Consider the following 144,179-nt stretch of genomic DNA (forward strand, 5'->3'; position numbering starts at 1 on the left):
ACAAGCCGGAAGCAGAAAGAAGAAAAAATAATACAAAAAATAATTTAAAAAATCAAATAATGAACCCATTGAGCATAGATTACAAATTGTAGTACATATATGTCATTTAAGAAAACATGATTTTACACTGGGGAAATAAAAAAAATGGAATGACTGGAGCACCTCTCCTACGAAGAGAGAGTTGGGCTTGGTTAGCTTGGAGAAGGGAAACTTCACTTTGGCCTTCAAGTACCTGAAGGTAGCTTGAAAGTGGGAAGGGGAGTGACTTTTTACAGTCTGATAGTGATAGAAGAAGGGAGAATGGCTTTAAACTGAAAGAGGGGAAATCTAGTATAGATATTAGAAAGAAATAATTTACTCAGACAGTGGTGAAGCACTGGTAGGCTGCCTAGAGAAGCAGTGAATGCCCATTCCCTAGAAACATTCAAAGCCAGGCTGGATGGGGCTCTGGCAGTCTGATTTGGTGGGTGGCAGCCCTGCCCATGAAAGTGGGCTTGGAGATCATCATGTTAAAGGTCCCTTGCAACCTATGCCATTTTATGATTCTATTATTTTCCATATATCTATGATAGAATAGAACCATAGAATCATCAAGGTTGGAAAAGACCTCTAAGATCATCCAGTCCAACCATCCACCTATCACCAATATTTCCTAATAACCATGTCCCTCAGTACAACATCTAAACATTTCTTGAACATCTCCAGAGTCGAGAAGTCCACCCCTTCCCTGGACAGCCCATTCCAGCACCTGACCATGCTCTCAGAGAAGTAGTACTTCCTAAAGTCCAGCCTGAATCTCCCCTGGTGCAACTTCAGGCCATTCCCTCTAGTACTATCACTAGGTACATGGAAGAAGAGTCCTACTCCCACCTCACCACGACCTCCCTTCAGATAGTTGTGGAGAGCTGTAAGGTCACCCCTGAGCCTCCTCTTCTCCAGACAGAACAATCCCAGCTCTTTCAGCCACTCCCCATAAGACTCGTGCTCCAGATTCCTCACCAGCTTCGTTGCCCTTCTCTGAACACACTCCAGTGTCTCAATGTCCTTCTTGTAATGAGGGGACCAAAACTGAACACAGTACTCTGGGTGCACCTCATCGGTGCTGAGTACAGAGGGACAATTACTTCCCTACTCTCCCTGGCAATGCTATCTCTGATAAAGCCAGGATGCCATTGGCCTTCTTGGCACACTGTTGTCCCATATTCAGCTGAGAGTCAACCAATACCCCATGTCAGTTTCCTCTACACAGTGTTCTCTTTGTCCCAAGCTTGTAGTGTTGCCTGGGGTTGTTGTGGCCAAAGTGCAGGACCTGGCACTTGGACTTGTTAAACTTCACCCCATTGGCCTCAGTCCAGCTATCCAGATCCCTCTGTAGGACCTTCCTATCCTCAGGTGGATCAACACTTTCTCCCAACTTGGTATCATCTGCAAGGATGCACTCAATGCCGTCATCCAGGTCAACAATACAGATATTGAACAGAACAGGCCCCCCAGTATCCATCCCTGGGCAAAACCACACCTGACCAGTTGACAGCTGCATGTGACTCCATATATTACCACTCTCTGGGCCTGGCCATCCAGCCAATTCTTCACCCAGCAAAGAGTGTATCTGCCCAAGCCACAGGCTGCCAGCTTCTCCAGAAGAACACTGTGTCTATTGTCTAGGTAGACTATGTCAACAGCCTTTTCCTTATCCACCATATGGCTATCTTGATCATAGAAGATGAGGTTGGTTGAGCAGGACCTGCTTTTCATGAACCTGTGTTGACTAGGCCTGATCCCCTGGTTGTCTTGCTCATGCTGTGTGATCTCCCTCAAGATGATCTCCTACAAAACCTTTCCTGGCACAGAGATCAGGCTGTACTGTAGTTCCCCAGATCCTCTTTATAACCTTTCTTGTAGATAAGAGTTACATTGGTAAATCTCCAATCTTCTGAGACCTTTCCAGTTGACCAGGAATGCTGATGGATGATACTAAGTGGCTTGGCTATCACCTCCACCAGCTCCCTCAGCACCCTCAGGTGGATCTGATCTGGCCCCATGGACTTGTGGCAGTCCAGGTGGAGTAATAGGTCTCTAACAGTTTCCATCTGAATCACAGAGGGTTTATTCTGCACCTCATTCCACACTTACAGGTCAGGGGGTAGAGTACCCTGAGGATAACTGCTCTGACTTTTAAAGACAGATGCAAAGTAGGCATTGAGAACCTCAGCCTTTTCCTTATCCTCAGTGGCCACATTCCCTGCCACATCCAGTAAAGGATGGAGATGCTCCTTAGCCCATTATGGAGAAAGTAACTCATAGAAAAATACAGTTAAATTTACAATAGTTGCAGCTAAACAAATGTGAGGATTAAAAGATGGACAGATGGCTTTGATGTAGATGAAGCACAGGGAATATACAGATATAAGAAGAAGGATGCAGTATATATCTACAGTGGTGAATATCCAGGAACAGTTGAAATCCACCCATGCTGTTCCTATCCTACATAAACTGATTGAATAAGGTATTATAGTAAGAGGAAAATTAGAGCACCTAATGTAGTGTGCAGGTTGGCTGCTGATGTTTTATTCATATATTTCTTTATTATCAGTTTGAATATCTCAAAAAGTCTATTTTCTTAGTGTCAGTATGATTTATGCACCTGTAGCCAACTGCATTGCAACTATATCCCACAAGGTTAAACAGTATTGTTTGCCCTAACAGTCTTCAATATTCAAGCCAAGAATTCAGTCCTGGCAACTGTAGCCCCGTAAGATATTAAAGCACATTAAGACTGTTTCGGGAACAAACAGTTCGACGTCCCTTCCTTCCTCCCACCTCTGTCATTAGCCTTTACACCGTCAAAATACAGTTCTCTCTTGAGAGCTGTCCTAAAGAAAAATGAGTAGCTGTAATAAATGCTAAAAGCAGTGAAATTGTAGGCCATATCCTAATTAGACATGTGGGAAAACAATTACATTAGTTATAAGGACCAAATTTTTTATGTACCAAAGAGCAGTTGGAAAAAAAAAAAAAAAAAAAAAAAAAAAAATCACTTTCAGAAAACATAGCTCCATAGCACCACAGGTACATTTGGAACTAAAAGGGAAATGTCTACTTCAAGACCAAATATTAATGGTTTAACAAAACTGAGTAAAATAAGTCAATCCTAAAGACGAGCTAAGTGTCTGTACCAAAGCAAATCAGTGTAAAGCTTCCTCAAAGTATTGCTCAGATGAGAAATTATCAAATGCCTGTTATCTTGAAGCCGCTGTAAAAGTACATATTAACCTAATTCCTAGCCTAATTCAATTGATATTAGAAGCAGTGTATAAGTATTAACTAGCTTTTTCAGAGCTACCCTTAAATAAATTGATGTAATTTCATTTCATATTGAAATCATTCAAAGTGGGAGTTTATAGGTGTTTATATATTTCTACAAGAAGTTTAGCTTTGTTATTACAGTTTGTTACTTGGGGATATCTTCAAATACAGGGAAATAACACAATATATTCCCTACATTATCACTAGTGCAGCTACTTGTACAGAAAAAAAGTACTCAAAGTATGCAATCTATTTGGAAATGTGTCTTTTCCATTGTCAACACACTCATCTTAGCCTCTGAGATTTGCAAATATAGAACTGGCCACATAATAAGCATAGACATTTCTTTGCACGTACAGTTTCTGGAAGCATTTATCTCTGAGTAATATTGACTGAACTACTCAAATGACTGTACGTGTGCCTGTGACTGTGTGAAAGTTGACAGGATGAGAACACGTATTTTTTGAGTAAGAATTGTTTAATGTGATGTAGTTGTTGAATCAAAACAATAATTATTACAGCAATTAAAGTATAAAACTTGAGTCAGCATGTTGCTTCTGTTCCTGACTCTCCCTGACTTTGTAATTTTGGGCGAGTAACTTAGTTCCTGATTCTGCAAATGCTTTTACTTATGTTTCTCTTTATTCCACAAAGAACTGTTTCTGGAAAAGCACATTAATATTTATTTAACTTAATAAAATAAGGGTCTGTTTCTGCTGTGACACATGGCACATCGCACAATGAAGCAGAACAAAAGGTATGGCAGAACAGGGCTTCCATCCAGTTTCTCTCATTTGCTTTGCCTCTCCTCCTCCCTTATACTCAACACGTGTCTCCAAGCTGTGAATACTTGTAGACAGGGATTTCCTTTTCCTACGTGTGCCTGAATGCCTGCAGTGCTTCTAGACGCTGCACAGAGACGAGGCAGACAACGACCAGGCCCTGTGACATAAACTGTGCCACACCGTTGCCGAAATAACCCCCTCTGCTCCTTCAGCCAAAGCTGCTTTCCTCACTAGCTGAGTCTTTTCAGCAGCAGCCAAGCGAGAGACAGAAACCGCCGCAGCACTAGAGGAGCCGGGCAGCAGCAGAAGCACTGGGAAAGGGCTAGGAAGGGAAAGCTGAGCTCTCGCAAAGGGGATTCCCACCGCAGAGATAAGCCCCGACAGCAGGAGGGCCCGAGAGAGAGCTCTTCTCAGGAGAGGCACTCCGGCACCGGATACACACACCGCGCTGTTACTCAGCACTCCGGCGCCGGGATGATGCGCTAACTCCGTCCGACAGAGCTCCCTCCTCCCCCCGCACCTCCCCCCTGCCCAGACGCCAGCCATGTTCTCCGCATCGCCCCCACGCCGGGCCCCGGCGGCGCAGGGGGAAGGGGGGAAGGGGGGAAGGGGGGAAGGGAGCAACGGCGCCTCCCGCTCCCACCTGCGGCCCCTCCTCCGCCGCTCCCCCGCCTCGCGCACACCCCCCGACCCGCCCGCTTCCTTACAAACGTAACCGCCCACCCTTAGCTCACGACAGCAGCGCGTCTTCCCACTGGCTGCTCGAGCCGGCCGTCAACCGCCGCTCGTGGAGGGGAGGTGAAAGGTGGGGCCAGGCGGGCTGTCAGCGGGAGCCGCCGGAGGAAACGGTGGCGGGAGGTGCGGGGTGCGATGTGGGTGCAGCATGTCTGATCTCGCTCGCGTTTTCTTCGTCTCTTTTCCTTTCTCTGGGCTTCTCGCGTTGCTTCCGGTTTTTTTTTTCTCCTATTGAAACACTTTTTGTAAATACATTCCAGCACCGGTTTTTCTTTTTTTTTTTTGTTGTTGTTGTTGTTTTTGATTTTTTTAAACGTTATTTATTTATTTATTTATTTAATTGAAGGCCAAATACTTGATAGAACTGCTTTCGCTCTCCCGGGCAGCAGGGCCGAGCCGCAGGGGCTCTCATCGCCTCGCTCCGCGCCCCCCGCCTCCTCCGCAGCCATGGATCACCAGCCCAAGTTCTTCGAGAACCTTTCTGGCACCGGAAAAGCCATCGGGGTACTGACCAGCGGCGGCGATGCCCAAGGTGGCTATGGGGGAGCAGGGGGAAACAAGGAGGGTGGAAGGGAGTCTGGGGCGCAGAAGGGAAAAGAGCAGCGGGGAGGTTGGGGGAAGCCCTCGGGGGATGGGGTGAGGGAGGGAGGAGCGCGGGGAGGCCATGTGGGAGGCAGTGCGAGGAGCAGGGGCCGGGGAAAGGAGCGGGGGAAGCTCGGCGTGGGGAGAGGCTGCTGGAGGGACTGCGGTGGTCTTCAGGCTCCTGTTTCCTCTCTGCCTCTCGTACTGAGGCCGGTGAAAATCGTTTTTGCGCGGCCTCCGAGCTGAAGGCAGACCCTCTCATCCGTCCTATTCGTTCTCATCGCGTTTCCTAAAGCGTGGCTTCCTCTGAGCCTGGCAGGGCAGAGGATAGAGGCGCTCCGGGAACTTTCACTACCAAAATGTCTTCACTCCGGGAAATGGTGGGGAATGGCTGGTGGAAACCAGAGGAGGCTGCCTGGCTGCTGCCAGCCCTCGCTTCATCCGCTTCTCGCTGCATGTTGGCACCGGCAGCGCTTTCCTGTTCCTACCCGTGATTTAAAATCTCGGGTGGTGCTTGGCTCTCCAGCCCAGCAGGAGCATGCTGCAAACGTGTTTGCACGTGCAAACGTGAAGGAAGGGAACAAAAGACCTATAGACTTTAGAAGAAAAGAGAAAGAGGCTCGATCGCAAAATACTTAGTTCTGAACTGAGTCCTGTTTTCCCTCAGTTTCATTTCCCCTTTTCTACCAGAAAACCTTACATAAATTAAGTCTGAAGTTTCAGTTGATTAAGGTTCTAAATATCCGATTTTTTTTTTTTCATGTGGACTCTTCACTTTTGGCAGTTAAGTGAAGATTGCTTTCAGCTTCCTTTGCTGAGGTCACAACTATTTTAGTACTATTATTACCGGAGAGTGATTCGGAAATATTTTAAGGAATGTTCCTTTAACACGTTTCTGAACGGCAAAAACAAACAAACAAAAAAAAAAGCAAACCAAAAAAGTCTCTTTCCTTTGTGCGTGGGCTCGGTAGTTTAAAGACCAGAACTAGCTGCCCCAGACGTGGACACGTGTCAGCTCCCGCCGCGTTTGGGGCATCCTCCCGGTTCTTCCAACCTCTGAGCGGTAGCAGCAGCACCCCCCGCTCTCTTGTGCCCGCTCCCCGCTGTGTCCCCGGCAACTCCACGGAGCGGTGCCTCCGCGCTTCCTCCTCGCCGCCGGTGTGTACGTGATCCGCTGCGAGTCGCTGCGGATTCCGCCTCCTTGCGTCATCGGGGATGGGAGAAGCATCCTCCCGCCCTCTCCCCGCAGGAATAACGGGGAGTCCCCGGTTTGACTTGGAATTATCAGGAATCTTTCTAATCGGGATGCGAGGGCTCTAGTACCAATCAGGGAGGAAAATATTGTAGCTCTTGAGGAAAAAAAGACAAATCGATGACCTTAAATGGCTTCTCTCTTGCTCCTCAGTCAGGTTACATTTGTTCAAGTTTTATCTACAGTTTGCTCTCAGTATCATTACTTCCACTGCTAAATGATTCCAGAAGGAGCTGTGAGTCAAAGCTTCTCTGCATTGATGGTCTGGTCGCCAAATCGCCATTTTAACTTTTAAGTGTGACAGGGCATTGCCTCAAGCAGCAGTAGCGTGTTCAGCAAGAGGCTGACTCGCTTCCGCGTGTCTGGTGATTATATAATGCACCAGCAGATGCATCTCTTTTTTTTTTATAAGGTATTAATCTCTGCTGACCACTATGTGAATTAAGACACTTAAAGGACTTTCAGAATCTGCGAGTAGCATCTAGACTATTATCCACCAGATTGCAAATGAGGCAAGGTGAAGATTAACAACAGTGGAAGTTGCTGTCTGAGGAATGAGGTTGTTACAAAGACTAAACAAAGCAAACTGGATGGCTTCCAAGATATTTTATAGACAGCTTTGTTGACCTAACTTAGAATAATTAAAATGTAGTTTTAGAATTTGGTCCTTTGGACTGAATGAGAGAACATTCAGTCCAAAGGACTGTAATAGTAAGCTGACTTCCACCTTACTATCTTGAGAACAGCGTGGATGTGTAAAATACAACCTCTGTTCTGTTTGCATGCTAGGTTAGGCGTAGGACAAGGGACGAGATGAGTCATGCCTTGTCAAGGTCATTTGCCTTCTGTAGGGCAAATGTGCTAGAGAAGTTGTGAGCTATGAGCAGAAGGAAATAGAGTGCTATTGCTGCAGAACTCTTTGAAGGCACATGTTTGAGCAAAACTGTAGGGCAGGCAAAACTACCAACTCTGAAGTAGGCAAAAAAGGTGAAAACAAAATAGTTTCAGACTCCTGTTTTCTTTCAGATTTTTTAGGTAGACATCAGAAATATTCAGATGATCTCTAATGCAAACCAACCTCAGCAGGAAAGGCAGTGGAAAGAGCATCAATTATAGTTACAATAAACATGAGTCTTCATCCCAGTAGATGCCTTGGTTTAGATAGGTGGGCAGTAAATCTTTGCCTAGAACAAAATATGCTTGATATTTTAGAATACAAGTTACTGCCTTTGCAGCTGCTGTACCTTTGAATAATTTAGGAATAGCATTATGTAAAATACACAGGCTTTTCTATTTATGGGATATTTTAAAGCTTAAGCTACTTCCTCACTTTTGTGGTACTTTCTTGCAGGGTTTTATGCTTGTCTTTTTGACTAACTGTGGAATATAAGGACTATATAATATGTATGCTCCATACTAAGGTTATTATGATTTAGTCATCACATTTCCAACCCCACCATAAACAATACGCTTGTGTTAAAGAATGTATTAGTGGCTTATTTTACGTCAATACAGTACTTAAAATATTACACTTATTTTATGTTTATGCACTAATGTGTGCAAGTACTAAGCTTTGCAGGCATTACTTTACCTAGCCAGCTCAATAGTGAACTAAAGCAAGTACTTTCTTCTTTAATCTCAAGTACCTTGAGAGGGAAAAGAAGTTCTGACAGTTACTCTCAGAGTTCAGGAGTCGATTTGGTTTGTGCACTGTTTCTAAATGATGGTGACTGCTGCTCATAAAGGTGAGCTGAAAAGGGGTTTTGAGTCACTCTTCTGTCATCACGCTGCAACACTTGCCATGATCTGCTTTAAGTACAGTGGTGGTGTTTTATGGTGGCTACCGATACCACTGATAATTTTGACAGCTGTAGGTTACTTTTACATTTGTACAACCTCCAATCAGACTTCCTGTTCTAGGATCATGATTGGTATGGCTCCACAGCAAGAAGAGCCATATCATCTGAAAGCTGATGAAGACAGATTTGCATCACTGGAAATACTGAATTTGTGGCTGTTGCCCATCTACTCACCTGGGATTATTATTATTATTTTTTTAAAGGTGATCACATTATTTTTGAGACAAACTAAAAGGTTTAGTGTTGTGGCAGATAACAATTAAGGGAGGTAGAATATGGATTACCTGATAATGTCCTAGAATGCCGTAGAAATAAAGACTTCTATTTCTCTGTCTGAAGTGTTACAGACTTACCAGTGATGTTTCAAGGCGTATTTAATGTGGTAGCATAGATGTGCTGCTCTTGTCATGATTGGTTACATTGGAAAAATGAATTGTGATTGCTGGATGAATAATAAAATAATAAACTAATGAAATGCACTCCTTTATAATGTTCAAATTGTAGAGTTTATTTACTAACTCTTTGAAGATAATCACTGAGACATCTGTCTCAGAAAACAGGATTCTGTTTTTCTACAGACATAGGCATGTGCAAAAAGCATTTAACTTATGGACATGCATACATATATAAGTAAAGCCAAGGCTTACAGTTATTAATAGATGAGTGTATCTTTTTCATGACATTTAATGTTTTGGAGGAACTGCATCTATAATTCTAAGATTGAAAATAGACTGTTAGGATGCTTTTTAAATCTTGAAGGAGATATGTATCTGGTATGGTAGTTATGTAAGCATTTGTGCAGTACAAGGCTCTGATCTAATATGGTGTTACTGTTAGAAAAAGTCTATGGTATTCAGAAATCTAGAGTCATTGCTGTGATTGCAATAAAATGTGACATGATTAAAGATAAATGGAGAAAACTCCAATTATTATTTTTTTCAATGATTTGTTCAGATTTTGAATTTTGTTTTTTCTCATCTTTCAGTATGATGATTATAGTCTCTTAATTCATTACCATATGGTCTCCTAATTCATATCCATTTTTGTTTCTGAATAAAGTCTTTCTGGCTGATAGTGTTAAGATAGTTGTACAGTTCCTGTAGTTTGTGTGTTTTTCTCTATAATCTTTTAACTCAGGCTTCTTTTTCAAGATAGTACTTAAGTACACTCTTTGTGGTTTATCAAACATGTTTAAACCAATACCTATCTTTAAAATTGGTAGCACTTAAGGATTTCTTGGTGTGTGACCAAAATACGTGTTTTTGACTTTTCCTTGTTTAGTATTATAGTTACTTATATAAATGCTTCTTTTAGTTGACTAAACTGGAAAAAAAAAATTAGCTCAACATGAGAGTGTCCTAGTTTTATTTCAACTCCTCTGTTGTAGTTCTGTTTGTGTATATGAAATAGGATGCAGCCATGGTACAGAAATATTTTTTTGAGGGAAGGGATTGTCTTGGAAATCACTTAAAAGTTTCAGCAGTTCTGTTTGTAACTCTGCTGTGAAAAACTAGTGATTTCAAAGACAGTTGAACAGACAATAAATTCCTAGATGGTTTTGCATAATTCCTATAATTAATTCAAGTAATTGCAGATAGCTTAAACATTGCTGAGTCCAAAAGGACAAAATAAATCATTTCTTCTATCAAAGGCTTTAATGCAAATACGAATGATAATTGAGAAAGAATTTGAATAATTCTTATGTTATTAAAAATAATGTTTTTGTCTGTGGCTTACTTTTGAAGCTGCTATTCTAATCATATGTGTTTATTGATGCAGTATTTATTACTCAGAACTAAATTCATAATTAACTGGGTAAATCTATTTTCCAGTAGTAAGTGTAACATTACATTTCATAGATATTGTGGTAATTCATAAATGCTATTGTAGAACTCCAATGATAATGAAATGAAGCAGTGTTTTGTTAGATAAGTTATGCAGAAACTTTGTGAAATGTTCGGTATTTACATATTTGTATAGCTGCAAGCAGCACAGTGTTCAGATTTAGATAGCCAAGATATAAAGATCTAAAGCTTCAGTGTTTTACCTGCATTTTGAAGATACCAAATCATAATGTGCTTTAGTCCTCAGCCCTCATGAGATGCTAGCCACTTTTGCAGGAGCTTGCTGGTAGATGCCCAAATCTTCCTCGTACAAAAAAAAAAAAAAGACATCACCAAATAATAACAATGTCTGTTGCATAAATTTACTGAGTTTCAGTGTTGGTACTGAGGAAGTGCTTTCTGTCTGTAACTCCTAGTTTTTCCTGGATTTTTGCCCTCTTTTCAGACAGGTAAATTATGAGCCTTACCAGTTTTTCGTGTAAGACACAGGGAAATGAAGAAATACTAAAAAAGTATGTGATGATATTATGAATATATTCATGTGAAAAATTCATTTTGAGAAATAAACTATTTTACAAGTGTGAAAGTTAAGTCTGTTCAACATTTGCAGGCTAATTTTTAGGGAAAAAGTGATATGGGAGAAAATCTGGAGTGAGAGCTACCCTTCTTTAAAATACATGATTTGGAAGATTTATCCTAAACATACAAAGATGTGATACATGACCAATAATACCGAAATATGAGTAGTAGAAAGTGAGGCAGCACAGTCTTTGTAGCTGAACATGCCTTACTATTTCCTATTTCCCCTTCTGTGCCAAACATAAGAAGTGTCAGAGCTGAACCTCAAGAACAGAAAGTTCTTAAAGCAAGGCAGTTCTGAGTAGTCCTCAGTGATAATGTAAGTCTTTCTTTCAGAAAATGAACTTTTTAGTCACTCTCCTAGAACTTTTCAGTGATATGGATAATTTAAAAATTTGTTCTCACCTCTTAAAAACAAGCAAAAACCTGAAAACAACAAACAGTTGTTCAGCTAATGAGTTGAAGTACTCAATGGACTTTAATGAATGGAGTAGCTTGTGTTTGTCTTGTCTTGGTTTGCAGAAAATGGCAGTGCAATGACAGTTCATTTTATAATTTGGAAAAATGAAGGGTTTTTTTCTGTTTCCCAGAGGACCTGGTGTGTGTTTGTGTTACTTTCTGTTTTCGTTATTGTTTGTTTGAAAATTGTTTCACCGTATGTAGTAGATTTGTTTTAATCTGGAATTTAGCATGCTGACTTTCTTTTCAGCACAGCATGTCGAAAGAATTTCTCAGCTTTTCCGTGGCATTATCCAGATCTTGTTCCAAAACTGCTGTGTTTTTTTTTTTTTTTTTTTTTTTTTTGTGCTCAGCACAGGGCTGAGGGGCAGTAAGAGGATTCTTGCTATTACTTCCTAGTTCAGAATTTATGGGAAAACAGTTAACTTAGGATTTTATTCTTAAGGAAAAGTGCCAGTATATACAAACGGCAAATCAAACTGCACGACTTCTTGATTTTGGTAGACTTTTTTTTTTAATTTATGTTTTATGTTTAGCCACTTCAGCAACTTTTGAAATATTTGAGAAAAACTCAGTCTCATTCTTTTTTTTTTTTTTTTTTTTTTTTTAATACTACTTCTTTTCTTTTCCTTTTCCAATGATGATAGAAGTTTCAGGGGTAGACCTTTTTGGCATACTGTGTCATGGGTTATATATTCTACTTACCCTATTTTTGTATTTCCATATTAGTGAGCATTTAATGCCTACGGTAACAGAGAAGCTCACCTACTATTTTGTTACTTTGATATTACTGAATGCGGCAGGTTTAGAGTGGTTTCTTGTTTCTTTTTTAATGTTTCTGTCATCCCTTTTTAACGGATGTGCTGGATTATTTCTTTCAGTGTAGCCTAGCTGCTGCTTTTGTACCCAGGCTTTGCATAATCCCTTATGCTAGTGTAAGGAGCAAATAGTATATTTTGTGTGAACTTAATTAATGAGTGAGATGACACAATATCTGAAGGGATGTATTATGGTAAAAATTCATTTAACACATGTAGGGGAACCAGTCAAACTTTCATTAGTGTTCAGAAGATCAGGTGTTTGATTGTTCAACTTGAGTGTAAGACTTCATATTAATAATCGTTTATTAGATGTGTGAGGAGAGAATTCCCATGTGAGATTGCATTTCAAGGAAGCAAAGCAGTGTGTAGGCATTTTTAATTTAATTTTAATTTTTTTTAAATGCAAACATTTATTGTATTGATTTACTAGTACTTTTTTCTTTCGCTTTAATTGGACACCTGTCAATGGTTATGCTCCCAACTGGCTGTATAGATTTGCATTATTTTGGAGAGCTCAGGAAAAAGCTATTGCAGCATAATTCCTCTTTTGAATGAGCTACATTGATTGAATGTTTTCATATTGAAAACTTAATTGTGACGAGAATTTCCATTCCCTTTCTGGTTTAGCAGCTCTTACTTTTATGATGCTGTTCTACAATAAGCAACAGTTCAGTCACTGATCAGTGTGCATACTAGCATTCATATAATTGTCTTTGATTCTATCCCGTTGACAATCTAAGACAATCGTTACATCAAAGCAAATAGTTTTGTGCTTTTTGTATTCATGGGCTGATAGCACTGTCATTAAGCAAATTCCTGACTAAAACATGCTGATCATTGTCTGTTATTAGGAATGAGTTAATGTTTTGGGCTTTTAAATTTGTTTTCAAAAGCACTGAAAATACACATACGCATGCAAAGATAATCAATACCAATGTGATTTTGCTTTTTCTTAACAGGTATGAATGCTGCTGTGCGTGCAGTAGTACGCATGGGAATATACGTGAAAGCCAAAGTCTATTTCGTTTATGAGGTTAGTGGGGTTTTTTTTAATTCATTCTGTATTTATCTTCTGCTTCTACATGAGTAATCTGATTATACTTGTGGAGATTGTGAAGAGCAAGTAATATAGAATAAAAAAAGATTTTATGTATCATTACCTCAATGTTTATTTTCGTACTTATTTCTGGAAATTGCTTTTTATGTGTTGTGTGATTAAATCTATTTCATTTAAAAGCTACTTTTTATTATGTATTGAATTCTCTGTGTACTGCCATAAGCCTGAAAATGTTGAGAAAATAGGTGGTTGTTCCTCAACTGTTGCTCAGTGGTGAATTTGAACTTTAATACTCACTGATGTATTTGTGTACTATTTAGATGTTTGTCTGGTCCCTATCATTGTAACTTATAATGACCTCCTTCAGCGTAGTTAAACTACTAATTTTTAACTCTTTGGCTTCCTCCCGGGGTAAATGGGGTTGTTGTCCCCATTTCATGGGTAACCCCAAGAGCTTTTTTACAGCTCATTTTTATCAAGAGTTCTGTGGGGCTAGTGCTGTCTTTCCTGGCTTTAGTACTGAAAGCCTTCTCTATCACTAGTGTATTCAGACATAAAAAATTTTGTGGTTGAAGCTTTTGACTGCCTGTTGATTGCCTGCCTACATGAAGAGTGTCAACCTGAATAATGATTTTCATAGTTATTTGACACAAAAATGTAGAAGTTTAATATAAATTATGAGAATACTATCTAAGCCTGATAGACTGAAATACACTTTCACTTAAAATGTGCAGATTACACAATTCAGTAAATACTTCTTAGCAAAACAATCATTCTATTTACACTTGAATTCTTTTACACCTACTTAGAAGTATGTGGTGACTAGAAATCATTAAAAAAAAAAAAAAAAAAACTATATGGGCGAGATCTAGTGTTTCTAACAGAATGTGCTCTTTATTTTTAATGTGATTTATCAAAAGGAGTTCATAGAAACGATAGAAAAGTACTTTGTTTTCTTTTTTGTGCATGCAAAATATACAATTTAGCTTTAAAAGGCAGCAATTTATCTATCTTCTTTCTTGGTCTGCTTGTTCCTAGGGTTGATTTACTAAAGAGATGTGAAGTATTGAAATGCAAATAAGTAAAGCACTGTGCTCCGAAATTCTTTTGTACTACCCTGCTACAGCAAGTAGCTCTGAATACTTAGTGTGTGCTTGTTATGTGACCAACCTCTAGAATTCTTTCAGTGTTGAGCTGTGCTGAAGACTTGCTGAAATGGGTCAAATATTTTTGAGGAAGGAGTTCTTTTTTTTTGTTACCTTTAAAGGACAGATAATAATAATAGTTATTATTATTATTATTTTTGTTAGCTCTGCACTAAGAATTATCATCTTTGTCCTAGAGTTGTTACCTTCTAAAAGCTGTTTTGTATAATGGAGTGTATTTAGCCATAAACTTCCAGAGAAGCTTCTGTTTTTCTGAACTTCAAAAGTCCCATTACAAAGTACAGTGCTTCTGTAATAATTACTAAAATTTGCTAATGTGATGTTGTCGTCTGAAATATGCCCATTCCCATTACTAAACCAGCCTATATCAAAATCACAGAATTTTTGGAACGAGAGTCAGTTGTACAAATAAAGTTACTGTGCTTGGAGCTATGAGCACTTGTTCCAGTGCTTGACTACTCCCTCAGTAAAGAACTTTTTCCTGATATTTCATGTGAATTTCCCCTGACTCAGCTTTCATCTTATCACTTATCATCAGAGAGCAGAAATCCTTTCCAGAGGATGCCATAGGCTGCTGTGAGAGCTCTCAGTTTTCTTTAAGTTAAACAAACCAGATACCCTCAATTGTTCATCATAAGTCGTGCCCTCCAGTTCTTTCATTGTCTTTGTTGGCTAATGACAAATGTTTTCTTATTTGGAGTCAAAAACTGAGTAAAAAGTCTCGGCCTTTTGAAACTTACTTTGTTGTAATTGTAGTACACTTGTTTTGTTCTACTGTCACTTTTGTCTTCCCTCGTAAGAACTTCTGCACTCTAAAATCATCCGTCTTCTACAGCTGTGACCAAAAATAGGTCAGTATTTGAAGTAAAAAACATAAACTCTATTTTCTTGTGCTTCTTTCAGAAGTAAGAGAGAGACTATTATTGCAAATAAAAATCGGTCTTAGTTGACTATATATATATATACTTATATATATATATATATGTACTTATATGTATATATTAAGTTTATCTTGTGAAAGAAACTGGAATTCTTATGCTACATAGGCAGACTTTGATTCCCAAAAGCGAGTGTGTGGAGTTGTGTTATATGAATAAGTAGCCCACCCGAATATTATAAATATTAAAGCTAGTTTTAGAATGAAAATCATGATTAAGAAAGAACCCTAACAGGTCAAACGTTTCTTATTTCATTGAAGCTGGCACACCTGAAAATCATTCTATTCATTTGTGGAAATAGTACTTTTATACACTGTTGCCCTGATTTCACATTAGAATCATGTTAACATCTTTTAGCATTTAGTCTTAGCATTGTAACATTGTATCCTTGTGAAATAGCATCACTTTATTTCCCAATCTCCTCCAGATGGGTGTTAAGGCTGGAATCCAATTGATTTATTTCACTTATCCTGTGAAAATTGAAGAGGTGAAAGCACAGTACCAGCCTGCTGTAGGAGACTAGTTTAAGGTTTTTGTTTGTTTGTTTTTCATTTTACCAAAAATGACTCTCTTTAAATGAGAATGAGAAGTAAAAGTTGTAGCTCTCCTCTGTGGGAGTTTGTTTTAGAAATGAATGTTTCTTTTTCATGGATTGAAGCACATAGCTCCCCATGGATGCACGCTCTTACCACTAAGCTGTGGAACTTTCAGATTGTTCACTTTGCTTTTAGGGGTCTTTTTCTCAAGAGGCCAGTGTTAGAAATGCAGTGGTACCGCAGCCATGGATTTCTGTGAGGAAAAATTTCTCTTTTACGTAATGGTTTGTGCCTTCAGTGGTAACAGTATTTTATGTTATTGAGTAATAACCAAAAAAGCTCAATAAGGAAATTTAAACAACTGCTGAAGCCCTGAATGTCTTGAATGAAAGGTGTCAGAAGACAGATTGTTCTTTTCCAGAAGTTTTTGTAGACTTAAGATGAGAAGCAGTGTTTACTGTCTGCCCCTCTCTCCAGAAGTTATGGTGTATGTGTATGTATCTTGTGAATGTTTGAAATCTCAGATGTTGGATAGAGGAAGGAAACATAAGAGCGTTATTTTCAAGTATGATGCTTGCTGTACTGATGAAATATTTCAAGTTGAATTTTACCTTTGCAAGGAATTGCTCAGACCTCAAGTTGGCATCAGAATTTAAGTAAACTGTTAAATGGAAATCATGCTCTTTATTAATACTTTTTTTTTTTCTTTATATCTTTTCTAAGAAGCTTTCTTTGAAAACTTCTGTGTCTTTTGCATCTGCCTGTTGAATTGAAATTGTAGTCAAAGTGTTTAAAGTGAGCTTAAATGCACCACTTAGGAAGCAGAAGCAGAACCGAGTTAATAAAAGCTGATGTAAACAAAGCAAAAATGGATCTAGCTTGTTCCAAAAGCTCCCTGTCTTTGCTCTACAGGTGGGGAAATCATTAATACAGCCCTTGTTATTGCATGTCTATATAGAGAAACTATCACAAAATTGCAGAATGGTTGGTTGAAGTTGGGACTGGCTGAAGGTGGACAAAATGGCTTCCAGTGATCCCTTCCAAACTCAGCCATCCTATAATTCTGAGTCAATAAAGCTCATCTTTTTTTTGAAGCTGTGCTTCAAAATGTAAAACCACTTTCAAGTGGAAGTTTGTCCCTTCCCTCTTTATGTTTTAGAATGGTTAATAAGATATGGATTAGCAATTTTTATGTCTTTAATATAATATCCCTTTACTGCATATGCCTGTAATACCTTCTTGAATGCAATTTGATTATTTTTTCTTTCAAGTAAGAATGGAAGGTGAATAATTGAAGCAAATATATCAACTGTATGTATTTTCATGAGTTTATAGTGCAGCTTCCTGTAATCTGTTACAAGTGCAATATTGTGATACTCTTTCAGGATTTATTGCCCTTGTTTTCAGCTGTGGTTGCCAAAGTAGAGATGAGTAGGAAAAATTTTCTATCCAGTATTGAGTGACGTAATGAACTCTCTGTATTCTTGTTTGCTTTTCTTTTAATACCTCTTTGATAATTGCACTAAATTTATTAGCTTTCATCAAGCTCAGCTGGATACACTGGAATAAATCTTACTGAGAATCTTTGCACTTTCTCAGAAAGATATGTTCTTTCTCAGAAAAATATTGTTACATATCCTGTGTATGGACGTACATATATTTGTAAGTACATTGAAGTTATGTAGATTACATGTCTTTAGTTTCCCAGCTTGGCCTTCAATTTTGAAGGAATTACACAAATAATGCCCCAGCTTCAAGACATCTATTTTAGATGTGTATATATTAGATACATACTAGAGGTGTATGGAGAGTACACAAAATATTGAAAAGATCTGTTGAATGACAGAAATCTGAGACTGATCATCTTCTACCTGGATATATCTTTGCTGTTACTCAGTCATCTAAAGTGTAAATTAATCTCACTGAGCAGAAGCTTGTAACATGTGCCCTGTGGCATCTGTACTGAAATCCTTGTGAGCTTAATTTGAGTAACTTGAACTTCTGTGGAGGCCACATTTCATTTATCCTCCCATCCTATTACGTTAGTGAGGGAGTCCCAGTTTTATAGAATATTCATATACTAATCTATTATACAGTACTCTAGTATTACCAATTTACTTCTTATTGGATAAAACCTTTGTCTGCTGTGGATCATCCCAAATTAAGTATTTTTAGTTTATAGTGTCAGTTTTGCTGTCTTCTAAACATACGTATGTCTATATATTTCCTAATGCGATACTTGCTTGGATGCTGTATCCTTTAAGTATATCTTTTAATTCATTTCTTTTAATCACTTGCATTAAGATATACACAGGGAGTACTATTACAATGGAAATGTTACCACTTTTCAAATAAGACTTCTGAGATGCTTTCCTTTTTTAGGGTTACCAAGGAATGGTTGATGGCGGTGATAATATTGTTGAAGTTTCTTGGGAAAGTGTATCCAGTATCCTGCAAGTGGTAAGTATTAGGGAGTAGGGGTGAAATCTAATTCTTTTTTTTTTTTTTTTTTTTTTTTTTTTTTCCCAATATGAACTAATATTGCAGTTATGAAATCTTATTTATGTGATGACAGAGTGACCAGTACCTGTTTTTTATAGTGTGATTGCCTGACACCTTCTAAAGAAGAACTTAAGGATCTTAAATGTAGTACGCAAAAATCATATTGAAAGCTTTTGTTCTAAATCTTCAATATCATGTTGTTAGCCTCCTAAAGACATACTGGCAAAGATATTATAAGGTCGAAGTATGGAATAACTATATTTTGTAAGGCAAGTGAATATATGGAAGCTGGTATTAGCTATGTAAAGCTACTGTAATAAACATAAAGCAGAGAAAAACACGCTTTTTATTTTTTTAATAAAACAAACAGAAAAAAAGCTGGAATGTTACAATTATTTAAAAAAAAAAAGTTATATGTGCATGTATTTTGTATGTTTGTTTTTATGCTCTGTCCATCTTGTATAATCTGTGGCCTTTTGATTAAAAGAAAGTTGAGGTGGTCAAGGATTGATGAGCAAAGGCAGGAGCAGAATGTGATGCTGAATACATACTGTAAGAATAGCATCAACAGTGAAGCTGAGAATGTATTTAGTTGTTCTGATAAGAGACTTCTCAGCCTACTAAGTTGTAGTACATTGTTTCAAATGCAGTCTCTTTTCCACTCTCAACAATTTTTTTTTTTTTTTTTTTTAAGTATGAAAATATCTAGCGTGGTATGTTTTCTCAGTTATATTACATGTCATATTTTGAGAATGCCTACATGTACACAGAGATGTTTTTGGCATTTTGAAAACAGCTACTCTGGTTTTTGGTGGAAGATCTTTTTTTTTTTTTTTTTTTTTTTTTTAATCAGATTAATATATGCAGTATATAAATCAATGAAATAGAAAATTGTATGTTCTTCTCAAAAGTTCTGTGGAAGCACAATAAATGCTAATTTTGAGCCTTAGGAATGGATACATCTTTTTTGTGCATGTTCATAGGTTTCATGACTTTAATTAAAAACAGTTGTGCTGGATCAAATTCATCTGAATCTTGACTATTTAGTGTTGCATCATTTACTTCTGTTATTACATATTAATAGATATTAGTAATTAATTGGAGTGCTACTAAAATTAATCCCAAATAATTTAATATTTTGTTTCAAGAGTAGCTCTTTATCAGTCATATTTGAGTGTTTTCTCTTTTCCCTGGTGTATTTATCCACTCCTGAGAACATAATTTCCCATGAGCTTGGTAATTGTTTTCATTTGTTTTAATTCACGGTGGAATTAAAATGGCTGTTATGCTGCAAAGTAACAACTCATCATTAATGCAACTTAAAAACAAACAAAATGTTCAGTAATAGTCTGGATTATAGACGTAAACTAAGTTCCCTTTATGTTCCTTTATCTAGGGAGGTACAGTCATTGGTAGTGCACGCTGCAAATCCTTTCGTACCCGTGAGGGTCGCCTGCAGGCAGCCTGCAACTTGGTTCAGAGAGGAATCACTAATCTTTGTGTGATTGGTGGAGATGGTAGCTTAACTGGTGCCAATCTGTTCCGTGAAGAATGGAGTGGACTTCTAGAAGAACTGGCACAGAAAGGTAAGTTTGTGTTGAGACCCACCAAACTCACAGTTCAGTCTTTAGAGAAGTTTTGTGCTGTAACTACGTATTCACAAACTATATTCAGAGGGTATTTCTTGTGTTCAAAAATGAAATACATGTATTCTACATAATTACACATTTCTTCATAATTTAATAGTTCTTGATTTCTCTACATCCTTTCCTGTATACCACAAATGTTGAGAAAGACCGAATAAACTACTGGACAAGTGTCTGTATGATTTGTTTTTTTTTTTTTTTTCCCCATGATGAACCATTTTCAGAGCCTTTAAACCTTTTACTGGAAAAGCCCTTTTCTTCAAGTACAAACTGACAGGGTAATTTCTTTCCTACAAGTCACACATTTGGATGTTGTTAAATTATGATGTTTTTCTGCTTATATGCATTGCTCAAAATCAGAACATTGTATCTGTTGGTAAAAATGCATACAGCCCGTTAATCATTTTTGATAGCATCCAAGAGAATGTTTAGTACAATAAAAAAGTACAGTAGTGCAGGCTTGTATAATGCTGTGCTGATGCTATAAGTTATTTAGTATCTTTAAGTTCTTTTCCTAGGTTCCATCAATTTCTGGCTTTGAGACTTACTGAACCAGAACATCAGTCATTTAACAAATTTTTCTTTCCTGAATGTATACCGTCTCCTTGAACACATACAGATTTTTGCTGAACACACTGTGTAGCAATGAGTTCTACAACTTAGAGGAGTTTGTGAGGATTGCAAAGAATCTTCTATTTATTTTGATCCTGCTGGTTTCTAGTTTCATTTGGTGTCTTCTAGTTTTTGACTTAATACAAGCACTGAATGATTGATCCTGATTTCTCTGTTTGCCTGTTGAGACTTTAAGCTGTTGTACTTTTTCATCTCTTTTCTAGAAGAAAGAGTCCTTTCTTAGTTGTTCCTTATATTATAAGTTCTGTATCTATGATCATCTTTGTTGCCCTTCTCTGAACCTTTTCCAGTTCTACATATCCTTTTTGAGGTGAGGAGGACCCAAGCTGCACCCAGTATTCAAGATGAGGGCAAACAATGGATCCACACAGTAGTATAATGATCTCTGTTTTCTTCTGTTATTTTCCTAATATTTCCTAATATTTAGATTTTTTTATTATTATTTTTTATTTTTACTGCTACTGGCCACTGGTGCTGATTCCTTAACAAAAACAGCATTATTTTATTTTTGATGTTAGGATATGTTTTTCATGTGGATTAGTTCACATTTATCTACAGTAAAGTCCACTTGATACTTCACTGGTCATTGTGTCTTGCTAGTCTTCCTTATTTCTTCACAGAAACCCCGTACCCTTAGAACCCAAATAATTCAGTTTGATCAGTAAGCTCAGGCAACTTTCTGCTCATTCCCTATTTTAGGTTACTGCTGAATATACTGAACAGTACAGATCTCTATAGTACTCCATTGGTTACCTTCCTCTGATGCAAGAATCTGCATTTATTACATCTTTCTGTTTTTTATTTTTTCATTCTCTTTCATATAATTTATTCCATGCAAAAACCTTCTCTACCATGCAATGACTAATCAGTTTTTCCAAAATCCATTGGGGATGCACCTTGTCATTGGCTTTACCTAATCCAGGTAGATTATGTCAACCAAATGCCCCTTATTTGTGTGATTTCACTTACAGAACAGTACAGAACACTTTGTAAAACGTTACATATGTTGATATAAAACATTTTGATTCTTCTTCAGAATGCTATATCTATCTGCAAGAAAATGAGTTATATTTTCTGTTATGATTTCTAATATTTTGTTCGGTATAGACATCAAACATACAAATCCATAGTCTTGAATCTCACATTAAAAATCTGTTGTTACATTTATTATGATCCCCACCATAGATACTGAGGTAATTCTAAGCACTGCAGCAGCTAAGGTCCTTTAGAACTCTTGAGTGATTCAGCATTTTCTCTTAGGCGTGAGGAGACACATACTAAAAATGCCAATAGGAGCTTTTCTATTCTATTTACTTATTAATTGTGAAATCAGAGCCTTTCAGTGATGCAAAAGTCTTCAAAAGTGTAAATGAGGTGTTACGATTGCTTACATTTGCCCACTCACATCCAGTTTGCATCATTTTGCTTCTTCATTGCATGTCAGACACTGATACTCCAAATTAAATGCTATTATATCCCAGCCACCAATTTTAAGTTTGGTTATAAGGCATGACAGTCTGTTAACACTTTGAAGTGAACTGAAAAGCTCTTGTTTCCCTCCTTATCATAGGAGTTAATTGCAGGATTCTTTTGGTTGGTTGTTTGGTTTTCCCTTATGCTTTTGACTAACCTTGTTACGTGAAATATCTAAACAGCAGTTACGTTTGGATATGTTTAATTTGTAGAGCAGCCAAGCAATGTGTCTGATAACGTTGAGTTTTATTAAGTTTAATCTAACTTAATCCAGATGCTTCTCTGGGTAATTTTTTACAGGAAAGATTGATGAAGAGGCTGTTAAGAAATATGCTTACCTTAACATTGTGGGAATGGTTGGGTCCATAGACAATGACTTCTGTGGCACTGATATGACCATAGGAACAGACTCAGCCTTGCACAGGATCATTGAAGTTGTGGATGCCATCATGACCACTGCACAAAGGTAAATTGTGCATGTTACGAAAAACTGTAATATGTGTGTGATTGTTATGCTTCAAATCTTGTTTCCTATTGCTATACAGTAACGGAAGGTATATAGTCATCTTAAGATGTTAGGTAACTGGTATACATAGTATTTATTGTGTGAATACATATCCTGGTTTCTTTGCAGCTTTTCTACCACTCCCATCATGGCAGTAGTACAAGTATTTGATGGTAGAGGCAATATCAGCTTTAGGAGAAGGCTTTGGTTTTTATGTTTTTGATCTTTCCTGGACATAACATTCTAAAGAAGATTCAGATGGTATCCATTTGTATGTTATCTTTACTCAGACAAAGTTTAAGCAATTAAATTATATTTTTATGTACTTAAAAATCAGACTAGGAAATACTATTGTGGTATCCTAAAATTCTTAATTATGCCTTTGCATCACTTACATTTCTAGAGGTTCACAGAATCACCTGGGTTGAAAGGGACCTCAAGGATCATGTAGTTCCAACCCCCCTGCCTAGCAGGGCCACCAAACATACACATTCAGATCAGGTTGCCCAGGACCTCATCCAACCTGGCCTTGAACATGTCCAAGGATGGGGCATCCACAACCTCCCTGGGCAGCCCGTTCCAGGGCCTAACTACTCTCCTTGTGAAGAACTTCCCCCTAACATCCAACCTAAATCTTCCCTCCTTCAACTTGGATCCATTTCCCCTAGTCCTGCTGTTGTCAGCCCTTTTGAAGAGTTTACTCCCCTCCTGGGTGTAGGTTCCCTTCAGGTATTGATAGGCTGCAATGAGGTCACCCCGCAGCCTTCTCTTCTCCAGGCTGAACAAGCCCAACTCCCTCAGCCTGTCCTCATAGGGGAGGTGCTCCAGTCCCCTGATCATCTTAGTCACCCTCCTCTGGACCCTTTCCAAAATCTCTATGTCTTTCTTGTACTGAGGGCTCCACACCTGGACACAGTACTCCAGATGGGACCTCACAAGAGCCGAGTAGAGAGGGACAATCACCTCCCTGTCCCTGCTGACCACCCCTCTCCTGATGGAGCCCAGGATCCCATTTGCCTTTCTGGCTGCCAGAGTGCACTGCTGGCTCATGTTCAGTCTCTCGTCCATCAGGACCCCCAGGTCCTTCTCTGCTGAGCTGCTCTTAACGACCACTCCTCCCAGCCTGTAGGGGTGCCTGGGGTTCTTCTGGCCCAAATGCAAAACCTTGCACTTTTTTTTTTTTTGCATCTGGCCCAAATGTAAAACCCGAGCCTAGCCCTCAAGTCTGTCGAGGTCCCTCTGAATGGCAGCCCTTCCTTCCACTGTATCAACCACACCACTCAGCTTGGTGTCATCAGCAAACTTGCTGAGGGTGCACTCAATTCCCTCATCGATGTCATTAATAAAGATGTTAAAGAGCACCGGTCCCAAGACAGACCCTTGGGGGACACCACTTGTTACCGGCCTCCATCTGGACATGGAGCCATTGACCACCACCCTCTGTCTGCGGCCTTTCAACCAATTGCTTATCCATCGGGTCGTCCACCCATCAAATCCACTTCCCTCTAATTTGGAGATGAGGATGTGGTGGGGGACCATGTCAAAGGCCTTGTTCAGGCCCAGGTAAATGACACTGGTCGCCTTCCCTTCGTCCACCAATGCTGTCACTCCATCATAGAAGGCCACAAGATTAGTTAGGCATGACCTTCCTTTGGTGAAGCCATGCTGGCTGTCTCAGATCACATGCTCATTTTTTATGTGATCGAGCATGTTGTCCAGGAGGATCTGGACATGATCTTCCCAGGCACGGAGGTGAGACTCACCGGCCTGTAGTTCCCTGGGTCCTCCCTGCTCCCCTCCCTGCTCCCTTTCTTGTATATGGGAGTGACGTGACCCTTCCTCCAGTCATCCGGGACCTCACCTGACAGCCACGACTTCTCAAATATGATGGAGAGCGGCTCAGCAACCACCTCAGCCAGCTCCTTCAGGACCCTGGGAGGCATGCCATCCAGCCCCATACACTTGTATTCATTCAGTCTAAGGAGGCACTCTCGGACTTACTCTACCCTTACAGTGGGGAGGGATTTACCTCCTTGGTCCCCACATAGAGGTTTGAGTATGCAGGGCTCAGGGAAGTGAAAAAGAATAGAATCCTGGCCACCAGTGAAGACCGAGGTGAAGAACTCATTCAGCACCTCAGCTTTCTCTTCATCTGTTGAAGCCAGTTCTCCTTTTAAATTTACCAAAGTAAGTATGCCCGTTTTGGCCTGTCTCTTCTGGCCAATGTACCTGTACAAGGTTTTCTTATTGTTTTTCACATCCCTAGGTTGTTCATCTCTTCTCTCCTAACTACTTTTATTTATTTTAGAGTAAAGTATAATGAAAACAAATTAAGTTATAAAAGACATGCAATTTAAATACGTAGATCAATATGATCTTTTATTTTTCAAATTAATTCTGTGTTAGGCAACCTGGCAAACTGAGACCATTTCTTGATACCAGCTGTTGAAGATTTTAGATTTCTGAGCTGCAGTGAATTATTCTTTCATACTTTTTTTTTTTTTTTTTAAATAGCCATCAGAGGACATTTGTTCTGGAGGTTATGGGTAGACACTGTGGGTATGTATTGTCTTCAGTATTTTGTACAAATATAATTATGAAAAATTAAAAAAAATCTGAACAATAAATGTCTAATTATTTTTGTTATATTTATTAGGTATTTAGCTCTTGTCAGTGCCTTAGCTTGTGGTGCAGATTGGGTATTTATTCCTGAATACCCACCAGAGGAAGGATGGGAGGATTCAATGTGTGTTAAGCTTTCAGAGGTAATGTATTACTGTGTTTTGACTTTTTGCAGATACACCGTGATTTAGCAGTGTGATCAGACCTTTCAGTACCTTTCCTTATTCATTTGATGAAAGGTATTTCAATTCATCAATGAAAAGCCCTGTATGAAAATGAAATGTATGAGAACTCTGAAGTGATCAAGTATAAACTGGAAAGAGGGGGAATATTTCTTAATGTATAATAATTGCTTTTAAAATTGTGCTGTGATTTTTTTTTTTTTTTTTTCTTATATATGGATATGCTTTTGTTTTTGCTGTAGAACCGTGCACGAAAGAAAAGGCTGAATATTATTATTGTAGCTGAAGGCGCTATTGATTGCCACAACAAACCTATAACATCAGAGAAGGTTAAAGATGTAAGTGTCAATAGTGTCAATATCCTTAAGATGCACTTTCTGTTCATAATAGGGAGTTTTTTTTTACTAACAATAGCATTTCTATAATATAAATTGATCATAGAATCGTAGAATGTTTTGGATTGGAAGGGACCCTTAAGATCATCTACTTCCACCCCCTTGCTATATGTAGGTAGGGACATCACCCTCTAGACCAGTAGCTCAAAGCCCCGTCCATCCTGGCCTTAAATGCTGACAGGGAGGGGCCATTCACAGCCTCATCGGGCAACTTGTTCCAGACCCTCACAGTAAAGAATTTCTCTGATATCTAGTGTAAATGTACCCTCTTCCAATTTAACTGCATTTCCCCTCACTCTGTCACTACCTGCCCTTATAGAAAGTCCTTCCTGAACTTTCCTGTAGGCCCCCTTCCGGTACTGGAAGGCCACCATGAGGTTTCCTTGGAGCCTTCTCTTCTCCAGGTTGAAGAGCCCCAGCACTCTCAGCCTATCCTTGTAGGGGAGGTGCTTCAGCCCTCTGATCATCTTCATGGCCCTCCTCTGGACCTGCTCCAACAGCTTCATGTCCTTCTTGTTTTGGGAGTCTAAACTGGATGCAATACTTGAGGTGGTATCTCAAGAGAGCAGAGTAGAGGGGCAGACTCACTTCCCTTGACCTGCTGGTTACACTTTAATGCAAGAGCAATCCATGTAAAACAGATTCTTACATGTATTGTTGATTGTATTTTATATTTGTACTTTCTTATCCAGATTACATTTAAAGGGAAATTATTTCAGTTGTTGTTAGTTAGGATCTTTTCATAAGGTCAGACAGCCGTTCAAAACATTTCATTATTGTAATATTGATACTGAGTCTGGAAATCTCAAATCAGTAATTGCAGGCATATATAATTGTAGTATTGCAATTTAAGGAATTGGTTTGTCATTATTAAATAAGATGTGCTTTTGGATTGGGAACCTGGAGTTTAATTCTAGTTTAGGAAAAAAATAAAATCTTCCATTACAATAATGAAAATACTATGAAAGTTGACATGTTAAAAATGGACAGTATGTGAGATTTTTTTATTATTACAGTAACACTTGAAACAGTGTAATACATGAACATAGTTCATGAAGTAGTTACACTAATAAAACCATTCCATTTTGAAATTCTTTGCAGCTTGTGGTTCAGCGGCTTGGATTTGACACTCGAGTGACTATCTTGGGTCATGTGCAAAGAGGTGGAACTCCTTCAGCTTTTGATAGAATTTTGGTGAGTGAACCTAGAATAACTTGTTTTGGCACCAAATGGTACCAAATGGTAGAAGTAAATAGTATGTTTTTACTTCACAGTTGATCATTTGTAGTAGTTTCACACTGACAAGCTGAGCTACATCATCTGCATAGATTTATTTTTTTTTTATTAGGGTGAAGGAGGTATCAAATTGTCTGGACTGTCTGGAAACCTCAAATTTAAAATAGTGAAGAGCTTTGCATAAAAAAAAAAAAAAAAATCTGGAGTAGGGCTAAAAAGCAAAGCTGCAAGAACAATCTTGCATGTTTTATAGTCTGATGTGGTATCAGGCTGCTGCTACTTCTGAAAAAATGTTATTTCAACTTGATTTGCAGAGAAATCTTGAGTAATTCTGTGGTTGGAAGCATTTTGCTTTTAAATGCTTACTTGAGCACTAGAACACTTTTTATTTTCAGGCAAGCCGAATGGGTGTGGAAGCTGTGCTTGCACTTTTAGAAGCTACTCCAGATACTCCTGCCTGTGTTGTGTCTCTGTCTGGAAACCAAGCTGTCCGTCTGCCTTTGATGGAATGTGTGCAGATGGTGAGTTTCTGGCAAAAATATATTTTACAGTTATTCATTAACTATAACAGAGCACTGTATACTCTGAGGATGATGCTCACCTTGCCACAACCTCCTTTCAGGGATTTGTAGAGAGCAGTGACATCTCCCCTGAGCCTCCTTTTCACTAGGCTTCTCCAGACCCTCGATCTCTTTCTTGTAGTTAGGGGCCCACAGCTGAACACAATACTCAAGGTGCCGCCTCACCAGAGCTGAGTACAGAGGGATGGTCACCTCCCTGGTCCTGCTGAATACATTATTTCTGATACAAACCAGAATGGTTGTGGCTTTCTTTGCCATCTGGGTGCACTACTGGCATCCCAAGTGTTGACCAACACCCCAGATTCTTTTCCTCCACACAGCTTTCCAGCCACTTTACCCCAATTTTGTAGCTTTGGATATTTTATGTTTCAAATATCAAATTTTCATTTTTTTCCCTTTAGAAAGCTATTTCAGAATGTCTGTTTACAGAAATATTAGATGAATAACTTTCTGTGTTTTTCAAACATGTCCAATAATAAAATTGTTCTTTCAAGACTCAAGAAGTACAGAAAGCCATGGATGAAGGAAGATTTGTTGAGGCTGTCAGGCTTCGTGGGAGGTATTGCCACTCATATCAGTTTATTTTCTCTATAAAATGCTGCATTTTTCTGCAGTTCTACCAACAATTTTTTTTTTTAATTTATTTTACATAATTTATTTTCATCTGTTTTTGTGTATTTAGAAGACAAAGGAAGAGTTGCTTAAAACAGTAATTGAAACTCTTATCTGTGTTTAAAATAAGCAAAAAAAAAAAAAAACAAAAAAAAAAAACACCGCACAAACCAAAGAAAACAGTAGTCCTAAAGACTGATATTAAGATAACTACTTGCAGAAAAAAGAGCTGCTGTTATGTATGAGCTGGCTGATTGCAACCATGTGCCTGTTTATTTAGAGCTTTGAAACCAAACGTGTTTAAGATGAGTATGTTTGCAAGCAGCTGTTAGTTTTCCTATAGTATATATACTTACATGTTAGTCAATAAATATGTTATTATATATAGGATATGCAATCTTAAAAAACATATCTTAAGTTGAGATACTTTCTGACAGCTTAGGAAAAAGTTTGATATTTCCTTGAAAATAACTATATATTCAAAAACTTGGTAATGTTTATTTTATCTATTCGTTATTTAGGAGCTTTGAAAACAACCTTAACACCTACAAATTACTGTCACAAAAAAAGCCAGATGCCGAGCTTCCAAAGGTGAGGAGTATTTAATGTGTGCAATACCTGTCTGCCATTGAGTTTTCATAACAAATCAACTTTTTTTCTCCTACTCCCTTAGTATTATCTTCAAATCTTCGCTGTAGAATATTTTATAAAATTGGTTAATTATTATACTGGCAGAAAAATTGCTTGTAACAAACAATTTAGTTACAATAATAACTAACTTTAAAAAAAAATAAAGGGAGAGACATCACTCTGGAAATAATGCTTCCTATTTATTTCAGTAAATAATATGGTAACAGCGTAGCACAATAAATGCTATTTGATAGAGCAAATTTTCAACTACAGAATGCAATCTTTCAGCATAGTCACCACCATTAGCTGTGCATTTCTGTCAGTGATGAACAAGAGCCTGCTTTGTTTTATAGTAGTTTTGCTATGTCCTTTAATGATGGAAGACACTAGGAGTTTGTAGGTCATTTGGAATAAATAGCAAGTACTTGGATGTGATCACACCATCCAAATCTGTTTGCTTCACTAAAAGGAGTTGGTGGGGAATTAAAAAGTAGACAAACTGTTGAGGAAAAGACTTAGCTGATCATCACCAGAGCTTACTGTATGCTCTATTCTGCTTTGCTGTGTACAAATATTTTACTGTTATGCTTCCTTTGCCTTTTTTACAGTCCTTTGGTTGAACTGAAGTTTAAAATAAACAAAACAAAGAGCATGCAGTCTTTTATTTCTGTTTGTCTGATTGTTGTTTAACAATTGCTGTCTGTTTGTTGTTTTGTGTGTTTGTTTTTGTTTTGTATTCCCATCTTCCAGAGTAAACCAAGTAACTTTTAGACCTTCTCCAATACTAAATTGCTACAAGTTTGTCATGTTACTGATTATAAAAAAAAAAAAAAAAAATTAACATTGTTCAGTTGGTGTAAAGCATGGCAAATTTCAGTATATAAGCACAGGCTGTCAGATTTTCTTGCATTTTTCTTGCATAGTTTGATATCATGTAAGTTCTGTTTTGGTAAGCATGTTTCCTAAAAGGTCAGGCATGTCGAGTTTTAATTACTTACTTATGTTTTGCTCTCGGTATTAATTTCAGAGTTGTAAGTATAAAACAGAATAGATAAGTTACAGTGTCTTAGATTGAAATAGATACTTATTTATACACAATAAAAATATAATTCTTTTTGGGTGTCAGTGATTCTTATTGTCTGACTTTTTCTTAATAATGGACAGTGGTCTGTGATTTAATGGTAATGTTTTATATTTCAAGTAATGCTTGTTCATGTACAGTAGTATGACATTTCACATTTTACAGTTGAAATTAAATCCAAAGATGCTTGCTAGAATTTTACTCATGTAAAGTACCTTTGTTTGTTTACCCATGCTTTGTTTATCTTTACAAAGCAATTCTATATGTGGATATTTTTATTTCTGATTTTTTTTTTTTTTTTTCCCCTTTGAAAAATATCTGTGGTCTGAATGCTCTTGTATATATTAGCATGGCAATGTAAGTCCACTAAAAAAAGAGTTCTTAATTTGAAAACTCTCACAGCTTAGAATTGTCTGTTGCAACAAGACAGATGTTTAACATCCTATTTTGTCACTCGGTTTCATGAATATAGTCACCTCTATTGCTCAGTCAGCAATGCTTACATCCATTTACATAGTTGTTTCATCTGGAATGCAGTTGATAACTAACAAATATAAAAGGAGAGACTAAATGTTCAGGTACGTTATGTACCAAAATATTTATTACTTTTGTTTTTAAGCAGAACCTTCTCTCTTACATTATCTGTGTTTTAGATTAAAAATATATACTTGATGTATCATACTTTTCCATTTGAATGAGATAGACATTTACATGGGACACCTATTAAACTTGCAGGAGGGGATGACAGTATATGTAGACAATCAATTGTGAATCGTTAAGAAATTCTTTAAAATCTGTCATAATCTGAAAATTTATATTATCATATCAAGATGCTGAACAATCTTGTTTCGTGCTATGCTTCCAGCTGCTCTAGAAGTCAGGCTGGTACTTTTAACTTAAAAGTTGCCGCTGTGCATCTTTACTGATTGCATTTGCCTAATGGTTATGGTGCTAGAATGAACAAAATCAGCTTTTATTCTTTTCTGAGATATTCTAGTTGCATATTGGAAAACTTGAGTGGGAATATGAAATAAGTTGAATAGCTTAGGCAGTTTTGTTTATTTTTCTTTAATTTAGCTGAGCCAGGCTACAGAATTCTGAATTAACCACTTGCAAATCAAATGAAAATGTGACAGTCTTAAAGGATGTTGTGCAAATGAGAATAGATTTATGTATGTACTTTCTGACTTGACACTTTTAATGGTTTTTGGTGATTTGCAATTTCCTTTCCTGTATTCCAATATTTAACATCTACGTATGATGGAAAAATGGAACATGGTGTAGAAATGGAAGTCCTTATTCAAATTTGTTGGTTTTCTTTTGCAGACCAATTTTAACGTAGCAGTCTTAAATGTTGGTGCACCTGCAGCTGGAATGAATGCTGCAGTGAGGGCTGCAGTGAGAGTTGGCATAACTGAAGGCCATAAAATGTTTGCTGTCATTGATGGATTTGAAGGTTTTGCTAGAGGAAAGGTCAGTATAGTATTGTGTATCCCATCCCACTCTACTACTTTGTTCATGTTCTTGGAAGTTGTCTTCTGTGGCACTCTCATGAGAAGTGATTCTTGAAGTTCTTTTATTTCATAAATTCCTAAAACCCAGATTGTATCTTTGTTCGTCATCTATTTGAGCCTATACATTCATTTATATTAAGTACTACCATTTGCTAAGGAGCTATGAAATTAGTTCAGTGTTTTTTTTTTTTTTTTTTCATTTTTTTTTTTACTGCCCAGCTAGAGCCATATATCCCAAAACTACTATCAAAAAAGCTAGCTTTAGGTGCTTGTGTTTCATGTTCATTAAAAGTGAATGTGAAAACAGGATCATATGAAACAAGGGGGAGAGATTTTCATGATCTGGAGAAGGAGAGAACAAATAGAATGGGAAGAGACTGGTAAGAAATCAAGAGAACTTAAGTTAACTTGTTGGTATTGGTTTCTATTATTGCCAAATTCATTTTTGGTGCTGCTGAAGTGCCCTACGACTTGGTTCAGCAACTTTACATGTGGTGCCTGTTGTTTGTTGCATGCCAGAAGTAACTGTATAATCACATAACATAATCTCCTTTTTTTTGTTTTGAAGATCAAGGAAATCAGCTGGGGAGATGTTGGAGGCTGGACTGGTCAAGGAGGATCAATTCTTGGTACCAAACGGTAATGGCAATATTTTCCCAATTGCTATGTTGAATTCTATAATGTTATAACTTGTGTGTAATTCAACGCTTTTTTCCCCTTTCACTATTTTAAATCTCTTATTTTATAAAAAGTAAAGATTTTTTTTAAATTTTAAATTCAAACTATGGTATCCTGATAGTACTGTACCAACTCTGAAAAGAGAATAAAAATGGGAGTTGGGACCTCACCTGAAAAATTCACTAAGGTACTTACTTCTTAGGAGGATTAACAACCTGTATTCTCCTTGTGATTCCTGAACATGATTCCTTACTCATCAGCAAGTCAGGAAAGAAGTTTTTGTATGGATGAAATATGTAATATGAAAAAATATTTTATTCCTTATATTTACTGTTACTGCTTAATAACCAGTCATTATTGCTGCAGTGTTTGTGAAGTGTTTTTATTTTTTCTTCTGGTTTAATAATTTTCAGTACTCTTCCTGCAAAATATTTGGAGAAGATTGCTGACCAGATGCGCACTAACAACATTAATGCTCTTATGGTTATTGGTGGATTTGAGGTACACTAAAGATTAAACTTACGTCTAAGTAGAATGCATTTCCTGTTTAAAAAAAAAACAACAAAACAAAGCAAACAAAAAAAAACCAACTAATTTTAACCCAATCTTCATGTAAAGTGAATTTGTTTATTACTCTGTTTTATAAAAAAACTTGAATAATGTTTTGGATCAGAAATTTTATTATCACTGATTGTTTTTGTGGGAAGCTGACATTTAAGACAACGACAAGTAGCTGGAAAACAAGATACACTGAATGGGTAAATTAGGTGGTATTGAATTATGCTATTTTACATTTAAAAAACCCACAAAACCAGCAGTTTTCCAATCTGCATCAGTACTTAGAATGATACTCATAAAGTTCTTGAGCTGTAGTAGTAATTATACTATGGACTTCCGGCATTCTTTTCACATAATGCATTTCAAAATCTATAATTTATATTTTCCCCTTCTTTGCCCCAGTATTTCATGTTGATCGCATTTTACCAAAATGGTACCATTAGGAGTGGCCTCATTTCCGCAGTGTATTTATTAGTCAACTGTTTGTTGAAAAGAATGTGCTTAAATGCTTCTTCCTAAGGAACGAATCATCATTTATTATTATTTTCCCACTCTGTTGGATGTTGATATAGTTGAAGAATAGTAAGATTTCTAATGAGGAGTACCTGAAGATTGGGAAACTATCTATTATGCAGTATTTTTGTGTTGCGCAAAGCAACCTTGTTATATCAGAATTATATATTTGCTTAAGTGTTCTGTTTGTTTTTTATTTTCAGATGCGTATGTGTTTTTAACCCTGTGTGTTTGTGTGTGTATCACATTTTAGTGAATCCTTACAGTTTTGACTTGCTGAAGTGTGTCGTGGTAGAAATGGCTCTCCCTGTGGCCTGTTCCATTTTATCATTCTAACCTTGCCCTTATTGTATTCATCCTAATTTTTCACCCGATGCCTGTGCCCGACAGGCGTACCTCGGACTTTTGGAATTGTCAGCTGCCCGAGAGAAATATGATGAATTCTGTGTTCCAATGGTTATGGTTCCTGCAACAGTATCCAACAATGTACCGGGTTCAGATTTCAGCATTGGTGCAGATACTGCTCTGAACACTATCACTGATGTAAGTCTATTCTGGTGTATGCGCTTACTAACAAAGCAGTTGTGTTTAAAACTGACTACATTGGCAAGAGCTGGATATTTTTATAGACCAGAACTTTGGAAATCTAACCTGGGAAATGATGTAGTTACTTGATACTGCTGTGTTTACGATGCTCGTTTAGAAAAATAGTTTTGTGGTCTCAGAAGTAGTTCTGAAACTACAGTGATCTTTGAATTCCTAAAATATAAAATAGGATTATGGATATTCATTGTTTACAGGAGAAGAAAAATATAAAGCTTGGACTTGGTGATCATTTGATATATTGTAGAGGAAGAAATCCCTTTTATATATACAAAGTGCCTATACAACCAGCTGTGACAAGTCCCAAGCGAATCTTATTCCGTTCAGAAATTGATCCTTATTTGTGAAATCATTTCTGTAATAATAGTAACTATGGGAACTTTAATAATAGAACAAATGATTATTATATAAACAGCTGAGACATACTGTGATGTATTTAAAAAAAAAAAAAATATCAGTAATGTAAATGAAAAACACATCAATTAAAACTGAACTTAGTTGGATAGAATGAGAATTGACAAATATCACACAAAGGGCATTATAAAGTATACTTACAGTTCACCTGAATCACTTACGAAGCATTAATTTGTTGTACCTGTGCTAAGAAAAGAAATTCTGCTTCTATATAATCTGACATAATTTTGTCTATGCAACACCAGTGGGAATGTAACACTTCCTTCAGGTTTTTTTTCTCTTCAGTATGGTGCATATATGCATCACAGATACGTTTGCAAATTGTCCGTAGTTTGTTTAAAACACAAGAAAGTATTAATAGAGCATTCCTCTTTAAAATTGAATTTACATTTTCACTTACAAAGTAATTGTTTCGTCTTTGTAATGAACTTTTTCATTAATTGTACATATTGAGCTGTATTTTTTAAAGTTAAAAAACAAGGAACACGATGTACATTTTAAATGGGAATAACATCTCAGATTCATTTTGAAACTGAACTGACAGTTCCTTATCACTTAGCTGTGTTTGTAAAAATTTAAAACATTATTTTGAGAAATTTCAACGATTCCTCAAATGCTTTCAGCCTGAAGAGCACTTACCTAATTTTCACCTGTTATTTTCATTTTACCATACCAACATAAATATTTTTATATTCAGAAAAATAAACCCTTGAGTTAACAAATTTCATCTTGTTCAAGGCAACAGTTTGATGGACAAACATATACAAGCTAAGCAAAATTTGCTTTGAATGTATTCTTTATAAAGATTAACATTGTTTCCAGTTCTGGTAAATAAAAATATCTCTCCAAAATGATTGAGGTGAGTAAAGTGACTGTGCATGACACCTTCTGTTCTCTTCTTTCTTCCTTCATAATCTGTGTGTTTATGTAACTGCCTTCTTTTTGTAGGTTATTTCACGTAGAGCAGGATCTCTTTCTCTCTCCCTTTCTCCATGCTGTTGCTGTGTTTTGCTTTAAACTTGGATTCCTAGGTATCATATGACTCCATTAGACAATAAAGTGTCAGTAACTCCATATTTTCAATGCAGTAGTTGAGAACTTTTCAATATGTTGTTCTTTATCAATAGCTTTTGTCTTGTTCCTGTTTTTTATTTTGCCTAGAATTTTCTCTGAAGTAAATATGAAATGTAACGACATTTCAGGATTTAGCTTAGAGCCAGTAGAAAACTAAGTTATATTCTTTTTTTTTTTTGGGGGGGGGGGGGAAAGAAATCTTTCACATTGGAGAAAAAATTCTGGTTAATATATTTGCAGTTGCCTCCCTTGTTTGTTTGAAAGTGATCCTCTAAAGAGATAATGAAAAGTGTTTCCTTTTGTTGTTTTGTCACATGTTCAAATTAGTCTCCATAGTGATGCTCTCCCTTGTATGACTGATAGGCTCAGTACAAGTCTCTTAATTTTCATTCCTATTGCAGCTGTTAGATGAATAAACGTGTCACAGTTTGTAGCACTTTCAGGTTAGCATTTCTGAGGTTTCAGATTAGCACACCTAAATGATATCGCGCTTAGTTTTTTTGTGTACTGCTCGTATTTCTGTTTAATTGACAACTTTCAGTAAGGTAAGTACATTCTTCTCTGCTGGTTAACGAGGCCTTGTTAGTGTTTGGCATTGCTAGACATTTGTCAGTATATTGTCAGCTTGAAAATTATCAAAGCATGGAAGTGTTACCTAGAGACATTTGCAAATAAGATGTTATTGTGTTGCCTTTACAAGGAAAAGCAGACTAACGAAGATATCAACCGTCTTAAACTTACTTTTAACATTAACTGTTTCTTTCTAGGTGGATTTAGCAAAGATAGCACATAATGTGTAAATAATTTCAGAATTTCTGAATAAGAGATTAGGTGAGACCATGACACTTGGCTTGTTCTAACTCATGGGTAGTGGATAGTGTGTTTGTCAACAAGTAGAATTCAGATTGTATGACAGATTCTTGACTCAATTTTTTTTTTCCATTTGTATTTTAAAATGTAGGCTTTTAATCATCTTAATAGTAGAGCATGGATTCTTTTGAGCAGCATTTTAAATTTGCTTGTATGCTCTATTTTATCATTAGTTTAAGATCAGTGAGAAAAATTGTCAGTGAAAACTCAACAATATCAAATAGCTTGAGAATCCTGGAGGGTTTTTTTTGTGTGAATAGGGTATGCTTAAGGCTTATGTATCAAAGTAGGTGTAATAAATTGTTTAGAATTGCAGGATAAGAACATGAATTTGGAGTTTTGTCAACAGAAACAGCAAGAAAGTAATTATTTGAATAAAAACATGTATGTCCTCACATTCATATTAGTAATTCAATGAAATGAATAGAGTATTTTTGCTGATGGCAGACTTCTGGAATGTGACAAGGAAGAAGTGTTCCATTTTTTTCCACACAAATGTGAAGGCTGTGTATTGCTGTTATTTAATATCCATTTAAAAAGGAGATTATACATGCTGTGGGTGAAACTAGTAAGTAGAAATTTACTTTGTAAGTAAAAGAATAAATACACAGTTAAAATTTTCAGCTATAGAACATGGGGGAAAAATATGGGGAAGATGAAAATTTAATTTGAAAAGAAAGCCTACTGATGGAGGGAGAAATAAACTGAAACTATGTATTGAATGGCAGAATATATATTTTATTTAGGGCATGTAGAACTGAATGAGGAAGTGAGTCAGTATGATGAACTAGAGATGGAGGACAAAAAAACCTAAAAATGCAAGAGGCTAAAACTCTGATATGCTCAAAAAGTCAGTCTGCCTTTAACTTAATTCAAAGGGAAATGCATACAAAGTGATCAGCTGGTTGTGAGAAAAGGAACAGCCTCAAGAAGAACCTTACTCATTGAGGAGTGAAGAAAGCTTGTTAAATGGTCCTAATGCAATCTTTTTGCAGTTTTCTTGACAAGGATTGACTGCTCCCCTGTATTTTGCTAGTGTTGATACTAGCATCTGTGACTGAATTAATCTGAATCAGGCAGCTGAACCAGCTGAAAATTAGTTCCAAACTAACTATCCAATTAAATTTTCATCCGTGTCAGTCCTAGCAGTGTGGCTGGGGAGATCTGGCAATAAATCCATCCTTTTTCAATAGACTTTTTGCATTAGCTTAACATAAAGTAAACAAACTGCAGTCTGTTTGACTGCATGTATTTTTATAAAGCATCTTTGATTCTTCCTGTACCCTTCTAAATAATAAGAATGTAATAAAAGCATATGGAAAAAAATAAACCATATTATTTAAGTGGTACGGTATCCCTCTATGATCTTATTGTAATCCTCATATAAAAATAATTTAAAAAGGAATTGTAAAGCTAATATTAAAACCACCAATTTCTTATTTACATTTCATAATTGTTAAGCTGTGTTTTCTTTTTTTTTTTTTTTTTAATTTTTTGATTTTTTTTCACATACTTTGCAGTGATGCTAAGATATAATTACCTAATGCTTATGCTTGGTGGAGGTGCAATCTTTGGATATGTTTGCTAAAATCACTTGCATCAAATGAAATGGCAATATTTAATGCAAGTAAAACATATCTTTACATATCATAACTAACCAATTGTGTTAGTTACTGCTCTAAATTTTTCCTTCAACTCAATTTCCCAAAAGTCTAATTACAAAACTTTTTGGAGAAACTTATCGGTGTTTTCTTCCACTTCTTCAGGAAGCCTTATGGTTTTATCACCATTTTGTTTCAGTAGTGACAAAAGTTCCAACTGACTGAATTGGGCTAGGCAATTCCTACATACTGAAATATTCTCAGTGAAGTCTAATTTGCCAAATAAATAAATTAAATAGATTATATGTTTTTAATATATATAAATGTATCTTCTACCTATGCTGCTTCTCAGTATCAGAGCTACAGGACTGAATTAGCAATATTTTTAGCAGCATTTTAGACTGTTTCAGACATCATTTGGGAAATGCATCCTAGCACTGATCTTAGTTGAAAAGTTCCGAAATAATACCTAAATTTGGCATAGACTTTAGAAACTCAATTTGCACTTCATTCATGTACTGTCAGATGACAAATCTTTTCACTGAATGGAATCTGATTTATCTGGAGGAAAGAGTCTATAAGCAGAGCGTGCATGGGTGAATCTTTTCCCCATTACTTTCTTTCAAGTTATTGCTTAAATTGGCAACCAAGCAGATATTTGTGAAGATAAGGTACTAATAATTTGATTTGCTTTTTTGAACTGATCTGAGAAATTGGAGAGATGAACCTTCTGTGAGCATCATTCTTTTCTGGGAGAAAGACATTAACAAAGTGGGAACATACTATGTAATTAGGCTTTCTCATTGAGAGTCATTACATAGGCAGTTTGAAAAATTGCCACATATAAGAAATACTGAATTAGTTTAAATTAGATACAATTGGAATAATGTAACTTAAAGTTACTTAAAAACAGCTTGAACTTCAAGTGTTTTGATTGCTGTTAGGAATACCTAGTCCTTTTCACATGCTAATTTATTATGTAGTATTTGGAATCCTCCCAGGAACCTACAGCTGCTTCTCAAAGTATCTTTGACATTTACTTGTAAACTATAACGCATCCATACGCACACGTTCTTGGATTTTTCTGGACCTCTGTCCAGTCTGTATCCCTAGAAGCAGATGCGTGTGTTGATAGAATCTGGGAAAGTGTAGGAACTTTTTTTCTTCTTTCTCTCAGTGGAAATGGATGTGTGTGTCTTGACTAGATAGGATAACATAATATTCAAAACAAACAAACAAACAAACAAACAAAAAAAAAAAACCAACAACAAAAAACCACCCTTTTTTACGTATTTCCTTTAAATAGCTTTAAATTAATTTTTTCTAGACAACTTTCTGAACTCAATGTGTTCCAAACTGTTCTTTAAGTGTCTTTTTGTAGAAAGATTTCCAATCTACATTTATGCTGCTTTTTCCTGCTAAATTGCTTCAGACCTTTAATGCTGTGCACACTTCATATTCACTCTGTATTAACCTGCACTAATCTGCATTTCCTCAAAGAGCACTGTGCCAATGCAAGCCCAGTGCACTGTTGTGGTATGTACAGGATGCACCCCCAATAATCTCACCAATTGTGTTTGGGCCAATGGACAGCCAAATTTACCAGCACATGCAAGGAGTCATTAGCACAGTAATGCAAAGACAAAGAATGTATCACTCATACTTGTACCACTGCTTCAGGCCTATGAAAGTTGTCTGCAGCTACATGAGGCACGTTCCTGCTTTGAGGAGTTTTGCGTACCAATCTGTGTGTTGCCTGCTACTATTAGCAACAATGTGCCAGGCACAGACTTTAGCATTGGTGCTGACACTGCCTTGAATGCTATTGTGGAGGTAAGACTACATATGTTTTAAAAGTTAAGATGATAAAATGCATAAGATCAGGATACTTAAAAACCTTTAAATGTAAATTATTCAGTCACTGTTATTTTTATGTTTTAGATGTTTTTTCCAAGACTGATTAAAAAAATTCATTATAATTGGTGTTCATCTTTTGAGATTCTGTTTTGTTATCCAAGACTATTGCATTAGTGATTAGGGGCTTTTGGTTTTGTGTTTTTTTGTTTTTTTGTTTTTTTGTTTTTTTTTTTCTGAAAATAAGATTTTGCTTTTCTAAAATTTCAATTTATTTTATGATTATTTTATTTAACTGAAGTAGCTCCTCATAGCTGAATGATGAAAGCAGATATCGTAGACAAATGCCACATTCATTTCATGGGCCAGCAAGTGAGCTTAGTGTATTTAAAATGTTCTGTTATGTAGTTAGTGCTAAACACATGAATGATCCTATGGACTACATTAGGGCTAACGTTTATTAAGTGCATGTAAATATAAGGATTGCACAAGCAGTTTAGTCTGTTAGAGATCTTGCTATGACTGAAGCTTTCCATTTTGATCAGAACAGTCTGCTTTTTCTCTTGGGTACAACTGCTGTATGAACTCTGTAATTCTTTACATTTCACAAAGTCTGCTGAAACAACAGAAAAGGGATCTGGGATGATAACTTACACAAGTGAGTAAACCTCTGAATAGCTCTGAGTTTTATCCGAACTCCTGTTATCAATACACATAAATAATTATGAAGCAATTGACCAAGAAAGTTTGAATGGAGATCCTGAGGTTTCAGAAATGCGGATTTGCTTTCCTGCTCAGGTACTGATTTATTTACATAGTCATTTATCTACAGGAGCTTTTTTTAATGTGCTGAATCAGAATACATTATGGGTTGGTCAGTGAGAGATGTTGAACTTGCAGTTTTTCTAAACCATGGAATATAACCTCATTGTAAAAAGCTGTTTCTTTGTTTTCTTATCACAATCACTAGAAGTAAGTTAAATTTCACCATGAAAACACTAGAATATAAGGAGATAGCAATGTGGCAAGATACAGTAGGTGCAAATCCATACAAAAACTTCGAGGACATTCAGGAATTTGAGACATAGAGGAATTGACTTCTGGTTTTAATACCTAATGCTACCTCTTGCCATGGTATTGTGTTGCTTAGAAAGCAATATGGTACCAGTTTTTAAAGATGGTCTACAGCAGGCTTGTGGATGGACTGTATGGCTGCTAGATTGCAGAAGATCAACACTGGCATTAAATACATGCGTACGTGCAGTAAACATGTCTTTCCAAGCCTTGAGTTATTTGGTCTAGTCTAATTTAATGCTTTCTATAAGTCTTGAGCTGCTGGGTGAATAAGGAGCTTTTTAGTATATCTTGTATGTTACAAATAAGAAAGTTACTTTCTGAATTTCTTTAAAATTGATCAGTGCCATTTTGGTATTTGAATATTTCTGTCACGAGTCATTCCAGGAAAGGAAGAATAGCAGACAGTTTTTCTACTTGCATGTATCTTGTATAGTCAGTAATGGAAATTCTTCTAAATAAATCTAAAATGAGTAATCCCCAAAACAAACGATGATTGTTGTTACTTAGGACAATCTAGGTCTTCACTCATAATTTATAAAAAAGCAGAAAATTTGTTCTGTTACCAGCACCTGGAAACCTTACATGGAAAGTGTGGAGTTAACAAACGTTTTAGGTCTTTCAAAGTGAAGGAAACCTTCAGGTGTGTTTTTATTTCTTCAGTCTCTAATGTCAGTATTTTTTTATATCATAATTTGAATGAAATATCAATCCAGTTCCAGGCAGATATATATATATAAGTTAATGCCTGCCACTGTTAAAAGTAATGAGGTTTTTATATCCATATATCAAATGTTAGCATTTTACAGCAGTTCTTAGAAAAGCACATCTGGAACAGGAAAGCTGAGTGATTGAATAGACTGTCAAGTCTAAGACAGGTAAAAGAAAGAACGTCTTGAAAAAATAGTGAAGTTCAGTCTAAAATGCTTAGTTTACACAGATACTTTCTGTTCAGGATAACAGAATATCAGTCTGTGTTTTGAATGCATTTGTGTGAATTCTACACTTGTGTGTGTATGGGGGGGGGGGTGTGAGAGGGGAGTATGCACATATGATATTACGTGCATCTTCTGGTAGCTGGACTTAAATACTTAGTAGTTTTAGTAATTGAATGTATTAAACATTATTAATTTGTTTCTTCACATGTAATTTCAATATTTGTTATGTGGTCTGTTTTGGTATATTTTTGAGGCCCTTTTAACTCAATCAAAATTTCTGCTTGAAATCCAATTTTTGGTTATCTGATTTAGTTATCTGGTTGTCAAAATCTCTGAAATTGAAAATGCCTCAAAAGTTACAGGATCTGTAACTGCTCATTCAGAACGTTATTAAGGCATGAGAATTTTTTAAAACTAACATAATTCAAATTTCAAGATGATGAAATTGCCAAGTGCTCTCCTATGAGGACAGGCTGAAAGAACAGGCTGTTAAGCCTGGATAAGAGAAGGCTGCAAGGTGACCTGAGAGCAGCCTGCCAGTACCTCAAGGGGAGCTCAGGAAAGAAGGGGACAGACTCTTCAGTAGGGTCTGTTGTGGTAGAGCAAGGGGAAATGGCTTCAAGCTTAAAGAGGGTGGATTTAGGTTATATATAAGGAAGAAATCTTTTATAGTGAGAGTGGTGAGGCAGTGGAACAGGTTGCCCAGAGATGCATTTGATGCCCTGTCCCTGGAGACTTTCAAGGCTAGGCTGGATCAGGCCCTGGACAACCTGATGTAGCTGTGTATGGCCCTGTTCACTGCAGGGGAGTTGGACTAGATGGCCTTTAAAGGTCCCTTCCAACTCTAAGGTTTCTATGATTTGATGCCTTCATTTTTTATTTTTACCAAACAGACACGATGTTGGAACAGTACATTCTGTTCACATAGTTTCTCTTGTCACCAGCTCCCATGTAACATTTATTACTTAATCTCTTCCTGAAAGGAAGCACCTTTGTCTAACAACTTCAAAAATAACGTTGAACGGTTGCTGTAGAAATAGCTCCATTCTAGGAAGTAAGAGTTTGTCAGCTAATTTCTTGAGTGCTGCTGAGGTGCCTGGAGATATGTAGCAATGTAAGTTTCTTAGGTCCTGGAAGTTTTTCTCCATGACTTCTTCAGTCTCTTGGGCAACTGTAGCAAATGTTGGTGTTACCAGTGCTACGTGAGCATTGTATCTATTAGTAGAGAGTATTTTTTATGCTGGTCAGAGCAAGATGCAAATAAAAACAACAAAAACAGGAACAATTACTCCAGTAGTGCTGGAGAGAATTATATTTATGCGAATATCCTTATTAATTTGCAGGGCAGAACATGTCTAAGGCCTGTAGCTGTTAAGCACAGGCTGGAACACCGAGAATTTTAATATCAGTGATAAGATTATATAAACTTTCAATAATAAATGGAGTCAAAATGAAGAAAAATATATACTCAAGTTGTTTAAAAAGCTCTACTGTATGAACTAGTGTCTCAGTTATAAAGCTATGATGACCTATTATGTCCATGTATGAGACACATTTATTTTTCAAATGTGAAACAAATGCTTTAATGCTAGCAAAACATTTCAAAAATTACTTTGTGATGACTTACGATGTTGAAATGGGTTATGATATATTGAATTATTACTTAATATATTTTTAATGAAGTCTTTCGTCAGTATGTGACACAAAATTGCCTGGCACACAAAAAAGTATAAAAATTCCGAGTTCTTAATTTCAAATATATTGTCTTTGAGTAGACTTGTGATCGCATCAAACAGTCAGCCAGTGGTACCAAACGTCGTGTATTCATCATTGAGACCATGGGTGGATACTGTGGTTACCTGGCCAATATGGGAGCCCTTGCAGCAGGAGCTGATGCTGCTTATATCTTTGAAGAGCAGTTTGACATTCGAGAGCTCCAGGTATGTGGCATTAGAAATGTTTTCCTTATTTTTAAGTGCATTCTGAAGTTGTTGTACTTATATAGCTTACTGACTATATTTGGAGTAGAGAGCTAAAATTGAAAATATATATACTGTAACTGAAAGCCAGTTGAACTGTCAAATAACACACACCATTATTTTTGGCATTAAGTTGACTGATGAAATGATTTTACTGACCACTAAACGTTATTAGTGGAATTGTTTTATTTTTATTCCTCTGATAGAAATTCAAGTTAGATATAAATGAAAAATGCTGGGTAGTTTCCAAAGAAAAATGATGTAAAAAGAAACACCTTTTCCTCAGCTCATTTGTTAGAATGCTATATGGATCAGAAATTTAAAGTGATGAAATTGACATTGACTTTGATAATGAACTCATTGAGAGCATTTTTGAGGCGTTATTTAAATAAAGATGTCAGATTAGGATGTGACTGCACGGGGATAAGGTGATATGGAACTTACCTACTAATGAGGCTTTTAGACTTCTGAGGTGGTTGGTTCTAACTTCTGTCATGGACGAATACAAAGCTGAATACACAGCAGAATACGGGCTCTGTTGCAAGGACTGGAATTAACTGCAGCATCTGATCATTTATGATGATTTCTATGTGTTTTTTTTGTGTATCGGGCTTATCCAGCTTCTCTATCTGTATAGCACATATAAAAATAAGTTTATGTAGCTATTTAAAAATAAGTTATTTGTGATGTGGAGGAAGAAGTTATTTTAACCCCAAGATGAATAGCTACACACTGCATGTGTTCCTAGATGTCCAAAGCTGATTTGAATTTGCATGTACTTGATGTGGAATCCGTTATAGACATTCTCAGGATAAGACAATATGTAAGCTTATTAGAGTTGTTTTAAAGGGTCTACATGGCTCTTAAAAAATACCTTTGTTATCCCTAGGCTAATGTGGAACACTTGACTGAAAAGATGAAAACCAGTATCCAGCGTGGTTTAGTGCTGAGGTAAGCAAAAGTGCTTTCAGTAGATGAAGTCTGATTTCAATGCAGTCAAAGCTGTGTGGCCTCTCATGAAGACTATAAACTCATGAAGATATAAACTTTAACTTTATATTGTCTGATTGTTCCATGTAATACAAGATGATTAGCAGAGCTAGAAGGCAATTAAGTTAATTGGGAGCTGTTTGGAAGCTGAAATCAAAAACTTCCTTCTTTCAATGGAAATATATTTGCTCTGTGATCTGATACTTTATTCTATTTTCAGCCTGTTTTGTCATTTACTACAGATTCTTAATAATGTAGAAACTACTATATGTGTACATACGTGCGTTACAGCCTTTACTATGAAAATTATACTTAGGTTTTACAAGATAAAACATTTTGCAAAAAATTGTAATCCTTAAAACATACTTTACAGTGATACATTCATAGACATCCTTAATCAGTCCACAGCTTCTCTCTCCCTCTCTTTCTCTCATGTAGAGATCTATTTTCAGTGTGTTGAGTGGCAAAGAGTTGAAAAATAAATACCATAGTAAATTGTATAAGGAAACCATTATAGTTGTATAGATTCTACTGCTAATGTTATCAGGGTAAAAAAGGAATACTTGACATTTACAGTATTAGTAAGGAACAGACAGGTTTTACTCATTATCTGTGTTTATAAACTGTATAAAATATGTAAGTACTTGGATTATGCATTTTTTATCTGCATAGTGAATCTGTTGGAATTAAAACGGTATTTCTCACTACATTATTCAGTAATGGAATCAGGCTGACCTGTCAGTGTTGTGGGTGTAGTAAAAATAACATATCCATGAAACATGAAAGCAGACCTGTATGATTGGATGTAAATATCCAAGTGATGATTGTTGGTATCAAGAAACTGAGATAATATCTCATGCAATAAGTAGGGAATGTCTTTAGAACTAATAGTTGCTTTGCTAACAGTATTTGGCCTGAATTGTTACAGAAATGAGAATTGCAATGAGAACTACACAACTGACTTCATTTATCAGCTGTATTCTGAAGAAGGAAAAGGAGTGTTTGACTGTCGAAAGAATGTTCTGGGCCACATGCAGCAGGTAAAACTGAGCTTAACATTTCTGGACATGCTTAACTTTATCAGCATAAAGAGCATATGCTATTCAAGCATGTCAAGTAAATCTGACTCAGGATTAAAGAAAATGTGTGGATTTTTGTTTGTAGGTAACTCAGAGGTGCTTATTAACATTAAATTTGATTGCAATTCCTTTTTAAAATTCTATAAAAAACAGTTTAACTTCTTATTTTCATTTCTCTGTCTATATTAATAAAATTTCACTTTTTTTTCCCCCATAGATCCTACAGTTATTTTTCTTGTATGACATCTTTAGAACATAACTTTCTACCCATTCATAACTTATCTGGCTTCTGAATTCTGACAAAATTTGGTTAAGGAATTATGCGCAGGTGGATTATCCTGGTAGAAAAGACAACATTTAACTATTCCTTATGATCTTTGTACCTTCCCCCTCTTTATTTTGCTGTACTGTTTGTTAATGGGGCAAACTGAGTTTCTATTTTGGCTATGCTACCTACTTCAGTATTGTTAGAGTCAAAGATACACAGAGTTATATTTCTAAATTGCCTGCTTAATTCTGTGCTGAAATGAGGTTACCTTATAAAGTGTGAGAGCTTGGTAGTGCTTTATGATCAGCACTGAGGGAAAAGAGGATGAAAAGGCAAACACAACACTCTTCAGTTAAATAAATGGAAAGTATTATTGATTCACTGGGGATTCCACCCTGGAATAACAAAGATTTTAAATGATTTAGCTTATTTTTTGTGATAGATTGAAAAACCTTGTTTGAGATGGGGAAGATGGAGTTAAAAGGTAGAGCAGGCCATTAACAGAGAGGACTGATAAAACAAAAATATGATTACTGAATTAACTCGGTTAAATTTTCACACAGGGTGGTGCACCTTCACCATTTGACAGAAACTTTGGGACAAAGATTTCTGCAAAGGCTATGCAGTGGATCTCCAAAAAACTGAAGGAAACCTACCGGAAAGGTGCAGAAATACTCAGTGCTATCTTGCCTTCAGTTAGCTGTCAGTATATAAGAACTTTCCTACAAAAATATGTGAACATATGTTAGCTAGTTGATACATTCCTTTCCATCTTATGTTTTTACTATTCTGTAATGCCTTGATACGGTTTCTCCTGTAAGATTCCCTTCTGTCAGTTGATATTTTAGCTGTTTTTCTTACCAACATTTTAAAAATCAGTGTGATTACAGTTTATCATGCATGAAGGAATTGCTGACTACATAGTTACATTTGTTCTTCCTTTTTGTTTCATGATGGCTACATGGGAGACAGAAGAAGGTAATATGTCTTCTTTGGGAATTTTTGTAAAACACTATTTACTAAAATCCAATTTAAATCTGGATGTTCAAATTCAGTTTTACTGTTTATTAATTACACTATTTTCATGGCTAATCACCAAAGATAAACTTAAAAAGATCTCCTAACCTATTAAAGTACTAATTGATGTTTTACTACTATGTTAAATATACAGTAACTGCAAATAATTTGCCTGTTCCCATACAAGTGTGAATAAAAACGATGCTGAATTATTTCATTCTTTTTAGGAAAAGTATTTGCCAATACCGATGACTCTGTCTGTTTGCTGGGGATGCGCAGACGCAACCTTGTTTTCCAACCAGTAGCTGAGCTGAAGAATGAAACAGACTTTGTGTATGTATACTCTGCTTACATTTCAAACATCTCAAACAGGCTACCTTTCACCACATCAAATGAACATCTTTGCTACAGTGCTGACACACAGCATTTGCCAACTGTTTTATTGGGTTTTTGTCTCTGGCTTACATTCAGACAGTGATTCACTTTGATTGTTCACTTGTCTTTTCAAACTACTCCCTTAATACTTACCTCATGTAATTCTGGGAGCCTACTGTCCTTTTCCATTACTATATTTGCTGTAATGTATAGAATTGGCTTACTTCTGATAAAGTTTAGTGGAGCAGCATTTTTGAGTCTTAGATGCTATTCTCTGAAATACACCATCTAGTACGATCTATTCTTTACTATTCTGTCCTTATTTGTGCTAATGAAGAGCAGTACTTGCTCTTGTTTATAAAGACTACTATTATTACTGCTGGTATTACCCAATGAGTGAGGTGCATTTGTCTTAGCTACCACATGATGACTCACTTCTTTTTTTTTCCTGCCTACCACTTACACAGACATAGGATTCCCATGGAGCAGTGGTGGCTGAAGCTGCGACCACTGATGAAAATCCTGGCCAAATACAAGACCAGCTATGATGTTTCAGACTCGGGCCAGCTGGAGCATGTTGCTATGCACAGCCCAAAGGAAGCAGAAACTGGAGCCATCTAAAAAGATCATTTTTAGGTTGTTGGCATAGATGCACATTGTGAGTAACAATGCTTTAGAATCGTTACAGCTTTGTTTTGTAACATTTAAGTTATTGTACCAGCACTTTATGTGAAACACGACATTCACATGTCACACAGATTCTTTGTCCTGTATTTGTGTTATGTTTGAAACAAACCCTAGCCTCTAAATGAATAAGCACCATCTTACCGATACAGAGTGCATAGATCAGTGTTGCACTTACTAAAGAGTAAAACGTTACTCACCCACTGCACTTTGTTCCAGAATACTTACACCCAAAAATAAGTGTAGAGGGCTAGTTTTGTGTTAAAGTTACAGGATGTGCTTACTGTATCTGAAGTGAAATAAAGTACTGTTGCAAACATCATGAATGTGCTGTGTCAAATTGTATTAGTGCCTGCTTCTAAACAAGTGGAGCACAATGCTTCATGAAGAATTCTCTTCCACACCTTAGTATGTAAGAGAAGTATGACAGTAATGCAGCTTTCATTGCTGCTTTGGATTTAGGCTAGAAATCTTCACTCTTTTCTTCTTGTGCAGGGATAACTTATTTCAGGAACTAAGAAAAGCATAATGTTTCACATTTCCTTTTTTATAGCTCCTTTAAGGCTATAGCTACTCTCCCTAATAATGGAAAAGAACAAAATTAGTTCTTAACATTCTGTTACATACAGCCAAAAAAAAACCATTCCTTCATGTAGACTTCTGTTAACTGGATGATGAAAAAAATCTAAGTACTACACCTGTAGTACCAAAATTTGATTAAACGTTCCCTAAACAGGCATGAGAAAAGCTGAATTTAAATACATTATGTATTTGCCCACTATGCTGCCCTTCACTACAAACTTGGCTTGATGTGAGGTAGAATGCACTGACACATACCTGTGAGAGGAAGCTGGAATTAGCATAAAAAAGAATGAAACCAATTTAAAAGAGACGTAGCACTTTATATATCCAACAGCAGACATGTTTTCAACCCAATGCCATTTAGAACTCTGATGCTCTACATATACAAAAATATTTAATTTATATAGTATCTATATGTGATGGAAGGAGTGAGTCTTGAATAAAATACTAAAGTCTGTCATTACTATAACAACAAATTGTTCCTGCTCTCTAATACTGGAGGGTTAGATTTTTTTTTTAAACACAGTTTTAACTGGCTTGTTGGACGTTGCTACAAGCAGCAATTTAAGTAGTATTGAAGCTGGGCCACTGCTCAATTAAAAATTAATACAGAAAGCTAACGTAGTCACAAAGATGGGCTTATTTTGTATGAGCTTGGATGTTCAGCCAGCTATTCATCGTTTGACCCATGAGGGATCTTTGGTGATATCTGTATTTTCTGGGCCAAGTACAGCCAGCCCCCGAGTGCTCTTCCCAACTGCAAGATACCTGCAAGAAGAAACAAATAAGTTGCTGCATTCAGTATTCTGTGACTCTCCTAAACAAGTTAAAATATTTCAAGAAAAAAAGCTGTTGGATATAAACCCATTGCTTGCTTTTACAACAGCTTTTTGAATTTACAGTGTTTTTTTCCCCAGCCATCACAATACAACAGTCACTGAGGCGTAGCCATAACTAGCCTGTCTGCTTAAACTTCTGCAGTGGAATTCAAGTCTAAATAAGCACAAAGTGGTAGAAGTCAAGAAGAACCAATTCAGCCAGGAGTTGGACAGCAGAGGAGACATGTTCTTTAGAGAGTTTCTGGGCTTTTGAAAAGTAGAACAATCACCTACAGATTCAGAATTTAAGAGGGAGGCTACATGTGTTAGAGTGCAATATGCAGGATATAATTAAATCTCTCTCGGTTACAAAAGCAAGTAGTAAAAGTAGGACAAAAGGCCAATGAAAGAAATAAAATAACATAATTGTAGCAACTTTTACAAACTTGTTCAAGTTCAGCATTTGTGTAATTTTTCAAATAAGCAGCTTCCCCCCCTCCCCCATATTCTGAGCACAGACTTACTCGTTTGCTACATCAACCAGGTTATCTTTGTTAACAGCAAAAAGCTGCTCTCTGTGTGATTGCTTCATTTCATCTGAAATCCCGTATAAGAAATGGTCCATACCTAAAAGAAAACAAAGCCACATACTGCAACAATGTACTGGAATCCCAGCTACAACAGCATGCAAGGAGTGCAGAGTAAGACAAGTACTTGTGCAGGAAGGGAAGAATAGAGACTACAATTTGACAGCCATACTGTGACAAGATTTAATTGTAAACCAAAGATCATAGACTGGGTAATGTACATATCTAGAAAAAAAATTCATTCTATTTTGGTAACTGATACAGTTCTATGCTTTAATTTCTCAAAAAAAAAAAAAAAAAAAAAAAAAAGAAAAAAAAAAAAAAAAAAAAAAAAGAAAAATTAAGACATTCATGTTTGGAAAATAATTCTTGTAAGTTCTATTTAAAAAAAAAAAAAAAAAAAAAAGGCAATTTTTTTATTATAGTTGCTTACATTTAACTCCCAGCCAAAATTTTTTCCTCTATTCTACCTTCATCTTCTAACTGTATTCATTCACCTAATATTGAGGAGCAGCTTGAATATATATACCTCAGCAGAGAGACTGAACACATTCAGCATTTATAAAAAGGAGCAATGGTAATCAGCATCCACCAAGTACAAATTTCACCATATGATTTAGTTTAGTTAACTATTTTCTCTCCTTTAAATTTAAAAACAAATAAATATCCCAGTGCTGAGAGGCTGGTGAGAATGTACCTTTATCTGAAGGAGCTATTGGTGCATCTACAGCAGCAAATACTGCCAATTTAGCTTCATCAATGTCTTCTTGCGTGAACTCTCCAGACTTGGCCCATTCAACTGCTTTTTCAAATGTTTTCAAGGTGGCTAATGAATTTGGGTCCCTTAGTGGAGAAAAAAGAAATTACTGACTTGAGTCTTACAGCATGAAGTACAGTAATTACTTTGTTCTTACTTCATTCAGTTTACTATGCATTATACAAAACATGCATACATAAACCAAACTTTGTAGAATAGAGTGAACCAAATGTATTTTGAATTGTTGAGTACACAAGGGTAGCAAGCTCAGATGCTAAAAGCAGCTTCATGGCAGTGTGCAGAGAATTGGTATGAAAGAGATGGTAAACCAGTACTTCATAATCCACTATCAATTTGCTTCAGCAGCTTAGTAGGCATAGCTTTCATTAAGAACAGCAGCAGTATTTATGATATACCGTATCTTTAAGTTGCTTTTCCTGCTACACCTCTTTTTGCTCCCCGTAAAACAGGTGCAACAGGTCAACACCTACTGAAATACTAACCAAGACAAGTCCTGCCACGTTGAAAACTTTGCAGAGAGGCAACGCTGTTCAGATTTTAGCCAGGAATCTTGCCCAAGAACTGTGTTAGTCTATCTTTAGTAAAGAAAATGATTTAAAACAGAACTCTATCAGACTCATGACACTTCTATTGGGAATTATAGCTAGTTTTCAATACTTTCAATTCAAACTTTATCTGTAAATACTTTTGTAAAACTAAAGCAGGTTAACTGTTCCAGAATGACAGAAAATGGAAAAGAAAATATACTTTCTGCAATCTAGCTCATTACTAGCAACGCTTTCTGAATGTTTTTTGCTGAATCTCTGATGATTCCAGCCAATGTCACCAAAAGAGGCTTATTTTTTCAAAAATAAGACCAGCAGAAAAAGTGCCCTTCTACTCCAGAATCTCAAAAGTTTACGAGTCTCTTCAACCCATGACAAAATAAATGAAAACCTGTCTTATACAAACCTGGTGCAAAGGCAACACTGATTGCTAAACCAGCTGAGGTAAACTAGACTTTCCCAGGGATAGAAACCAGAGAAAGCAAGGAGAGGTTTGTTAACAAAACTGATATACATTAAGCAATTAACCTTAACTGCATACTTGGTGCTGAATTACTTTCTTGTCATTCAATATTTGTTTTGTTTCATTTAATCTTGAATGAGAGCTGCAACTAAGTCAAAGATGCATGCAAGTGTAGTCAGTGGTCCCCTGAGATATGAACTTACCTGTAGGAGTAGAAAGTGAATATTCCATTGTGATTAAGTTTAGCACCTCCACCATAAGCCCCTCCTTTCTCTCTTATTTCTCTATGTAGGAACTTAGAAGTCATCAACCGTGCAAGAATTCGAAGACTGTAATGAGAGAAATAATAGAAAAGATATTAAGTGAATTGGGTAACACTAATATTCTCAATTGCCTCTACTATTCAAAAAGATCTCGATTTACAACACACTGCTTCTTGTAATCTACAACATTAAGTAACATTTAACAACAGCTGAGTAAAGTGACATAGGTGTAAGAGTTGCTACTTTTGAACAATCCTTTAATTCCAATTGTTTCCCCTGAATGAAACACAGAAACAGCTTCCTAACTGCAACTCTGTTACATGTGATAGGAGTGTCACTACAGACACATTGAAGCAAGTAGGGCTATTATTCCAAAGTTAGGGGTTAGTAGCCCTTAGTTACCTCATCTCAGCGCTTACTAAAACAGGGCATTCACAGATTTAACCATGTTCTGTAAAGAATTTGTCACAAATAAACCACAAAGCTTTTATTGACACTGCATTTTCAACAGTCGACCTATAACTTCCTATTTTGTTTAGTGTTATGCAGCACACAAGTACGAGCTCCCTGCTGATTCTGCTTCCTACCTTGCGTAGTCTGTAGCTGTGTAGGGAACTGTTCGAACACATTCCCCAATATAGTTGACTGGGAAGGGAAGTACAAAATGTGTCTTCATTGGGCATGGTTTGAATGTAGGATCCTAAGAGGAAAGAAAACATTATTGCCACAGCAGAGATGAGATAATTTATTCTTTTGAAAGCTCTGGTTTTTTTTTGATAACTGTGAAACTCTGCCAGACAGACATACATACATATGCTAAAGCTGCCAGGTGACTTACACTGCAATCAGTGTTAATACATTCAGCTTGCCCACATTAGCAATCCAGAACTAGAACTGCCTTAGGAAACCAGAGTGTGTAGATACTGTACATCAGCTACTACTTGCACACCTGCTTCTAAGTTGTCCATACATTACATTATTACCAAACAGTTTTGAGATGCATACTTCTCTGTCACATCTTTACTCTTATCGAAGCATTCATAACTCTCCACTTCCACATCCATCCCACTTGAGTCCATCTATTAACTACATGTATTGAATCCTAAAAACAACACTTCTCCCCACAAAAAAAAAAAAAAAAAAAAAAAAAAAGCTGTTTTCTGATAAGCAGCAGTTACTTGAATTTCACAGATCTCCTGCAGTAAACTTGATTCTTATTCAGAATCATAATCACTTAGGTTGGAAAAGACCTGCAAAAGATCAAGCCCAACCAACAACCTGACCTACCATGTCTCATCACTAAATTGTGTCCCTTAGAGCCACCACCACACATTTCTCAAATACCTTCAGGGATGCAGATCCCCTCACATCAGAACTTCCAATCCTTCTTATGTCTCCAGGCTCCTAAAGCACTCAGTTTTCTCTTTCACTCATATTCCTATGTGCTTACTTAACTACAGAGCCTTAAACACTCTCAAAAGCTTTTACAATTACATTTCAATACTCTCAAATGTTTCACAACTCCAGAGATCTGCTCCCCAGCTCCTCAGCTCCCCCACATCTCTGCATGGTTAGGCCAAGTACAGTACCACGTGCATGACCTGTCAGCAAGAAAAATCTTCGGCTGTGCTTTCACTGCCTTTTCTCCATGGGAACTCAGGTACACAAAGCTGCATTTCTCTCCTACACCCAAACCAAGTTTTTATTTTTTACTAAACTGTCACTGATGCTCTTTTGTCTGGTGTCATTCAGATAGAAAATCATTTAGGAAGTAAAGGAAGGAAAAGAAGGGGATAGCTATGAGCAACAATACAGAGATTTTTACAGTGTATTTTCTGCAATCATGGACATGAAGTCAGCTACGTGATCTCCAAATCAGAACCAAAAGCAAAACAACAAAAAGGATGACAGACATATGAAGTTTTAGGAACTGTTTAAACAATACAGTGTGGGATAAAGGGCACACACACACTGGTATCCTCAACCAATACTGTACTTACATTAATTAGCTTCCTTGTGATCTGCAAACTACTAAGCATTTTGCTTCCCACAGGTCTGACTTCTGAAGATTTCTACAAAAGATCCAGTCCTCATATTAGAAGATGACTTAAACTAAGAATACTTTAATTGAAATCCCTACTCCCTCATATTTCCTGTGGTAGCTTTTGAAACCACCATCAGCCCATATGTCTTCACAAACATAAGCCAGCTACTTGATTATTTCTTTATATTTGTATTTCTAAGCAAATGCTAAATAAATCTACTTTCAAGAGTAATTTTGTACCAAAAGACACCAAGAGAAATATTAGAGTCCCCAAAAGTTCTAGTCAACTGGGTAGTGAAGGAACCTACTCTAGTTCTAGAAATTAAGACAGTGGATTCTCTGCCAGCTGGATCGAACCAAGTACAATTTGTGCCAAACATCCATCCAAATAATGAAGCAAATTCCTACACAACTGAGGAACTTCATCTTACTCCCTACTTCCATTTGGCCAGCATGCCAAGTAATGCACAGCTAAAAAAGAAGTTATAGTTTCATGTGATAGAGAAAGGAAGAAAATTTTCCTTCATCTCATGCGTATGCAGTCACCTAAGGATAAGATCAGGCAGGCGATCTACAGGATTACTGTTGTCTGTTTTATAGGATGAAGACAAGCTGCTGTATGTTTTGCCACAAAGCCAGCCTATTGCAGAGCTGACTGGCCAATTTATTTAGACATCTCTGTATGGATAGTGTTTGTCTTCAGATTGAACAATTGCCACTACAGAAGATCAAATATAGATATATTTGATGCATTAGTCACAGTGATTTCCTACCTCAATCACATGGGGACGAACAGGTTTTCTCTCCTTTTTACTTCTAGTTATGCCCTTTATGAATTTCTCTACTTCTTTCGATGCCTCCGACATCTGTTGAGGTGTTGCGTTCACGGAACATCTGTCAAAAAACACTTTTTACTACCTTTTTGTGGATTTGCAGTCTATTATAATTTGCACCACTGTGCTTAAGAACTTTCTATAAAATCATCAGAAAATTTCACCTGTGATCACAGATAATCTTTATCGCAGAAAATAGCATAATAACTCTAAGACAACATCTGATATGCCGAAAAAAAATACAGCCTAATTATTTTTTTATTTTGTTTGCCCCAAACCAGTAGTAGCTATCCACCACTTCTCAGCACAAGATATGACTACACAGATTTCACAGAACAAATGTCTCCTTTGTATTCTGTTTTTACGAGCGCAGCTACCATGATTTTGAACAGCACATATACCTCAGTAATTTTACTCATCATTTTCTTTGCAAAACAATCTACTACAATTTAACATCAAATTGAACTACCTTTGAAACCAATGTCTTATTTGGCCCAACTGATACATAAAGCAGGCTTCAAAACACCCCTATTTGTTATTGCAGAGAAAAAATAAAACAAAAATAAACCACATTAAACTATGACAATGCAATCTAACAGTATTGCTCTTGAGCACTTTTCAAGGTAAAAAAAAAAAAAAAAAAAAAAAAAAAGGCAGTATATTGACAGAATATCCAACATCTGAATTCTGCATTTGTTGTAGATTTCACCTGTTAAAAAAAACAAAAGCCACAGCTACCATCAAGTTCTTAAGCTCATAAAACATGAACTGAACATTTCTGCAGTATTTCCTCAGGTCTTCTGTTTCACAGGACTGCAATACTGAGACATGCCTTACTGACAGGTCATGGCCTCTCTCTTACCACAGTGTTTCTTTCCGTTTAAGCTAGAACTCACCTGATGTTGTCGCTATTTAGCAGGTACTTCTTAATCCGTGGTAGTTTGCGTAGTACTGGTTTAACATCAGGCATTTCTGCTATTCTCTTCATTAACTTCACCTGCAATAAAAGGGCAGAACTACAGATGAAGTCATTAGAAAGATTCAACAGAAATCAGCACTGCCATTCCACAGTAGAGAATTTGAGCCTCACTTAAAAACACCATTAACTTTTCACCTGATCCATCCCACTGAACATTTCTTGCAGTTCTCCAGAAGGCGTAAGGTTTTTGCTAGCTCTAATAGAAGCATATAAATGCCCACAATCTGGAATCCCATTTGATAGCTCCTGGGCAGTCTTCTTAACCAGCACTCTGAAGTGCTCTTCCTCCTCAAATCGAGGGCTGAAAGAGAATAAAAACAGGCCTCTACATCTCATGCAAAATCACACCAATGGGCTTAATTAATACTGCATCTTTCATTCAAGAGAGCACCTTCTCCATTTAATCCATTACACAGTCATCAAAGGATGGGGTACTTAGATTTGCTGTCTGGACATGATCCTGGGTAACACAATCTAGATGGCCCTGCTTGACTGGGGGACCTCAACCAGAAGGCCTCCAGAGATTCCTTCCAACCTCAATCATTCCATGATTTAGTGTTTGGGAGTCACTCAAGATAAAGTTATGAAAACAAACGTCAAAGTAGGATCTGTAAGAAGTGACTGGGGCAAGAGGGAAAAAGAGAACCCCCAAAACCATGCAAAAAAATAAAACAAAACCCAAAAAACAATGTACAGTACTTGTTAAATATTTCACTCCATAAATGCATCATGTCTGGCAGATTTCTATCCAAGCACAGAGATGAAAAGAGCACACCCTGAAGGAAAAAAAAAAAAAAGGAAAACATACACAAAAAAACTCCTTTGGACAAATAACTAAAGCAATGGAGAAACATGCAAGAATTTTCGTCATGGAAGCAATGCGGTGGTGCCAACCTAATATTTCACAAAACAAAAATACTTCAATGAAGGCTATGTTACTAAAATCAGAGCAGACATGAAATGTGATTGACCATCACACAAAGCAAGCCTGCTGATTACTGATTCTCAATAGTAAGTAAAAGCTTAGAAATAGAGTTTTAGCTGTTCTTTATATGAAGAATAAGGAACTGTTCTGGAGATGAATCTTTCTGCAAAGAATCTCCCTTACTCAACTTCATGATCAATGGGGAACAGACTACAGGAAGCAGACCTCAGTAACTCTGAAATATCTTAAGATTTATTTATTGCTAAAACTACAGTGCCCAATGCTAAGATCTAACAAACCTGAAAAGCACTGAATGTTTCCCAATCACAGTTAATAGGGACATATACACATTAACAGCAATCTCCACGCACAGCACTACTCCATTCTGTCCCTAACTCTTGTTTCCAAAGTTTTGCAGAACCTAAAAATATAGTCATATGTTAGCAAAACCCTGCCTTAAAATGGATGACTGTGTCACATGCTTCCCTTAATGCAAAATATTAAGGTATCATAATTGTCAAATATATATTTTACCCAAATATATAAGCCCTTTTGCACTGTTTTCAATGCACATTAACTGATGCTCTACTGGAAGCCCTGAGTGACCTTAACTATTGAGCTGTTATTGCAATTTAACATCAGTAAGTTTATGATTAATTTACCTGTTCGTACACATCCAGGTGTGAATCATCTGGAATGATATGTGGGCTGACAGACATCCCACCTGTTTTTAGTTCTATCCTCTGGGCTTGTTCCCTGTAATCAAGGGCTCCACATCCCAGCCTGTGGAAAATAATCAGATTTATTTCCATTTTCACTGTATGGGAAGACTAAGGCTTATAGACCAAATGTGAAGGAAACTTCACATTCTTTTAGGCAAATACAATGCAGCAACTAAGCAATTTGCAGTGTTATCAAGAAAATGTAATACTTCACATCTTACTAAAATAATAATAATAATAATAATAATAATAATAATAATACACCAAGCCATCAGCTAAAACCCACTGCAAATTCAAAATGGAGTATTAAAAAGGGTGCTTAGTGTACAGGCTTGCTCCCAACATACACATGGAACTAGAGTAGAAGCATCACATAAGCTGTTATCACTACTAAAAAGAACAGACTCCTTCTGGCCCAGGTCACTTAATATGTCTGGTGCCACTCTTGCCCCTTTGTGAGTGTTCCTTTGACCACATTGTGAAACCAGACCAAGAAAAATCTACATGAAAACTTAAATTTCAGCGAGGCTTTTTTCCATTCAGGTAAAATTCTCCATCTGGGGAATGTTCATGTCGACACCCAGGAACAAAGGAATGCAGAGAATGACAAAGGCTAAAGGAGTTGGCAACTCAGTGAGGAGAGGGAAGAATCAGTGTTCCAGCAAGACACCAACTTATCACTGTCTCCTTCCTACAAGAACAGCCACTGAAATTATTAGAAGCAGTGTTATTTCAGTAAGCTGAAATATATCTTACTGCTTTAGATTCTAGCAAAGTAAATGTCTCACTTTGTAATGACGTTGCAAAACAGCGGCACATATGGTTTGAGCTCCTCCGGAAGAGTGTTCAAGCTGGAAACAGCTCTGAAGTACACAACCCCATTGGTTGGCTGAGTACAGTACTGGACAGGAACTTCATCAGCTAGGGATGAATAAACAAGAAAAGAAAAGGTTTCCTCTGTAAGTACATGAAAGCAAAACCACTTCTTACAAGAATTAAGTTATTTTCTGTAATCACTTCAGATCCACTTTTTGTTTTTAACTTGGAATATTGCACTGAATGCTGGACTGCAGTGGGGGTTGTGTTTGTTTCTTTTTTGTTTGTTTGTTTAGTTTTGTACATGGTAAAGTAAGACATGCCTGGAAAATTTAAAGAGAGAAGTTACACATTTTACGTATAACACTCAAGTGATGGAATGATAATTTGTTCCTGAATGACTTGAGAAGTTTTTCTCTTTTACTTGTTTTTTTGGTCTTTCTACCTCAAAGGCTGAGAAAAAAAGGTTCCCACTTTGTACGTTCTACTGTAACAACAGCTATTAGAATAAACACAGTTCTCACAAAACAGGTCATTTTAGTATCAAAATTATCCAGTACTTGACACTTGCTGACAATTTCGACAAAAATTTCTGTTAAAAATATACTGCAGAGCAATGTCACCTGCAAGATTTGAGCACAACCATGACAAAATTGAGAGCTATGACTTCTTACTTCCTATCAATCCATAAGGAGAGCCATGAGCAAAGCAGGACACATTTTCAATGAAGTTACAATGAGCGATGACTTCTCCATGGTTCTTGCACATCTTATTTTTAAAAACAGGTAGGAGGTAGGAAGAGAGCACTAACAAATGCTTCCTGCACCCTAGACAGTGCTTAAGTCTCTGGAAAGCAGCAGGATTGCTCAAGAAAAATTGAGCATACCTAGTGACTTCTGACTGCAGGGCAGGGCAGGCAGTGAGAAAGTAGGAGGCAGGGAGCTTGCGTCAGATATTCTGCTAAACAAAGAGCAGGCAACTGGATTGCAGCTGGGAGTACCTCAACATCACCCCTCAGAGGTGACATCAAGAATTTTCTACACACCATTGCAATCTACTGCAGAGGTGGTGGACTAGAGAAAAAGGGTCACAGCTATGGGCAACAAACAGTGAGAATCACTTTCAGATTTTTTTTTTTTTTTTTTAAATTAATTTCGCCCAAAGAATTCTTGGTACTCCTTGTTTAAAACTTTATTCCAGTCTACAATTCTGAAGTCTAAGGCTATCTGGAAGCTTGGCTTTTGCAGACAAAAAAGGCAGGAGCTACATGGTCCAGACGTTTGCCTGACCCACAGTTCTATTGCAGTTTGTTTTGGATATTGCTTTTAGCTTGTTGGAACACCCTCGACTTCGACAAACAGTCAAAATCAAACAACTCAGGCCAAAATGACTGCCTTTTCCTTCTCCACAGGCTATAGCTGTTTGTGTTCTGTTTCAGAGTATGACTATTTACAGCTAGGCATGTACATAAACTTCTTTAAGATGGAAGAAGTGCCATAGTTGTGCTAGTAGTTGAATAACAATCCAATAGTGTAGTCCTTGACAGGAGAAAATACTGGTTGCACCAACCTGCAAATGTTGTCTCCAGCACAGTGAATGGGATTTTGGGCTCAATATCAGACACTTTTAGAGCTGGGAGACAAGAGGTATCCTGAGGTTTGCTTTGAAGATCAATTAATTCCAAACCTAATAAAGAAAGCAGAATACTAAAGTTCACCATTTTCATCTTCTAAATCTTCTGAGGTGATGCAGATCAGAAAAACGTGTTTTAGTCTAGCATTTTCTATCAACTGTTTCTTTCAAATATTGCACTGAAACAAATTCTGCACACTATTGTGTCAGAAAAAAAACACCATACCTTTGTAAATTCCTTCCTACACACTCCCTTCTTTCACATCCTGCTTACATGTACTTCAAACCCTGAAGAAGTGATATCTGTCAGTCCGCCCTATTGTCCAGCTCTGCAGACACCATTAGGCAACGCAGACCTTGGTTCTAACTCATAGGAAATCTTTCTCAAGTGTTGTCAGTACTCTGATGCAGCTAAACCATTGTGCTTTATCTTACATTGCAGCCTCTTTCAGATTCTAGCTGGCTGCCTATAAGTATTCTCAAGATTATTTTTGTATGTAGACAAACTCATCTGAAAGATCGTCTTCCCCTATTCCCCTCCCAGGGACACTGCTTCTGAACATTAACTCCATTTTTTATAGGATTTCTGTGCCTAAATCAACGTTTTAACAAAAAGACATGGCTGCTCAAGGTTTCCAAGTTCATGTTATTCCTCAGAATAAACCAAACAATATTATTTCTATAGTTGGCTTTTTAAGTAGAAAAGAAATACAATTACAAAATGTAAATTTTATAGAAGCATGGAGCAAACTTCATGTGCTCAGAAACAAAGAGCTTGAAGGTAAATGGTGCTATTCACCTTGTACTAATTGCAAGTTAGCAAAAAAAAAAAAAAAAAAAAAAGCAGATAAATTTTAAAACATTCCTCCTACTGACTGTTGCCTGAAATCTTTGATCATTTCATTTTCTAACTGCTAAAAGTAATGGAATACACCAACCACATAGTTTAGTATAAACTGCATAGCTTCCTAACACATGTATTACACAAGCTTACCAACTATAACAAAAAAAAAAATCCAGTTCAGAACAAATATTGGAACATGTTTGATATATTTAAAGAATTTAAAATAGTTTACAGAGCAATAGCTTAAAAAACAAACAAACAAACAGAGTGTATTTTTAAACAGTTACCCAAACAAAAACCATGTATAAGTATGTTAACCTTTTTCAAAGATCTGGGTTTTCTCTTCTTCAGAAAGAGCATTGACCTTCTTTTTCAGTTTTTCTGCTTCCAGTTTTGCTTGCTTATCATGGTAGTCTTTCTCTGGACTCATTGACAGAGTCAATCTATGCGGGTTATCCTGCAGAAATGCATCCCAAAACAGAGAATTATTAATTTTGAGCGCTGCTTCCACCTGTGTTGTCTCAGATTATTGCTTCATCAGAAGTAGATCAGAACAGCCCATGCATTACTTGGTTCTACCATATTATCAAAAGAATCACAAACAGGCTATTTAAACTCCTCATTTAATGAAGCAGTTTGCTGCTAGGGAGGATATGAGAGGCATGAACAAGAACGAACAACTTTTGGAGAAATTTTAGAATGGAGTCCGATTCCCCAAACAGCATACAGTGCTTGTGTAATTAAATCTAGGTGAAACAACTGTGTATGACACTGCAGAGCAGTATGCCATAACTTATATCTGGAGAACGTTCTAAGATGGGGAATCCAGTTAACTGCAGGAGAATTTCATTTAACATCTCATTCAACCTGCCCAAGCTTGAGCGCATAGCGATCCCAAATGACGTAAAATGTGCATGCCTTGTCCTGCTCAAAAATGCCTTACAGTCTTGCTGGTAAAGGGCTCCATGCATTATGCAAGCATCACTGCTGTCAAATTTCTTTGTTTATACTGCACTGTGGAATACTCATAACAAAATTACTCAGCAGCTACCATTTTATATAACAATGGGGGGCTATTCAAAAGACAGGGACCTCAAAAGTGCCCATTTCAATGTAGGAATCAAACAATGAGAGACACACCCAATAATTTGAAACACTGTAATTGGATTCCCTGTTTTATGAGCTTATCTCCCCTGTGGTTATACAGAAAGACAAAGGAAACATGACTGACTACAGAGTTAAAGAGTAAAATGCCAAGGACAGATAAACAGCATCCTCTCCATTGCTTCCAGCCTTCCTGCTTTATTAATCTTCTGGCACAACGTACAACATAAGGTGCATCATCTTGTGATATCAGAAAATCCAACAATTCTCATTACTTCTGTTGAGCAGTGTTTTTATCTCAGAACCCTCAGCAGAACTGCATAGTCAAGAACATTCTCAAAAATACTGTATTTCTTAACAGCCAAAAATTTGACAGTTCCTTACTACTTCCATACACTAATAATGCCTTTAGGAAAACAGATGCCACTGTTTCCTGTCACCTTTGATGTATGTGAACAAGCATTTACCCAAAGGTAAATCGAGCTGACAGTTAAGTATCACAGATGAGTCCTTCAAAACAACTTGAATAATTTAAGCAAAACAATAAAAAAAAAAAAAAAAAAAAAAAAAAAAAACACAACAAAACAAAAATAAGAAAGACACTTCAGCACTGCTGTCACTGGGTTTTTACTAGCTAATGCAGAGGGCTTCGAATCATTCAATGTCATAATGCCTTTGCTGTTTTTGAAATTGCAAACACTCCAGTAAAACATATACACAGGTACACATGAAAAAGAGCAGAAAGCCAAAATTCAGACAACAACTGAAGGAATGTGAAGTGCACTAAAACAATCTTATTTAAACAGCCAAAAGTCTTTTCAAGGAAGAATAGAAAGCTATACACAATACACAACCAGGCCCATAAACCTCTATCCACGTCTTTTCACATGCCCTTCTATAGCATCAGGCATAAGAGTTCAATTAAACATTAGTATTTTATTGTTGTTCTGGTATGTGAATTACCAAGTGTCCAATTTTTCCAGTTTTAAGTTCTCACTTTAGCCATTTAAAATTAACATGCTTCATTAAAAAGCACTGCTGTTTATCTACATCTAAAAACAGACAGTATGAAAAACTCAGTACCCTTCAGTTCAAACCACAGAACTGTGATTCAAAAATTAATACTGTAGTTATCTTCCTGAACATGCTCCTACCTTAAAATACATTTTAACTTTTTCCTGAAGAAATGTGGGATTTTCTTTAAGGCATTGCCTGAACCGTGACACTTTATCTGCAATCTTCAGGAGCTCCACTGGATCCCCATCTTGATTCCAGCAGGAGGCTATATACTGAAAGGCAAAGGGTAGTTAAATAAGCAGGACAATCTACATGCGTTTCCATAACTGGCAGCATCTGTGCTCCAAAACTACCTTACCATCTATACCTGAACTGTAGACATGTAGTAACTGATGAACACTTTCATTAGATTGAATAGAACTGTAAAGCTGAAATATTTATTCAGACTAAAGGACTATACCACCAACATCACCTGTCCTTTGCCCCCCTCCATTCTCTTCTCCGACTTTATCGTAACAAATAAACTTACTTTCTTTTTTTGCAAAGGTGTTTACATCTGCATTCTGGAAATTTGTGACAATACTTTTTCCCCTGTTTTAAAATAAACATTTTTTTTTTCAGACCAAGAAACAAGGAAAAGCAGAGCAGGAAGTGGACACAAAACAGTTTATGAATATTACAGTCTTTTACCCTATCAGTCTGATGAAGTGATTTAATCAACAGGAGTGTCTCATGGGGCTCAATTCTAAGGCCAGTTCTGTTCCACACTTTCATCAATGATTTGGATGCAGGAGTTGAATGCATCTTTTATAAAGGTTTCCAAGTTGATAATAAACCAAGAGGTAGTATTGACTCACTTGAGGGACAAGTGGCCTTGCTGAGGGATCTAGATAGACTGGAGCTTTGGGTGTACAGAGAAATCATGAAGTTTAACAAGAGAAACGCCAGGTGCCACACTTGGGATGGAGTGATGACAGAATGACAGATAAGTACAGATGGATGCAAGTGGTAGGAGAGTAGCCCCACAGAGTCTAGAGAAAGGTGCTGATTTCAGCAGGCTCAACACGAACCAGCAGTGTGCCTGGCACCCAAGAGGACAAGCTGCATTTTAGGATGCATTAAACACTGCATAGCCAGACAGAGGCAATTCTCCTGCCATATTTAGCATTTGAGGTCTCACCTCAAATATATTGTATATAGGTCTGGTCACCACTTTATAAAAAGGACATTAAGGTAGCTGAATATGTCCAGGGAAATAAAAGCTGGTAAAAGGGCTGGAAGGTAAGTCCTATCAGAGGAAGCAGAAGACACTTAGATTGTCCACTTGAGAGAAAAGGAGGCTAAGAGATGATCTCACAGCTCTCTGAAGCTCTCAAAGGAGGGGAAGCACAGAGGGAGACTTTGATCTCTTCTCCCTGATAAACTGACTCTCCACACACTTTTCATGCAGAACCTAAGAAGAAAAGGGATCTGGAGACTGTTTGTGTTGAACAGTCACACAGATAAAACATAAGCAAGCTGGAACGGGCCATCATTTTAGAATACAATTTCTACAGTTTTAATTACCTCAGAAAGAAAAGGAAACCTACAGCTAAAAACAAAAGCTAGCTACCAGTTTCTGAATTCTCCTACTTATGTTTTAAATGAAGAGATCACACAGAGTACAATCCTTCCAGTGGCAGTGTTAGTAATTATATTTCTTATATTACAGCGGCACAACCCTACATTCCAAAGAAAAATACAGTCTTTTGATTTGATTTCTATAAATAGATAAGCAACTGGCCAAAACATACCAAGAGTCAGCATGACATTTCTTTCTTACAAAAGTAATCAGAATGTGTATGGGAACTGTTGAATCACAGTCTGAACCACTGATTGATCACGAGAGGCAAGCACTGAGTCAGCCATGGGAGCACAGGTGAAGGCAATTCACTTGTGTGCCCAGAAGAGCCACAGCCTGGCTGCACATTTCCTAGACCCCATTTAAGGGCTGACTGCCACTAGGGAAGGATCTCTTTCTGGAAATCCCTACTTTTGGAGCTTTCTACTGTGAGACTAGGATACAGGTGAGCATTTCATTTTCGATTGCCTCTTTCCACCACAATAATCTTTCTAACTATAAAACCTGTAAAATACCAGCCTAAACACACCATGCTACTAACTAAACTAATCAAACATTGATCTGTACAGTCCTACTTTAATCAAAGCTCCTATTCAGGCAAAGACAGCAGGTTCACTGCCTGATTAAATCATGCAGTGTAGAGTCTAGCAATAGCTTGAAGACTCCTGAAAAGAACAAATATATACAATATGACAAAGAAAAAGCCAGAAAGTGAGAAGTTGTAGGCTTTTGATACCTAAAAAATGACCTCCATATTTTATAAAGGTGTACCAAACAGATTTCTAACTTATTTCTACAGAAAACATCGCACACAAGAATATATACAAACTTACTGACGTCAAGGCAAGACCAAAACTCGTAGACTGGTGCTTCAGCTGGATTTCAATTTTGTGAAGTAGAGCTTCAATCCTATCTTCTTCAAATCCTTTCCTTTGAGAAAGCATGAAGAGAGAAGGAAATCGTATCCATAAGCACTAATTGCTCTTAGTGAAGTTATGAAAATGAATTATGGCATTGATAAGGGAAATATTACACCATGATGTCTTACACACTGAATTAAAATTGATAGGAAAATCTTATCGTGATGTGTTATTTAGTGAAACAGCACCAGTGTCACTGAACTCCTGAAGGTTATGCTGATGAATATGCTACAGTAGAGGAAGTTACAGATAAGAGTTTTAAGGGTAATGAGCAATATAACTGCTTCTTCAGTAATTTTTTTTTAAACTTAATTAAAATTTCGAGGCATATTAACACACACACACACACACACACACACACACACACACACACACACATATGTATTTTTGTGTAATTAGTAGTAGTTGTATATAAAGACATATCTCTAATTGTAAAAGACTGTATGAAAGAACAGTAGTCTCCAAAATTTTAACATTACTCACACAATAACTTCATCAACTGTTCTGGCAATAATCTGTTTCACAGTCTCAATGTCTCTCTCAGCAATACCCTGTAGACCCACACTGAAATAGGCTTCTCTTGTTGAGCTATTAAACCTAGAATAAAACACATTTAACTCAGCAACAACTAGTACAACTTAAGCATTAAACCTGCCAGCAAAGGCAAGGGGGAAATATTCTTTTCACATACACAGATTATTAAATTCTAGATAGAAAAAAAAAAAAAAAAAAAAAAAAAAAAAAAAAAAGGGAAGAAATTGAACTTAAAAGAACTTTTTGTTCAATTTCAGCAGCAGCACACTGTTAGGAAATGATATAGTATACGATATTAGAGAAAGACAAACATTTACAGAAGAAAGCTAGTCTTTTCTGTTCATCTTCTAGTTCATCAGTAAGTACCTTCAGGTAATAAAACCTCCTTCCTAAGTGAAAAATTCAGCTACCTGTGCAGCTGAAGATATATATTCCACTTCTAAGCAAGCAAGAAGAACAGTACTTTTAATTAGTACATTTAAAGAAGTATTTGCAGAGTAAATGTTGAAGGTCAAGTATTTTGTTTTTATTGTAATTACTTTTAATGGCACCTGAGGATGGGAAAAAAAAAAAAAAGAAAAAAACAGTTTTGCTCAGGCTGTCAGGGACATTATCTATGAGAACTCCTCTTTACAGAGACAAACTGTTACTCACATAAAAATGCAGCATTTAATAATTTGGATCAAAGCCAACATGCAAAAAGCAATTAGCGTTAATCAAATCTAAAAATCCACTATTTCTTGTTAAAAAAAAGAATAGATTCAATGACAGATTCAGATGTCAAATTCAGGAATACCAAACTCAGGACTCATCAGCACAGTCATTGATGCACACTGAAGACAACTCACTGTATGAGTCAAGATACATTAAACATACAAAAGGCTTAGCTGACAAAACATACAACTGAATCACTTCTTCAGTGTTTGAAGACAGATACCATGCCCTGTGGTATCAAGATATCTGCACAGCACTGGTATTCATGACAAAGGACTTGCAGCAAACCCGAAAGAGATAACTTCAAGCCAAGCAGATTATCCCAAGGCATTACATTCATACTTTATTATTATGTTTAGGATTTGCACTCAAACATCTGAGATAGTGGAAACAAATAATGGTTTTTCTCATCTTCATATCTAATATCAGTTAGATGTTCATGCCCTGAAATTGCTTCCTTTTGCTGACAAAAAAGGCAAGCTATGATGAGCAGCTAAGCCTGTAGTGAAGTTAACAGAACCCACTCATCTATAGGTTGCAGTGCAGAACTAGTTAGTTTAGCAGACTGCTTGCAAATACTACTTTCTGAATAAATAAACATTGACATACATACCCTTATCTCACTGTGGAGATGATAAATGAATGGTATCTAATTGCATTAAAACACATTTCTGCCAAACTGATCTAGTGTTCATCACAGAATTGAAGTAAGAAAAAAACAGTAACAGTGCACCAAAAAAGCCAACTCATTTTTATCATTCTTTCACGTAACACCAAACACAAAAGATGAAAACTCCAAGTAAATTAGAGTAATGAAGGCACACTGTGTTCCTATGTACATATTTTTCTTGTTGATAACATGAATAGTTAACACCAAACTTCTTTAAAACTAACACAGCTTCTAACAAGATACTGACAAGCTAAAATTTAGACCTGACAGTGCTTTATCAGGAAAAACGATTCAGATTCTTCTGATGTGGTATCTGTTGTCTGCATGAGAGACAGCTTTTTCAAACTTGATATTGGTTTACATCTTCTCTAATACTGTTTTATAGTGATGAAAGTTAAATTGTAACACTTACCCAACATCAGGAGAAAAATCTGTACCAACGCCAGACTCAATTAAGGCTTTGTAAAATGGAGAATTTGGTCCATCAACCAATAGCGAAGACAAGAGGCTTAGCGTGAAAGTTTCAAAAACATCTGTAATACTGAAAAAAAAATATTAATTATTAAAAATCGTCAAGCTATGAATATGTAACACCAAACGTCTCTGATTTCATTTCAGAAGAATTACTTCTACAAAACCATGTAATGGAGGCAAGGGAGAAATAATTATGACTTATGAACACCACACCAAACTTAGAAAATTAAGAGCTCTGGGTTTTTCACTCATCATAAACAGTAATTCTAGAAACTCTGCAAGCTCACTTGGTACACAAGGACAAAAGTTAGCAACTGGTTTAGAAAGAAAAACTGGAAAAAATGGAAGGCAACCGAAATAATAAGAAGCCAGTTTTCCCAAAGCCTAACCCACTGAATAGTTCTGTGAGAGCGTGGCTGATTTTCCTTAACTCTGCCTGCTAAAGAGAAAGACAAGAAAAAAGTCTCAGCAAATTAAACTCTCCTTTGTTAAAGAAGGATTTGTCTAGTTCTCCCCCACAGGGCTGATTAAGAATTTTTTTTTATAAGACTTACTCTGTCAACAAGTAACTGACACTGACAGTCGTCTGCTTGGAAGGATCAGCAGCAAATGAGTCTAAACCACATGTTATATGGTGTTCTTGCTGTAAAGTATTAAAAAAAAAAAAAAAAGTACATTTGAGGGAGACTAAAATTACAAATTTTAAAAAAAAATGACTGTTTACATCCTCAAATCCTCCTCACAAAAACCTAAAATAATTTTGCAGATATTTACTCACAAGTATGCATACAGACACACAATATTTACTCAGTATACCTTGAAAAGATAAGAGTGGTAACTTCACTTTTTACAAGAGGAGAAATAAACAGGATCAAGAAAATCTGTCCATAAATAACACTCTAAGCACAGTTTCAAACTAAAATTTAAGCTTCCAGGCAAGGTAGGGAAGAGAAGGTTTTAAATGAATGGAAAAAGTTATTTTGACACCAACCTTTCGAAGTTTAGGTAACATTAAAGAATCATCTCCTGATACAAAGTATTAACACTCTTATCCCTAGTTCTAGGTGCTTCACAGTAATAAATGCTCCAGTTCTCTAAATGCTGAGGGCATATGAAAACTAAAATAATTAAAATGAACAAAGGTATGGAATAATTACACTACTGAAATGCTAAAGTAAACATTCTTTTTTAACCCTTTTAACAACAACAACAAAAAGTTTTAGCTCACTTAATACACTTACAAACAAAGAAAATAACCCCAGCTGGGCTAAAATGTTATGCTGTTATACTCAAGTTTCTGCAATTTCACTACTGGATGTGCATTTTTAATTTTTTTTTTTTTTTTTTTTTTTTTTTTTTTTTTTAATACATATAGAGATATAAAGACATCTTTAACTTAATACTTACAGGCTTTTCCCAGAGTTTTTGTTTTGGGATGTCAGTCTTCAATTCAATTCGTTCAAATTTTACCAGTGCATCCTCATGAATTTGTTTCAAATGTTGTTCCAGTGGAAAATTACCATAAGTGAAGAATCTGCATTTCAAACAGAAGCTTAGAATTAAGAAACAGATTTTTACAGGAAAATCTACAGGGCTCTTTTTGGTTTATTCATTTGTCTTTCATTATGAATTTAATGTGATTTCCAATGACTCTCTTACATCTACAAGGAACATTATTTTAAGATTTAAGACCTACCACGGTTTGCCACGTACATCAAACCCACAGCTGTACTGGTAAAATTCCACAGCACTTCTCAGTCTCTGTGTTATGCTTTAGAGTCCACAAAAACTCAAATTCAGTTAGCTGCAGTATTATGCAATATTGCAAGAAGAAAATACTAGTAAATAACTAGGAACCATAAGTCCAGTGCTCTAACATTTCAGAAGACATTTGTTATTGTCCTCACTCATAATGTATAAAATATGATTATACATTTCTGAACCAACCTGTAAAGCACAGCTGAGTTGTGCAAGTTAGTCTATCAAAGTACACTCCCATACCTACAAGAAATATTACTAACTTCCATTGGACTAAATACGGGCATGGTGTATGTCTCAGGTAAACGTTATTCCTCATTTAAAATCTAAACTCAGGTACAAGCGAATATTTGGAATGATAAAAAAAAAAAACAAACCAAAAGATGGTGAATTCAAAGTCATGTCACAAGCTGATGTTCCATGAATGAATTACATCGACCACAGAATTAGTACAGAAGAAAGAATACCTCATATTTTCAAGTAGATGTTTAGCTTAATGACCTTAGCAATACCAACAGAATAGATGCAGCAATACCAACAGAATACCAACTCAAAGGGATAACCAGTGTTTAGAACCCAAAATAGTAGGGCATAACTCAAGAGCAAATGAACAGTCATGCACTCTCAACTTCTTTATGAACTTCTAATCTGTATTGATTTGAATCTGTTTCTGTACCACTTCATCTGTGCTACTTGTGCTGTAATTCTGCATTACTGCCAAGTACTTACACAATGTTCATTTCCTCACAACACATAAGTTAATGGAGAATCACCCGTAAATAAAACTCCATACAAATCATCAAAATCAAGCAGGCACACGTAGCCTAGAAAGTGTACATTAGCCACCTCTCATTCAGAAGCCACTGCCTCCAATCACCCTTCAATTCTCTCCCTAAAACAAATTCCTTTCTTGTTTGGTGCTACGAGATATGGTTTAGTAGCTTAATGGGTAGTAATGGTGATAGGAGGACAGCTGGATTAGATGATCTTTTAGGCTCTTTTCAACCTTGTAATTCTATGATGTTGTGGTAGTTGCTGGAGAATACCATACAGCTGGTTTCCCCTCATAAAACCACAATGCTAACTCGCTATATAACCTACTAAGATACAAATTTCAGATACCTGGAATTGCTGGGATGATAATGTGAGGCATGGAACTGTTTAAGCTGCTCCCATGTGAGATCAGGAATACTTAAGGGATGTCCACCAGATACTACACCATAGGTATGATCAGGAAGAAGTTTATTCTGCAGGTGCTGTGCAAATACCCTCTCGTTATCTGTCTTAAGAGAAAAAAATACCACATTTTAGTAAAGTCATTAGAGCACATTTCAAATATAAGAAGTGGTCCATAGTAAGACTTGAGTTCTAACTTACACTCCTAGAACTCCTCACATAAGAATTTGCTCTATAGACCCATATACTTTGATAAAAATAGCTGCGTTATTATGTCAACTTAGAAGTTTTACAACAAAATCCATTAGCAAGGTATTCTTTTATATGCAAACAAATGTTCAACAGTCTAACCTCATGAATAAAAGTTTGTTTGCTGACTTCACTGAAGAAAAAAGAAAAAAAGAAATCCACAAAACTTACAAATGCCCCTTTCATTTCATTAAAAACAACTCCTTTGAAAACTAGAGGTGTCTGAGGATCAGCTGGGTTCTCATGTTCTAACCTCCAACCTTCTTGCCTGAAAAAAAATTAATAACAGGAAACATTGCTTGGGAGCTCAAGAGATCATTTGTTTGATTTTGTATTTTTGTTTATAAATCTAAAAAAAAAAAAAAAAAAAAATTCAAGTTTGCTTTTCATCTCAAGCTTACCAGAAGTCTAGCTGCCGCAAACACGGAAAGAAAGCTGCATCCAAATACACTGACAGGAGATTCTGGAAATCCTTGGGATTTTGTGTTGAAAATGGATAGAGTGTGTAATCACTAGCTGCATACAAATAGACATAAAAGATCAGAATTTTAGGAAGTCTGAGGTGTATTCTGCTCTCATTTATATTGAATCATTCACCAATATAAATAATTGGTGAAGAAGCTTACTAATTAACTAATATATTAAGACTGCTATTTATCAAACATGCAAGCATAGAAACAATTGCCTTATTGTGTACTATAAAGCTCTAGTTCTACCAGGCCTTTGTAACTGCAAATGATCTGTCATCTTGCTTTGTTAGTTTTCAACCCCTCATTCACAGTTTCTGAACCTCTCATTCACACTTAATGATAATAGCTCCCCAAAGGGGAAAAAAAGATCCACCTTACTCATGTTAAGACAAAATTCATTTACTTCAGGCTCACCTGTGAATGCATTCATGAAAGTGGACAATGATCTGTTTAACATTTTGAAGAATGGATCTCGGCAGGGATACTGTTGAGAACCACATAATACTGTGTGCTCAAGGATATGTGGGACCCCAGTGCTGTCCATTGGAGTGGTTCGGAATTGCAAACTTAAGAAAGACAGAACAGAGAAGAATGCATTTACTTGCTATGAGAAGCCAACCAATGTAACAATGTAACAAAGCAACTGTCAAACCTGTAACAGTTGCCAATATCAACAGTTACATTTACAACATTTATATCCTACTTGGAAATATGATCTCTTCTATTCAGTTAATTAGCTGAAAAACCTCATATACACACAGTTTTTAGTCAAAACACTCAGGAAAAGCCTGTGGAAGCTTATGGTAAAAAAGAAGTTCTACGTCTTACAACTACATGTCAATTTATTAGAAAATCTAGTTTCAGAACCAGAGGTATAGAAGGACTTGGAAGCCATCGCACCGTTGGAAAACTATGATCTAATCACTATCACTAAAATTTGGTGAGATGAATCATGACTGAAGTGCTGCAATTGATGGCTATAAACTACTCAGAAGGGCAAAGCAAAGAGGCAGAAAAGGATAGGTATTGGGATTGTCCCCTATGTTAAAGAAAAAAAGTCTGAAACGCAGAGATGTCACTGAAAAATAGCAACAAAAAGCAGATAAAGAGCTTATGAATGAAAATTAGAGGCCAAACCAACACAGAAAACCTTGTGACTAGTGTCTACTACAGGCTGCCTGATCAATGGGAGGATGCTGATGAAGCGTTCATACTGCAAGAACAGGCACTGCCACACTCCCAGGCTCTGATTATTCTAAGGGAATTTCAAGTACCCTGACATCTGGAAAAATAGCACAGCAAGCCAGAGATTCCTGGAGTGTGTTAAGATTGACTTCTTAATCCAGGTGACAGAAAGCCCAATTACAGGAGCAGAATTACTGGACCAACATAGATAAACTAACTAATGGAGAGGGGTCAGTACTGGTGACAGCCTGGGCTACGGTGATCAGGCCTGTCAGAGTTCACAGTCTTGAAGGATGTGGGCCAGAAGAGTAAATTCATGACCTTGAATCCTAAATGAATTTTCCACTGTTTAAGGAATTAATGAATGGGACCACTTGGGAAACCATCCTCAGGGATAAAGGAGTAGAAAAGAACTGGCTGCTTATTAAGGAATTTTCCCTTGTAGCACAAGACCTTTCAATTCCCATGTGTAGGTAATTGGGCAGGAGATCAGCATGGCCGTGTAAGGACCTCCAATATTGAATTTTAAGACAGAACTGCACAAACAAGAAGTATAGACATACATTCCTGGGTAGAATACAGTAATACTGCTCAAGAATGTAGAGGTGTGTAAGGAAAGCTAAGGCACAGCTGGACCTGAATTTGGAAATTATGGTGAAGAATAATAATACAAATACATGGGTTGGAATAGGAAAACCAAAGAAAGTACACCCTTCTCCCCAGTGAATGAGACAGAAAGAACTAGAGACAACCAAGGTGGAGAAGACATGGAGAGGTGTTCATTCTTTTCCCTTCAGTTTTCACTGCCAAGCACTCTTTCCACATCTGTCATGTCTCTGAACCTCAGGGCAGTGTCTTGGAGAATGAAGTTCCTTCCATCATAATAGAAAATCAGGTTTGAGACCCAAGCATCCATGATTCCATGGGACATGAACTGCATCCTAGTGCCCTGAGGGGAACTGGCAGATGTAGTTAAGCCACTTTCCATCATATTGGAAAAGTCACAGCAGGCAGGAAAAATCCAGAGCGATTTAAGAAAAGGAAATATCACACCCATTTTTAAAACTAGTAATGAGGATCACACTAGGAACTACTGATCAGTCAGTCTCACATCAGTGTTTGGGAAGATCGTGGAACAGATCCTCCTAGAAGTTATGTGGAAGCACAAGGAAGACAAGGAGGTGATTACAGAGAGCAATCATGGTTCCACCAAGGGCCAATTGTGCCTGACTAATCTAATGGCCTTCTACAAAAGATTGACTGTACCAAGAGACAAGGCAAGCTTGCCCAATAGCTGCCTTCCAATGCCTACAAGGTTACAGTGGAAACAAGTTATTTGCATAGATACACATGATGGAAAGAGAAGCACCAATGACCATTAAATAATACAAGGAAGGTTCTAACGTGATATTGAAGAAAGAAAATCTACATGTAAACAGTTAAATCCTGAGAAAAAGTTGCTCAGAGAAGCTGCGGAATCTCTGTCTTCGGAAATTTTAAAGGTCCACTTAAGTATCTGAGGAACTTCACTTGAGTTAAGCGTTGGTTCTGTTTCGAGCAGCATGCCGAACAACAGACATTGTAACATCTGTTACAATCTGAATTACTGTAGGCAAGAACCATAAAGGAAGTACTTCTGTCTTTGCTATCACAGAAAAGTCTAATTACGAAGCTGAATTACAATGTATAAAGCACAGGTTGATGCTGGATGTGATACGTATACATCTTTACCTGAATAGATTATTGGAATCCTCACGAGCAACATGTAAATATCTGGCTCCTGTACTGTCATGACTAAGCTTCACTGCAGTCAAGAACAGCTCAGGAACAGCTGTCACCTGTATTGGAAGAAAACATCTGTATTACAAACTGACTGCTAAGAGATCAAATAAATTAAGGATGACATAGCAACAGTCAGTTCACTGATCATGTGTTTCTATGATTTATGAAATATTTGTATGTATTTAAATAGAAAATATATTAAAAAATACACTACGTTACAATCGGAGGACTTACTCATCTGGTGTAACTATTAGGACCAGAATAAACTGCTCAAAAATTTAAAGAGAAGGCATATATTCACATATCAGTGGTCAGGACAGCAGAAGGAAACTAGAAGAACTCAATTCTACTATTGATTCTGTTGTTACTAATGACCGTAGAATACCTTCATTCTCTACTTCAACTTTTTTCCTTAGAAGTAAAAAGAAATTCCCCATATTATTCCTATTGGGAGTTTTCAGTAAAGCAACAGAAGTAGTTCTGAGGATAACATATCATTTAAATGTCTCCTATAAACCAGCACACAGCGGGGTATCAATCAACTGTCTGAACTTTCAGCAGGCCACACTGAATGCTCAATGTCTGCAACACACAAACTCCCATTGTGCAGCATTTACTCTGGAGCAGCAAATCCCCTTAGGGACATGTGTTAATGATACGTAAAGAATTCAGTCACAAAAGGATAAATACAAGCAACTACTGCACCATTTTTAACAGACCACTTGTGGCATCTATGCAAATACCTGCATAGCATACAAACTCTTGCCCTCATTTTGACATTTTTCCCATCAAGGGAAAATTTACCTGCACCAGCAACACAAAGAAGAGGTAATGCTCACCTGAGTTACCGTGAAGCCGTGGATTTGTTCTCCAACCCTATACAGCAGTGCCCGTTCGTTGGCAGGAACGCTCTTCCACCTCCATGACTTCTGATTCAGAGACCTGAAACAGCACATCTCCTGTTGGAGCACCTCAGGGCCACAGGAAGGGGAGCCAGGCACGTTCCCTCCACCTGGCGCTGGGGAGGGGAGCTGAGGTGCTGCTGAGGAAAACACGCTGCTATATCTCGGTGCTGAGGGGCAGCCAGCACGGGGCCTTCCTGTCCACGCCAAGGGAGCAACGCGCCATTCCCCGCCCCTAGGCTGAGCTTTTCTCCGGGCACAGGAGCCGTGGGGCCCGCAGGGCAGGGAAGGTCGGGCCGCCTACCGCAGCGAGCCGAGGGCCGAGCGGCCAGCGCCCGCGGTCGAGAAGAAAAGCATGAAGGGCCTCCCACCCGCTCCCTTGCTTCACCCCCGTCCTCACCGCCCGCGGCTCAGCAGCCCCGCGGCCGCCCGGTAGCGGCTCCACATGGCTCAGCACCCCGCCGCAGGCCGACAGCCTTGCGGACGAGCCGGGCCGTACAGCAGCGAAGCAGCGCAGGCGCCGCAGCCCCACCTGCATTGGCGGCGGCGGAACGCCCCGCCCGCCACATTGGCCCGCCCCACTGGGCGCCTGGGGGTGGTGTGGGCGCTGAGGGGTTGTCCCACACCCGGGGCGTTTCTGGGGTGATCTGTTGTAGATAAGACGCTCGTAAGCGCCTGCTAGAACGTCTTCGTAAAAGGGGCCTCAGAACAGTGTTACACCCACCTACGGCGCCTGTGCGTTCTAAGTCTATGCCTAAGTTTTCATTCCTTTCATTGTGCAAATCAGTACAGTTTGTAGGTCATAGCTTGATAAGGCATTTCATAGCTCTCTTCCACAAGGCCTGGTCACCAAATTACCCTTGTTCCTACACACAGGAGTCCAGTTGTTTACTGTCTAAGTCATCAGAGGCCTTATTAGGAGCAAGTACGTGGGGTTTTAAATGCAGTGTGAGCAGCGGGTGTTCGGCACATTCCACACTGCTATTGCACACTGCTTGGATTTGCATCTTCATCTGCAATGCTGACTCAAAAAAGAGAAATTTCAAGCACTCTAGGAATTCTTATCATCTCCAATCTTCTTTTCTCCCACTGATGTCTCCCTGCAGGTTTCAGTATCATCGTGTGACTCAATGCCCATCTCCGCTCTCTGCCCTGCTGCTGCACACTCTCCATCTCCCTCCTGTTTTACTCTTTTGTGTTTTTCAGTAATTTTCCCATTTCATTAATTTTTAGATTAAATAACAAGACTAATAACTTGCTGTAGTTGAAGTTTGAACGTTACATTAAAAAGTTGAAGTTTGAACGTGTGCATTAACTTACACAACCTGTCTTAATTATATTTCTTTCTCATTCATTTTTAAGCCCAGCGAAAAGATCCAGTAACTTGTAGAGCTTGGGAGTTCTGTGCTAATGAATGTCATTTAGTTTACTGCCTATTTTTCTTTGTAGTTGATTTACTTCCTGCCATTCTACTGTTAGATGATATTAGAGATCAAGATGATTTTAGAGATCTTTTCCAAATTTAATGATTCTGTGATTCTGTGTGGGCAATACTGGTGGTAGATGGATGGTTGGAGGAGATGATCTTAGAGATCTTTTCCAATCTTAATGATTCTATAATTTAACCTGCTGTATTTCTTTTTTCTTTCCCATGACCTTTTTACTTCTGTTTTTGTCACAGCAGTTTGATATAAGCTGCTTTCATTATCTTTCTAGGAGTTAACACCATGAAAAACCAGTTCCACAGTTTTTCAAGCTAGAAGCAAACAATGACATGCACATATAATGAAATATGTTCTCAAAAGAATAAACACATGGAAAGATTCACTTTTAGGATTCACACAAAGTCAGTATACACTGCATAACGCAATTTATAAATATTATAACATACTTTAATATATTTATAGTTTATTTTCTTATGGTATCAATGAATATAACTTGCAGCAATTTTGATTTTTAAAGACTATCTTTTTTTTTCTGTTTACTATTTTGTTCCTTAGTCTTACTAAGTTTCCTAATTTGACCATGAGCTACTGTCTCTTTTTACAGATTTCTTGTCATCAATATTGAGTTTGCTTCATGGTTTATAACATTCATCTTAATGGAGCATCAAGTTGGCATTCTACTGCAGACATTTATTTATTTTTAGTTGATGTTTATATTGGAAGAACGATTTACTGGCTGTCTGTTTTTGTATCACTGACATAGCATTTGACAAGCAACCTTTCACAAACTAAGCAAATATGATTGGGCAGAATTTCAAAATCTATCAAACATCACTCCTAAATTTTAATTTAATCACAAAATGGAGGTCTTTTATACAACCCCCTAGAAAACTTTAAGATTTTTTTTTTTTTTTTTTTTTTTTTTTTTTTTTTTTTCTGGTATTGTCTATCATGTATTTTATAGATCAGAGGTTTTTGTCTGGGTAATTGAACAGAAGCAGATGTATTTTGTCTTTTCATATTTTTGCTGTGTAAGATTGCTGCTGCATTGTCCTGTACAAATAGGACATTATGTTATTTGTGAGTGTACGTGTACACATGTATACGTTCATATTTAATTTCATAAACATGACTTTTGTATCTTAAAAATTCCTAATTTGGAAAAGTCTCATAGCTGTGTAACAGCAAAACAGATATAAATTGATCTTAGTTGATTTGTCTTGACAAATCACTTAAAGTGGTTTGAATTACAACGAGCAGATTTTGCTGTCACAAACATGGCAAATTCTAACTAACTGCAATTACATCAAAGAGCTTTTTAATTGGTGGAAATGAGGTAACAATTTCAACCTCAGTGTTTGAATAGAGGGATGCAATTCCTAAATTAAATACTTAAGTTAAAGATTCCCATGCCTCTACTAGCTTAGCTCTTCATTTCAAAATACTCAACTAAAACTGCTCAGGAATGAAAACGCTAATCTATGGTTAAGAAATTTCATTCTTTTTTTTTTTTTTTTTTTTTTTTTTTTTTTTTTTTTTTTTTTGAGCAGAGTTTGGTCCCTTCTGCTTATGTGTGTCTTTTCTTACCACTATGGACCATATGGCCCACTTTTTACCAAGTTAAAACCTCTGAAAGACGATGCTTGTTGTAACTGAAAAATTATGAAGTGCTCCTATGCCATGCTTTAATCTCAAAATTTCTGCCTCCACAGAGCATAGACTGCACCTGCACATTTCTTTCAGAGTTCTCTCAGGGCTAAAGTTAATATAAATGATTATCTCTGTGAAAAGGAAGCAAAGTAGAAAAACGAAGGAAAAGAGTGAGAAAAAGGAAGGAAAAGTTAGAAAAAAAATAGGATAAAGAAAGAAAGAGAGAGAGAAAGAAAGAATAATAAAAAACTATAATAAAAACAATAATATAAAAATTAAAAAAATAACAAAAAGTGATGTTCAGCCCAGTTTCTTACAACTTCATGCCCAGCAGTGGCAGCTCATCAGGCCAACTCCCCTCAGTTTCATTGTAGAGCTTGACATACAGTGGTATGGGATATCCCTTTCACCATTTTGGGTCAGCTGTCCTTATTTTGTCCCTTCACAGCTTCTCATACATTCCCAACCTTATTGTTAGGGGAGGAGCATGAGAAGCTGAAAAGTCCTTGACCGAGTTATTTAGCAACAACTAAAACATTGGTGTGTTATCCACATTATTTTCACCCTAAGTAAAACCACAGCACCTTATCAGCTACTATGAAGAAAATTGTCTCTTTCCAAACCAAAATCAGGACAATGCTTTACCCTCCTGGGTAAGAGACTAGTGATTTTCTGTGTAATCATCTACTATCTGTTAACTTCAACAACATAAAGCTCCTTATCAAGTTTAAAAAAAAGTTGAAGTAAAAAAAAAAAAACAAAAAAAAAACAACTAAGCTCAAGCTCTATTGAAAAATAGAAATATAAAAAGATATTGTTGGTATATCAGAAATTGTGCTTTGTCAGTGGGAAGAATAATGAGGAGACTATCTGCTTGTCAGCCCTTTTCTGGAGGCAATGAATAAAGGCTCTGTGAAGAGAATTCCTGGCAATTACTTAGCACTCTGCAAGCTGAAAAGAATAAACTTCAGCATCCCAGATGCCCTGGTTCCCTGTGTGCACCACCCATCACATTCTTCATAAAGGATCTGATGAGTATAGGTCTTTGAGAGGATGTGAGCATGAGCCCAGGTTCAGCTTTAACTTGAACACTACTGCACCCTTTGCTTCCTTGTATCAGTTTCCTTTCCAAAATTAATCATAGTCCTACTTTTGAAGATATTCTCCACAGTTAATTAATTAACCTTGTGCCACACGTATTAGTCAATATTTTGCGACACGCTAAAGTAAGTATTTCACAAAGCTGTTTGGGGAGAGGTCCTCAGTGTGCCTCCTTATTTACTCTGTATTTCTTTCTGGACAAGATTGCAAGTGACAGAATGAGACAAAAGCTGATGTTTGTGCTGCTGCTGCATTTTTCACTTCTTTCCTACCTTCCCAAATGTTTAGCCTGTTTAGCCTGAAGATAAGACTTGAGGGTACCCAAAGGTTTCCAGCCTGTTAGTGGGAAGCCTGTCAGAGCCAGATAGAAGATTATTAAATGTGTAATACTTCAGTGTGAAAGAGAAGTAGATGTTCACCACAAAAACTTTATAGGAGAAAATGGAATGAAAAACACATGTAATGTTCATTGCAATGATGTTTGGATGCATTTTCTCAAAGGCATTCTACAAGGTGGAAATACACTCCACAGTGGGCTATGGAAATCCATACAGGGTTGATGCTGAAGCTTGCAGGCTCTTCCTTGTATTGTACTATTAGAATTGAGAGTATCTCCTATTGTTTTAATGCTAGGAACAAGATTTATTTCCAACCAACTGTATGAGAGAAGGAGAAAGAGGAAAATCTTGTGCCTGCTAAAATGCCATATCACAAGTAGGATCACCTTAACCAAACAAAAAGACCTGGTGACAGTCAAGAGGAAAACCTTGCTTAACCATTTACACTTGTACTTATTTCAATACACTCCTTTACATCTTTTCCTTCATCTTTATTAGAAGATTTAAATATCTGAATTGTTTCCCCTGCTAACAAGTAACGTGACAGTGAAGAATTCAGCTAGAAGAAGGAGAGTGAAAGGTAGAGGGAAAGTACAGGTTGTGTCAAGGTTGAAAGGTTACAGTGTTTCTGTAATACAATGTGTATGCATCAGTAAGGATAGCTAGAGAAACAACAGAATTAGTTGTAGGATAAAGAATATTACAGAGTTGATTATCATTAACTGAAAAGCTTTGATATAGAAAATTGCAAATATAGGAGTTGAAAATTGGTCAACACCTCCATGTCCCCATGATTAAAAAGAACTTCATGCACTTCTTGTTCTGTGCTGCTTCCAGGTTGCAATTTTGTACTATTTCTGAACTTTGTAAGAGGTACTTATTAATAATACAGCTGACAGCTTATGAATCTTAGGGATAACAAAGAGAAAGAATGGATTAGCAAAGTAGCAACATTTTAAGCCATTGAGTATGGCTTAAAAATTTATGACGTACAAGACATCTTTCTAAGGGTGATTTTGTTTGGGAAGATCTTCCTTTTTCTGGTTGCTTGCAATACACAGAAATATTCGGCTACATTACTTACATAGTTTTATCAGCCTTGTAGTTCATCCCTTCACAGTTTAGAATAAATCCACTTTATCCATTAGCAATGCCATTTACCATAGAAAACTAACAACATAGGTAATTGTGAATTACATCAGTGCATCTTTGCCAACAGAAGAAAGACAAAAGCCTCCCTACTTATAAATTCCACTATTGTCTTCTTAGACCCATTCGCAAACCGTAATCCGTGATATCAAGAAAAGGTTAAACAAGTAGAAAACTGCAATCTGCTCCATTCTTGATACTTATTGTGGGGAGGCTTCGTTTTATGAATTTTCTTTTAGCCATAGTTGGGTTTTGTTTCATTTCTTAACTTTTTTGTTGCACCAGAATCAGATAAGCCAGAATGGAGATTAATGCTGTGCACATCTGGTCTCTCACATATCTCTAACAAAGTTAGAGCTGCTCCTGCTCCTGCTCCTGCTCCTGCTCCTGTCACCCTGCTGACAGACAGCCTTTATTAAGACCTTAACAGTGCAGATACACATATAGCACATGTACAGGGCAAAGTACTCTCCTACTTAAAGAAGTTAGGGAATTTATGCAGAGTTTAATTTAAGGCAACAAACCTGTGTTTGCAAAACTATATGTTAGATCCTGTGGAACCAAAGTAATAGGGGAAAAAAAAAGATGTATGTCTTTTGTTTTAGTAAAGTACAACATGTTTTGGGAAGAGATGGGACCTATTCCACATCTGATTTTGTTCAAAGCAGCTGAAAACCATTCTTCATCTCTTCTCATTTAAGCTGCTGAAAATAATTGTTTCTTGTTATGTCTTAGTTTTCATTACAGGAGAAGAAAGGAAGAAAAGTAAAACATATTTAACCATGAAGTTTCTTTTAGTTTTCTTAATTAAAAAAACAACAAGTGTTGGGGTAGCAAGGCATCAGTATGACAAAAAGCATCTTCTAATTACAAAACCAAAAAAAGGTTCATAAGAATTAAGGTCCACACTTGGTCCTTTGTCTCTTCTGATCCCTCTGGGTCCCTAAGGCATAGCTAGTGGGAGAGGACTTTCAGTTTAAATTACCTAAGGCAGTGAGAGAGCTGTACTGGGGCAGTGATTTTATAGTATGAAAGTGTGCTGTATACCACTTTGCATGCAAGAAGGGCCTTGGGCAAGTCTGAGGGTACAAAACCCCGTGAGTAAATTGGGGAGTTGTGTAGGGTGATGACAGCCTAACCATTTTCGGCTTATGTCCAGTCGCCTTTTGGGTGATATCTTTGAGCAAACTATCTCCATGATCTCTCTCAAATGGTATAGCCTGGCTCTGTACTCCAAAGGCCAGAGAACCAACTCCTTGCTAATCTTCAACTTTTCTCATTTGAATGCTGGTTTGAACATTTAGTGTACTCAGCTGGGCGTATGCTGTCAGGCTTAAATAGCATTGATGGTAAAAATGCCAGTATCTCCATCTGCTTTAGCTATCAGAATTTTATTATGCGAAGAAGTAGGTGTTTAGACAAGTTTTTCCATGAGCAATAGATATAAGCAGATCTTTCTTGTTAGCTACATCCTGTACTTTGAAGTAAACCAATTCCCTGTTATCTGTCCCCATATTGCAGTGCTCTCAGGAGCATCTCATCTCTTCAATGGTTTTCCATTGCCCATGACAGACGTGTAAAATCATACACTCTGGCTGATTTGGAATGATACATGAACAGATTGCTCAGAAGACTGAGTATAAAATGGATGAGTCCTTCCTGCTTTTCCCTCATCTGAGCACTTAAGTTCTTCTGCTGCTCATCTGTCTCTTTTAACAAAACACGGAATTTAATGTCCCCGAGACTTCTGCTCTCACCAGATTCCATTGCAAAGCAGTCATTTGGTGGAGGAGAAGGGAATACAGAAACCATCTGTATCTTCCACTGTTCATGTCTGCATCGTGCTGCAGTTGGCCAACACTTATAATCACATTCATGAGACATGAGACACAAATTAAGACTTACTAAATATCTGTATTTTGTACTATGATTTTGTACTATTGAAGCAAAACTTTACAATGTGTGTCATTGTTCTGAAGGTTCAGAGTCAAAACACTTCAGAAATGTTGAAGGTGGTGTATATTTTTTCATTTGCTCAGTAAGCTTGTTTTCAGTTAATCTTTTAAGTCTCACAGGCCAAAAAAGGTCTTCTGACTTGCATATGGTATACTCAATTGCACTGAAGTGAGTAGAATTTCATGAAGCAAAGGGAAATATTGACCCACAGCTTCTGATGTTTATGGCACTCTCTCCTTAACTGTAGCTGCACAGATAGACATTTCTAAAGGGCGGTACACATCTACAGCTACCAACACTGCACTCACAGAAAGGCAGAGAAGCAGCCCTGCTTGAGGATAACTGCAGCTTTTGCAGTCCTTGCATTCCATCAAGAGTGTGAGTAGCTTTTGTTTCTGCAGCAGTTGCTTCCTGCTATTTGTTACTGCACAGATTTACCTAAGTAAGGCTGTAGAACTGAGCCAGGATTTTTATCATGCATATTTTATTTACTTAACTTTTTCAGGACATGTAAGTCTATCTCCTTTGAATAATCCATAAAGGCTTCAAATAGGCTGTGTGACCTAATCTGCTGAATGATCTTATTCTTTGTCAGATGTAAAATATTATCCAAAGTGAATGAAATGAGATAGTTTGAAGTTCTGAAAAGATGTCTCTGGAATGTATGAACATATTTGTTTCATCTTCCACATGTAAGCCAAATGAAGAGCCCATTATGATGTATTCCACATAGTATACAGTTTATTATGTTCAGCAATATGTCTTTCCCATCTTGTAGTAAAGCAAAATATTCTCTTTCATCTCTGTTTCTGATAAAGACCTGCCACCTTTTACTGCTTAATAATTGAAGTCAACCTGCTACAGAAGCTCAGTGTTGGAAGACTGCCTGCACCAATAATATGAAAGAGAATCAAGTTATTATTTTTGATGGCCTCAGTAGTTATTAAAACTGAAGACTGCATACCACGACTCCAGGAATCTTTTAACTCTGCCACTGACTTATGAAAAGAAACCCCAGCCTTACTAAGGTTATTGGTGATTCATTATAATCTCTACTTCAGTAATCATGGATCGGTTTTGCAGTTTCACAAGGAATTCACGAGTTATGATTGCTGTTATTATTTTACAGATAAATGAATGGATTTTCCATTAAGTAATCACCAGGACTCAGGAAGGAAATCATTTTTTGTTGTATTCATGTAGTACCTATGTGATGAAATCCCTCTTCTATGAATGAAACTTCCTCCAAAGTTCTCGTAGAACTGGAAAACTTTTTACAAATATAAATGCAGATATAATTTTATTTATAATTCAAATATATCTTCATCTTAATCCTTCATTATTAATTTCAAAAAAGATACTTCTCACAAGTTTTTTTTTTTTTTTTTTTTTTTTTTTTTTTTTAACAAATGGATTTCCTGAACAAATAGAAACAATTTGAAAAAAAAACAAATTAAAAAAAAAAAAAAAATCTCAGTTATCTCTTCTGCTTTTACAGATTTCAAATTTCTGCTTTTACAGATTTCAATTTTTTTTTTCAAGCTATTTTTCCTAGGAGCATGAAAGCTAATTCAGGGGCGAATCTTTCACAGGACGAGAAATTCTCTAATGGCTGCTTTTGCTCATTTTGAACCAAACAAAACCTACGTAAAAACAAAACAAAACAAAACAAAAACACATGTGATTAGCAGGATAGCCTCACTTTCCTACACTTTTGAAAATAAACAAACCAAAACCAAATCCTGTTTTGCTATGGCTTATATCCAAATCTTTGAAATATATATGTAACAGCTTTTTTAACTGTTTGAGAGGTCAACCCATGTCTTTACAAGCAAATAGAAACTGAAGAGAATATGAGAACTGCTGATCAAATCAAGCAAGCAAGGTTTTGCATGCTGTTTTTTCCTAAAAAGTTATCAGGAGAAATCGTACTTAGATGTGGAATGCACTGTGACTGCAAGATATGTAGTGACAAATAGAAAAGTTTGAAAAATCTAGTTGTGAGGCTATGACAAAATGAAATTAAGAAGGAATTGGAAAAATCTAATTGAAAAGTAGATGTATCAAACATCCATATATATATATGATATATATACATCATACAGGTATAAAAAAATTAAATAAAACATAAAAAATACAAAGAAGATATCCCATTTTAGATGTAGATCCTGCACTTCTAATGTTGCCCTAAAAGCTTCTTCAGTACTTTCATGAGAGACATGATGCAATGAAATCACAAGAGGGCTACATTAATTTGCAGAATGAGGCAGTCATTTCTTTTAACTCTACTGAAGACATTCTTCAGTATGGAAGAGGTTAATTCCAGCTAGGAAATCCAGTATGTTTCCATTTTCAAAATTACCAGTTTTCCGCACACAGACTTTGGAATATATCTCGTGGGTAAGCTTGTTTCAAGAGAAGATTAATAAGAGAATTATATGATGTTGTTAGTAAGCAATTAGCATTCAACTGAGCCTTAAAATTTAGGTCTTCAGAAACCCTGGTTGAATTTACATTTATTACAAAAGTATAAATAGTAACCTGTTCCAAAATGCCATTAAATGCTATGCATTTTTAAGCGCTTTCTCTTAAATGATCAGTTTAGCCTTGCTTCTGGATCTTGGGAATACTAATTTAGATTATTGACTGGAGCTATCAGAAAAAACATGCTTTATCCTACATTGTAGACTGATGTTTTATTATACACAGTGCATAAATATGGGATAAAACTGTGAAATTAGACTTTTACTCAGATGGCAAATTTTGCTTTCTTCGCAGCTTTTAGGAAACTGATATTGGCAGTGGAGAATTTTAGGTCTGCATGCTGTTAGATGTTGAATTAGCAAAAGGGTCATAATCTCCCATTTTTCAAGCTTTCTGAGACTGTGAAGAAGGCAGAAGGTAAATTATGGAATGCAACAGCAGGCAGCTGAAGACTTGTGCTACCTGCAGAAAGGACACTGAGTTCACATTTTTATCAGCAGAGCAAGCCCTGGTCTGGTACCACGTGAGGAAGGACCTCTCCACTTGGAGCTCTGCTGCATCCATTCTGAGCTGTGGGCAGCAGTGCCTGGCAGGACTTCGCTTGTGCTGGTAAGGGGCAGGAGAGGAAGAGGTGAACTGAGGCAAGGCCACAAGAAAGGGTGATAATATCATCTTTAAATGTGACTGAAGAGACCAGCAGAGTTGTTATTCAACCAACTGCTCCCATTTGTTCCAGAAAGATCTCCATTTGAAAGTTTATAGCTCCAGAAATGTCTGAATCATTTTCCATGACGCTGCTGGTAAGGCTCCTGCTGGTGAGTCACCCCCTCTCTGCCTTTGCCACAGCCACGGGAGCACAGCAAGGATGGAGCCGTGAGACGGAGGGCACAGAAGCGATATCAGCAATGTGAAGTGCTTTCGCACCATTCTCCATCCGCGACAAAGGATTTGCGAGTCTGAAAGAGGTTGTTGGTCACTAATCCTCTAGAGGGCGAGTGCTCCCTGTTTTATCATAAAACCTCATAGAAGCAGATTTTGTCCTGTCTTACGGCACAGCTTCTACCCTTGTCTCCTTTAAAACCGATGTTATTGTCCTGTCTTATGCCAAAGCCTCAGCTTAACCCTTGCTTTTGTGTTGGTCACACTGCTGGTTTTTGCTTCCTTCCCTTTACCTCTCACATCGCCTTATTGATTGTGCTGCTGGCTAACAGGAGCCTTCTGTTGACACAGTTGGCAGGGAGACATGCTCTGCACTTATATCTCATTAGGTAGGTAGGATTACGTTCTAAAGAGAAAATTTATCACTGTTGCAAAATGATAAAATACCTCCTTCATTATTTACCATCTTCCCTGAAAATCGAATGCAGTTATTGCCTGTGCAATTTAAAATTTGCTTTTTAAAGGATCCAGGTTGAGACAGACTTCGTAGAATCATAGAATGGCTTGGGTTGGAAGGGACCTTGAAGGTCATTCTAATTTCATCTCCTTGCCATGGGCAGGGTTAACAGTCACTATATCAGGGATCAGGTTCCCAGGGCTGCATCAAACCCTGCCTGGAACACCTCCAGACATGTTTCATCTACAGCCTCTCTGGGCAGCCTATGCCAGCATTTCAATTCTCAGCGAGATTTCATAGAATCATAGAATCATAGAACGGCCTGGGTTGAAAAGGACCACAATGCTCATCTAGTTTCCACCCCCCTGCTATGTGCACGATTGCCAACCATTAGACCAGGTGGCCCAGAGCCATGTCCAGCCTGACCTTGAATGCCTCCAGGGATGGGGCATCCACAACCTCTTTGGGCAACCTGTTCCAGTGCATCACCACCCTCTGTGTCAAAAACTTCCTCCTAATATCCAACCTAAACCGCCCCTGTCTCACTTTAATGACATTCCCCCTTGTTCTATCGTTTCCATATTTCCACTGAAACCATGCAAAATTCATAATATGTGGTTAAGGCTGCATTTCTTTTCCACAAAAGTATCCATCACGTGACAGAACTTGAATGGGAGATCATTTTATATGAAACTTAACACAAAATATTGTGGATGTGTAAATGGAGCCAAAGGGAACTGTGTCTTAAACTGTGATAAATATTCAAACAGCTTAGAAAAATTAGGTTGCAGTTACCTACAAATAGGAACAAAAAGGCACAGTCTTTTTCCTTACACAACACCTACCTTTTCATAGCATATTGCAGATAACGCTGTGTTTGTATGGTGTAAGACAAAGCCATGATCTAAATTCCTCTGCCAGCTTCAGCTGATTTGGTACAGCTTGCCAATGAAGTACATTACCTTCAGAGACACTTGTCTGAGTTATGAAAACTGTCTGATTCTCTTAATATAACAAAACCCATCCCTAGGGCTAGATGCAACATGGCGCTGATGCATTTAAAATGCTTCTGGTTCTGTGAGTAGTTTGTCCAGCACTCCACTGCCTGGTGCAAATATGTCTGCAATTAATGACACAAATAGTCATTTGTGAAAAATTGAGCAATGGCGATGAAAAAAGATGGCAATCCTGTATATCCTTAAGGCTGTAAATGGCATTCAGCGCTGAGTAACCTGAGCATTACTAGGAATACCATTTCACTGAGTGCTGTCCTTTCTTGGCACTGAAGAACACTGGAAAAAATAATAGTAATCAAATAAAATATTCATTAATTAACAATTGGCTAACAATGTTAAGTCTCGTATGTTCAGTGTCTTTGGTTTTGTGTATGAGTTAAAAACTTGTTAACTTAGTTTTGTGACACATAATACAAATACAGATATCATGTTGAGTATTTCTCTAAAGCAGAGAGGACCCATGAGAATGTCCTGTTTTGCAGTCTGGAGAGAAAGCAGTTCAGAATAAGAATGGCTGAGCTTCAGACAACAACCTGAAGAGCCCAAGACAACACTGCAGAAGTTCTGCAAAGCTATCTGCTTTGGTTACTGCAGGTTTGAAGGGCATGACAAATGAGAATCATTTGATCTGAGAGCTCTCAGCTTCTGGTGCAAACCAAGTATAGGCTGGTCACTGGTCAGTGAATATTGTCCAGTGCAAAAATCAAACTTTCATGTAAGTCTTCCTATCTGCCAAGGGAGAAGGCACAGTGAGGTTCAGCTGGCAGCTAACTTTAACAGATAGATTGCAGGTGTCTCTATATACAGTATTTTCTTGAGGAAGTGGAACATGGTGGTTGAAACAAATGAAAGGTTCTGCCCTTTGCACCCTTCAGATTTTCAGCAGAGGGAATCCCTAATTGTCCTGTGAAACAACAGCTGGATAAGTTTTCCCATGTCCATTCAAGCTCTTGCACATTTGTAAAGAATTTAAAATTATAATTTACAGTAAAATGTATATATATATGTAAACAATGTGTTTATTAGTTCTTGAGTTTAAACGCAGTGATTAAAGATTGGAATGTTCTTGCCTGAAGGACTTCACATGAAAATGAAAGGACAGTCTTCGTCCCTAGACTGGCCCAGGGAAATCCAATTAAAATATTTCCCCGTTGTGAACTATGAGTATGATTAAACAGTGCCTCGAAATAAACATAATGAAAACAGTATCCATCATTTTCAAATGCAGTTTTTCAATTAAATCAGGACCTAACCTATTTGACAGTTAGCATGTGATGATGCCCGCAGTAGTGGTAAGGAAATATTAGTTTGGCACAATTAAAGGTTTTTTTTTTTTAAAAAAAAAAAACAAACCATTAAGACACGTATGCTTGGAACCATACTGATGTCAAACACTTCCTGCTGTCATATATATCTTGAATGGAAGTTACTATGAGTTGCTTATTGTGAGAGAAGTTCAGTGCTAAAGAAAGGGAAAAGGAAGTGGTATTGTAAGTGCAAATACTATGAGTTTGCAGCTGCAGTCTTGAAGCAGTCAGAGGGCTAACAGACACAGGGTGGCAGCACAGATCAGCAATGCTCCCTTCTTCACACTGGAAACTTAATAAAAGCTTGTGCAGAAATTCATGCTTTTCAATGAGGCTATTTTGTTCAGGCTTTATTGTCACCGTGTTGTCACCCTCCTTAAAGATTGTTCACCTTAAATTGGATTGAAGTCAAGCTAATCCTTTATGGCTCAATCTAGCTCTAAATAAAATCATTAGTGGGAGCAAAAAAAAAGCTCCTCATCTAAAGGATGCTCATTTTGGAGTGGGGAAAGTTCAGTGGCCCAGATAAAATCATGGCACTGCTGAGATACATTGAGTTGTTTGGCTTGTAATGGACTTCAGTGGGACAAGGCTTTCGGCACAAGGCTAGGCTTTTTAGTAGGTCAAAGTAAAGGACAATAAGATTTAAATCATTTAGTCACTTAGGCTTGAAGATAGTGTAGCAGAGGGCTGATCTGTGTGCTTCAGCTTTATTTGAAAATCCCAAATCCACATTCAGTCATTTAACTAACCGACCTGATTCATAGAGATGCTGTGTGTTTTTACTCTCTTTTGATTTAATGCAAATATCCTGAGGAAGCATGTTACATCACCTTTAGGCAGCATTATTACTGGAATTTCTGTGATTTAAAGGGTTTATGCTAGCAAATTTGATATATTGTTTTAATCTACTTGTATTCCTCTTGTGCAGCAATACCCACAAGGGGGAAATTAAACTGCTATTTTCAGTAGAAATAAATTTAATATTTATTCCTTCATAGCTAATATACAGAAATTACGATTCATTTCTGTGTTCATATTGGCTGCTATGTGTCTGGGTTTTCATCCCACAGAGGATGTAGCTTTATGCAGCTGCTTAAGTTTAAGCATGTCAGTTTTTCCATTGAGGTCCATGGATTGACTTGCACATTTAAAGCATATATTGACAGGATCAAAGGCCCTAGGAAATATTCTGTGAGATAGTGCATGTTTCTCTAAATTCTGTGACTCAGCAGGATATAATAAATGAATAATAACCTTGTGTTTTCATGTCACAATGTCAACATTGCTTTAATTTAAGTCATTGTATTTATTTTCTCAAGAAGAGAGATATCATTTAATAGCGATATTGGAAAAGAAAAAAAAATCTTTTTTTTCTTTCATTCATTTAGTCATTTGTTCTTTTATGTGCATTCATCGGTTGTTCATCCTGAAAGTCTCTGTGGTAGCTGGAGGTACAATGGAATTATAACATCTCAAGAGAAAAGAGGCTGAAAACTGAACAAATGAGAGAAGAAAGGTTTTTTTTTTTTTCACTGTTAAGGCTCTTTTCACTCATTTTGACGGACATCTACTGAACAGCAGTGTCTCTAAACATCATATGAGAAAATAGGTTTTACTTTCTTGATACAGCTAGCACTGAAAATAGTTGCTTTTTTACACATTTTATTTCTCATCTTTTGAATTAAAAAAATAAAACACCCTAAAATGTTTCACTCATCCTCTAAATGCTGCAGTAGAAGTCTAATGCTTTACCTTCATATAAACGTTATTGCAATAATCTCCTTGAACATTCCCTTCAAAAAGCTGACTTTTCAATGCCCTCTATTTCTTCCTTACAGTCCTTATCCTTTGCTCCTGGACATCTTTATTTTATTCTCTAACACCATTTACTGGCGATGCCTATAAGCACATTGCTTTGGTCCAAACAACTGCAAATTGTACCTACTATCTATTAGAATCTATTAATTAATCGAAGATAAAAAAAGAAGCTAACTATAAGCAGGAAACATTTTGCAGTGGATTGAGACAATCGGTGTCAGTGTCTAAAGAGGAAGGACATTTGCACAGCACACATTATGCAGTTCTAAACTCTTTCTCCAGTATGCATTCTGAGCGCATAGTCCTTATGATAAAGGTTGTGAGGGGATTTTTAACTTTTATTCTTCGTGGCTCCAACCTATAATGCGGTGCTGAAAGCCTGAACTTCTGAAATTGTGGAAGTGAGGGCTGGTTTAAATTATCATAGATCCACTGAAGTCTTTCTTTTTATTCCAGTAAAAGCTTAAACCAGCAAATTCTTAGTCCTTAAAAAAAAAAACCCAAACTTGACACTTCCAGGAGTTGTTCAGCCCTGTACAGCATCAGATCAATAGACACACAGCACCATGGCACATGTGTACCTATTCCCAATAGGAAGCTGAGATTTCATACATGTTGGGTGTATGTAGGGATTCTATTGCTAAGAAGGCAAGCTGCATAATTAGAAAAGGAACAAAAACCCTTGCTAATAATACTAAGGTTAATATCTCCAGGTCTAATCTTGTCCTATTCTGATGTTCTCTCTCAGATTAGATGGTAAATTAATTTTTAAAATAGTCAAAATATCTAGAGACAATTATGACCAAATTGCCCTCACTATTTTTTGTTTTGTTTTAAAGAATGGTTGATCATTAAAATAACACCCCAAATAAATCCATCTATATCAGTTCATCTTCAAGCATAATTGCTCAATATTATTTCAGTAGCACATCTGAGCACTGAGAATTCTTATGGAGATGTGAGGTATAATGGGTAATCTGACAAATGTTTGAGCACACCACCAGAATAGCTCACTGCCTTCTGGAAAGTAACAGTATGTTTTAGAATAGCTCAGACTCAATTCATATTGATCCACATAAAGAATGATGGCCAACCATACTGTTTCAGGAGAATTAATCCAATCTCTTTCCCTACTTCCCTTGTTGAACCCTCACGAAAGAATTATGGATTTCTTATACTGTTATGCTCATTCACTTACTATGTGGCAATGACCTACTTTCTGTTAAACACAATGAACATGAAAATCTCAATGTAAGAACATACAGCATTAGGCTTATGCATATAGTGTTCTGACTGTCAGAGATAAAATCTGACATCCAATAGATCTTTGATCTTGAAAAGAAAGGGTGCTTATTTGCATCTAAGTGCTTGCAAGAAATTGCAGGTAATCTGAATGAAGAATCAAAGCCAGAGCAGCTTTCTGTGGGTAATTCACATTTAAAAATTCTAGGCAAAAGCAGTTTGAGCTTGATTTGCTCAGATAAGCATGGTCACTGTGTTTATGTAAGCTTAGAAAAGTGGCTTCTTTCAAATTCCCTATGACCTTGCTTGTGGGGATTGCAAAATAAATACTCATTTAAGTGGTATTTATTTGTTCTTTGCAAGTTTCTTACTTGGGAAGGATGTAACTTGGAAGGGAATGTTGATATACAAGCCATTCTATGATTATTAAAAATGAAAAACATGTCACTGCAGTTGCTAAATCTTGCAGATGTACTGGAAAGCCAGGTAATGAACAGCAAAAAGGTTTGGTTCAAAAGTCTGTGAACTGCAGTGTAAGCATATCTCAGAATTATGGGCACATATGTTGACACATGTACTGTGCTTTACGTCATGACTATTCTGGTACAGGGCAAAGCTGTGCTTGATTCTGCATGTCCTTATGCCAAGAAAATCAGTTTGCTTGTAACGTGAAGTGACTGCAATTCTAATGAGTGATCGCTTTCATGTGAAGGCAGGGAGGTTCAAAAATCTGAAAAGAATTTGAAAACTTGTAAAAAAAAAAATTCAAGTGCAAAAATTCTCTGGAAATAGAAGTTTCACTGGAAGGAAAAAATATACATTTTTAATGATAGTCTGGATTTTAATAGGAATGTCATTGTAAAATAGAAATTGATATTTTACTCTGAATCACTGGGCAATATCTTTTAACAGAGATAGGACTTTCAGTTTTCCTCAAGTTTAGATTCCTCAGAAAGAAAGCAGACTATAGCATGTATCGATTTCGATTGAATTCATTTTTCAAGGGACATTTTAATATTTTTATTTCTGGTCAGTATTCCTACAGTGTCTGCATAAAATTTCTGCAGAAGCTGGAGGTTGCTTACCTCCAAAAAAAAACTCAGTCGGGCTCTTTGTTAGTAATTAGGGCTTTATCTACATGAGAACTTTCACCCAAAGATGGAGTTACATAGCTACTTGTCCTGGGGTGAATGTCCTCATTTTCCACTATGGTAAGTAAGCCTGTGAGTCATGATTGCCCAACCATGTAACTTACAATTTTCTACTGAAATTGCTTGAGAAGCTTAATTTATTTCCAACTACTCAGATAGAAAGAAACTATGAAAGTGGAAAAAAAAAAAAGGGCTTTTTTTTTTTTTATTTGTAGGTTTTTGTTAAGCTGAAAATAGTCATAATAAAGCTTACATTTTTATAGCTTCTGGAATTTTTAAGAAATGAGATGTTTGGTTATTTTTTCTTTCCTTTAACTTGTACCCTTTCTCATTTTTAAGAAAAGAAGTGCTTTGTCTTGAATGTCAAAAGACCTTTGTTACTGACATGCAAAGGTTCAGATACAAGTTCATATAGAGAAAAGAACTAATGTCTATTTTTAACAGTGCAGATTGGGTATAATTTTTCATGTTCTCTTGATTCAAACTACCTAACCAACTTTGCTAATGCTGTAAAAATTAATTAGCAGCTATTATGACATTCCTTTTACTTTCTGACAAGCCGTATGTGTATAATTATAGTTTTACATTCTTTAATTCAACACATTGCATCATGTGAACCTGTATGGTAAATGAGAATTATCGTCTCTGTGTTTTCTAGCGATATTAATGTTCAGAGTCACAGAAAAATGTCCTTCATAAAGTTTAATCCTACAGTAATTAGGTTCTTCTTTCATCTTCACTCACAAGATGGAAAAGGAAAAACAATTCTAAAAACATGCAGTCACTGAATAAGTCTTTCCGTGATGACTGTAAGCAAACAGATCGACCGCAAACTTTTTGAAAGAGAAAAAGAAATCCTTTCATGTGGTCTGGATCTCAGAAAGCATGTTTGAAAATATGTCATGTATGAAATGAATAATGCTGGAATTAAGACTGCTACACTCCAGCAGCTTTGTTCATCGTGCTTTCTAAGCTGATTGAAAACAATTGGTTGGAAAGACCTCTGTGTACAGGGAAATGACAAAAGTGACCCTTGCTAAGACATGTTATTTTCATCTTATTACACTATTTGAAGAAAACTGCCCTAAATAATACAAAATGATATATCCATATTGGTTCAATTTAATTAATGTTCCATAGCTAAGTAGGCGATATACAAAAATACCCACAAGATATTCAGAGAGAATTTATGAAGGGTGTTCAAGCAACTCTCTAAAAGGAGGGCTGAGGTTTACAGTTTCCCTGCAGTAGGTCCATTTAGCAGATTTTCTTCATCCTTTTCTAATTTGATAATATAACAATCACTGACTTTCCTGATAAATGAGATTCAATGGAGATGACGCTGTGAAGTGACAAATGCTTTTCACAAAGAGAAAGCTTTTTTTTTTTTGTCAGAAATCTGCAATTTCACTTTGAAAGAACAAGAACAAATAAAAGTAAAATCTCTTTTAGGTCTGTTCTGAGCCACTCAAGTCAATAGGTATCTTTTAAATTAACAGAACCCTGATTTAAAGGACTGCAATGACATTATGCAATGTGGAAAATATAATGCCTTAGTCAGAAACATAGTTTTATGTTTCCTGATTCATTTCCAAGCTCTTATTATGTATTTCTGGTATATTTTCGTGTCATTTCCATTTGTTTTAGAAGACTACATAACAAGGAGAAATGTAGCACTATTGGAGTGTTCTCATTTATTTTGAGCATAGACTTACTCTTTTAATAAATATAACTTCAGTGATGGCAATAATTACAGTTCATGTTTCACTATTAACTTTGAGAAATCTATGTTTTCCAAATTTTGCTGCAGAATATTACCTTTTTTTTTTTTTTTTTTTTTTTTTTTAGATTGATATGTACAGAAACATGGACTTCTATAAAAAAGGGAAAAATACTTTAAGTTTACTGGTGCTATGTGTTTACCTGGTAACTACTGAAATGGAATTTAGGTAGTTATCAATGTGTTATGTTTGGCAACCATAGAAGTTATACTATTTGAGGGAGAGTCCATGACTTTACTGCGCATAGCATTTTTCTAGCACTGTGTTCAGGTGTCTTAAACACACCTATAGCCAGCAAAAACCAAAATGACATTTCTGCTGTTAATAGCCCCAGAGCAATTGCTGAAGGAAGCTGAAGTTCAGCTTTCATTGGTGATCCTGAGTCCATGTGGAAAGTGGAAGGGCTCCCAGTGACTCCAGCCTGGAAGCTGAGCCCGTCATCACAGCAGCCACGGGACCTTCGTGTTCTTCCAAACTTGGAAGAGATTCAGTTTCCAAGCCTCTTAAATCTTAACTTGTTCTGCTAAAATTGCCAGCACGTCTGCCAGTAAGTGCCAGTTACAAAGTGGTTTGCTGTTCAAGGAATGAGGCACAGGGTGTCAATGAATTTCATAACCAACTTGCAAGAGGTTACCATTTCATTGGGTTTAAACTGGTAATCCAAGTTGAAAGATTCTTCCAGTTATGAGTTTCCTGTATCATTAAAGCTTCCACCTCTGAACTAAACTTATCATCATCAGATTGTATTTTAAGTTAAATGAATATTTGGAAACTTAATTTAAGGCAAAGTGGCACAAGAGGAATGAATTAATTCATTTTGTAGCCTTGGCAGAAAAGTGGAAACTGGACAAAGTGAAATATTTCAGCTTTTCTGGCAGGAGATGTGTAAAGGAAAGCTCTGTTTTTAAGTAGTCTGGTTTTTAAATAATGCATGCAAACTGTACATTGGGTTCCAGTTCGTTTGTCTGGTTTTTCATGTGACGAGGTTTTTGCAAAATCTTATACTTCTGACAAGTAGCCAAACTTGGTGAAAGAAAATTTGAAGGTTTATTTTTCCATACTTCTAAACACGTAAACCAGCTTCTTTCTTTCTTTCTTTCTTTCTTTCTTTCTTTCTTTCTTTCTTTCTTTCTTTCTTTCTTTCTTTCTTTCTTTCTTTCTTTCTTTCTTTCTTTCTTTCTTTCTTTCTTTCTTTCTTTCTTTCTTTCTTTCTTTCTTTCTTTCTTTCTTTCTTTCTTTCTTTCTTTCTTTCTTTCTTTTCTTCTTTCTTTCTTTCTTTCTTTCTTTCTTTCTTTCTTTCTTTCTTTCTTTCTTTCTTTCTTTCTTTCTTTCTTTCTTTCTTTCTTTCTTTCTTTCTTCTTCTTTCTTTCTTTCTTTCTTTCTTTCTTTCTCTTTCTTTTCTTTCTTTCTTTCTTTCTTTCTTTCTTTCTTTCTTTCTTTCTCTTCTTTCTTTCTTTCTTTCTTTCTTTCTTTCTTTCTTTCTTCTTTCTTTCTTTCTTTCTTTCTTTCTTTCTTTCTTTCTTTCTTTCTTTCTTCTTTCTTTTCTTTCTTTCTTTCTTTCTTTCTTTCTTTCTTTCTTTCTTTCTTTCTTCTTTCTTTCTTTCTTTCTTTCTTTCTTTCTCTTTCTTTCTTTCTTTCTTTCTTTCTTTCTCTTTCTTTCTTTTCTTTCTTTTCTTTCTTTCTTTCTTTCTTTCTTTCTTTCTTTCTTTCTTTCTTTCTTTCTTTCTTTCTTTCTTTCTTTCTTTCTTTCTTTCTTTCTTTCTTTCTTTCTTTCTTCCTTCCTTCCTTCCTTCCTTCCTTCCTTCCTTCCTTCCTTCCTTCCTTCCTTCCTTCCTTCCTTCCTTCCTTCCTTCCTTCCTTCCTTCCTTCCTTCCTTCCTTCCTTCCTTCCTTCCTTCCTTCCTTCCTTCCTTCCTTTCTTTCTTTCTTTCTTTCTCTCTCTCTCTCTCTCTCTCTCTCTCTCTCTCTTTCTTTCTTTCTTTTTTCTATTAAGAATATTTTTCTTAATTTTGTAAATATATTATTGGAATGCAGAGTAAAAATCTCCAAGGTCATCCATGTTGTGAAATTGTGAATTCACAAAAGAGATTATATCACTGCCACTCACTATCTTTATTGTATCTTATTCCAGCATCACATCATCTGTTTGTAATCCTTTTATTCTTTCTTGACTGCAACATTAAAATAGTTTTAGAAATTAATGATGAACCAATAGCTTCTCTTTCCTGTTGTATTTACTATTTATAAACAGAAGGGCCAATTACCAGAACCAGAAAGACTGCTGGCAGATTTTCTAAGGTCAAAGCAGTGGGAGATCAAGGTAGGTTTCAGATACATGTTATAAAGGAAAGGACTAGAATGCAGAATGTATGGAGCTGATCTCATGCCCAGATGTTTGGCAGAACTTCCAAGGTCAGCCTGAACAGCAGAAGGACAAATGTGGGCTGAAGGCTTACACTAGGGATCCTAAAAGTGGGGCTAAACTTACAATGAAAACACTCTACTTCCAGGTAATACATAGATCACTCCAAAAGTAATACCTGCTATTTATTTCTATGGAAACTACAATAGATACAATGAGCATAATAACACCAGTTGTTAGAGCAAATTCTCAGTCACTAAATGGTATTTTTCAGTATAGTCACCATCATTATGCATTTTCTCAAGCAATGAAAAAGAGCCTGCATGCTGTGCTTGTAAAAATCTGCACTAGCAGAGGTGATCCACTGTCACTGTTGCCACCAGTGAGATACACTATTCCCTGCCTTACTGTGTCTACATCCACTATTTGGTCTCCACAAACCTTCAGTAAGTGTCAAAGAATCTCAGTGGGTGCAATTTTTTCTGCATGTAGAAATTCAGTTCCAAGCTTTACTTCACTTGCACTCTCATGTCATATGCCATTTTTTGTCAGACTACTCCTCTGCTGCCATCCATCACATGACAACAAAATGTAATGGAATATTGGCAGGAAGGTTCAACCTCTACTGCCATACCACCAATATTTGTCTCTGATATAGTGGGCCAACATCATTAAATAGGAGGCATTACTTTTGGAGCATTCCTCTTAGGTACAGTTCCCCTTTGGAAAGAGATCTCTGAGGTATGAAATAAAAAGAAAACAACACCAGAAATTATAAATAACCAGAACATGTTTAGTTCCATCTCTTTCTGTTCTAGTCAGACTTCCTGCAGGAAACATTTTGCACCATGTGCATTCACCATTTCCCCTTCCACAGCACATTGGAAATGCAGCAAATCTCATACACTGATATGCAGTGAGCAAGCAAGTCTGGATTTGATGCTGAATGCCAAGCCACAAAAGGCCGTGGGCTTACATGTGCTTTTGTCTAGGGCAAATCTTGGTCTTCACACATGGTTGCATCTGAGAGGAACAAACAAACCTGAAGATGTGAGTGGAGCCATGGATATGCACTATGGGTTTCCCAGCTCCAAACTGAAGGAATCTATGAGGAAAAAAAGAATCATAGGTATGAGATATATTGTGTGGTAATGCCACTGATTTGTAATTCCACTTCCCATACTGTGAGTGATGCCAAAAATTGATTATCTCTGTTAGAAGAACAAAAAATCAGAGAGAGAGAGAAAATGGTACAAGTTAAAAGCAAAGCAATGAAGATTGGTAAAGGGTCATTTTGTGCTAAAAGAAGTAAATGTGTATTTAAAAGTATTGTAAAAGTATTGTGACTCTCGAATAAAATGTTGCAAAGTTTACCAGTTTTTTCCTCAAAAGAGATCCACCCAATCTCTTCCAAAATCTGTTTTTAGGTTATTTTTGAAGGTCACTTTTTTTAATCTTCATTTTATGTAAAAACAAGTTCTGATAGATACTATGAAGACAAAGAGATATCAAGAGAGAAAAACCTGTGCTTTTTAGCAAGATGATAGAAATTCATTATTCACAGCTGCATACACACATGATTTTGAGTTCTAACAGCCAGCAATTAGTTTAAACACTAATACCACCAAGGGAAGCATAACTTAGTTAAAATTTACATTTAAATGAGATCATTTGGAGAAATCAAATGCAGAACAATCTGTTATTTTTATATAACATTTCATAGTAAATTTTCTTAGTAAAGTATTTCTCACAATATAGTTTTATTACTTGCTGGTCTGAAATTATCATGATACATTTGTACTTGTAGGGGGAAAAAATTTCATTTACCATTTTTTCATTAACAATCTGATGCAGAAAATTATCTGTGTCCAGAAAAGCATATTAACTATTTAACTTGAAGCTCATGCTTTGTGCCTTGGAAAACTAAGCTCATACGTGTGGTGGTTTTTGGTCTGTCTGTTTTGTTTTATCCTGAACATAAACTGTAATTCTAAATGCATTTACTTTGTCTGCTACAGGGATATATGTAGTTTCTCTGCTGAAGCTCTTTGAATTTGTGAGCTATTTCAATTCTTGTAATCAGTTATAAACCAGCAATGTATGATCCTATTGGAAGACTGTGGAGATTTTTTTTGCTAGACAGAATTATTTTCGGATTTGACTGTGAGCTTCAAGATTAGGAAAAAAAAATGAAAATTAGATCTTCTTTCTTCTGGGAAGCTTTTGCATTTCTGCCTTTTATTTTTATTTTATTTTATTTTTTCTAATCTAAACATTTGGCCATTATTATTGTTTAATTTTTCCAGAATTAAAAGTTTCTAAATAATTGAATCTGTAAATTTTGATATTCCCAAGTGAAAATAAATCTATTCCACTTTGTTCTGACAGTAAACATTAAACTGCACATGCCAATGAAGCATTTTATAGAGTTCTTGGGATCCCTTTTTATGTTTTTTCTCTGTAGTTGGGCTTCCTGTCTGGATTTCATAGCACAGCATACACGTTTTAGGAATTCTGGAGAAAAGCTGTCTCTGCTTTGTGACAAGATAAAATTTCCAGCTGATTAGTTTAAATAGGGTCCAGACTAGGAGTGAGAAAAAGTGTCGGGAGTGCAATACTCAGTAAAAATACCTTTGAAAAAGATTGCCAGAATAAGACCTTAATGAAACCGAATAAGACCTTAAGGCTGCCACCCACTATCAGTCTGGAGACATTAACAGGGTTATCGTTGTGGACTGTGTATTGGAATGGTTGTGTCATCCTCTGCTTAAGCAGACAATGTGCAGCCTATAGGCAACCATAATTCAGAAGCACTAACAGGAATGCAACTTGAGCACTTTACTGTCAAAAATACAGGTAGTCGGGTCTGCATCTCTGACTGGCAGTGCTGCAGTAGTGTGGTACCTGTGTCCACGAGACACTTTTTTGCTAAATAAACTGAGTAACTGAATGACAGATTGGGCCAGAAACTATAATGGATGACTTCATTATCTGTTCAGCACCAGGAATAAGCCAGTGTTTTGTGTAAGACGCAGAGTGACAGGTCTGTGATAGAAAGCAATCTATAAAAACATGACAAAACAGCTAATAATGAAAAACTCTTGCTTACATAAAGTAAGTGGGTCCAGAATATCTGAACTGGATTTAAATTAGTAGTGAGGAGCTCTGTGCTCTACTAATTATGGAACAATCTCCTTTTTCATTTCTTACTTTTATCACTGTTATTTTCTTCCCTTTTTTTTCCATGGACTTGCTGTGATAGTTTTTAATACATCAGTGGCCTTACGTTCTTAAAACTAAACTGGATGCTTTGAGCTTTTTTTTTCTCACTATTAGACAATGCTATTAAAACCTCTCTTGAAAAGCATGAGGTAAATCTATTTTGAGATGGGTGGTTGGATGGGAACCAATCAGAACTGTGCCAGCGTGAAATCTCAAAAAACATACCAGTGAATGGTCAAGGCCAAAAATGATGTAAATTAATGAAAACTTGGCCATCCTCAAACCCGAAACCCAGACTCATCACTCATTCCAGATCACCGCTGCAAGCTCCAGTGTAATAAAACAGTTTTAAACAGTCTAGTTTTGACATGTTTATGCATTAGTGATGCACTCTTGTCTCTATCTGAAAACGACCCTCTGGCAATGTCAGCAGACAGACAGAGCAGGAACAGAAGAGGCATGAAGGCAATGTCTCTGATGGTCATCTGTCTGCCCTGGTCAGGGGACTGCAGGGCTGAAGAGGCAGCCAGTTCCAATACAACTTGTGCCTGTCTTGTGCTTTAGGTCTCCTGTGTAGCCAGCCTGGCCACTTACTAAAAGCAATAAAATTTAGTATTAAAAATATCCCTCTGAGGAATTTTAATAGCTGACACCAAAGCTCAGAATGATATCATTTCTTGAATTCAGAATTATTTTTTTTTAGCTGCTAAGTCAGTCTTTGTTGCAACCTCTTAAATGTGTGGTTTCAGTGTTTGTTGTCTGTTTCAAACAGATCTTTGCAGAGAACCCCAGGCTTTCCTTCTTCACTGTCAAGAGTGGCATCTTGTTGGGTTTTATAGTAACAACTACCAAATGTTTTAGATAACAGTTAGTAGGAACCTGAGTTCAACTAACTTCTCAGGCTATAGTGTTTTCTTAATTCAGTGCTTACACATTAGTGAACAGGGCATAGAGGCTGGGTAGAGTTATGTGTCGTAAATATTTGTTTACTTGTCTTGGCCAGTTAATATCAATGGAGCAAACTAGAAAGTATGAAAAAGCATCAGGAGGTCTCTCCAAAAGCAGTACCTCATATTTATTTCCATGGAAATTGCAATGGGCACAAATAAGACAATAACACTATTGCATAGAGAACATTCTCAGTCACAAAATATTATTTTTCAATATAGTCATCACCATTAACTATGCATTTTCACCGACAATGAGCAAATGCCAGCATGCCCAGCATGCCATTCTCATAAAAATCTACACCATCAGAGGTGAGTTACTGTCACCATTGCTGAAGCACACTATCCATCACTGTGCTCATATCCGCTGTTTGGTCCCCATCAATGTTCAGCAAGCACTGATGAATGTCAATAGGTGCAATCTTTTCTACATGGAGAAATTCAGCTTCATACCTTTGCTTTATATGCACCTCCACGTCAGATACCATTCTGTCAGACTGCTCCTCTGCTGCCTTCTGTCACATTGCCACAAAATGTAATGGCGTATTGGCGGGAAGGTTCAATCTCTCCTCCCATACCATCAACATCCACCTCTGTCGTAGTGAGCCAACATCATAAAATTTGAGGCATTGCTTTGGGAGCAGCCTTTTGTCATCTGGAGGCTAAAAGAACTGCTGGCTTAAAGGGCTTTGGATCAGACTCTGAGTTTACAGCAGACCTTCAGATAGCTCTTCTGCAGAGCATTTGTGGATGAAAGTGTATGAGTCACATTGGAATTAACTCCTTGCTCTGAGGTAATTTTGCTGCAGGTTTTCTACGGGAAAAATTGATGTGAATTGGTTACATCAATATGCTGGTGTTTTTTAATACATAATCTTTCTTCCTTATGTCCTATATGCAAATATGAGCTTTCTGCTGTGTTGTTGAGGCTGTTTCCCCTTGTGGAACTGAACATATACTGAATGTACCATCCCCGAATGTACCAACAAGGATGTATCAATGTTCAACTTATCCCCTATGGAAGTATATTGACTTTGTGAGAACTATGCAGAACGTGCTTACACTATTTCCTTGCATGCCACCAAACACATGCTTTCCTTGAACAAACAGAAGTGTTTGGCCCTATGAGAACAGTGAAGAAAGTAAATACAAATATAGGCCTGACGTGTAGCTTCTAGAATTCATACCCATCAAGGTTGATGTGTGAAACAAAGGCATATCTGAAACATTGCACTGGATCTAGGTAATTTGTGATCTGTGTGGGAGTGAACAGCCTTATCATCTTCAGAACTCAACTTGAATTTTTTCAACTCTTTTTTTTTTTTTTTTAATAATATTGGAACTTCTAAAGGAATCACTTCTAGAGTATTCTCAATTTTAAAGAAATCCCAACTTTCAAACATGTAAAAGTGTCTCATGACTATATTTTTAAAAACAAAATGAAAAAAACTATCATCAGATGTCTACATGAAGAGTTACTTTTGTGCATCTCCTTCACCCCTAAGAATTTCCAATTTTTTTACTCTGTGTTCTGCAATGGAGAGGAAAATCTTCTGGTCTCAATTGAAAGTCTTCAGAATTCATATAGTATTAACATTCTATTCCTTTTAGATCTTTTATAATCATGGACAGGAGCTCAGTGCACTGAGATAATATCAGTCTTCAGAAAATGAGCTGAGTATGTCAAGGAGATGCCATTACAATACAGAAAGGTACAGATATACTACATTATTTGCTAGCAGCTTTAAGAAATTGGCCCTGTTTCCACTGTTATTGGGCATGAAAAATCACGTCTTTTCCCAGTCAAAGCTGTTGTCCTGAATTAAAACTTGAACAGATAGATACTATCAGCTAACCAAATGGTTGATCCTAGTGCAGGTGAACAGAGCAGGAGCTAAAAGACATTTTCTTCTCTGTGAATTGATGCCCTGGCTTTGGCAAGCTCTCAGAATATTCATGCCCCGGTCAAGGGACCAATGCCCAAAAAACTCAGAAGTGAGCAGAAGCCATTGACTTGTCTTTTAGTTTAGACAAGATGGTGAATGAGTGAAAACATGCTCTTCCCTTGTCTTCTTTACAGGAGCTTTGTTCTTCCTGTGCTCTCCCAGGGCTATGCGAAGACATCATGGCTGGTGCCAGGCTGGCACTCATTGCACTTCCCAGCTCAATTCTGCTTCAGCAAATAAGAGCTTGGTGCATTGTAATAGATGCTCTGCCACCAAGTGTATAGATGAGTGGCAATAGAAGATGAGATAAATTCCTGTGAAATAATATTGCTCTCTCCTGGTTTTGCTTCTATCTATTTGAAATGTAAAATAAACTGGGCATGTTCAAAAAAAGTTTCAGCAAATGCTATGTCTTTTCTATCTGGTTGTTTTTTTGTTTGTTGTTTTGTTTGTTTGTTTTTCAGAGCAGAAGCTACTGGTGATTTAAGATGTTAATACTGCCAAGGGCTGTGCTATCACTGTAAACCATGTTATAATCCATGGTTCATACAGATGCTGGGATTCTGGACTGAATTACAGTTTTACTGTTCACATACAGTGCACTCACTGCCATTTATAATGTAAAAGAACAACTCCAGAGTAGGAAAATAGATAAATATACTGCATTATTTGTAGGAAACTAGAATATTTATCTATTTCAGCTCAAAAAGGTGTCTCAGGCTGTGATTTAAGAAGGAAATGAATGTAATAAATCAATTGAAGCAGGGATGTAGATTAAAGATGAGAAAACTAATGTGGCCAATATAAATGTGTTTGTGTGTATTTAGTTATTTCTGCATATTTGCAAGGCTGGGTTCATCAGCTGGTGTAAGACCCATCCTTCTTTTTCTTGGTAACAGAACAGACTTATAGGCACCATCATGTTGCTTGGTCTATAATACCAGGAACATTTTATTTTAAATAGAATTCCATCATATTAATGTCCATTCTACTTAAATAATGTGGCAAATCAATTTCAGTTTCTGGAACACTCTGATGTGTAGCATGAGCTGGCAAATCTTTGTAACCACAATTCTGACTTAACTGTTTCACTGATTCAGGACTCATAATTCCCCAGCTGAGTCAAATGTGTTGTATATATGTATGTTCTTATATACATTTATATACTTAGATACCAGTAAGTGGTTTTGTGTGTATATATATATATATATATATATATACACATATATATATATGCATATATATGTATACTCACATGCGTGTATATTCATTATATATATGCACATATATACATATATATTCACACATATATTCATTGAAGAAAATAATATTCATTTTTAATCTATTCCTTCTCTTTAATTGGGCCTTTCAAAAATTTGTCACTAATATTCCCTGTCCCTGGTCTCACTAAGAAGTCATTTTTTCCTCTTTTTTTTCTCTCTCTTTTTTTTTTTTTTTTTTCCTGTAAGCTTCAGCTATTCTATCTGATTTAACTATTTTAAAATTATTTCATTTCTCATCTTCATGTATACAATGAATACAGCAGTGGAAAAACTCATATAAGAGAAATTGAAAGCACTGAGAGAAAAAAAAGTGAATAAGATAATGTGATAAAAATATGCAAAATAATAAACAGTATAGAAGAGGTAGATCAGAAACATCTGTCTCATAACAGAAGGATATGGGGACTTCTATGAAATCAGAAAGTGGTAAATTAAAAATAGATAAAAAGAAATACATTGTTGAACAGAGCAAATAAATATTAAAGCTTTTTTGAGAAGGAAAAAGGGACATCCACAGAGAAAGGGCTGTGGGTGAGACTGACATGATTCTTATGTCAGTCCTTAAAGCACTAACATTGAAAGTGTGCATATGTGTTTCTGGGAGTACAGAATGGTTAGATGATCATTTAATAGAACTTATGGATGCAGAAAACAAGCAGGTACTGAGTTGGAGAAGAGTCCTTGCCCCCGCACCTACCGCTCATTACTCCCCACCAAGTTTCTGTGTGGGTAGCAAACTAGACAGAGCTGAGCCTTCATTTGTTTCTGTCCCAGGGAGGTAATTATAACTGATATAATCTGACTTATAATCATGGTTCTTGTGGTGCAATTGAGGTCATGGAGACTTTTGGGGCATCAGAAGGAAGAATTTTCTTAAGCCCCTTTGAAGGAGGAAGATAAAAATACCGAGCCTAAACTGAATACCTCATGAAAGTATTAAGGAATGCATAGATCATGAATCATACATTTTCCAGAATATGACAAGATCAAAAACATATAGGCTATCTGCATTTAAAAAATAAAAATAAAAATAAAAATAAAAAATAAAAGTAAAATTAAATAAAAATAAAAGTAAGAATAAAAATAAAAATCAAGGAAGATATGTCCGAAATTTATAGCATTAGAAGCATTTAATGTTGGGAGGAAATGTAAGTTTGGATTTGCAATGTAGTGCAGAGTGATAGGCCACTTCCTATTCATTTTTATTAACAGATGAATTATTTTCATTTCTTATCAGCACTGAGACATTTAATGCAGAGAACTCACACTGTTCCAGACCTGGCAGGGTTCCTCTTGCTTCTGGACTTTTCACTGGATTCTGTATTTAGGCCACAAAAATTTGGCTTACATGCAGTCAGCACCTTGGATTGGATTCATCTGATTAAATATTAGCATCTATCTTGGACATAAACAGTATGGATATTGACAAGTAGAGGACATACAGCCTAAGTTCTGAATTTGAGTCTGATCCTAATTGGCCTTTATGACACACATATTAGGGAAGTGTTATTTTTCTATCATTTTTTCACTAGGTTCAAGCATTTACAAACCAGACATTCATAACTTTTGCCTGACACTATAAAATACTTCTAAACATTTTCTTCCTTATTGTCCACAATTTTATTTTAAGCTTTTGAACAATAGGAAGATACCTCCAGGATCTCATGAATTTCTTCTAGATGCTTCTTCTCTACATCATGGCCTCTTCCTCTTTCCCTCTTACTAAGTACTGATCTACCAATTTCCCTTCCCTTTCCTTCCCTTCCCTTTTACTTATCAGCAGATACCAACACATTAAAATCTAAGTCAGGTCTTTGAACTTGAAATACTGGCACATTCTAGACTTTAGATACTGCTTTGTCCAGAAGAGTTTACTATAAACAGATGATGATTAAGATTCAGGTGATAATTAAGGTTTGATGACCATTCATTAATATCCATATGCCAAATGCAAATTTACTTCCAGTGGATTGAAGTCAACATAGATCAAAGACAGGAGGGAAGGCAAATAAGCATCACATTTATCATGACATAGTGAAAAATCCCCAGTATACTGTTGTGCATAATGAAGTTCTTCAGACACACAGTTGGTCATGATTCACATTATAGTCATGGACTAGCCGTCTTTTATTACTTCCTTCTTTGTCTAACCTTCAAGCAAACAAGTGTAGATCTGACTTTATGCCTAGACCAATTATTATTTAAAAGCTTCCTACAGTTCTGTATGTTCATGATTTTTTTCATCTGCTCTTTATTTTGAAAAGCTGTTGATGTCTACTGAATAGACACAACTCAAGAGTTTAGCTTGAGTACATAGAAAAAACTGCTTGACTTTAAAAGGAATGATAATTCTACAGGACTTATTTCTCACAATAAGCAAAATATATTTGAACCTTTCACTCATACCACACTATATATTCATATATATATGCAGAATCCTTGCTGAGGCTCTCCGTTCAGTTCCTAAGATTTAACCAAAGAGCTTACCTCTATTATTCAAATAAATGAACTCTACTTTTTTACCAAAATGCGTAGCGATCAAGTCTTCAGATGGAATTTGTTAATGCAGCTCTGATGTTTTAGCAGATGGTGCCCTTTAAGACTGAGTGAAGTTCTGTTGCAGAGATGATAAAATAAGCTCAGTTCAGATTATACATGTGAAATTCTAAATCCAAGAATGACACCCCAAAGTCTGAGAGCCATTGCCATCAAATGAAACTGCTGTCTACAAAAACAGCAACTGCAGTGTCAGAGGAAATGAGAAAATCAAATGAGTCTGAATAACCAAAGAAAATAAAAGACATGGAAATGTTTATTTAAAAAATAGTGTCAGCTTTTGTAGAAGGATAAATGTTTACATGGATGCTGGGCGCTAGATAAAATCACTACTAGAATTCCTTTCCCACGTCACTTAGAATCAACAATCTGAATGAAAAGAAGGAATTAAAAGGAATTAAATTTCAGAAAACAAGTATTTTCCTGGAACACATATCATGTCTACAAATGTGGCAATATATTTCAAGTAAAATGGCAATAAGCATAAGGATAGCCCTGTTCCAGTGAACAACCTCCTTATGATTAACCCTACATATACTCCCAGATTTAACTGTAGGAGTCTTCTGCCTTACAGCTGTCTACATTAGCAGTATTAACAGTCCTAATGTACTTAGCAGCAAATTAGTTCAAAAACGTTTTTGGTTTTTCAAATATGAAAGTTTCCCAGCATAACAAGGTCAAGGGGCTTCGGAGTGGAGGAACTCATTCTGTTTTCTCTGAATGAGATGTTAAGTACATAGCGAGGACATCAACAGAATATAATTCTTCAAGAAGAAAAAGTTTTTTTACATCATTATCACATGCCTTCTGGATTTTTTTTCCAGTCTGTCTTATAAGTCTTCATTGAGATGAGTCAGTTCCATGTTACTATAGTTGTACTCAGGTACTTTAGAACAGTGATGCTATTTCTTCCTCATTAGCATGCAATGCCCATGTTATAAATTGTGATTAAAGTGCCAAAAGATTTAGTCAATTTCACAAGCTTAGGTTCACCTTAATTAATATTTTAAAATAGTCAGAGAATGAGATAATATTTTGGTTACTGTCCAGGCAACTTCTCTCACCCTTTTGAATATGGCCAAATACTGTATATTGATCATAAGTCAGAGGAAGTATTTTTATAGCGTTTAAACACGTGAAAGACCATAATCTTTCAGTAGTCTTCCTCTTTTTAAAAGCAATCTTTAAATATTTTTGGTTTGAGTTTAAAGGCAAAAAGAGATGTCTGAGTAACAATTATAATACATTCAGAAAGGCATTCCATTTCTTCTTTGTAAATGGAAGGTGAATGGAGGTTTAGTCAGTGTCTCAGATAGCTGACCTGGGAAATGGTGACTTACTAGGCTGAGCAATTATACTTAGTGGAAAAACTCTGATTTGAGGAAATCTGGATGTAGGAGGCAAACAGTCTTATGCTGATGATCAAACATGGCAAAGGTTCTGGTATATGTAAATTCCAGTCCCATTATCTCCCTGAGTAATGATGACTTGTTTTGATAGTATGTCACGAAATACGTGCCTCCTAAATGAGGAGCGTGAGCTCTAGAAGGGCAAATGTCGGATGGAGATCAGAGGAACACTAAAGTCAAAACCCTGCTCCACTACTGTCATGTTGTTTTGTGGCTACAGGAAAGATCAGCAGCAACTCTCAGCCTTTTTCCCTCTCTTCCAAATGTTGTCTACTGTTTTAAATGAAGCATTTATTATAGATGATGAGAAAGTTCTCATAACTGGGCACTGGAAGAATGGTCTCAGAGTGCAAAAGAATCATGTAGTACCAAATAGTTATTTGCTCCTTGCTTCTTTGAAGTCCCTGAATCTCAGTTTATGTTTGCCTGTTCATTTATCTCAATAAAAGCAACAATCCTGTATATTTGTTTACCAAATCCTTCAACAGTTGAACAGCCTGTTGAATGCAGAAAGTGTCCAAATAGGATCTGTGATACATCAGTCATCCCTGTTCCATGAACTCCTACCTTCTTCTCTATTTTCAAAGGTTTTATGAGATTTCTGGGTCAGATCCTCAACTAGTTTCAACTGTCATAGCTCCAATGAAGTCAGTGACAGTGTCTTTTAAATTAGACCTGCAGGGCCCCAGGATGACTGCAGCCAGCTGCATCAAGCTGTCATATTTCACAACATACTATATCAAAGCTAAATGCAAATGCTGCTCTTGCACATGATGCGGTGCACAGAAGTCAATCAAACCCAGCCAATTTACATCAGCAGATTAGCCTGCCTGCTATGTATAACCAAATATCCAACACTCACAAAAAAACAAAAATTCAGGAAAGGGAAAAAAATCATGCATGGAATAGTGAGATCATGGAGGAAAGACACAAGCTGGTTCCACGTTTGGTTGCAGTGTTTTGAACAGTGGGGAAAGAGGGACTCCTGGGGTTTGGCTTTATTGCTGTCACTGATTTATTGAATGACCTTGGAAATGTTTTTGTGCCTTGCTGACCATCTGTAGCAGCACTTAAATGCCTTGCAAGCTTAATTATTGTTTCTTAAGCACTGTAGACCATCCAGTAAAAGACATCATGTCTGTTTAATGTCACATTATTTTATTTGAGATCTAGAAATGTTCAGAATATGAAATGCTGTTAAAACCATATGTCATATTTCAGTAATTTGCTGTAAGTTCCTGGGGGAAATGCTACACAATAAAATCTCATGAAAATCCCATGCTACGCTTCCTCAGATACTGCAGTTTTATGTTATTCCAGGCTTTTGTAGATCTCAATCTGAGGGCTCATCTCAAATTACAGCTCCTTTTGTAATTTCTGAATTAAGGATGTCATCCAGCTCCCACGGAAATCTAGGGAATGACTTCCAGTGACTTTACAGGATGCTGGAACAGGCTTAAAAAGGGTATTTGTGAACAGCAGCCATTAAGAGGCATTTGTGCAGTATCCCCCATGTTTCACAATGGAGGAGAGAAACCTATCTATCAGTGATGCTCACGTTTAGTGACAGTTAACAGGTGTTCTGTATAGAAGAGCTGAGTTATTTAATAAAATAATCTACGTTATGTCATGAAAAGAGGCAGATAATTTTCATATGGAGTTATGCAGCATATGATGCTACTATACGTCTGGTTAAAACAGGAAACCTTCAGGTCTCAGTGGCCAGTTTGTTTCAATGAGTCACTATTTAATGGCATGGATCTGGTTCATTTTTTAGTTTATCTACGAAGAAACCTAATCAGGCTCTCACAAGGTGCCCTGCCAAATGTCAGAGTGAAATCCTGTTGGTTTTGGTTTTTGTTTGTTTGTTTTATTAACAGCACGTTTTATTTCTATTTAAAGACATGTTCCTAATTACAGTTGAGGCAGTCATTTGTAGAAGGCATGTAATTTGAAAAGCTAAACTTCTTCTCTTGACAGCAGTATTTGCAAGTGGATGAAAATGTCCTTCCATGTATGTAATGGTGAAGGATAATTCAGTTTCCGACCAGCAGCAAAATGCTCAGGGAGACATAGTCTATGCATTCATCTATACAACCCTGGGATTATCATGGTATTACAAGCAGAAGATGAAAACCACTGTTCATCTTCACGTTTTTTGAACTGAGTGTTCTGGTGTACATAAGGTCCAGAAATTATGTTGAACTCCAGAATAAAATTCACTATTTTTCCACAGGGTCTTGGCTGGGTGCAGAAATAGCGAGAAGAATGTGGCGTACACTCCAAGGCAAAATTTGGGCACAGTGGCACAATTTGAAGATTTGCAGATTTATGGCGGTTGTCCCTTTGTCTCCTTTGATCTTGTCTAACCTCTCACTTCCAGGAAAACAATATGTTCAGCTTCTCCACACTGTGGCTGATCTGTCACTAAGTGCTTATTGCTGACACATTTGCCTAAACAATCACAATAAACAGCATTATTAATTGGCTCTACATAAAGAACTTCTAAATTATGAAAGACTGAGTATAAAATTCTGCCTTGTTCTGTTTGTAGTATATTCCTCAGTGGTGGAGTTCCTTTCTTGCTGCACAGGAATTGCACCCAGCAGATTCCAGAGCTCTGCTGTTCAGGACACGTCCAGCACAGACTGATGGAGGATAGATGATGTGCTGTAACTGTGCTTAACTGTTTCCTTAAAGGAGAAAAAGACTTTAAAGAAGGCAAAGCAGCCCCAGAAAATGTTTTATGAGAGGCTGAGTACAAATGGTCTTATGGCCTGGCTCAGTGTTATAAGGAGTTTTGAGGAAGTTTAGGGAACATCACTAATACTGAACTTTGCAAACTTATGTTCTTTCTGGGAATTAGTGATAGCAAGTCTGTCCTTCACAAAGAGCTGGGAAGATTCAGGTACAGTTCCTGCATAGGCAAGAAAAATAAAGCTGCACCTACTCCTTCTTCCTACCCCTCAAGAAACATGCAACCAAATGCTTGGACAAAAGAAGCAAATACCTCCATTGGCAGCACTGGAGCTAGACAGTTATTGGAAGGTCTGTACCAAAGTACACAATGTGTCCTATTCTTACTGCTGATTATTCCTGCTGCAGATTTATTAAATCAAGGGTTATTTTAGGCAAATCCATTCTGAAATCCCAGATCTGTCAGAAGGCTTCTGTCTGGAAGAAGCAGAGGCTAAAGTAAGTGCTACTTAAGACCAAGGGTAAGAGTAATTTCCCTTTTAATATCAAATTATAAATCAGGTGCATGTTCTGCCTCAATAATATAAAAGCTAGAGTAATCAAATTTAGAAGAGGATGAAAGCAGAACATGCTACTTTGCTCTGTCACATGCTGTGTCTAACCTATATACAGTGGAAAGAATCATCCAACGTAAGAGCATACTACATTAAATTTATATAACATTTGCCAACAGAGGATTTTCTTTTAGAGGTTTAGAGACAGTTTCCTACCCATTCATGCATATAGCTCTTATTTATAGTGCTGTGAATGACATGGGTCCTTGTCTAAGAGAACATATTTCTAATCAGACAGAGCTACAGAAGTGATTCTTTTGGTTGCCTAGAGAGAATAACAGCGTCAGTCCCAGCTTTTGCCTTCTGGTTTTCTTCAGCATGTCTGCGATTTTTGCAGGGCACAGCGCGAATCGCTCGCTCAGCACCGCTGATGTGGGGCTGCGGGACCGGGGCGGCTCCGCTGGGTGTCAGTGTGGGACTCGGAATGGGCAGGCGTGGGAAACAGCCTTGTTAGGGCCGTCAGCATCAGCTGGAGAAAAATGCCCCCAGAACAATAACTAGGGAAACGGAATACAAAATACGTTGTCCTTTCAGGAAAAAAAAAAAAAAAAAAAAAAAAAAAAAAGGAAAGAAAAAGAATCCCCTATGAGTTTAAAATGGGCTAAAAATAGAATTTGAGTTGATAGAACAAATGCACTGGTAATTATGTCCTCATCTCAGGAGATCCATGCAATGAACTCAGGCTGGGAACTGAATTTATTTTAGAAAGGAATACTCTAACAAAATGGGATTTCACCACTTTTTAAAAAAAAGTCAGTGACATATAGCTGAGGGGGGGGGAGGGGAGAGAAGGGGAGGAGGAATGTTGTAGGGAGGGCGAAGTCTCCTAAACCCACCATTCCAGGTGAAAGAAGCAGAAAATCAAACAAAATGTATATACATCTATGTATGGGGAAATATCACAAGATGGCAACAGGAAGAGTTTCACTCACCATCTGTCCTGCAAAATGGATTGGACAGACTGGAGAGTTAGGAAAGCACACTGGGGAGCTGCAGGTTGTTGGTGATTTCCCTTCCACCTAAAGAAACAGTTATGAATTTAGCCCATCATTCTGCCTGATTCTGTTAGCCTTCTACTGCAAGTCAGAAGCCAAGGTTTAAAATAAGCAAGCCGATCATGCAAACCTGCTTATAAAGAGACAGTGTAATGTGCTTCAGTATGAAGGTATAAGAAAATAAAACAATATGACTCTAAGGTACTTTCACAGTGAAGTGTTAATAAAAATGAACTGTGCTTTTGTCTTCAGCAAGACCACATTGTGCTTCCACTGGATGCACTGAAGTGCCTGAGTGAATGAGAGAGAGTGACACAAGCCAGGGTTGGGAGCAGCCTCCTGGATCTAGCAGATCCTCTGGAACTATGCATCACCCAAATGAAACACACCATGTTATAAAAACAGCCTGACCATAGGATCACAGAATGGCTACCAAGCAGATCAGGCTACCCAGGGCCCCATCCAACCCGGCTTTGAGCACCTCTAGGGGATGGGACATCCAGAGCTCTTCTGGACAGTCAGGGTGACTTCTTCTAAGGTGACATAATGACATTACTAACACTTGAAATCATTCCATGGATTCATTGGTATCAGTGTGTTTTCTCATCAGTAGATTTACTCATAGCTTTTTTCATTACTTTTTTTTTTTTTTTTTTTTTTTTTTTTTTTTCCCTTTTGGATGCTGATATGAATATTCTGGGTATGGATGCAATATTCGGGAAGTTGTGTGTGTGCAGTGTGATTGCTGATATCGAGTGTGTTTCCCAAAAGCACCAGATGCAGTTCTAAATCAAGCTGAGCCTCCAAGCTTTGGGAAGTGGCTGATATCACAGAGCCTCAGGAAGACTGTAAAGATGGTGCTGCCAAATGGCACACATCCAATTAGCTCCCTCAGTGGCATATTTAGGACAATTAGGGGAGACTGGTGGATGTGGAAGAGTTATAGCTATGGATTCCTTCCCCTCCCCCCCCCCCCCCCCCCCCCCTTCTATTTTTTTTTTTTTTTTTTAAGTTCAAGACAATGTACAACAAGCTCTGTGTTCTGAAAGATATAGGGTCAGATAGCCACTGCACTTCAAATTTCATCCTGTTGACTCTAGGTAACAGTGACATTGCATTCTTAAGAACTAAAGGCAAGATATAATTAGGAGAGGCATTATTTTGTGTTTAGCGGAGCACTAAATTAATGATATATGGGCATGATTCCGCTGGTGCACATCCCTGTTACTATGGCAACAATATTATGTCATGTGAATCTGTCCTTGGTGTTACTTAGAGCAGCAAGGTCTCAGCAAGCTCCTCATTTATTTCAGAGACCTAAATAGGCACTTTCTATGTGCGTGGAATGAAATCTGTTTTATTATAACTACAAATGTTATATATTTCCATTAATTGGTTCTCTTATGTTATAGTGTTAATTTACTTTACTTACGCGGAGCATTAGCATTAACATAAAACAGATAATTAGTGAACTGCAAATGACTAATGCACCCATATTGTGCAAATTCCTCTTTTCATATTCAAAGCACTGCCTTGTGCTCCAACTTCTCCAGCCCCAGCCATTAACCTCAAGGATTTGCGGACCAAATAAGGAGATGGAGTCAGTCCAAGAGGAAACATTCCCATCTCCAGAAGCACTATCTACTGATTCATGAAGAAAGAATGTCAGAAATCCAGCCTCTCTCCTTCCCCCATCACTTCCCTTCGAGCTTCTAAAGAAGAAGCAATTTTGAGAAGGACTCCTGCTAGGGGCACACGGTGTCAGGTTCAGCCCTGTTTTCCAGCAAGCAAACCCAAGTTCTTTGATCAGGGTTGCAGAGACGACCGTCAGTCTGAAAATGAATTGCAGTGTGAATAAAGGTATATCCTAAAGACTGTATCCAGACTGGATTTTGATCATTTTGATTTATTGTTCTATTTTTCCAAATGTGCTTTGATTTGCTATAGTAACCTCTGAAATTTCTGAATCAGTGTCAGCATACAGCACACTTCTCTCAGGTTAATGCAATTGCCTCAGCTAATTGGATTATTCCACAGAGTAGCAGCCAGCAGATGGCAGCCTGCCTATTACTGCTACAGCTAATGCATTTTTCATAAAATATGGGAAAGCAAACCAGAGGTACAACCACTGTGTGTATGCTGAGGGAAGGAGGAAAGGAAATGTTTTGCAAGTCAGAACGCACAATGAAAGGAAAATGCCTTTTTTTTTTTTTTTTTTTTTTTTTTTTGCATAACCTAGATTAATTAATCTGATTTGTTCTGTTATCATTGCACTATGCTGGTTAAAATATAATCATTTTCCTTTCCCCCTCCCCCACTTCAAGCTTTGCATACTTTAGAGAAATACTGTATCTCCAAAGTACCAGCTGGCCAATCAATTTATCCTGACATTTACAGCTGGGAAGTTCATCTATTAATAAGAGATTCATTATGTACCAAAAAACGATTAATGATAACCATATATCAAGATACAGACTGTATTTAAAACCATACTCCTCCCCCTAAGAAAATGGAATAGAGCTAGAACATGAGAACTATAGAATGAAGTTTCGAGTTGCCCATTCTTTTTTAATTCCTGGAAATACAGAGCAAGATCCTCAACCTGTGTAAATCACGATGCCTCCAATGAAGGCAATTGGAATGACAGTGATTTAGATAAACAGAAAATGTGACTCTCAGGCTTTTCTGCAGTGTTTTTGCTGTTATATCTCTCTCCCTTTTGCTTGCCAAAAAATAAAGGGATTTTTTATATGCACTAAAATGTGACATTTACAGCTTCAGAGCAGACCCTTGCTCCATCACTTCCTTCTTTTGGGTGGCTACAGAAGGTCAGCACCTCCTGCACAGGGGAGCTCTTTGTGTGTCACTGGAGGTCAGTGAAGACAGAAGGTTTGGTGGAGTATCACTGTTTTATTTTTCACTGTTCCTGACTTAGGTACGACAAAGGCCAAAATAAGCATGCATAGACAGACATTGTGAAGAAAGAGGGCTGCTTAGTCCTTCCCTACCCTTTCTCATTCTTCAACCATCCTTCAGATTGATTTAATACTCGGAAATGTTGCTGGCAAGCACTGTTGACTTTCATGGCTGAAAACCAGGATATAAAGTAACGTTTTGCCCCAGCTCCACTGAACATCATGGCCACTGAGATCATCTCAAACAAGTCTCCCTCATTCCTCAGACATTAGGCAGAATTTGTGCGATTTTATACCAAAGCAGGAGATAACCTAAATAACTCAGTGAAGAACATACAGTTGTGTGCAGTATCTGCGCCACATAATGCAATCTTAATTCATATAAATGGTTCCATTGATTTTATTTGGATTGCTCAAGCAGGCCAGGCTTTCCAGTGCTAATGCAATAAATACTGTATGGCCAATAAACCTTTGTGATTCCTTTTCAATCTCCTTATTTCTTTGAAATCTCTCCTTAAAACTTTTTCTAGCCTGATGTACATTAAATGCTCCCTGACAGAAACTAATGTTGTCACATCGCTTCCATCTTTCCATTTTCATTTGTCTAACAGAAAGTGAAATATCTGTTCTGGCTGTGTACATGGCATGAAAGGACCAAGCTCTTAATAAACAAATAGAAAAATAAGGATTTGTATATTCCTGTCCCACCTTCATTTGCTGCCTCCTCCTTTTTTTCCTTTTCCAAATGAAACATTTTGATATGCAATTTGGTAAAAGTGTTAATGGACAAATTACTAATCCCACCGGTAATACTAAGAATAAAGAAAAAAAAAAGCAATAACAAACAATCATGTTCCCTTGAGCATGCACTCTAAAATTAAATCCTTAGCATGACCGCCTTTCTGCTTTCCTTTTCTCACCAAGAAAAGTTAAACACAGCATTATTTAGTTAAATCACTTTAGTTAGGCCATTTCTGCAGGCTACATAGGTTAGATGATTATTTGTTTCCTTTTGCAGATTCGCTGTTCCTTTTTAGTTGCTACTGACAGTTCTCCCATCACCACAGGGCACATTCTCATTGGAAGGCTGCTGGTGCAGTGGATTTTATTAATGGCCGTAATCTGCTGTCTTGTCATTTAATACCTTCTCCAAGTGGTGTGACAAGGGCTGACTGAATCTTACAGTGATTATGGGAGTGAGAAATATGTGTGAGAGGGAGCTTTCCCCCATAAAGAATGTTTTGTGGTGCATTTTTTTTTTTTTTTTTAGTGGAGAAATATTAAGGAAATCCCACAAAGGACTGAGAGCAGTGAGAGCCCGTAGCTCTTTCAATTTTTCAACTTTGAGAGCCTCTTTTAGTTATTATTGTTATTAATAAGCTGTTACCCATAAATTGTATTATTCTTGTTTAAAAGTAACATACGATAGAAAAGACCTAATCCAGCAGAGCAAGTATTTTGCTTGATGCATATTTAACAGGAGAGAGAATTTTGAAATTAATAAGATACTAAACTTGGCCTTATTTGACTAAAATGCTCCCCATATACACAACACCTCAAAGAATTGCTATGAATTAGAAAGGTATGGCGTTTGAATTCCTTCGCACAATATTAGTTCTTCATCTTTAAGATTATCCTCTACTGATTTTTTCAATAGGGCATAAATACAGAAAATTAAAAAGGAAAATTCTGATCAGATAACACCACAGTGTCTCAGGAACACTGTCTGCAGCCCAGTCTTCTCAAGTAGGTATTTCTGTGAGATAAGTAATTCTAATCCTGGACATCTGATTTTTTTTTTTTTTTTTTTTTGTATGCCAATATGAAGAACATTTCAGGCTATAAATGAAATTCCAAACATGTTGCTGGCACCTGTGCAGAGCACTGCTTGCTTAGGAAGTTCTTAATATGCATCTTCATAAAACTTGGTCACAAAAGATTGGTTGGCCTTGTTTTCCTCAGAGGAATCATGTTTTTTCTGAAATACATTGCCAGATTCTCTGTTCAAAAAATGTTCCTTATGTAAATATAGATAAAGAAATTGATCACAAACAAATCATAGCTTTTGGAGCTACTAATGTTTCTTTCAGTAGAGGGGATAGGAAAGTTCCAAAGAAACATTAGGAACTGAAGTAGGGAATAATAGCTACCTTCCTATTGAGAAAACAGAGCAAAAATATTTTAAACCAAGCTTCTAACTCTTTTGTAAAGTCCAGAAAATTTTTCATTTAGAGCACCCCGGACCTTTCTTATCTAAGTAGGAGCATGACTATTCTAGTCATTCATTGATGTCTACTGAAACACCAAAGAAAAAAGGTGCAATATGACTCTAATTGTTTTAGCACGGATATGTCTATCTTGGAGGTACAGGATCTGGAGCACCAAATTAATCTCTGGATGCACAAGAAACACTGTGACAATAACAAAATGTGTTCTATATCAGTAAGCACTAAATTCTCACTGCTGGATGCAAGGGATCTTCAAAATGTTTTTAAAGCAATCTAATCACTTAGTATTTTATTATTCTTCATGATCATTAGAATTCCATTGGTTTTGAGTCCTTATTTTTTCCTTTGCCAGAGAGACTCCTTCAGTGCCCTGCCAGAGACTCAGGAGGTTTCTGGACTTTTGTACAGCAATCACGACAGAAGGTTAATAATAAAAATAACCAATCTTGGCAAAGCATCAAATTGGATGAAAGGAACCACCTAAATTCATGCATTTGCCAAGTAAGCTGGCGCAGAACCAGGATGAATGGTTACAAGTTGTATTAGTATTTCAAGAAGAAAATAGCTCAGCTGAAGATTCAGAGCTTCTTTGAGCCATGGAAAGACACATTCAGGATTTACAATCCCATTTCATAAAGGAAATGAAGGAGATTTCACTGATGATGAATAGAATTAAAGCTGCAAATTTGGGACACTGTTGGTTTTACCACATCCTATTTCCTTATAGGAAAGACACTTCAAATTGTTGTGGCTGCTCAAGCAGATGTTCCTCCACCATTCCCTTCAAAGCCTAGGACAAAGGGCAAGATTAATTCTCCTCCCATTTGCACCAGTCTTAGCAGTCACAATGTATCTGATATTAGCATCAAGTCTAAACAATAGCATGATGCTCAAATATGCCTCATTCTTGGCACTATTCACATTTTATGTTGAACTTTGCTCTTCATTAGGGGTCAGAAAATGATCATTCACACAGAGGAATCCATTGAAGCGCATACTAAATGACAGCTTTCCTGAAGAACTACTTTGTGAACACTTAGAGAAAAGCTTCAGAGACCCCAACATTGAATAAATATCCAGAATTATTTGCTGGCTGTTCTTCTAAATTTGTACTTTTATACTCAAAGGATATTAATAAAAACAGCTGATTTTTAATACTTAGCTTCAGACTTCTCTTTATAACTTTTTTTTAAAGACACAAAGTTACAGAACAATGCTTTGCAGTTTCCCCTTAAATGCAAGATTTATCCAAGTTAAAGTCACCCAGAACTCATTAGAGATATGCAGAATAGAAGATGTCCTGGCCATATTTTGGGCAACCTTGCTATTTGTGTAAATTACTGTAGTCTCTAAAAGCTGTCACAGGATTCTTCTGCTTCCTTTCATTCTAATTATCTTTCCTAAACTATCCTACAGCAGGGTTTGTAATGGTAGTATTAGTCTTGGGGTTTCCCCTAAATACCTTCTTGGATAAAGGAGAGAAGAGTGGAGTAGGTACAGTGTGCTTGGACTTATTCTGTGAAGAATTTCTTGAGTGTGATATGAAATTGAGTGACAGTTTAAACTTTATTTATTCCTATCCTATGCACATCTCTCAAATTAAATCAGTGGGTGTGAACTCCTTCTCTGAATATCTGCTAATTTTTAAAGAGCATACCAGTTAAAGAGAAAAGAATCTGATGCAGATCATCAGCATTGACACTAATGGTCACAGCGTACACGTCTTGACTAAGTCAGCAGGACTACATAACAAGCATCGTCGAATAATCCACTCTAGCAAAGCAGAATGGAATAAGATGCTGACAGAGCTCTAAGGACTGGCAGAGAATCTGCAGAGCTGTTGTCAGTGATGCAGGAATGGGGTGGATTGTTCTTTCTAGGAAAGCATCATTTATACTTTCTGACACATAGCGTACGTTATTCAGTCTCAGAGGAGAAGATTGAATGCGCTGAGTTCATCATGACCCTAATATCAAAAACATATTTATTTAACTTTTCTTTATTTAAAAAAGCCTGTTTTTGCTTACTGTTAACTAACACACATCAGTGTGAATGTGTTCTATGTCACAAGGCTCTTTTCAACTAACAAAAGTGTCTAGAAACTTTATTCCGAATCTGATATAATGTATAAAGTGTGACGCAGCATTCTCTTATTTCCTATCAGTGACATTACTCAAGCAGTAGATTTGCTTCACCAGTTAACATGTGCTTTGTACTTATGAATCTAACCACCTTGTAAGGATAACTTGCTTTTAGGCTGAACTGCTCATCTTCTATTATTATTATTAGCTTTACAGTTTCACCCAAAGGTTCCAAAACAAAAAGCACATTCCACTGTCATGAACACTGCACAAAACTAAACAAAGAAGAAATCAGATTATCAGAAGATACATTCCCCCTATTTACAGCTGATTTGATGTTGCCCTCGTTTGGCTTAACTAGGTAAGTTAAGCTTCCTCACATGTAATCATACCACAGTCTACATTGTGATGCACACTTGCAAAACAGGAAGTTCCTGTAGTTTTGCTACATCTTTGTTTTTTTTGTTTCTTTTGGGACAGGCCATATGCGGGCAGTTGGGAGAGGAGGAAATTGGACGTGAAAAATATATCTTCCCTGTTGCATGTGACAGTGCTTAAAATCTTCACCAGTGTCTGTGACGATGAGACAAAATGGAGCCTTGGCGAATTTGCAGATGTCATCAAATAGGGAGAAGAGATGGTGTTGGAGAAAATGGATCTCAACCACCAAAATTCATGAAGTGATATAAATATTGCAAAGCAGAGGGATGGAACAACCCTGTTTAAGCAGTCCAGGCTGGGAACTGACCGTGTGGGTGGCAGTTCTACAGAAATGTCTGGGGATTCTGGTAAATAACTGACTGGACAAGAATTATCAGTGTGATATTGCACCCATGAGAGTTAACAGCACTTGGGGCTGATTTAGCAAAGAAGTAGCCAGCAGGTTACAGGAAGAGTTTTTCCTCTCTGTGTGATACTTGGAAGGCCACATCAAGAGCAAAGTGATGTGGTGGAATGAATCCAGCAGAGGGACACCACAAGTGCTCCGGTCAGGAGCAGGAGCACTTACTATGCAGCTGAGGAAGTATGGCTTGTTCATCCTGGGGAAGGAAAAGATCATTGCTATCTTCAACTACCCTAGTGCATGGCTTTGCACAAGACTTTCTGCTCTTTGAGTTGTGTGGCAAAAGGACAAGGGACAATATTCACACATTATAGGAAAGAAAATGATGACCAAATAAAAGGAAAAGAAAATCTCTGTGACAGAGGAGAAGGATTGATCTAAGGATTTTGGGATCTCCATCCTCAAAGATATTGAAAATATGTTAGGGAAAGTCCTTGAGAAAAGGCCTTTTTAAGCTCCCACCATTTTGATTATGGGATTGGATCAGGTGATTTTCAGATGTCTATGCTGTTGTAAATCATTCTGTGACGTGAATTATTCTGTGACTAAAACTTATTGCATGAGATTAGGTAAAAGTTTAGTACAATCTAGTACATTAGCAGTAAAAAGGCCAGTCTTATTTTGGAAGGATATTCATCTATTATTTCCAGAAACTGCCATTTCAGTATTAATGAGGAACAGAACAGGCATTTTTTGGCATTTAATGACCTGTTGAGTGCCTGAGAAGTAGCTGAGAGTACTTTGCCTGGTTCATCATTAGCTGATGGAAAATGACCATCTTGGAGAGTGCTAGCACCACTGTAGACACTGAGAGCATTCAAAAGAAAAAGAAAATACATGAATTGGATTAAATTCTTTTCTTATTTACATGTCAGGACGTTTGGATATATATTACCAATGGCAGGTTTGGAACCACAGTCTTCATTCTTTCCTTCTTTCCTTCTTTCTTTCTTTCATTCTTACATTCTTTGTTCTTTCATTCTTCCTTTCTTTCTTGAATAACTGAAACATTCCAACATTGCTATGGCTACTGTGTTTATAATAGCTAGTTACATTCCTTCCTGATGAAAATCTATTGAAGATGTCCCATAATTGCTATGAGCTGATGCTGTAAGGAGTAGGATGGCAGGATTCCTTTCTCATTGTCACTCCTCCTGTACAATATTTTACTTTTCCTGCAACCACCCATTGCCTGTTTCATTTCTCTATGCTACATATAAAAGATATAGCTATTTCACTATGTAATTACTTGATTTGAGTCTTTAATCTGTGCAGCTCAGAAGCATTCATTGCTTTCTTTCCTTATTTACAGAGAGGAAAGCAGTAATCTAGCATGGGACTTTAGGCAAATGATTGTGGCTTGAGTTCTGTGCTTTGAGGATGCTGTCTGTTTTCAGTGTCACCAGGGAGAGAACTGGAAAGAAGACTGTAGGTGTGGCCCTTGAATACACAGCACAAAGACAGTGATCTGCTGTCAGTGATCACAGAGCTCTGAGGACAGTATATTATTCTCAAAATGTTTTACAGGAATCATTGTTATTAAAAAACAAACAAATATAATCCCAACTGGAAACCCAAGCCATAATGTTTGGAACTTTTCTGTAGTACTAAATACACAGGTCCATACAAACATTAGCTAGTGTATTAAAACATAGGGAAACAAGTGATTTACATCTTACCTGACAAAATTACTTAAAATAAGAAATGAACCTTAGCATTCTGAGAAGCTGATAAGATGCCTGTTAAACCAATTTTGAAAAGATAAATCAATTTCAAAGAAGTTGAGCTGTATCTGCCTATATCTGACACAGCTCATGTCTCTAACACAAATCATTGTTAAGACATGACTCTTCAGACTGAAGAGTCATTTTAATGGAGGTTCCAACTCAGACTTGATTAGGCTTGAAAGAGGAAGGCTATAAAACAAGCCCGGGGAGACATATGGGAGACTTTCTGTCCAGGAAGTGTTGAAGGGAATGTCAGGTCTGGCTATCCCTTGGTGTCACTGTGGCACTTCATGATAAGTTAAACTGTGGAGATGTCTGAAATGACCTTCACTGAAGAGTGCAGAGGGAACTGGCTGCCCTCCTTTTTTCTCTGAAAGGTCATGAAGGCCAGACAGATGTTCTCAGTGACTAGAAAAAGGTAAATATCAGATCTGTCTTGAAAAAAGGCCAGAAGAGCAGTTAAGGAAACTGCAGGCTTGGCACATGGAGGAGTAAGTAAAAGGGAACAGTCAGCATGGCTTTATGAAGAATAAATAATGTCAAACTAATCAAACGGCTTCTAAGATAAAATAACAGGATTTACTTGACTTTAACAAGAGTGCTGTCACTCTACAATTCTTGTTTTGATCAATGGACAACAAGATGGGTAAAAAATGTTGGATGGGTTATACTTTGACTGGAGGCCCATAACAGGTTGGGTACTGTGCAGGTTTGTCCCAGGACCTGCCTTATTTAACATCTTTATCATTGGCCTGAAGGAAGCAACTCTGGTCAGATTTGTAGTTGGAGGATAATAAGGGAGAGAAAGTCAACATGATAAGAGCAGGGCTGCCATCCAAGGGGACTTGGATAGATTGGAAGAACTGGAAGACAGAAACTTTGTGAAATGCAGGCAGCACCAATGCCAAGCTCTGCAACATGGAAGGGTATAAGTGACATATAATCTAGTGCTAGGATCTTGGTGGTCAGAAGATGCTCTGTGGGCAGTGCTATGGAGTGTGGGTAAACAAGGCAGGAGCCAGGTGTGAATACTGGCAGCAGTGTGTGACAGCAGTGCACAGCCAAGGGCTACAGGGAAGGTTTTGTCCCCCTGTGCTTTACTCTGCAGGTGTTGAACAACATCTAGATATCTTGTCCAGTTTTGGTTTCCCAATATAGAAAAGACATTCTGAAACTAGAATAAGTTTCAGCAGAAGCCACTGTGGTGATCAGGGCTCTCTGTCCAGATAGGCTGAGGGAGCTGAATCTGGCCAGCCTTGGGACTGGATCATCAGGGAAAAAATAAATTTTGGGAGAACTTAACACTACCTCCCCTTACCTAGAGGAGGCCTTTGAAAAGATGGAGTTGGATTCTGCATAATAGTGCATGATGAGAGCAAGAGAGCCAATGGACATAAAATGAGAAAAGAGAGATTCTGACTGAGGAAAACCCATGAGTCTCAAGCAATCAAGTCTCAAGAAGAAGACAGCCTTGTGCACACTCTGTTTTTCTGCATTTTCAGTATAGGAAGGGATACGACACAATATAACCTGATCTGACCTCATAACTGACCCTGCTTTGAACAGGAAATTGGACTGGAGACAACCTGAGGTTCATTCCAGCATTGATTATTCTAGCATCTTTCAGTTATATGATTCCTATGAAACTTGTGGGCTTGGCAATTTCAAAGGAAAAAAGTTGTTATCAAAATTTCATCATCTTTGTTTTCATTTCTTTATTTGGATAAATTTGCATTTATACCTAGCTGGGCCAGAATTCTTCTGAAGTTAAAGCAGGTGTGTAGTGAGTGGAGATGCATAGCAGACTTTATATACAGTGATACTGTATTCAACTGTATTCTGGAACAGAATTCTGACTGATACCATATTCTGATTGATTTCAACATAGAGCCACCACCAGCAACACAGTGAACAGGAATTTAGTTTAACTTCAGCAAGCTGACAAAACATGCTACTGTGTAAATCCATGGCTAATCTGTGTCTGGAAGAAAGTATTCAGGATATCAAAAAGGCTGTGGGAGAATTTCAGAAAGGATAAACAGGGTTATTCTAAGTGGAAAATGTCATCCCTGTGAGGACTGGTTATGTAGAGTAGGACTCTTCAGTTTGCAAAGGAGATGACTTAGGTGGATAACATAAAGGCCTATTATATATCATGGACAGGATGAACAAAGATCTGTTGTTGACTCTTTTCTCAAAGTGCTAGGAGGCATGGAGATAAACCAACAAGCATGATGTTCAAAACAAGGCAAACGATTCTTCATATGGATAAAAATAAGCTGTGAAATTCCTGGCAACAGAATGATGTTGATGCTAAAACTTTCCATAGGCTAAAAGAGTATGTGGATGGGCTAACAGATTGAGATATTCACCTGAGACTGAATTTTCTGAAGGCAAAGCTGAAGAGATTCCTAGCTCACCAAAAGAACACTGTGGGGCAGAAAACATCCTGCACTTCTTCTAGAGATGTACCATTTCCTGGATATCTGCTTTTGACTACTAGCAGAGACAAATGGGATGGATGAACTTTTGTCTGACACATTATGTCTCTTCTTACCTACAGTTTTATGCTGAAAGTAGAATGTTGTGCATAAAAAGGAACATCGTTTACTTAGAGGATTTACCCGAATAATGTCAGATTAAAAGCATGCATCTGGGAGCAATTCCAAAAACAGACATTTTGGTTGGAACTGTAGGCATTCAGAGCTCTCACTCTGTAGAAATTGTGTGGCCCATGGAACAAAAAGCTGTATTCCACTGTGATACACATGCAGTGCTCTCTGCAAAGTCTGAGGAACCATGCGTACACCAAATCCAAGACACAAATAGATAAACGTACAAATAGATCCAATAGCACTTATGTGAGAGGAATAAGGTTATCTATGGAAAAAATGAAAAAAAGTGCATGCAGTATTTGTCACTGTTCAATCCTTTCTGCATATTTCTAAAGGACAGATGGATAAAAACAAATACCTAGTCAAAAAGCAAGGGGAATAAGGAATATATAGACATGCTTTAGAATGAATAAAAAGATCACTTCTCTGAACATGACCTTCTGAAGATGGTCCCATCTAGGAGAACAAAGCTGAACCAATAAGCTCCCTTTCAGCTCCAGGAAATGCCTTGTTTCTCACAGCTTGACAAAGTGTTTATGAGAGGCTCAAATTCTTACAGGCACTTTTAAGGTTTTAGGAATTTAGGAATTTAGGAAAAATTTGAGGAAAAGATTGATCATTTATGCATTTGGTAGGTGTATATTTATATTTAACTAGGCCTCAGGATGGAAAAATTATTTAATTAAGGTGCAACAATAATTTCATATTGGAGCTCTAAAAAGAAAACATAAATTGGAATGAGTCTTCTGCCTTCCAGAGAGATATCTTAAGCTAATTTGTAGATGCAAGAACAATTTCTGACCTCTCAGCTGCTGATCATGTACAGAATTCATCTGCGAACTTATCATACCTAGCATAAAATGTTACTAGGATAAGAATTTTTTGAAGTGAACTTTATGTGTGCAGGTGCATATCAGAAAGAGTGTGACTTTAGTAAATTTTTACCTTTTTTGGGGTGTTTCTTTCTAAAACACAGGTAGTTCTGTGTTAATTTTTCAAAGCATGTTTTCAGTCATAGCACAGTTTTCTTTATAGGTTTTCTTACTGATGAATTCCTTGTCCTTGCAGCAGCCCAATGTAAAATCCTTCTGCTCCATTTTTTGACCTAATGTGCAATCTTTCCTGACTTCTATTATCAGGAAGGAATTGTGATATAAAAATTAAGTCCTAGGTCCCTGACAGGAAATACTTCTGGACAACTCATTGGGCTTATTTACTTGAGAGTGATTGGAGACCAGCAGGTAGTTTGGCTTCTGTAGGGACATGAGACTCTCATTTTGGAGCTAGTAGAGCTGAGAATTTATCTGTTGTATTTGTAGACCGGATTTTATCAGGTTGAATTTATATAGGAACTTCATTAGACACTCTGCAGGGTATAAATTAAAAGAGATGCAGAAAAAAATACAAAATGCTGGAAAGCCATGGGAAAAAGCACACTGGAAGAGGAAATTGAGAATGTCAAATTAAATATATATTTTTTCACTTTAATGGATGTCAATATATTGTTAATTACATCTACACTAAATCTAGTTGTAGGCAACTTAAATTTTCTTGCACACAGGAATTTGAAGATCATTATTTTCAACACTACATTCTTTCTCAGATACAGTTTTTGATATCATACACCACTCAAATCCCTAAGCCATCATAATCTGTAACTCAATTTTCATTTATACCTAAAGACTTCTGACATCTGTTTAAACACCAATATCTCTACAAGTGCATAGAAATTTTACTCCTGCTGGGTATCAACTGAAAGAATCTGGAGTTTAAAATGACATTAAGCTTAACAAGCAGCTCCTAGTGATTTCTGCTGATGTTGATATTTAAATGTATTTTCCCTTCAATAGTTCCTGTTTTGTCAGTGGCCTTAGATTCTTACCAAGATCTTTCAAATCGACATAAAATCTTTTGGCTGAATTTTGAAATAATTTGATTAAAGTTCAGATTTATTATCATAGTTTATTATCATATGCATATGAGCTTCTCTTTTATTTGTCTATCAGTTTGTGTGAACAAACAGCATCCAGCAAGGCAAAATAGCTGAGCTCTGATATTAGCAAGTAGACCAGTTCAACTACTTCCTTTTCAAGTATAGCTTTTTCCTCCATCTTTGGGAATTTATCTTCCATTTGCACACCTTGTGTTCATTTTCTGGTCTTGTCAGCAAGAATGCTCTGAAATATGTATATTAAATATGATATCACAGTGTCAAGTAATTTAATCAAATACAAATTAATCGCAGTTCTATGCCCTAACTATATGATTCAGAAACCTCTCCCTCAGTGTATGGTTTATAGGAGCTACAGTGCCCATTTCACCATGGATCCAGGAACTGTAAAGTCTGTCTTAAAGCCGTAACAGTTGATGCTAAAAGTTAAAAGTGTTCAAACTAATCATTTGACTGTTTATTTTAGGAGCCCAGAAAGGAGCCATTGGGATTAAATTTATACCAAATAGAGGAGTTAGAGAGGAAATACTGGTTGCAGGTGTTTATCCAGTTGATAATTGTATTTTGCTTAGTTAATTTACATACAGGTATTAATTTATCTCAAGGGTTATATGTCTATACATGCCCGTGGTTATGGCAATGACAGATTTTTTTTTTGCACACAACTGAAAACTGGATGTTGGGTGAAGGTCAAAATTCTTCTTGCCACAGTCTGCATATTACCTCATTGTGGTCAAAATCAGCAATGGGAGATTAATGAAAGAATGGCATTTTAAAGCGCCCTGACAACTGCTCTTTCTGCATGAGATATTATTATCACTGTACTCGGTGCCTATTGTTAGGATGTAATTATATAATGTTTACTTTGTACACTTTGTCACCTTGACACACAGAGGTTGAATTAGGCTGTAATTCTGTTTGATCCCAACCTGGGCAGATTGCATTCTTATGTTGTGAAGCAAATAAGAAAAAACATTTTATTTTCAACAGTCACATTTGCCAAAATTTGTTATTGTTATGCTGCTGCCAGTTTAACTTTGCTAAGACAAAGAGCTGACTGCAAGACTACTGTGATCTGCTTCCCAGACTGGGGGGGCTGTGACCAGACAGGTCTTTGTGACTGCCTCTGTGAAGGCAGATGTGTCTGTGGAAAGGAAATCTTTCTTTGGCTGAGCTTTTTCTGAGTCCTGAATAGGAGATCTGTGAAAGTCATGTGGAAGCTCCAGGCTTTCACCGGGGCTCCTTCTCTCCCAGCCTCAAGGCTGCAATTGTTCAGTCTGCAAGTTTGGAAGGCAAACTCAGCTTACCCCACAGCTAGTGGTTTCATGTTTAAGTTCTGAAAAGCTGAAAGCATGCATTAAAATCCCTGCACATATTAGCCTGTCTCCACTCTGAGGAAGAGCTACATTTAAATGCTTATCTTGTTGCATTTCAGAGAATTCAAATTTTCTGTGGGATTCCCTGTTCTGCTTTTCTGTCTCGTGTTATCTGTAGCTCTCATTGCATCAGCTCTCGGCTTGGCTGGAGAACATGGACCTGAGGTTTTCTGAGCCTGCGAGGAGCATGCTGAACTCTATCCTCAGAGAAGAAAGAGTCAGTCTTTGTCTCTGGGCTTTTATTTACCATGCCCATATTCATTCTGCTGTTGGCTTAAAGGGAAAACTTGGCACCTGGGTTGCCTCTCACTCAGCAGAGCAAATTGCTGCCTTCTCAGCTAGCTCGAACACGTCGCTGGTTGTTTCTTTATATGGAAAATAATTCTCCTACTGCTAACAAAAAAAGAATACCGATCCTTAGTCTTTATATAGCATGTATCGTCTCAAGCTCATAGTACCTTTTACAATCAAAGGCAGAAGCATGATTTTTGGGAGGGGAAGATGAAGTTAGAAAACGTGTAAAGCGTAATCTAGCAAGTTCAGGGTGCAGGGGTGCAGAATGCAGGTGCCCTGAGAACTGATGCCCCAGACACAAGGGTACAGGAAGCACTAATGTGCAAAACTGCACAGTGAATAGGCTACAGCAAGAGCTGTCTCTCACAGCCTGTTTCACCAGCTTCATTCATTTTTATTGTTTTCAAGCATTTCCATATTGCAGTTCCTTTTGGGTGGTGGGGAATTTGATGACAAAGCATTTGAAAATATAGGAAGCTCCAGAATGAGGAAGAGAAGGTCTACCAGTTTCAGAAGGAACTGAAGGATACCTATGGCAGGGCAGCTCCTCTGCTGAGTCTCCTTCACTTTTCATGTTCAGGTAACATATACTGTATATTTATTTGTTACACTCTGTATTCAGGGATGAAGAAGAAAACTTATCTGCTAATCAGAATTCATCCATTCCTTCGTAAGTTCAAGGCTGGGTCAGTACAAACCAGATCTTTGGCTTGGAAGCGCTTCAGCTTTTTTCTATTTTTTTTAAATATAAATCTTGCATTAGTGCCATGTTTAAGTATGTCCCCACATAAAAGCTTTTTGGCACAGAAAGTCCTCCATTCGAGTCACTCTCCTTCATGTCACTGATTAATTTAGACCATTAACTAGGAAGCACACTACCTAATCATTTGTCCATATGTGGCCTGCATATGTAGCAAGCTTGTAGGTTTATAAGTGCAATTGGCTAGCAAAGAAACCACTGGCATTTCATTACATTTTTGTGTATCTCAGCACTCTCTGACCCTGCCTCCCCACCTCTCCCCCACCTCCCATCCCCCCAAAAAAATGGACAAAGCTCAGTCTATCTATACAGTGATTCCTACAAACACAATCAGAACCAGAAAAGCTCATCATCTGACACTTTTAGTCCCATTTTCAGAGTTCTAATCTTTCTACTAGGTCACCTGATTCAAACTTCAGTTTATTTCTTGTGGTCCATTGCAAACTCTAAGAAAATTGTTAAGTTTATATTGTGAATGAAGTGAAAGGGGGATTGGATATGAAAAAATAGCTATGTTAAGTGAAATTTAGTTACAAGTTAATTCTCTTTTGTAATCTCAATCTCTGTCTTTCAAAATGTTATTACAGATTATGTTTGACAGACGTCTCACAGGTCTTTCCAACCAATCCCAATTTAATCAAGACCTTCATTTTCACTGATTCTCCTTCAGTATTTTCATAGTTCAAGTCTATAATCACTATTCAAGAGTTTTAATTATATCTACTGCTCAAGAGACCTGAAACACAGCTTTTCATGTCTTTATGAGATGTTACTTGTATGGAGCATTGAAGATCTCATAATTTATATGCTATTAAAAATGTCTTACGTGAAGTGGAAGAGAGATCTGGACCATAGTGAATACCTGTGAATAGCTTCAGGATTTTAATATTTACTTTATGATTGTTTCCTTTAGCCATCACAGACTTAAAACTTGGGGGATGTATGTGTGAACAGCAGATTTTTTTCCTGGGACTTTAGAATGCAACTTTTCAGTTTAATTAGTAATGCTCAAGTCTTTGTAGCTTACTGTGATACACAAAACATCACAAACTCATTGTCTCCTGTCCCCAGAAAGCACCCTCGTGAGTCTGTATAAGCTTGAATGGACAACATTGCTTCCTACATAGATTATTCTCAGGTCAAGTTACTGAGAAATAGGCTCTTCTGCCAAATATTCTTCCGCTCTATGTTTTCTATCATGAGACCTTCTGGCTGTCCCATGCTGGTGACAATGTTCCATGCCTCATTGCATTTTCTCAAGATTTTTCCCCTTGTTTGATGATTCTGGCACACTTTGGCAAGCTTTACAAATCTAACCTCTGTACACAAAGTATGTATCACGGTGCCCCAGCTTCCCTCCTTATACAGGACTTTTGGCTGCAGAGAAGAATGATACAAGTTAGGTTTCCTTGTAAGGAATAGGCAGACAGTTAATTTTAAGTCTAGCTTTGAACACTTACATGTCCCGTGATAGACCAGTTGCATTTCTTTCCTAATGATAGCTTTCAAAATTTCCACAATCAGATGTTCAGACTGTGAGTATTAAGTGCTATATACTTGGAGCTTCACAAAAGGCAATGAAATTGCTCATAGACAGCTCTGTTAACAATTCTTCTTATAGTTTAATGGAATACCATAGAACATTTGATAGACTCTGTCATTCTTCTGCCTTTGGACACTTTTATGTTAGTTCCACCACTTATACTAGGAAGGAGTAATTCCTTGTTTTATCTTTTTTTTTGAAATACCAATTTCATTTATTTTCTTTTCGGGGTCATTCCAAGTCTAGACTAGTGTGTTGGCTTTGTATCTTATCCTCTAAATTTGAATCCTCCATCTTCTTTTTTATTTTTAATTTTTATCATCTTCTGTATAAGGTATATAATCTCTTGGAATGAAAGCAGTGGAAACTGAAAATAGCATTTACCTACCTAGACACAATAGAATCACAGACATCTCCACAATGCTGTTGGCATGATTAATGCTGAAGGGCAATTAAAGCAACTGTGAATCCTCCATATTTCATCTGTGGAGAATTATATTTACTAGAAATGTTCTGAGCAACAAGGAGAATTTGTTAGAGAGTAGTAGACTACAGAGAGAACTAGGAACTATTCTGTATGAAAATATTAAACTAATTTAACATTGGGCTACAGGAAAGTGATCAGAGATAAAATCCCACAGAACAGATTAGTTGAAACAACTTTAGCATATAGATGGAAGAAGAGTCAAGAGAAAGGATCCTGTTTCATCTTTACTGGATAGCAAGTCTCACTTTTTTTTTTTTTTTTTTTTCAAAAACAGAAAAAAAAAAAAAAAAAAACCCAACAATAAAAGAAAGAAAGATAGACTTGTCTCATGTAATGTGACTGAGGGATTGTATACATGATAGAGGGACGATGACTCCACACTTGCCCTTCTTCTTTGGTGCATTTGCTCCTTTTTCAGATACAGAACTGCTAGCTAAGGTTTACCTGGTGTTGGCACTCTTGAGTACAGTACGTCATGAAGAGGGAAAGGTGGAAATGTAAGCAGAAAAAAAGCTGAGATTTGTCAGAATTTGCAAAGCCATGGATGAAAAGTTAGATAATTCAACTCTCTGTTGTATTGCTTTGAAGATATATTTTCTCAAGAACAGTTTTCTTCTTAATTAAAAGAAAGAGTTTTTTATAGATACTGTTTCAAAGGGACCAGAACGTCAAGTCTGGGACGTAAGTCAGACCCTTTTTGCAGGAAATTTTCTGATGGTAGCTGTATTGGATATCTGGGTTGAGAATGGAAAAACTGTCTAACTCCATCCTTAGAAGCAAATGGTTGTTAAAGACCTGAGCAGCAAAGGGAGTGTGGTCAGAGAGATAAGGAAATGTCAGAGACACTGTTTTCTTGGAGTCTCTAAGAATCAGTGATAAACATAAGAAGACACTACACACTCAGATCCTTAAAATACCTGTAAGAATCTGGCTTTAATCTCCAGGATTATCCAAGCTTTTGATTCTGATAAAATGATTTATGAGTGTGCCAATACGTACTACTTACAGAGATGCTATTTGTGATGTTCACATTCAGGTCCATGATTTCAGAATGTCGGACATGGTTGGGAGATTGCTTGCAGTTGTTTAATCTATTTGTGAATAATCGATGCATGCATGTTGGATGTGAATTTATGTCCCATTGAGAATGCCTCCATTATTTTCCTACTGCATACTCCATTCCTGGAATGGAAGGTACAAAATAATGTAAAATAATACAGTAGTGCTTCTATTTAAAGGAAGTAGTGCCTAATGGTCAGAAAAGATATACTAGCTTTAGTCATTATATCTTTTACTGTACTTATCTTCTGATCTGCTCTCCTATTATGCCATTGTCACCACTCCACAAACATAGAGTATGGAAACAGAAATATTTGAATGATACTCATCTGCATCTGAAGGTAGCAAATGACCAATGACATTGAAAAGAGTAGGGCCTCAGAGTGCCCAGCATAGCAATGTGCTCTGCACTTCACAGTTTGCATCAGTTTATCTCTAACCATGCAGCCAGTATTAGGTCTGAGCCCTTTTAATGCCAGTAAAGGCCTTTTCCCAACCACTACACTGTTTCTTACCTCAGTGATAAAACAGAAATTTTTATTTAAAGCCGTGCAGCAGTGAATAGAGATCTCCTTGTGCTACAACCAGGTCCTTAGCTAGGTAATGTTTTATGGAAACAAATGATTCCTTAATAGAAGCCTTAGCACCAAACAAAAGCAAAACAACAAATGCTTCCCTCTTCCCGTTTATTTCAGTTTCGGTCAGCTCTGAGCTCCATTATCTATAAATAAGTTATTAGTTAAGCTGCATATGAGCTCTGGTCATACTGAAGGTTACTTCTAATTACACAGCAAGATTACTATATTAGTTGCATTTTTATTAGAGTGGATGATATTTTCATTTTAGGAATATCTATACAAAATAAATTGTAGCCCAGGAAACATGTTTGATCTGGCCTGGTATACAAGCAAAACCAGTTTGGTTCTATTATTCTTTCAATTCGTCAAACGAGAGTAGCAAAGAACTTCCCCTAGCTCCACATCACCAGCTCACAAATGCTTGACAGAAAGGTGAGCGCTGCTACAGAAGAGATTTCCTGCCCTGAGGTAGAAGAGAGAAGCATTTCTGCACTTTGGAGCTTGGTTCTTTTTTGATAACTGAGTATTTAAAAATAGGTCTTCCTTTCCTCAGTGTCATAAAGTTGCTGAACCTGAATGGAGAGAAAAATGCTTGTGTTACTGAAGCAGAATATTGTAATACATTTTCTTGCCATGTATCATTATAGCAGAAATATTGCAGCCACAGTATGTAGAAAATTTTAAAGCTCACAACCATCTTAAATCAGTCCAAGACACTGAAAGGTTATTATATAGGTACGATAATATGTCCATTACATAATCCTCTATTTATTTTTATTTTTATATAATACATATAAGATATATAATGTGATATGCATATATACAGTATTATATATATAATGCAATACAATACAATACAATAATATAATATAATTAGTATATGTATATATACTTCTGTTTCTTTTACAACCTTCCATTGCCTTTTCAAGATAATTGGGATTAATCAAAGTAACTAGGTTAATCACGGAATATTTTTTCTCAAAGTTTACAGTTATTTTATGTCTATCCATGTTTCTGCAATGTATGCACACAATTAAATGCATGTATGACAACAGAGTTTCACTCCAGACAACAGCACTGACCCACTCTGTACTTCCCCCCCTTCCTCTATTTCTCCACCTTCCCGTTCTGCTCTATCCTTCCATACGTTCTCATCACATTAATTTCAAGACCCTTCTGCTCTTGTGCTATATCATACTGCTAATGTGCCTGAAAGAGATATCCTTGTCCTTTCTTCTTATTAGTGCCAAGGCTAATCTGAAAATATTTTTACTCTCCAATTAAGTGATTAGCAATGGGAGTCTCATACAATGGTCTCCCTGTACTCCCACTCAGAGCTGCATTTTACCACAATATAATCCTGTTGACTAAAGTAGTTTTATATTGGTGTCACCAAAAGAAGAGAAAGGATCAGAAATCTTTGTAAGTCAAGTTTCTCCTAAGATTAGCATTTTGAGCTTCTCTTTGTGAAGAGCCTCTTAGAACCTAAATGGTCAGATTTTGAGCAAAAAAAGAAATCACAGATGTTTTATTTGCTAAATAGTTACAATAACAATAACTCTGGTAAACTGCTTTCCATCTCCCCCCAGCAGTGTTTCCATGGAGAAGCTGAGCCTCTGGAGGAGACGGGGATGTAGAGAGTGTGGCTGCTGCCCCCATCATCAAGCTGCCCATTGGACTGGGGAATCAGCAGGGGAGCGAGCCATGCCAAACACTGCTCACAGCACTGTCTGACAAGGGAGCTCAGGCGAGAACTGAGCTATTTCTGTAAAGGCTTTAGTTAAAAATAATGCCATAATACACAACATGATCTAATCGTTTATAACAGGTTTATTCACAAGTCCTCATTCAGCATCTTCTTAGGTAAAACACTAGGTGATTTACCAGCTAGTCAATCAAAAAGCAAGATATTCTGTCAAACGCTTAAAAATAAGTAGCCGTCTGACCTCAACAGAGGAATTTTTGTCCCCCTCTGGCTGTTGTTTTTATAGAGTTTTCTATAGCCATTTATGGTGTTTCTTTTTTATTCTGCTCCTATGGCTTGTTTCTGTTATGCAATGAATTGTGAGAGTAAGACAAACTAGGAAAGATGATAAAGGCGTCATGCGATTTTTCTTTATTTGTTCTGTAAAGCATGTAGCTCATTTTATACAGCCGTATAAATGGTAGTAAAATAATTGGCTTCAGAGGGAGCTTTATTTGGATAATTTCTGCATAAGGATAGCAGACTGGGGCTTTCACTGTTTTAAGCATTTCCAAAATACTGAGATATCTTTTTTCACGTTTGTACAATATCTACTGTTTATTTCATGTCTCTATAGAGCTGGTGTATTTGGGCAAAAAAAGAGAAGAAAAAAAAAAGAAATATTTTATAGATCTGCTTGTGATTTCCATTCAAACTAAGGCATGAATGTGCCTGGTAGTTTTGATAATTCTATTTCAATTCCCTCCCTAAAAATACTATAAGGTGAACTGTCATCTGAGAGAGAATAACAAATATTTTAAATACTTTAATTGAGGTGCATAATACTAATAGTGCATAAAAACCTTATTCTTGTCTCAGGGGATGGGAGAGGTGGCACAAACTATAGCAGTGACATTGTAATGATACAAAATGAGTATTTTGCAACAGCTGTTCTAGACTGGTCATGCAGAAATCTGTGCTCCACTGGTAGCAAGGGCTACAGCAGACTGGCAAGTCACTTGATTTTCCATAGCCTGAGGATCAGCCCTTGGCTGGGTTTAGGACCTTACAAGAATTTCATGTTGCTTTTGTGGAGGAACAAACACCCAGGATAAGGATTTCACTGCAGTGCCAAAATGTGACATGAAGCCTTTTTATCTTTTTGAGTCAGAGAAGCACAAAATCTAAGAAGCCTCTGCCTCTCATAGTCTGAGAATTGATTTTTATTTATTTATTTTTTTTTCAGAGTCCACTCCTTTGTGTAAATAATAAGCTTTCCAAGAATAACACTGAATTCTTCTTTTAAATATTTAAACTCTGTAGGAGATTTGGCTTAATCACTAGAAGAAACATTGAATTGAGAGTACATCAGCTTCAAAGATTTTGCACCACAGTTCCCTACTCCCTCTGTCTTAAAGAACTACAGTTATAGAAATATGGATAATTATATTTTTGTAAATTACTTGATTCTACACAGTAAAGAAGAACTGGGGAAGTAGTGAAAGGGGCTAATAAAGACCAATCAGGAGAAATAACTAAGCATTTGAAAGGATGAATGATCTGTACAGGAGGTGTCATGTATTCACTTAAAACAGTGATGACTTTCTAATGGCCATTTAGCATCCATTGCATTTGACTGTCCTGCTAAGATATACATTTGCTGTCTAAATGGGCGATCATGTCTAAAAGATTCCCTTGTAGATCATTGCTGAGAGTAGCTTACAATTTACTTGCCTTGAAATCCAGTATCTCCTTGCAGCTATGATGGCATTTCTAATAAGTGTAGAGATTAAATATAAAAGGGGCACAAACTCAGAGGAAAGGAAAAATTTTTTAAGACTAAGTAGTCCTCTAAAATTTTCTGTACTCTTCCTCCATCTCTCACATCAAGAGGCACTCAGGACCCAACTACAGCAATTGGTATAAATGCCAGACAGAAAAGTACTTTTCCTCTTATGAAAGAAAAAAAAAAAAAGATACTGAAGTGCCATTATGGGCACTCAGCTTTTGCCTAAAGGTCACATTTAAGATGATAAGCAAATTCCCCTTAGATAGTTAAGTCTGTATGAAGGGCTTCTATCTTGCAACAAAAAAGACTTTTAAGTTTTGAAAGTGGTTATTTATATGGCTGAAGTACAAGTGCCTAGGCAGTGAAAGTACAGTTTTGTGACAAAGAGTGGAAAATATTATGTGCAGGGAGAAGCTTGGCAGTGGTGCAGCCATCTTCTTACCCTCTAAAAGCACATGAACTGATGAAAGGACAAAGAAAGGAGCAAAAGCTTTCTTGGATGTAAATCTGCTCCGTATATAAGCACGTAGAAGTGCTACTGAAACAAGCAGTTTGTTTTATAGAGGTTTGGAAACTGTGCCCATTGAGACCTCTAGTGAGTTGACATCTTGGAATTAAATCTTTGCCTCTGAGTACGCCAGCTAAGAACACAGCACTTCTAGGACCTTCTGGATATTGATGTTTAAGGCCTAATATATTCATTTATGCTTTCTTAAAAGTAGACTTCCATGTGCTAGGTGGCCTGTGTATGATACACATTCCATTCTAGTATAGGGAGAATAAATTATTGGAGAACTATAAAATAAGAACAGGTTATAAAGCATGCAAAACATGCAGGAAAATGGAGAACAAGTTGTACTGCCAGTTTCAGCACAGAGGCATATGTGCAATACTGAGAAAATAAGCCATCTTTCTCAGACTCAGTGATAGTAAATAAAGAGTAGTGGCTAACAAAAACAATGTGATAAAAGCTCGTTTGTGTAAGTTGGTCTTTTGCAATAAACCCTTGGTACAGCTAATTCATTAGTCATATTATTGTTATCTGAGTTTTATGTATAGCTCCCCATCCACACAACTGAAAGCACAGTATGTACTATATATTTCCTCTGATGCAGTGATCAAATCTAAGCTGGCTCCTGTGTAAGCCAGAAAGGAAATAGAAGCAGCAGTTCTTAGAAGGGGAGGAAAAGGAAAGCAAGCAAACATTAAAGACACATTCATTTAATGTGAAGTGAAAGATCAAGAGTGTGTACCGCATCAGAATAGTATGGGAAGTGCCATTCCACAAGTACTAGACAAAAATCTATAGTAATTGGCAGTGCTTTATGTTCATGTATTATGTTCCTTGGCTCAGCTTCTGCCAGTTGTGATGTTTATTAAAATACATCCTGCAGTACAAACAATAACTCTGTGAAATATTCCCATTAAGGAACACTGAGAAGAACTGCCAGTCTACAGTTGGCGATGTGTTTTATGTCTAGAGTAAAGGTGGAAGGACTGATAAAGACAGCAGGCAAACAATTTTGCAATTGGAACAAAAGGGCTGTCTGTTGTTTTAATTCAGAAGGAAAATGACAGCTGAAGGAGCAGCCTGGAGTGCTTCCTGGGTCTCTGATAATCTTAAGAAGTCACTACTGGAAGCTTTGGAGGATGTGAGGACATCCAACTAGTTGGAGTTTGCTCATCAGGTTCAGCAGGGGAGTCAGAATGCTCGATTGTGAGTATGTAATACGAGTAAGAGTAAAGATTCAGTGTCTTAAAATATTCCCTAATTTCTCAACTTTTGCTTTCACGTGTGAGAGTTGAAGTGATGATGATGTACAGTCATATATTCAGTCAAGTGACTTCAAAGTATCACTCACCATGCATCTGATGAGACGTTGCAGATATTCTTATGAGCCATCCTAGCCAAAAGTATATGTCAAGTGAGTTAAGACAGATTAGTTCACTGTGGAAAAGATTTGATCTAAGTGCATCTATGCTGCCCTGACTACTGCTTTGGAGCCAACATTATCACACTTGTCAGTACTGCTGGAACACCTGAGTGTTGTCAGTGTTGTCACACCCTTACTTTGAAGCATAAACATTTGCCAGTCTTGTGTATAAGCCATTCTTTCAGGTGAAGAGGGATTGTCAGTAGAGCCTAAGGAGGAAAAAATATCTGGAGTCCAATGAAATTCAGTGCAAATTGAATGTTTAAGTAATTAAGACTCCATTTAAATTATCAAGGGCTCAGGAAAAAATCAGATATTGCTGTTGTAAATTCTAATAATTGAATACAATCAAGTCCTACTTCAACCTCCTCCATAATCTCATTTTATTCCATAAAACATAGTTTACCTAAGATTTTACAAGTGATTCATTTCTCTTGACAGATATGATGTTACATTATTTTCTTACATTTGGATTGTCATCAGTCATCAAGTCAGAGTTAACGCAAAGTCATTATACTGAGCAGTTGTAATTTTTCCCTTGGAAAAACCACTGAATCCTTACCTCAGTTGGCTTTTCTCTATGTACAGAAATAAAATCAAATACTCCAACAGAGTGAAGCCCAGCATTTGCACTCACTGGCTGCTGCGCAGGCATCAGTTTTATCCTAGAAACATGGAATGCCTTGGTTTGTAAAGGATCTTTAAAGATCATCTTGTTCCAAGCCCACTGCCATGGGTAGGGACACTTTCCACTAGACAAGGTTGCTCAAAGCCCCATTCATCCTTAAACACCCTCAGAGATGGAGCACACAGAGCTTTCCTGGGTAACCAGTTTCCATGCTTTACCACCCTCATAATTCAGAATTTCTTTTCCAACGTCTGTTTTAAACCTACCTTCTTTTAGTTTAAAACCATTACTCCCTTGTCCAGTCACTACCCTCCCTGATAAGCAGTCCTTCTTCAGGTCTCCTAAATGACTGTGAGTTCCTCAAACCAAATGAATCCACACATTGCAGTGTGGATTTCAAGGGAAAGCTCACAGGGGAGTTTTTTTTATAGTCTTTGTCGACTTCCTGCACAACATCCCCTTGAAACAAGAGAGCGTCTCGGAGGAATGCCACATTATTAATTAAGCCTCTGGTGCTTCCACAACATTCATCAATTAGGAAATTGTTATGCAAAATATGAATCTTCCTAAAATCATATTTTGGTCTCATAGATTTGCCTGGTAACATGGCTTCAAGCTGCATGCAAAGTTTTCTGGCTTTCTTTTCTCTGGGGACTAGAAAACTCTGTGTTCAGACACAGAACTTGATGGAGGCTTATACAATCCATCAGACGCTTTATTGGCCAAAGGAGAATCAAGGATTAGAGGCTTAATCCTTGAAGCAAATTTTATTTCCTAACTTTGATATTACCCACAAAACAAAGTCTCTATAAACCCAGATGTAAGATTTACTGGCTGCACTTTTCCAACTTGAAAGCAAATCTTTACCATTTTCTACTGCATTTTATGAGAAAATGTGAGCTCATCATAGTTCTTCTGTACAGAACACGTTCTCAGCTTCTTTTGCATTTGATCTGCCTTGACGAAATGGCCTGACAAACACAGACAGCACCTCAGGAGTGGCAGGGCTAAAAGTGGTAAAGAATTGGATTGCAGACCTAATAAGATCAGAATGAGGCTTTGGCAGCTTGGTATTATTTCTAATCAAATTTATCCAGTATTCATGCTCAAGCTAGAGTGAGACAATTTTTAACTGTTGCCAACTGACCCACCCATTATGATAGGTTTTGTGTTTGTTTGTTTGTTTGGCAATACATATGGAGTTTTGTATGCTCAATAAAATTGACCACCTTTTGAGAATAGATGTATTTTCATCTTGCCTTTGAGATAACTACACCATGGATTTGGGAGAACTGACCAAAGAGGGCTACAAAGTAGTCTGAGCAACAGGAAAGGCTAGATGACAAATGAGACATTATTATTGCCAGGGCTGCCTAGGAGGCTGTCCCTTATATAGTGGGCTGGACTGTTTTACTGGAAAAACTGCATAGGATAGCAGAAATATCACTTGACTGAACCTGTTTTATGAAGGACTGGGATCCATATGCTAACAGAGCAAGATGTAAGTATTCAGGTAACAACAAAAATGAAGATGTATAATCTTTCCAGCCCTCCAGCTTTGGTGACAACCTACTTTAAAACATGGAAATGAACATTAGTGTCAAGTAGAGCATGAAAAGTGGTGGTCAGGGAAGACAGAAAATTTAAACGAGGCAAAAAAAACATGGAAAACAATCTACTGTACCAGTGTGGTAATCAGCTACACAAAAAGTAGGGCAAGGGGAACATAAAGTCATGCTTGAGTTAATCATATAGTGATACATTGCATAAGCACTAGATTATTTAGATACACAAAGAGTATCAGTAGCCAAAAAATTAGGGAAATGTCAGTTTCTTGGCTGAACTCAATTTAACATAAATGAAAGTTTTACTCACTACGACTGCTGGGACAAGAATGTTCCTGACATGAAATACTTGATAGAAAACTGAATTTTAAGAAAAGAATATAATTAATTCTTTTTGAAAAAAAGAGGAAAAAAAAAAAGAAAAAAGAAAAAAAGAATATAAATACATGCAATGGAATTTTTTGCACTACTAATCAGAAGAATATTTTTGAACATGAGTGGGGGAAGGTCAACAAGAAAAAAAAAAGGAGAAATCTTATAGTCTTCCTGGAATAAATTCTGCCTCATTTCCATGGGTACTCGCAGGAAGTATAAGTACAGCAGGGGAGAACGTGCCTTCATAGTTACTGAGGTTTTTGCCATAAAACTGACTGTGAAGGCATTTCCCATACCAACTAGCACAAACTGTGCTGTAAACTGGAAATGACAGGAGAGCACTTTCACCCTGACTATAGCACATTATGAGAACAGCAGCAAAGCCCAGGGTTGCCTTGACCTAAAGAAAAGCCAAATAGTTTGGCAGAACATGCTGTAGGTTCTTCCAAATAAGGAATTTTCTTCTGATCTCTGGGCATATTTCAGCAGAACTATTTTTAAACATAATGTCCATGCTTTTCAAGTACTTTTCTTTAATTGGGAAGCAGAAAATGTAGAGAAAGTAGAGTAATTCCTGTTCATATTATTCCATTTTTTTAAAAACAGTCTATTTCTGGTGTCAGGAATATCAAATAACACTAGTATATGTATACAGCAGACGGGAATAATAACCATGTTTCTTAGCTTATTAAAGATGCTGAATTCTGTGAAAAGAAGAAAAACAAAAAGCTAGGGTTCTTTATCTTTCCTCCTCCAACTCAGAAACAGAAGTTATCATACAAAGGAGTTAAGCTAGTGTACAAAAAACAGCAAAAATGGTGCAGAATTACTATTCTTCACTGTTTTTCAGCTTTCCAGGAACTCACACACAACTTTCTGTAGCAAGATGAGGACTGCTCCAAAAGCAGTGCCTCCTATTTTATGATGCTGGCCCAAAAAGATAGAGGCAGACGTTGGTGCAATGGCAGTAGAGGTTGAACCTTCAGTCAATATTCCATCACATTTTGTTGCCGTGTGAGAAATGTAAGCAGAGGAGTAGTCTGACAAAATGGCATCTGAAATGGAAGTTTGCATGAAGCAAAGGTGTGGAACTGAATTCTTACATGTGGAAAAAGTTTCACCCAGTAACATTCACTGATACTTACTGAACTTTTATGGAAGACAATCAGTGGATGTGAGCACAGTGAAGAGGTGGGCAGTGCTTTACAACAATGGTGGCCATGATGTGAAAAACAGGTCATGTTCCAGATACCCTTGCAATCACGAGCACAGCATGCAAGCTATTGTTCACTGCTGGTAAAAATGCATAGTTAATAGCAGGGACTATGTTTAAAAAGAGTATTTTGTAGCTGATTACTTGTTTTATCAAATAGTGTTATAATGCTTCCATGGAAAAAAATAGGAGGCATGAATTTTGAAGCAACCGACATAATTCCAGTGCCTGTACCCCCACAGAAGTATTAGTATTAGTATTAATTAGTATTAATAGCAATTTGGTACCTTTATCTATATAGAAGAATCTCAAATGACATTAAAATATGAATACATTTTCTGTGTGCTCCTATGTAATAGAGGTAACAGTGGCTATGAAAGACAGAACTGTGCATCATTACTAACAACACTGGTTAATAATGGCCATCAGCATAGAATTGCAGGGCAGCCAACAATCCTGGGTCAATAATGTGAGTTACACCAGTTACTTGCTAAGTAGGACCCTTGGTTTAAAGGAAATTCATGTGTAGAAACACTTGAATTTTTTAAGCCCACTGACTCCAAAGAAATTTCACCCAGAAAGGCTAAATTTTCCATTACTTTTTATAGCCAGGAGTTGGTAACGGAGTAGAGATCAAGGTTGTTGGTTTTTTTTTTTTCTTCTTTTTTTTTTTTTGGTTATGATGGTTCTCAAGAGCTGATGTTGCTCAAGGGATGCGCCCAATGGTCTGTCTGAATGTGGTAACTCTGGTTTCAACAGGTAAAACTGTTCAGATATATGGATGATAGCCATGTTTTGCTATTTGGCTTCAAGGCCAATGAACACTTATTTCTGAGACCAGATGCAGTTGCTGATAGTGCACAGAAGTTATGAAAGACCTGATATTAGTTCTGTTGTCGGCCTGTGATACAAATCAAATCTGCCTTTTGTCCTTGCCTTGCTTATTTAATGTGACATAAGAACATAAAAAGTCCTTTCTGAACCATATTAAAGGTTTAGTTAGTTCAAGATCTTTCTTTGACAAAGAACAAAAACCTACGGATAAGTTTAACAAAGAGGCTTACCAAGAGTTCTCTCACCTTCCAGTAATTTCGTGTTCATGGACTTCATGAGGCAAAAGTTCTATTTCACAATTCAATCACCCATCATAGGCAACACTTCTGTCAATGTCAAGCTGGCTAAACCCTTAGATCCCCAGAGTGCCTTGAAGCACTGAGGT

General features: G+C 37.0%; 2 protein-coding genes and 1 long non-coding RNA gene across 7 annotated transcripts; 2 read left to right on the top strand and 1 right to left on the bottom strand.

The window, feature by feature from the left end:
• Nucleotides 1-4,801: 4,801 nt before the first annotated feature.
• On the top strand, nucleotides 4,802-48,422 carry PFKP (phosphofructokinase, platelet). Of its 5 annotated transcripts, none has more exons than XM_052693147.1 (24): nucleotides 4,802-4,896; nucleotides 5,173-5,358; nucleotides 13,182-13,255; nucleotides 18,302-18,379; nucleotides 19,818-20,007; nucleotides 22,474-22,639; nucleotides 25,193-25,237; nucleotides 25,335-25,443; nucleotides 25,725-25,820; nucleotides 26,979-27,071; nucleotides 27,509-27,634; nucleotides 28,189-28,253; nucleotides 28,828-28,897; nucleotides 31,344-31,490; nucleotides 32,100-32,170; nucleotides 32,623-32,710; nucleotides 33,671-33,823; nucleotides 39,523-39,675; nucleotides 43,484-43,648; nucleotides 44,577-44,638; nucleotides 45,606-45,717; nucleotides 46,588-46,687; nucleotides 47,269-47,374; nucleotides 47,884-48,422. In XM_052693147.1, the coding sequence occupies exons 2-24, from the start codon at nucleotides 5,274-5,276 to the stop codon at nucleotides 48,035-48,037; spliced, it is 2,508 nt and encodes an 835-aa protein (XP_052549107.1). In that variant the 5' UTR covers nucleotides 4,802-4,896; nucleotides 5,173-5,273; the 3' UTR covers nucleotides 48,038-48,422. The 5 variants fall into 5 exon arrangements, with proteins under 5 accessions (XP_052549107.1, XP_052549106.1, XP_052549109.1 ...); XM_052693146.1 differs by lacking the exon at nucleotides 4,802-4,896 and adding an exon at nucleotides 4,907-4,963; XM_052693148.1 differs by lacking the exon at nucleotides 4,802-4,896 and adding an exon at nucleotides 4,927-4,949.
• On the top strand, nucleotides 33,830-39,086 carry LOC128085549 (uncharacterized). The gene is made up of 2 exons (XR_008209010.1): nucleotides 33,830-38,288; nucleotides 38,334-39,086. It is a non-coding gene; the product is annotated as an uncharacterized LOC128085549 (long non-coding RNA).
• Nucleotides 48,423-48,981: 559 nt separating the features above from the next.
• Nucleotides 48,982-76,048, bottom strand: PITRM1 (pitrilysin metallopeptidase 1). The gene is made up of 27 exons (XM_052693145.1): nucleotides 75,908-76,048; nucleotides 75,445-75,547; nucleotides 74,555-74,661; nucleotides 72,053-72,204; nucleotides 71,570-71,684; nucleotides 71,340-71,436; nucleotides 70,866-71,026; nucleotides 69,393-69,519; nucleotides 68,540-68,628; nucleotides 67,924-68,052; nucleotides 66,077-66,190; nucleotides 65,507-65,603; nucleotides 63,190-63,324; nucleotides 61,250-61,388; nucleotides 60,025-60,141; nucleotides 58,428-58,560; nucleotides 57,580-57,700; nucleotides 56,692-56,768; nucleotides 56,128-56,293; nucleotides 55,910-56,010; nucleotides 54,954-55,074; nucleotides 54,137-54,208; nucleotides 52,724-52,836; nucleotides 52,077-52,202; nucleotides 50,785-50,930; nucleotides 50,025-50,127; nucleotides 48,982-49,450 (listed from the first exon to the last, which is right to left on the bottom strand). The coding sequence occupies exons 1-27, from the start codon at nucleotides 75,952-75,954 to the stop codon at nucleotides 49,357-49,359; spliced, it is 3,102 nt and encodes a 1,033-aa protein (XP_052549105.1). The 5' UTR covers nucleotides 75,955-76,048; the 3' UTR covers nucleotides 48,982-49,356.
• Between the last annotated feature and the right edge of the window lie 68,131 nt (nucleotides 76,049-144,179).

This window comes from Tympanuchus pallidicinctus, unplaced genomic scaffold (assembly GCF_026119805.1).
Source record: "Tympanuchus pallidicinctus isolate F22 unplaced genomic scaffold, pur_lepc_1.0 scaffold3, whole genome shotgun sequence".
NCBI classification, from domain to species: Eukaryota; Metazoa; Chordata; class Aves; order Galliformes; family Phasianidae; genus Tympanuchus; species Tympanuchus pallidicinctus.

Coding starts and splice junctions, on each gene's coding strand:
- PFKP (XM_052693147.1), top strand. CDS start 5,274: ATGGATCACCAGCCCAAGTTCTTCGAGAACCTTTCTGGCACCGGAAAA. Junction 5,359..13,181: donor CAGCGGCGGCGATGCCCAAG/GTGGCTATGGGG, acceptor TTTTCTTAACAG/GTATGAATGCTGCTGTGCGT. Junction 44,639..45,605: donor CAGCGTGGTTTAGTGCTGAG/GTAAGCAAAAGT, acceptor GAATTGTTACAG/AAATGAGAATTGCAATGAGA.
- PITRM1 (XM_052693145.1), bottom strand. CDS start 75,954: ATGTGGAGCCGCTACCGGGCGGCCGCGGGGCTGCTGAGCCGCGGGCG. Junction 75,548..75,907: donor GGGCTGCTGAGCCGCGGGCG/GTGAGGACGGGG, acceptor GTGCTGTTTCAG/GTCTCTGAATCAGAAGTCAT. Junction 56,294..56,691: donor TGGAGTGAAATATTTAACAA/GTACTGTACATT, acceptor ATTCTCTTTCAG/CCCTCGATTTGAGGAGGAAG.